The sequence below is a fragment of the Hordeum vulgare genome, chromosome 7H (assembly GCF_904849725.1).
Source record: "Hordeum vulgare subsp. vulgare chromosome 7H, MorexV3_pseudomolecules_assembly, whole genome shotgun sequence".
Taxonomy (NCBI): domain Eukaryota; kingdom Viridiplantae; phylum Streptophyta; class Magnoliopsida; order Poales; family Poaceae; genus Hordeum; species Hordeum vulgare.
This window is the reverse complement of record NC_058524.1, coordinates 399,055,402-399,199,580: the sequence shown is the minus strand read 5'-3', so window position 1 is coordinate 399,199,580 and position 144,179 is coordinate 399,055,402.

Below are 144,179 nucleotides of genomic sequence, written 5' to 3'. Positions count from 1 at the left end.
CTTTTGTTTAAGCCTTAGAATGGTACGATGAAAGCCCCATGTACATGGCATTTGTTGTCATGCGTAGGAAATTTTATGGTGAGGATGAAGCCAAGACCCTTTTCTCTGCAGGATAACCACAAATGATAGACCACCATGAGAATCATCGATATGTTATTTAGAACGGTCACGCGACTTGTCAGCTAAGAAGACCCAGTGACGGAAGAAGCTTATATCAACAGAAGAATTCTCAATTTTGATGGAAACGTTATGGAAGATCAAGACCAAAGGATTGTGTATGAAGAATGTGAGGAGTGAGATGCCGAGACCCCAGAGAATTGTTGAAATTTTGAGGGATCAGAAATCCTCATTTTAAGTGTGGTAGCATCCCACTTTGCAAGAGATTGGATTTGTTAGAAGACCCCCAAACACTAACCTTTCTTTCTAGCCTCTTCGAATCTCGAGGACGAGATTCATTTTAAGTGTGGTAGGTTTGTAACATCCCAAATTTTGGAATGTTAATGTAATTATTAGATTGATTGTTTGGTTGTTTGAATGATTGAAACTTGAGTGAAATTTGAAACTTTTTAAAACTTTTGAATGAGAGGGAATAAAATGACTCTCCCTGTTTTCTTGTGAATTCAAATTCATCCACTTCAAAAATAAATGAGAGAAGAAAACATGACTTCTTCAACTATAAAGATTTAGAAACGGTGGATTTGAAAACTAATAAAAGATTTCTTATATGGATTTCATTTTCATATTTGATCTTATTGCTATTTCAAAGTTTAATTGGAGTCTTATATTAAAAATATGAGAGGAGGAACATGACCCTCCAAAACCAGGGGCACTTAAAAAAATTATTTGAACCCTATAAACTTAGTGGGGTCATTTGAAAATTATTTGCAAAAAGAAAATAAACCAATTTAGGATTTTCTGAAAAACATTTTTTTGAGGTATTTATTTTGCCTATGGAAAAATGCCCATCTTTTTGGATTTATTTTTCTGATAATTTTGATATATTATACCCCTATATTCCGAGGATATTTTATTTCCTTTTAATTGTTTTAAGTCATGTCTTTAATAAAAAGGAAGGAGATCTTTTTTTAGGAAAGAACCTGGGCCACGTTAGGAAATGAATCATGCCCAATCCATACCTTCTTCTTCCTCCTCACGACCTTCCTTCTCTCGCCATGGCGGAAGCTTCCTAGGAAACTTCCCTCCCCCGATTCGCGAGCTCTCCTTCCTTCCCGAGCCTGCCACCACCCCTATAAGATTGCCCCGCCTCTCCTTGTTCCATTTTCCCCATCAGTTCGCCCTCTCCCTTCCCGTAGCCACGACGCCCCCACCATTGTTGTTCCTGCCAGGGCCGAAGCACAGAAGCTCCCCTAACGCCATTCCCCATCGCCAGACAAGGCCCTCCCCACTCCCCTACCCCTGTTGCGCCCCCACGTCGCCTCCCCCCTCACCTCGTCGCCCCTTCCCTGTAGGTCACCCCACCTCGCTTAGGACCTTCGTGTCAGGGACGCCGCCCGGAGCATGAGCAGGAGCCCGTGACAGCCCCTCCTCGCCTCAGGACCCCCCCTGACGCCTCCCCCCTCACCAAGCGTTGACCCCCTCCGCCGTCCCCCCTCCCCGCTGGCGAACCCCCCTCGCCGGAGCAGCCTATCATCGCCGCCATTCACCCCTGCTAGCATTATCTTCCCTGCAACCCGCAGGTAATCTTTTTTCTTTTTCAGTTTTCTGTTTTCAAAATAGACACAATTCTCATTTGTTTTCTTAATAACTTTTATTCTACATACCCAACTAAAGTGATTCTTTTTGCATTAGATCAAAAATTTCATGTAGTTTCCGAAAATATATAATTTGACTATGTTTGAATTTATCAAATTTGAGTTAGAACAGATTTGGTTTAAATCTTATTTTGTGCATACCGGGAGTTTAAAAATAGATTTTTAATTGATTCATTTTTCTGCTGATCACTAGTGATCTTATTTATCAGTGGGTAAAATTTCAGAAGTTTTGGAATATTTTAACTCATGATTTCATGTGAAACAAATTCTGTTTTGGTTCACGAAAGGCAATTTTTCCTCTCACATGTTATATCTATTTTTGTTTGTTGTTTTATTTTGATCAGTTGCTATTGCGATGCTTACTGTGTGAAATTGTTTGCTTCGTTAGATTATCCGGAATGCGAAGCTTGTTATCTAGACGCGCTCGAGTTTGACAATCGTCAACAAGGCAAGTCACGTTGATCATATTCTACCTATGTTTTATATGCATAGTAGTTCTACCTTCTTCACCCAATTGCATGCGAAGTAGGTACTTGGAAATTTGGATCTTGATGTAGTATCATGTGGTAGGCACCCATCACCCTTGTTACTTTGGCCGGGACATTATTGTGCTATGCTCCTAGTAGACGGGGTTTGGTTGAGTGTTTATCATGAGTGTTGCGAGAACTTAATAAATCAAGACCTGAATACTCAAAGACTTGCAACACCTCAGAACGAAATATACCTCTGGGTGAAGGATGGTTTAGGTGGGCTCCCTGGAGAAACTAGTGGACGACCCATGATGCATTGAGAAGCGCCATGACATCTTGTGGAAAGCTTCACCCAGGCACAAAGAGATGGATGGATACTTCAAGACCCAAGGCTTACCTGCACAGCCACAAGTCATTATGGGCTCTGGCTTGGTTGGACAACGTGGTGATTCTGGAAAAGCGGTGCTATGAGATGTAGAAGAACGGTAGGATTGGATGGGCACCGTCAGAGTCTCAGAGGAACCCGTTGAAAGACCATGTTTTGATCATCCGGTTCTCAAACACCCTGAAGTGCGAGGACTTCAACGGAGGCGATCAAATCTTGTGGGGAACGTGTGCAAAACTCTACAGAGTACTCAAACCTAATCGATTAGCCGTGTCCATGGTCATAGACAACTTGAGCCGAAGGAACTGAAACTATGAGGAATTCTCAACACCAATAAATCTTATTGATGTGGGTAATATTTATAACTTGGGTATGAGAAATGGTTGGTGGAACCATCTCAGTAACAACCAACAATGTAGTAATATTTTGCTTTTAGCCCTCTCTTGTTGAAGGAAACTTTGCTTTACGCAAATATTAAACTACAGCCCCACCTGCCATATATGCATATAGTATAGATGATATTTTTACCCCTCTCTTTTTTGACTTGCCGGCATATTCAATATGCTGACCTACACGGCTGCAACGTCTTATGTTGCAGATATTTTCTTCGACGAGTAAGAGTACGATTCAGGGTTACGTTCTGCACTCAACTTGCCGTTGGTGTGAGTCCACTCCCTTGACTGTTTCCGCTGAGACTTTGAGGTATATATATATATATCAGTTTTACGTTATTTACATGTGATTGCACTTTGATATATACATTGATGTACTGTGTGTGCTAGCATACTGATCCAGGGATGGCACAGATACACAGAGGCTTGACTCGTTTTTGAGTTGGGTCGCTACACTCTTGGTGTACTTGTCCTTCTCTGAGTCCCTACTTCTCCTTGAGGCTCTTTGTTCATAACGATTATCTCTACTCCTTCTCTCTCTTCGAAGTGATTCATCCCTTGAGCTTCGTCTTCTAGGTGACTCTTCTTCTCATTTGTAGGGAGACATGCATTCAATGGAGTAGTGTCCGGGCTTCCCACAATTGTAGCAGTTTCGGTCACGACTAGATGAACGCTTTTCTTCATATTTTGAGTTGGAGCTTCTTTCTTTGCTTCTATTCTTATAGAACTTGTTGAATTTCTTGACCATGAGGCTTATCTCTTCATTGGTAACAAGGTTTCCACTTGAGGCAGTGGGAGCATCACTTGTAGCTTTGTAAGCACTGCTAGACTTGTTGTGAAGATCTTCTTTGTCTTTGAGCGTCATCTCATGAGCAACAATCCTTCCAATGACTCCCATGGGCTTGATATCTTTGTAGTTGGGCATTATTTGGATCAATGTGCACACGGTGTCATACCTCTCATACAAGACTCTAAGTATCTTCTTGATGATGATTTTTTCGGTCATCTCATCGTTTCCTAAGTCGGCAATCTCATTTGTGATGAGAGCTAGCATAGAGTACATCTTCGCGACTCCTTCACCGTCCTTCATCTTGAACTTGTCAATCTTACTTTGAAGCATATCCAACTTAGATTCCCTCACGGATTCGGTACCTTCGTGCATATCAACCAAAGTGTCCCAAATTTCCTTGGCATTCTCAAGACAACTGATTTTGTTGAATTCTTTGGGGCATAGACAATTGAAAAGAATGTTGCACGCTTGAGCGTTGTATTGCAACATATTCAATTCTTATGCGGTCGCTTCACGATCCGGTTCCTTTCCATCACCGAAGAAATCACCTCGCAAGCCAACACGAACAATAGCCCAAACGACGGGGTTATGACCAAGAATATGCATTTTCATTTTATGCTTCCGATTAGCAAAATTTGTACCATCAAAGGGTGGACCTCTACGGTGATAATTTCCCTTGCTAGACTCCATACTCCCCTAGGTTGTGAAATCAATGCAATGGAGATCAATGCTCTGTGTCACATCCCTGGAACCCTTACCAAAGTATAGCATTGTGCTCATATCTTCTTTGCATTGCATCCAAGAAAATTTTAACAAGATCAAAGCAAGTGGTGAAGCAAAACTCAAAAACCCTAGCCACTTCTCAAATTCAAAGAAATTCCAAACTTGTTAAAATCAATGAACCCAAAATGGCCTCAAGAAAAGTTCAACTTTTTTGATAATTCTTGAAAACAAATAATCAGTGAAGAAAACTCTTTTCATAACACATTTGGCATTTTATTTAAATTCGAAAAGCTACTGAATTCAGGTTTAAATTTGAATTCAAAAACTTTAAGTTTTCAAAAATGTTGAAAACTTCAGGAATGGTTGGAAATATTCCAACTATTATTCTGGTGGGTTCAAAATATTTTTTATAAACTATTTTGGATCTGAAATAAATAGCAAATCGAAATAGTTAGCAACACAGAAACAAAACTGGAAAAAATGAAGGAGAGACTACCTGTCGCTCACCTGGCCCGGCCGAGCTTCCTCCCTGTCGTCTTCCTCCCCGCCAGTGGGCAGCAGGAGGTGGCCGCCACGTACTCCGGCACGTCCACGCATGTGTGCGCCTGCCTGGCCGCCGCTTCGCGCTGGCACGCGAGGGGATAACCCTCCCGAGGCATGCTCGAGCTCATCCTCTCCCCAATCTCCCCCCTGCTACCTCTCCTCTCTGCCGCCATTGGAGCCCGAGCAGTGCTCGAGCTCCCCGTCGTTCTAGCCTACCTCCTTCCCTCCTGAGCCGCGCAGGAGATCCGCCGTAGCTCCCTGAAGCTTCCTAGCCATGAGCCCGACGCCGAGACACAGTGAATCGACAAGACACAATCGTCTTCTACCTCGGGTCACTGAAGTTCGTCGCCGGCGTTCTCTCTCTACAGGCCACCCCCGAGCAAACTAGCGCTACCCCTGCACTCCCCGTGAGCATGCGCAGGTTTCCCCTCACTTTTCTCCATCGATCCCTTCCTCTAGCTCTGTTTTCACCGGAGCCCGACGAGATCCGCCACGGGAGCTCGTCGCCGGTAGCCCTCCGGTGAACGGCTCGTCCATCTGAGGCCACCAGTAGCTTCAGGCCATCGTGTAGATGCCGTAGGAGCTCAGTCCCGTGCATAGCTCCCTCTGTTTCGATGACCCCGATAACGCCCGAGCTTCGGCCGCCGCCAAGCTCATCGCCGGCATCATCTCCGGCCAGATCAGCCCCGGCTAGTTGGAAAAATGAACCCGCGGGAGACGTGCCGTTCCTCTGGTGCACTCCGCGCAAAGTTTGGCCGCCTGTGCGCCGTTTCCGAACCCCTCCGCCTTACTGGTGGTCGCCGGAGGCTCACCGCCAGCGAGGACGGCCTTGCTGCCGGTGGATCTCAGCTGGCCTGAGCCACTGGCACAGGGGGCCAACCTCTGGATGTTTTGGGTTAATAAAAATAAAGTTAATTAAACTAATAAGTCACTGACATGTGGGCCCAGTTCCGTTAATTAGCTAATTAAGTTTAAAACTAATCTAAAACTGACCACAGTCACTGACCAGTGGGTCCCACTGGTCAGGTTCGACTTTCAACGGCCAGTTGGACCCGCTGATGTCATGCTAATGCAGTAAAGATTTTCTGATTTAAAAGAATTCCAGAAAATTCCCAAATTTCTAAAAATCATAGAAATTAATCTGTAACTCCAATGAAAATAATTTATATATGAAAAAGTATCAGAAAAATCCAAGGAATCTGAATATGTCATTTTCAAACATATTAGAAAATGTTACTGGACCAAACATGTAGAATGAATAGGTTAAATTAAATAAATGCTTTGGAGTTGGAATTTGAAAATCATTTGAATTCCACTTCAAATGCTATGATCAAACATTATTCAATCACAACCAACAACTTAACATATCATTCCCATGCATGTTAAAAACAAGTTGATCTGAGCATCAGGTCAAATCAATTAAAATGGTATTCGAGAATACCTCGTTTGAAGTGATATTTGAATGTGATTCAAATCAACTTCAAACCTAATAAATGATAGCTACATTAGCATACCACCTTGCATCCTCATGCCATGCTCATGCATCATTTTGTTGCATATGATTGTTATTGATTGTTGTCATTTCTTTCGGTAGGCTCCGCTCCTCCGGATTCCACCGAATATCCGACTGACGGGTATTGTCCCTCCTCTGAGCAACAAGGCAAGCAACCATTTTGATCATCCCGATAAATCCCATGTTCTCGCTCCTGCACTTACTTATTGCATTAGGATCAAATGCTCCAAATGCTTTTGCCATGTTAGTTGAACCCACTTCCTTTGCATGACCTGTCTTTGTCATAGTAAATAGCTGAACCTTGCAACCTAGCATACCTGTTAGATGCTTGAGCCATGATGTGCCTTATCCTGCTATGCATGCTATGCTTAGAGTTGTGTATGGTCTATCATCTGGGAGATGAACAGAATTGTGAGAATGTGTTCAGTAAGTAAAGGTTGTGTGTTGAACCTGATTTGGTAAAGGTACCGGTGAAAGGCTATGTAGGAGTACATGGCGGGTTGTTTCATTGGAACCGTCCTTAGGAACTGAGTTCCGTGTATGTAATCCAAGACTAGATACTACCACACGTTGGGATACTTAATTGACCCTCTCGACTTATTAATCGCTTAGTACTCAGTCTAGGAGTTGAAAGTAGTTTCTGGTGTTTATAGTCATGCTGGAGGCCGTGCATAGGACTGACCTGAGAGGTGGGCTGTGATGCGGTAGCCATTGGCACGGTGTACCAAGTGGCACCCGGATGGTGGGCTTGGGAACCCTGCGCACATCGTTTGGGGCTGTGGCAGAAACCTCGGCCGGACTTCCGTGCGGGTTACCCTCAGATAGGCGATAGACCTGGACTAAGTATTAGCATGGTTAACGGTCGTGGCCGACTCCCTCGCTGGGCTTCCGCTTGAAGGTTGCCGAGGTGCATGACGTGCACATGGCGATAAGTGGCGAGAGCGTGTGTGAAGAAGTACACCCCTGCAGGGTTATGATCTATTCGAATAGCCGCGTCCGCGGATATGGACTACTTGGAGACATATGTTGTTCATAGATAACTTCAATGGCTAATCATAAAATTGTCAAGATAAGTGTGAGTGTCATGGACGGCATTCCCGTATGGAGACGGAATGATTCCACGATGGAGTATTGTTGTGGTGTTAGTGGACTCGTGTGCGAGAAATCAAGTTGTCAAAAATTATTTTAAAATGCAAGTTGTCTAGCCACGAGTCAAATGCCGGCTTTTTAGATGAACCCCACAATTCCTTATTGATACATTGCATGAGTAGATAGTTATCCTAAAGTCTTGCTGAGTACCTCCGTACTCATGTTTGCTTAATATTTGTTGCCGAGGTTGTTAATTACCCTAATGGAGGGTTCTTCCTAGACATCGACGACGACGAGTAGCTGGTATCCCAGCTACGATCTGGCCCTAGGGTGGGTCTATAGTATAGTCAGGCCATGTGCCTTCTAGTTTCATCTGTCTGTACTCAGACAGTTTATCTACTTCCGTTGGCTTGTAACTTGAATGACTGTTATGATGGGTCGTGAGACCCCTACTGTGTAATATTATGTGTGAGGCTCCTCCGAGCCTTTTAAATAAAGCTTGTCTGTTTATGGTTATGTTGTGATGCCATCGATGTATTTATACATTCAGTATGCCATGCGTACGTGTGTTGTATTGATATGTATGGGGTTCGATTACCTAGTCGTAGGCTTTAGTAGCATTCCTTACAGGGAAATGCCCCTTTGTGATCCAACGAGCCATGGTAGTTCGCTACTGCTCCGGACACATTGGTTCACCGACATGTGTCCTTCTTAGCTGCTGTGTCTGTCCCCGTTGGGGAAATGTCACGCGATGTAATGGAGTCCTTGTAGATTGCTACGACTCGTCTACATTCGCTGGTGACCGACACCTGCTTTGTTGGGTCATGTATGCCTGTCCCTGTGCAGAACTGCCACTTCGGTTTATGATTAGACATGTCGATCCGGGTTCTTTGTCATTGGATTGCTAGCAACACAATTGCATACGCGAGTCAAAAGGCGCAAACGGTCCCGGCTAAGGTAAGGCTGCAGCCGTGGGGATAACCGTGCGTGAGACCGCAAAGAGATGCGATGTGTTACAGGCTGGATTCCTATGGCTTAGGATCGGGGTTCTGACATCGTTGGTATCAGAGCCTGACTGACTGTAGGACTACTAAGCCAAATTGGTCGAAGTTGAGTCTAGAATTGCTTTAGTTATATATAAGGGAATTGTTTGTGGAAGGGAACGTAAGACTCTTATTCTCTTCTCAAGTTATTCTATTCTGGTCATCCTCGTCTTTTCTGCAGGAATTAAGGACTAGGTTACTCATCTTCTTCTAGGCTTGTGTTTCTGATCGGTAGATTATAAGACTACGGGTCGAGAGTTATTTTGGGTTTCTTTTATTCCTAGGAAAAGGAAGTAAGATTGATGATCAGAGAATTGAACTTGATAGTTGAGTGGTTACGCTATTCTATTTTTGGGTTATCTCAAAATTGTTTTTGAGCATTTACAGCCGTTATGCTGCCCAATTTTGCATTCAGAGCTCTAATGCTTTTGCATTACTCTCTATTTTCAGATGCCTGGCCGTCCTTCTCGTCAGGTGGTTCGTCTGACCAGGTGCATTGATGTGCCGGGTCATACGGCCATGCTGGTCAGGGTGATGTCGGTGTGCGGTTACCGCTGGTACCCAGAGTACACAGTGGAGGAACAGTACCGAGACTTCAACCAGAGCCAGTATATCTGCACTGTTAGGGTATTTCCAGACTACCGTGGAGCTGAGGAGCCAATCCATTGGTCTTATGGATTGGGAGTCACTGTTGACATGGCAGTACAAGATGCTGCCTATTCAATGCTGACCATTATGAGGGCGAGACATGCACTGCTGCAGAATTCAGAGTTCTGCTTTGTTCCTGCCTCTCAGCCAGGTGAAGAGGGATACCTCAGTGGGGTCTATTTTGATTCCTCTATGGAGGATCCGCTGCTGCAGTCCACTACTGAGATGCTAGAGAATAGAGACAAGGATGCTCGTGCTCTCCGCATGGAGCTTTATGCTACACGTGCCCGTCTGTGGACGGCTTTGACGCAGCTGGCACCGGTAGTCCAGACAGGGTACAGAGATATGGAGATGCTGAACCCTGTTAGAACCCATCTTCCGGCCCATGTTGACTGGCCCGCTATAGGAGGAGTCACCACTCTTCGGGGACCCCTACTACCACCAGTTAGGGGACCAAGGCCACATCCGTGTCCTTATGGATCCCAGGGATCTCAGGCCAGAGTATTTCCTAATCCGCAGGTTGAGCTTCCAGGCCATGGAGTCAATCTTTATGAGATGTTCTATGCGGATGCCTGAACCGTGAGTGGAAGGATGGGATGGTAGTAGCTGTACTTTCACAGTCCTATGTGACTTGTGAAGTAGGCTTATGTCGTGAAATGAATTCCGGAGGCATAGATAAATAATGTATAGGAAGCTTGTAAGCCTTTGATGAGTAGTTTCATAATTTCAGTAGTTTGCCCTTCGGTTAAGGTTGTACTGAACCTTGTAATGGTGTGTATGAACCATGGTGTATATATAGCAGTTGCTTGTTACCATGTTGTTCGGATATTCATTTCCGCATTCCATGTGTTCAGTGCATTCTTAATCCATAGCTAGTATTGATGATGATATTGGTCTAAGCTGTGAGTTTGTTTGTCAGGATGGTGTTCACCAGGTTGAACCGTGCCCCTGCTCATGAGCTAGGCGAGGGTAGTCAAGCGTCGCAGGAAGATCTGCCACACCCGCCCTCTCCGGCGGAAGTTATGCTTGAGGCAGAGAGAAACAAAAGGGGGACCAACCGACCGTTAGAGCGTATTGAGCAAAATATGGCTCGTCAGCCTAGGAATGCTGTAGTGTCCCTCAATGACTTTGTGAAGCTAAATCCTCCAAAGTTCCATCACTCCGTCGATCCCCTCGACGCTGATGATAGGTTGTGCAGTATTTCACGTAAGATTCGCTCTGCAAATGTTTCTGAGGCCGACAAGGTGACCTTTGCGGCGTATTTTCTGGAAGGACCCGCCAATCTGTGGTGGGAGAACTTTGAAGCTATGCGTCCTGCTGAACCAGCAACCACATGGGCAGACTTTAGTGCAGCCTTCCGTCTGCACCATATTCCAGAGGGCCTGATGGATAGAAAGAGAGAGGAGTTCTGTGCATTCACCCAGGGAAAGTTGATCATGGATGCCTATAGCCGCGAGTTCGGTAATCTCGCCCGCTACGCAACTGAGGAGGTGTCTACTGATGCCAAGAAGCAAGCAAGATTCCATAAGGGTCTGAGCCCTGAGCTTCGTCGTGATTTGCGCCTCCACGAATGTACAAGCTTCCAAGCTCTGGTCAACAAGGCGATCAGTGCCGAGACTGGTCATACCGACTTTGAAGCCACAAAGAAGCACTCCCGTGATTTTGGCTCGTCATCTAGTTCCGCGTTTCCAAAATGCAGGCTGTGGGTTCCAAACAGTTCTCTGCCGCCAAGATACACTCCAAGGCCATCCTACGTGGCGCCTCAAACGAATCAGACCAACCCTCGAGCAAAAACCTATGGTGGTCCAGCTAGCAGTGCTGCACCATGTGCCAACCAAGTGATCTGTTACAAGTGTGGAGAACCAGGGCACTATTCCTGTGAGTGTCCTCAGAATGTGGGTGCCAAGCAACCCGGAAAGTCCGTCGGGCAAGGCAAGTCGGGCAAAGCTTACTATGTGAAGCCAACTCCTGCACGTGGCCGTGTGAACTATGTCTCAGTAGAAGAAGCTGTAGAGGATCCCGACGTCATATTGGGTACGCTTCTTGTTAATCATCACCCAACGTCCGTTCTCTTTGACACTGGGTCTCCTCATTCCTTCATTTCAGGAAGTTATGCACAGTTGCATAACATGTCTTTCTGTGAAATGCCAATTCCTTTGGTTGTCCAAACTCCTGGTAGTAAGTGTCAAACCTCTAGGATAACCTATGACAATGAAATTCTAGTAGACATGCTAGTTTTTGTAGCCTCATTGATAGCCCTGAAATCTTCGGATATTAATATCATCTTGGGTATGGACTCGATGTCATCTCACTATGCCAAGATTGATGCTCATTCTAGAAATGTTCAGCTTACCCATCCCTCGGGTGAGATAGTCAATGTCTCTACTCGAGTTGCCAAATGCCAACTCTATTCCCTCAATGCCAACCCTCTTCCGGAACTTGAAGACATTCCGGTAGTCCGTGACTTTCCGGATGTTTTTCCACAGGAACTGCCAGGAACTCCACGTGACAGAGATGTAGAGTTTGTGATAGATCTTGTTCCGAGAACTGTTCCAATAGACAGAAGACCATATAAGATGGCACCCCTGGAGCTAGCCGAACTTAAGAAGCAACTAGATGAGGCCTTGAATAAAGGTTTCATTCGTCCTAGCTCTTCTCCTTGGGCTTGCCCCGTCCTCTTCGTCAAGAAGAAGGATGGAACGGATCGGATGGTTGTAGATTATCGACCAGTGAATCTGGTCAGCATAAAGAACAAGTATCCGCTCCCCAGGATCAACGACCTGTATGATCAGCTCGCTGGATCCTCAGTCTTCTCCAAAATGTATTTGAGGTTGGGATACCATCAAATCAAGATCAAGAACGGGGACATTCCAAAAACGGCTTTTGTTACTCGTTATGGCCAATACGAGTACACCGTCATGTCCTTCGGTTTATCCAATGCCCCAGCCACCTTCTCTCGTTTGATGAATTCAATCTTCATGGAGTATTTGGATAAATTCGTCGTGGTATACCTCGATGATATTCTCATCTACTCGAAGAACGAACAAGAACATGCTGAGCATCTAAGGCTGGTATTGATGAAACTTCGAGAGCATCGCCTTTATGCCAAGTTTTCAAAATGTGAATTTTGGTTACCAGAAGTGACCTATCTAGGTCACGTAATCTCTGGTAAGGGTATTGCTATCAATCCCGAGAGAGTTCAAGCTGTCCTTGACTGGACTCAACCTGAATCGGTTAAGCAAGTTAGGAGTTTTCTTGGTCTAGCGAGCTATTGTCGCCGCTTTGTCGAGAATTTCTACAAGGTTGCAAAGCCTCTAACTGAACTCCTCAAGAAGGATAAAAAGTTCGAGTGGACACCACAGTGTGAGCATAGTTTTCAGGAACTGAAAAGACGCCTGACTTCCGCACCTGTGTTGCTACCACCAGATTTTTCTAAGGACTTTGTTATCTATTGCGACGCCTCGCGACAAGGATTAGGTTGCATTCTCATGCAAGATCGTCATGTGATTGCATACACATCTCGACTGTTGCGTCCACATGAGGATAATTATCTCACACATGATCTTGAGCTTGCAGCTGTAGTCCATGCACTAAAAACCTAGCGACATTACCTTCTTGGTAATCGTTGCGAAATATTCACTGATCACCAAAGTCTGAAATATATCTTCACCTAGCCGGATTTGAGTCTCAGGCAAAGACGATGGGTTGAGTTTATCTCGGATTACGACTTAGGGATAACTTACACCCCGGGGAAGGCCAATGTTATGGCTGATGCACTAAGTCGCAAATCTTATTGTAACAATTTGATGCTACAACAAGGTCAACCACATCTCTATGAGAAATTTCGGAAGTTAAATCTCCATATTGTTCCTTAGGGATTCCTTTCTACCCTGGTGGCGAAGCCTACTCTTAGGGACCAAATCATATCCAATGCAGGCTTATGATAAGGGTATATCTCGGATCAAGGAGAATATTGCTAGCGGAAACGTTAGGGATTTCTCCATCAATGAGAAAGGTGTTGTGTTCTTTCAGAACCGTTTAGTGGTTCCTAAGAGCAAACGTTTGCGGCAATTGATCCTTAAGGAGGCTCATGATTCTCCTCTCACCATTCATCCCGGTAGTACTAAGATGTATCAGGACCTACGCCAGAGGTTTTGGTGGACTAGGATGAAGAGAGAAATTGCTGAGTTTGTTGCTAACTCCGACGTTTGTCATCGAGTTAAGGCAGAACATCAAAGGCCTGCTGGCACCCTTCAACCTTTAGCTGTTCCTGAATGGAAATGGGATAAAGTCAGTATGGATTTCATTACCGGATTTCCCAAGACCAAGAAAGGAAATAATGCTATCTTTGTGGTCATTGACCGTCTCTCCAAAGGAGCTCATTTTCTTCCAGTTCGTGAGAGTATAACAGCTAGCCAGCTAGCAGAGTTATATATCTCTTGAATAGTGTCTCTTCATGGTGTTCCCCTGGAGATTAACTCAGACCGTGGAAGCATCTTTACTTCTCGCTTGTGGGAAAGTTTTCAGAATGCTATGGGGACTCACTTATCTTTTAGCAGTACTTTCCATCCTCAATCAAGTGGTCAAGTAGAAAGAGTGAATCAAATCCTAGAAGATATGCTCCGAGCTTGTGTTATATCGTTCGGTATGAATTGGGAGAAGTGCCTTCCATTCGCCGAATTTGCTTATAACAATAGTTATCAATCAAGCTTGGGCAAACCCCTTTTGAAGTTCTCTATGGACGAAGATGTCGAACACCTCTTAATTGGTCAGAAACCGGAGAGAGGCAACTCTTTGGCCCGGATATGATCCAGGATGCAGAAGAGCAAGTTCGCATTATTCATGAAAAGTTGAAAACAGCCCAGTCTCGTCAAAAGAGCCAATATGATCGTCATCATAAGGTTGTGACCTTTGAAGTTGACAAGAAGGCTTACCTTCGGGTTACACCTTTGAAGGGTACCCATCGATTCGGTATCAAGGGCAAGCTGGCTCGTCGTTACATTGGTCCTTTTCGCATTCTTGCCAAACGAGGAGAAGTTGCCTACCAGTTGGAACTTCCTTCGCATCTTTCCAAGGTTCATGATGTCTTCCACGTCTCGCAACTCAAGCGTTGCTTTTCGGATCCTATCCGTGAAGTGGACCACGAAACGCTTGATCTCCAAGATAACCTTTCATACCGAGAATACCCTGTGTGTATTCTTGATCAATCTGAGCGTACCACTCGACGTCGAAACCTCAAGTTTCTTAAAGTTCAATCGTCAAATCATTCTGAAAAGGAGGCAACATGGGAAAGAGAGGATCGTCTCCGACTTGAGTATCCCGCGTTATTCCCGACGACTTCTAAATCTCGGGACGAGATTCTTTTGAGTGGGGGTGAGTTGTCACATCCCTGGAACCCTAACCAAAGTATAGCATTGTGCTCATATCTTCTTTGCATTGCATCCAAGAAAATTTCAACAAGATCAAAGCAAGTGGTGAAGCAAAACTCAAAAACCCTAGCCACTTCTCAAATTCAAGGAAATTCCAAACTTGTTAAAATCAATGAACCCAAAATGGCCTCAAGAAAAGTTCAACTTTTCTGATAGTTCTTGATAATAAATAATCAGTGAAGAAAATCATTTTCATAACACATTTGGAATTTTATTTAAATTCAAAAAGCTACTGAATTCAGGTTTAAATTTGAATTCGAAAACTTTAAGTTTTCAAAAATGTTGAAAATTTCAAGAATGGTTGGAAATATTCCAACTATTATTCTGGTGGGTTCAAAATATTTTTTATAAACTATTTTGGAGCTGAAATAAATAGCAAATCAAAATAGTTAGCAAAACAGAAACAAAACAGGAAAAAATGAAGGAGAGACTACCTGTCGCTCACCTGGCCCGGCCCAACTTCCTCCCTGTCGTCTTCCTCCCCGCCAGTGGGAAGCAGGAGGTGGCCGCCGCGTACTCCGGCGCGGCCACGCACCTGTGCGCCTGCCTGGCCGCCGCTTCGTGCTGGCACGCGAGGGGATAACCCTCCCGAGGCATGCCCGAGCTCATCCTCTCCCCAATCTCCCCCCTGCTACCTCTCCTCCGTGCCGCCATTGGAGCCCGAGCAGAGCTCGAGCTCGCCGTCGTTCTAGCCTACCTCATTCCCTCCTGAGCTGCGCAGAAGATCCGCCGCAGCTCCCTGAAGCTTCCTAGCCACGAGCCTGACGTTGAGACGCAGTGAATCGACGAGACGCAGTCGTCTTCTTCCTCGGGTCACCGAAGTTCGTCGCCGGCGTTCTCTCTCTACATGCCATCCCCGAGCAAACTAGCGCTACCCCTGCACTCCCCGTGAGCTTGCGCAGCTTTCCCCTCACTTTTCCCCATTGATCCCTTCCTCTAGCTCTGTTTCACCGGAGCCCGACGAGATCCGCCGCGGGAGCTCGTCGCCGGTAGCCCTCCGGTGAACGGCTCGTCCATCTGAGGCCACCAGTAGCTTCAGGCCGTCGCGTAGATGCCGTAGGAGCTCAGTCCCGTGCGTAGTTCCCTCTCTTTCGATGACCCCGAAGACGCCCGAGCTTCGGCAGCCGCCAATCTCGTCGCCGGCGTCATCTCCGGCCAGATCAGCCCCGGCTAGGTGCAAAAATGAACCTGCGGGAGACGTGCCGTTCCTTTGGTGCACTCCGCGCAAAGTTTGGCCGCCTGTGCGCCGTTTCCGAGCCCCTCCACCGTACTGGTGGTCGCCGGAGGCTCACCGCCGGCGAGGACGGCCTCGCCGCCGGTGGATCTCAGCTGGCCTGAGCCACTGGCACGTGGGGCAAGCCTCTGGATGTTTTGGGTTAATAAAAATACAGTTAATTAAACTAATAAGTCACTGACATGTGGGCCCAGTTCTGTTAATTAGCTAATTAAGTTTAAAACTAATCTAAAACTGACTAGAGTCACTGACCAGTGGGTCCCACTGGCCAGGTTTGACTTTCAACGGCCAGTTGGACCTGCTGATGTCATGCTGATGCAGTAAAGATTTTCTGATTTAAAGGAATTCCAGAAAATTCCCAAAACTTCTAAAAATCATAGAAATTAATCTGTAACTCCAATGAAAATAATTTTTATATGAAAAAGTATCAGAAAAATCCATGGAATCTGAATATGTCATTTTAAAACATGTTTGAAAATGTTACTGGACCAAACATGTAGAATAATGAATAGGTTAACTTAAATAAATGCTTTGGAGTTGGAATTTGAAAATCATTTGAATTCCACTTCAAATGCTATGATCAAACATTGTTCAATCACAACCATCAACTTAACATATCATTACCATGCATGTTAAAAACAAGTTGATCTGAGCATGAGGTCGAATCAATTAAAATGGTATTCGAGAATACCTCGTTTGAAGTGATATTTGAATCTGATTCAAATCAACTTCAAACCTAATAAATGATAGCTACATTAGCATACCACCTTGCATCCTCATGCCATGCTCATGCATCATTATGTTGCATATGATTGTTATTGTTTGTTGTCATTTCTTTCGGTAGGCTCCGCTCCTCCGGATTCCACCGAATATCCGACTGACGGATATTGTCCCTCCTCTGAGCAACAAGGCAAGCAACCATTTTGATCATCCCGATAAATCCCATGTTCTTGCTCCTGCACTTACTTATTGCATTAGGATCAAATGCTTCAAATGCTTTTGCCACGTTAGTTGAACCCACTTCCTTTGCATGACCTGTCTTTGTCACAGTAAATAGCTGAACCTTGCAACCTAGCATACCTGGTAGATGCTTGAGCCATGATGTGCCTTATCCTGCTATGCATGCTATGCTTAGAGTTGTGTATGGTCTGTCATCTGGGAGATGAACAGAATTGTGAGAATGTGTTCAGTAATTAAAGGTTGTGTGTTGAACCTGATTTGGTAAAGGTACCAGTGAAAGGCTATGTAGGAGTACATGGCGGGTTGTTTCATTGGAATCGTCCTTAGGAATTGAGTTCCGTGTATGTAATCCAAGACTAGATACTACCACACGTTGGGATACTTAATTGACCCTCTCGACTTATTAATCGCTTAGTACTCGGTCCAGGAGTTCCAAGTAGTTTCTGGTGTTTATAGTCATGCTGGAGGCCGTGCATAGCGCTGACCTAATAGGTGGGCTGTGATGCGGTAGGCAGTGGCACGGTGTACCAAGTGGCACCCGGATGGTGGGCTTGGGAACCCTGCGCACATCATTTGGGGCCATGGCGGAAACCTCGGCCGAACTTCCGTGCGGGTTACCCTCAGATAGGCGATAGACCTGGACTAAGTATTAGCATGGTTAACGGTCGTGGCCGACTCCCTCGCTGGGCTTCCGCTTGAAGGTTGCCGAGGTGCATGACGTGCACATGGCGATAAGTGGCGAGAGCGTGTGTGAAGAAGTACACCCCTGCAGGGTTATGATCTATTCGAATAGCCGCGTCCGCGGATATGGACTACTTGGAGACATATGTTGTTCATAGATAACTTCAATGGCTAATCATAAAATTGTCAAGATAAGTGTGAGTGTCGTGGACGGCATTCCCATATGGAGACGGAATGATTCCACGATGGAGTATTGTTGTGGTGTTAGTGGACTCGTGTGCGAGAAATCAAGTTGTCAAAAATTATTTTAAAATGCAAGTTGTTTAGCCACGAGTCAAATGCTGGCTTTCCGCATGAACCCCACAATTCCTTATTGATACATTGCATGAGTAGATAGTTATCCTAAAGTCTTGCTGAGTACCTCCGTACTCATGTTTGCTTAATATTTGTTGCAGAGGTTGTTAATGACCCTAATGGAGGGTTCTTCCTAGACATCGACGACGACGAGTAGCTGGTATCCCAGCTACGATCTGGCCCTGCGTGGGTCTGTAGTATAGTCAGGCCATGTGCCTTCTAGTTTCATTTGTCTGTACTCAGACAGTTTATCTACTTCTGCTGGCTTGTAACTTGAATGACTGTTATGATGGGTCGCGAGACCCCTACTGTGTAATATTATGTGTGAGGCTCTTCCGAGCCTTTTAAATATAGCTTGTATGTTTATGGTTATGTTGTGATGCCATCGATGTATCTATACATATCGGTATGCCATGTGTACGTGTGTCGTATTGATATGTATGGGGTTCGATTACCTAGTCATAGGCTTTAGTAGCATTCCTTACAGGGAAATGCCCCTTTGTGATCCAATGAGCCATGGTAGTTCGCTACTGCTCCGGACACATTGGTTGACCGGCATGTGTCCTTCTTAGCTACCGTGTCTGTCCCTATTGGGGAAATGTCACGCGATGTAATGGAGTCCTTGTAGCTTGCTACGACTCGTCTACATTCGCTGGTGACCGACACCTGCTTTGTTGGGTCATGTATGCCTGTCCCTGTGCGGAACTGCCACTTCGGTTTATGACTAGACATGTCGATCCGGGTTCTTTGTCATTGGATTGCTAGCGACACAATTGCATACGCGAGTCAAAAGGCACAAACGGTCCCGGCTAAGTTAAGGCTACAGCCGTGGGGATAACCGTGCGTGAGACCGCAAAGAGATGCGATGTGTTTCATGCTGGATTCCTATGGCTTAGGATCGGGGTCCCAACACTCTGATACCACTTGTAGGATCGGAAGTATGTCTAGTGGGGGCGTGATTAGACTACTTGACCAAATAAAAATTCTACCTTCTCCCAATTTGAAGTGTTGGCAGATTTTAGCAATGATAGTAAGTCAAGCACACCCTACACATGCATGTCTAAGAGTATACCAGCGGAAAGTAAAGACAAGCATATGCAGTAGAGGGTAGGGAGGAAGATCAAACGCAATTTGGAGACACGAAGATTTTTCCCGTGGTTCCGATAGGTGGTGACGTCCACATTTATGGAGACTTCAACCCACGGAGGGTAACGACCGTGAGAGTCCATGGAGGGCTCTACCCACGGATGGTTCCACGAAGAAGAAACTATTGCGGAACGTTGCATGGGAAACAAAAAAAATTCCTACGCACACGAAGACCTATCATGGTGATGTCCATCTACGATAGGAGATTTGGATCTACGTACCCTTGTAGATCGCACAACAGGAAGCGTTAAGAAACGTGGTTGATGAAGTGGAACGTCTTCACGTCCCTCGATCCGCCCATGAACCGTCCCACGAACTGTCCCACGAAGTGTCCCGTGATCCGTCCCGCGATCCGTTCCGATCTAGTGCCGAACGGACGGCATCTCCGCGTTCAGCACATGTACAACTCGACAATGACCTCGGCCTTCTTGATCCAGCAAGCAATACGGAGAAGTAGATGAGTTCTCAGGCAGCGTAACGGTGCGCCAGTGGTGGTGATGATCTACTCCTGCAGGGCTCCGCCCGAGCTCCGCAGAAATCCGATCTAGAGGTAAAACTATGTGGTCTAGGGTTGAGTTGCACATGGCAAAAGTTGTCTAAAATCAGCCCTAAATCACCACTATATATAGGAGGGAGGGGGAGGATGCTTTCCTTGAGGGCTAAGGTGCGCCAACCAAGGAGGAGAGGAGGAATCCTACTCCAATTAGGTTTGGAAGGTGGAGTCCTTTTCCTTCCCACCTCCCTTTTTTTCTCTTTGGTTTTTCTTTTGTTGGCGCCAAGGCCTTCTTTGGCTATCCCACCAGCCCATTAAGGGCTGGTGTGCCACCCTAAAGCCATTGGGATCCCTCCGGGTGGGTTGCCCCCCTCCCGGTGACCTTCTGGAACCCATTCGTCACTCCCGGTACAATGCCGGTAATGCCCGAAAACTTTCCGGTAACCAAATGAAACCATCCTATATATCAATCTTTGTTTCCGGATCATTCCGGAAACCCTCGTGACGTCCGTGATCTCATCCGGGACTCTGAACAACATTTGGTAACCACACATATAACTCAACTATACTAAAAACATCGCCGAACCTTAAGTGTGAGGACCCTGCGGGTTCGAGAACTATGTAGACATGCCCCGAGGTACTCCTCGGTCAATATCCAGTAGCGGGACCTAGATGCCCATATTGGATCCTACATATTCTTCGAAGATCTTATCAGTTGAACCTCAGTGCCAAGGATTCATATAATCCCGTATATCATTCCCTTTGTCCTTCTGTATGTTACTTGCCCGAGATTCGACCGTCGGTATCCACATACCTATTTCAATATCGTTACCGGCAAGTCTCTTTATTCGTTCTGTAATACAAGATCATGTGACTTACACTTAGTCACATTGCTTGCAAGGCTTGTTTGTGATGTTGTATTACCGAGTGGGCCCCGAGATACCGGTCCGTCACGCAGAGTGACAAATCCCAGTCTTGATCCATACTAACTCAACGGACATCTTCGGAGATACCTGTAGAGCACTGCTGACCCACAAGTATAGGGGATCAATCATAGTCCTTTCGATAAGTAAGAGTGTCGAACCCAACGAGGAGCAGAAGGCTCTGATAAACGGATTTCAGCAAGGTAATAACCGCAAGCACTGAAAGCAGCGGTAACAAGTGATTGTGTAGCGAGCTGAAACGTAGCAAGCAAAAAGTAACAAGTAACAAGTAGTAGCAACGGTGCAGCAAGTGGCCCAATCCCTTTTGTAGCAAGGGAAAAGCCTGAACAAAGTCTTATAGGAGGGAAAACACTCCCGAGGACACACGGGAATTTCTGCCATGCTAGTTTCATCATGTTCATATGATTCACGTTCGTTACTTTGATAGTTTGATATGTGGGTGGATCGGCGCATGGGTACTGCCCTTACTTGGACAAGCATCCCACTTATGATTAACCTCTCTCGCAAGCATCCCCAACTACAAAAGAAGAATTAAGACAAAGTCTAACCATAGCATTAAACTAGTGGATCCAAATCAGCCCCTCACGAAGCAACGCATAGACTGGGGTTTAAGCTTTTGTCACTCCACCAACCCATCATCTACTTACTACTCCCCAATGCCTTCCTCTAGGCCCAAATATGGTGAAGTGTTATGTAGTCAACGTTCACATAACACCACTAGAGGAAAAGACAACACACAACATATCAAAATACTGAACGAATATCAAATTCACATGACTATTATCAGCATGACTTATCCCATGTCCTCAGGAACAAAAGTAACTACTCACAAAGCATAATCACAATCATGATCAGAGGTGTAATGAATAGCATCAAGGATCTGAACATAAACTCTTCCACCAAGTTATCCAACTAGCATCAACTACAAAGAGTAATCAACACTACTAGTAACCTTACAAGTACCAATCGGAGTCGTGAGACGAAGATTGGTTACAAGAGATGAACTAGGGATTAGAGAGTAGATGGTGCTGATGAAGATGTTGATGAAGATGCCTCCCCTCCGACAAGAGCAGTGTTGGTGATGACGATGGTGATGATTTCCCCCTTCGGGAGGGAAGTTTTCCCGGCACGATCGTCGTGCCGGAGCTCTAGATTGGATCTGCTCAAGTTCCACCTCGTGGCGGCGGCGAAACCACGAAAAAGCTACCGAATGATTTTTTCTGGACCAAAACCCTTCATATAGCAAAAGGGGGGAGCTAGTGGGCCGTCAGGCAGCCCACAAGCTTGCCATGCGCCACCAGGGGGGTGGTGGTGGTGACAGGGCTTGTGGAGCCCTGGTGGGCCCCTCCGGTACTTCTTTCGCCCAATTTGTTTTATATAATCCAAAAAAAATCCACGTAAGTTTTCAGGGCATTTGGAGATGTGCAGAATAGTGGACTAAGATTTGCTCCTTTTCCAGTCGAGAATTCCAGCTGCCTGAATTCTCCCTCTTCAAATAAACCTTGCAAAATAAGAGAGAAAAGGCATAAATATGGTACCACAAGTAATATAACAGCCCATAAAGCAATAAATATCAACATCAAAGCATGATGCAAAATGGACGTATCAACTCCCCCAAGCTTAGACCTCGCTTGTCCTCAAGCGAAAACCAAGTTCCATAAACATGTCCACATGTTGAGGGACGAATGTGTCGATAAAATATAATACGGACATGAGGGCATCATGATCACACATAGAACAACAATACATCATAAATACTCTTATGGGAAAGTAACAATTCCTTCACAAAGCAAAGCATGAAGCAAAAACCTTACCGAGAAGTAACCAACAATAGTCCATAGTCATTGAAGCAATTGCAATTTATCACAACATCAAAAAGAGTCAAATAAGAGCTTGTAAGGCAAACCCACATACTCAATCATCTCTTTTGTTTTCCACAATTGTTACAACTCACGTGGTACTCTGGTGTCAAAGTTTCAGCTGGACACAGAGGAAGATATGGGCTTATAGTTTTGCCTCCCAATGGTTTACCTCAAGGGTAAAGTCAACAATAGTAAAGCATGAGTTCTCAACTCCAAGTTGATATATGAATATAAATCTTTCCCAAACATGTGACGATAGCCAAGACAAAGGCAAAAAAGGGAATTGGTGAAGATCACCATGACTCTTACACGGGCAAAAAGTAAAGGTACAAGATAGGCCCTTCGCAGAGGGAAGCAGAGGTTGTCATGCGCTTTTGAGGTTTGAATGCGTGTCCTCTTAGTGCGGAGGAACGTCACTTTATATTGCCTCCTGTGATAAAGAACTTTATTATGTAGTCTGTCGCTTTTATGTCTTCCTCATCACAGGTTCGTACAAAGCTTATTTTCCACACACTAATAGATCATACGTATTAGAGAGCAATTTTTTATTGCTTGCACCGATGACAACTTACTTGAAGGATCTTATTCAATCCATAGGTAGGTATGGTGGACTCTCATGACAAAACTAGGTTGGAGGTTTATGGATGCACAAGTAGTATCTCTACTTGGTGCGGGAGTTTTGGCTAATATGAGGTGGAAGCAATTGTCACATGCTAAGGGATCTCTAATCATATAACATTGTTTGGAACCAAGCAAACACAATTCATTATATTGTCTTCCTTGTCCAATATCTACTCCTAAGCATGTAATAGTTTGGTGAGTGCTCACAATTGTAAAAAAGTGTCTAAGATGATATATTTATATGTGAACCTCTCTTTCCTTATTACTTCTTATTAATTGCAACAATGATTGAGGTCTATGTTGATTTATTCTCAACAAGTTTCAATAAGCATACGTGTCATAAGTGAAGTTATCACTTTCCATAAGATTGTCTCATGATCTTTCATGCTATCGTTCTTTTCATACTATTGATCATGGCACAAAGCAAAGCCCTTGACTAAGATACTCTTTATTATATAGCTCGCAAGCTCGAATACATCAGGGGAGAGACAAAAGCATAAGACTCAAACTAAACACTAAAGACTTATTCCTCTAAGAGAAGAAATAAAAACTGAAAAGGAAAGAACTAAAACAAAGGTAAAAGCAAAAGATATAAAGGTGATACGATACCAGGGCAACTCCCCCAAGCTTGGCAGAAGCCAAGGGGATTTCCCATACCAATGCTTAGTTGTCTTCCTTTGGTGGTGATGGTGGTGAAGTTGTTGGAGTAGCCTGATCCTCCGTCTTCCAAGGCATAGGTGCTCCATCATGGTAGTATGAACGAGTCGCCGGAATCCTCAAATCTGCAGCCAACCTTATTGATTTAAATCTGTACTCATACTCACAGTTTTGGTTCTGCAGGTCATAGATCTGGCCCTGAAGTTGATCAACCCTGTCATAGAGCCTGGAGAGGTGTTTCCCAATATCAATGGCATCCATCTTGTGATTGCTAGTGAACTCCGTGATCATCATGTGGTTGGCATTGAGTCCACGCTCCACCATCCCCTGGCACTTGAAGACTTGTTGCTCCATTGCTTCGAGCCTCGTCTCCATGCTTCCGGTCTTCTTAGGCCCCTCAACATCATGGATGTGCAACATCCCCTCGCTCATCTTGATAGATTGAGGGTGTTTCAGCACTTCCGTGAGGTAGGGATTGATGACCTTCTCGAAGACCTTGTCCTTAGGAGCGTTTGGGGAAGTCATGATGATCTAGATCTGTCACAGAAACATGCTCTAAACGAAAACACAGGAAAACTGTGAGATACAGAGATCAAAACCTTCGGGCGAGTATAAATTGATTTTTTTCTAGACCAGAAGGAGTGCTCCGCAAGAAAACGGAGTCCGGGAGGCACACGAGGTGCCCACAAGCTTGCCCTCCGCCACCACGGGGGTAGGGGGCGGTGGCAGGGCTTGTGGCCGCCTCGTTCGCTCTCCGGACTGCTTTTTATTTTTCTAATTTTCCAAAAATTCCAAAACGGAGGAAATTTCCTATTGGAAAAGCATCGGAGTCCAATTTCTTACCAAAACAGATACTTCTTCGTTTTCAGGGTCTGAAACAGGCTGATAAACATCCCTTATGTACTCCTCTGGAGTTATGACATTGATGATATTGGTCTCAACATTTATGGGAGTATCAGAGATGTAATGCTTGATTCTTTGCCCATTAACCACTCTAGGAAAATTTCCTTCCGTGTTATTGATTTTGAAGGCACCGGAATGATATACTTCCTCAATAACATAGGGACCTTCCCATTTAGAGAGAAGCTTGCCTGCAAAGAATCTCAAACGAGAATTGTATAACAAGACATAATCACCTACATTGAACTCTCGTTTTTGTATTCGTTTGTCGTGCCATCTCTTAACCTTTTCCTTGAACAACTTGGCATTCTCATATGCCTGGGCCCTCCATTCATCTAATGAGGTGATATCAAACAACCGCTTCTCACCTGCGAGTTTGAAATCAAAGTTGAGCTCTTTGATTGCCCAATAAGCTTTGTGTTCCAACTCAAGAGGTAAATGGTAGGCCTTACAGTAAACCATTTTATATGGTGACATGCCCATGGGATTCTTATAAGCAGTCCTATAAGCCCGTAGTGCATCATCAAGTTTGCTAGACCAGTTCTTTCGAGATCTATTGACGGTCTTTTGTAAGATCAACTTGATCTCCCTATTACTCAGCACCACTTGACCACTAGACTGAGGATGATAAGGAGATGCAACTCTATGGTTGACATCATACTTAGCTAGCATCTTGCAGAAAACACCATGAATGAAGTGTGAACCGCCATCAGTCATCAAATATCTAGGGACTCCAAATCTTGGGAATATGACTTCTTTAAGCATCTTAATAGAGGTGTGGTGATCAACATTTTTAGTGGGGATAGCTTCTAACCACTTAGTAACGTAATCCACATCAACTAAGATGTGAGTGTACCCATTGGAACTCGGGAAGGGTCCCATATAATCAAAGCCCCAGACATCAAATGGTTCAATGACAAGTGAATAGTTCATAGGCATTACCTGACGCTTATTGATGTTCCCTATTCTCTGGCATTCGTCGCAAGACAAGACAAACTTGCGGGCATCCTTGAAGAGAGTGGGCCAATAGAAACCTGATTTCAATACCTTATGGGCAGTTCTATCTCCAGCGTGGTGTCCTCCTTAGGCTTCGGAATGACATTTCTGCAGGATCTGTCCCTGTTCATGTTCAAGCACACAACGTCTAATAACACCATCTACTCCTTCCTTATAAAGGTGAGGATCATCCCAAAAGTAGTGTCTCAAATCAAAGAAGAATTTCTTCTTTTGTTGATAGGTGAAACTGGGTGGTATGTATTTGGCTACGATATAATTTGCATAATCGGCATACCACGGTGCACTATGTGAAGTGCGAATGACATTTAGTTGCTCATCAGGAAAGCTATCATCAATAGGTAGTGGGTCATCAAGGACATTCTCTAGCCTAGACAAGTTATCTTCTATAGGGTTATCAGCACCCTTTCGGTCAACAACGTGCAAATCAAATTCCTGTAGCAGGAGAACCCATCTGATCAGCCTAGGCTTAGCATCCTTCTTCTCCATAAGGTACTTAATAGCAGCATGATCAGAGTGAATAGTGACTTTGGAGTCAACTATGTAAGATCTGAACTTTTCACATGCAAACACGACCGCTAAAAACTCCTTTTCTGTGGTGGCATAGTTTCTTTGGGCACTGTCTAGATTTTTACTAGCGTAGTGAATGACATTCAACTTCTTGTCAACTCTTTGTCCTAGAACAGCACCAACAGCATAATCGCTAGCGTCACACATGATTTCAAAGGGCAAGTTCCAGTCAGGTGGTTGAACAATAGGTGCGGTTATCAAAGCCTTCTTAAGTATTTCGAAAGCTTCCTCACAATCCTCATCAAAAACAAAAGGAACATCCTTCTGCAAGAGGTTGGTAAGAGGCCTAGAAATCTTAGAGAAGTCTTTAATGAACATTCTATAGAAACCAAAATGACCTAGGAAACTTCGTATACCTCTAATATCTCTGGGGCAAGGCATTTTCTCAATTGCATCCACCTTAGCCTTATCAACTTCAATGCCTCTTTCAGAGATTTTGTGTACTAAGACGATGCCTTCATTAACCATAAAGTGGCACTTCTCCCAATTCAAGACGAGGTTGGTCTCTTCGCATCTCTGTAAGACTCGATCAAGGTTGCCGAGGCAATCATCAAAGGAAGACCCGTAAACGGAGAAGTCATCCATGAAAACCTCGACAATCTTTTCACAAAAGTCAGAGAATATAGCTATCATACATCTTTGAAAGGTGGTAGGTGCATTTCATAAACCAAAAGGCATACATCTATAAGCAAAGGTACCAAAAGGGCAGGTGAAAGTGGTTTTCTCCTGATCAAATTGTGCAACAGGTATTTGCGAGAAACCTGAATAACCGTCTAGAAAGCACACGTGTGTGTGCTTGGATAGCCTTTCTAGCATTTGATCTCTCCTGGTTGCCTTGTTCAGTTTCCGGAAGTCTATCACCATCCTATAGCTGGTAATAATCCTTTGTGGGATTAGTTCATCCTTATCATTAGGAACGACGGTGATACCTCCCTTCTTAGGTATGCAATTGAAAGTGTGTAATATCGACTAGAGGGGGGGTGAATAGGAGATTTTTAGAATTTCATCACTGAGGAAATTCCTTTTGAGGAAATTCCTCACTGATGACTAACTCACAGCGGAAACAGTAAGGGATTAGGAGTGCAAAGTTTCACTACAACAGTTTTCCAGTATGAGGAATGTGAAAACAGATTGCACAGTAAGCAGACATGCAGAAAAGAGATGAGGATTAATTTGCGTGAAGAATTTGGGGTTGAGGAATTTCAGAGAAAGTCTTCAGCAAATTCTTCAAATAGTGACAGTGAAAGTCATCAATACATAATCTGAGGAATATAAAGAGTTGAGGAAATAGAACCCGTTTCACAGCGAAGAAAGTGGTTGATGACCCAGTTCCAACTGTTGTGACAGTTGTACATCTGGTTTGGAGCGGCTTGGAATTGAAACCAAAGGACACACAGTCCCGACTGTATTCTCCTTGGGCTAAGAACACACAGTCCTCGCCCAACACTCGTGGTAAGTCTTCACGGCATACTTCCAAACCCTCACAAACTTGGTCACCCGGCGATCCACAATTGACTGCTGGATTGCTCTAGACCATGACGCCTAACCGTCTAGAGGATGCACAATCCTCAAAGGTAAAAGGCTTCAGTCCCACACATGAGCAACTTCTACAGTGATGCTCAATCACTTGGTTCTCGGTGTGTGGTGTGGTGTTTGGGGTATTTCCTCACTAATGAATTACTCTCGAAGACTCTAAGGAATTGGGTTGCTCTTATGACAAGTGTCAGTTTCTAACGGAGAAGCCAACCAGCTAATGGTTGTGTGGGGCGGCTATTTATAGCCTGGGAGCATCCCGACATGATTTGACACTAATGCCCTTAAATAATATGACCGTTGGTGTGGATAAGACCAATGATGTGGCGTGGCTATCGAAACGGTCGGAACCCTCAACTGTGAGAGTCCTCATGTCACTCATATTCCTCACTCGAGGCTTTTGGTAGGATTAGGCTTGGGTTGAGCATCATGAGGAAATTCATTCCAAAGTGTAACTTCGACCCCCTTTAACAGTACGGTGTTCCTATTACTCAAGTGTGAAGAAAACAAAATAGAAAGAGTAAATCTTCATGCTTCAGAGTCTTCAGAATGATTTTCTTCAGGACACACCGAATTCCTCAATTTCAATATCTTCATGAGGAATATCAATTTCATCGCAGATTCTTCGCGATTCAATTCTTCAGCTTCAGACCAATTTATTTAACCGAAGATATACATTTTTAGGGGTCGATATTCATCAAATATTTTAAACTCCTGAGTGACTTATAGATCCTGTGTACACTCATGAACACATTAGATACTTAACCTATAAGTCTTCAAACCACCAAAATCACTAAGGGGCACTAGATGCACTTACAATCTCCCCATTTTTGGTGGTTGATGACAATTAGGTTAAGTCTTCAACAGGGATAAAAATATGAAGTGTAAATACTCATTTGAGGAATTTGAAATCAAGATTCAGAGGGACTCCCCCTGAAGATGTGCATATCTTGAGGATTTTGCTTTTCACAGCAAATGCACATTGATGATTTATATCATGGAGATCTCCCCCCGAGTCTTGTAAATCATGCATACATATGACATATAGTATGAAGAAATTGAGGATGCATGATGACAAATGGTATCTGACGAATTTCAGCAAGCGTGCATTAAAAATTTGAGGAATAAGCATGCGAAGAAAAACGTTCAAAAGCATCAGAGTACCATCGGGCTTAAGTTACAACTCATTACATAAACACTTCAGAAGAGCCAAGAGTTCGTAACTTAAATATAGTTCATAAGCCCCAAAATATCCCGCTTGAAGACTAACTCTCAAGTTTCTCCCCCTTTGTCATCAAGTGACAAAAAGGGACAAACTGAGGACTAACGCCCGTGAAGACCTCACTCCTTGGCAGTTGTTGAAGACGCGTGAGGATTCTTGGGAGTAGTCTTCTTCCTTGGACCTGTGGCAGTGTCTTGTTGTTCTTCATCAGATTCAGTAGTGCGGAATAAAGAAAATGAACTGTCTTCAAGGCCTGGAACTGGAATTGGCCTAAACTTCTTCTTTGGTGGCCACGACCAGTTATAGTCTCGCTCAAACTCCAATTCTTCAAGTTCTGCCGGAGTCTTCAGATGAGCAAGTGTATCCCAGGTGCGATCAAAAACCTCATGAAGATAGTGATGGTTAAGCTTCACAGAATTGTGTGTTTCAGTGAGGGTTTTCACAATGGTGCCGAACTGGCGTTTAACCCACTTGTGATTCCGATCCACCTTCTGGTGAAGACTGAGGAGAAGCTCTCTGGTATTCAGCACGCGAGGAGCAACATGGCTTGGAGGATGAGTCTCGGTATCATCCCATGAGGAATATGGCTCAGGCTCTCTGAACTGACCATCAAGGGGCCTACTGCCTTCATCAATAACAGACTTGCCTTTTCCTTCAACAGGCTCGAAAGTCTTCTTGTTGACCCTCATACGAGGCATGTAACCAACATGGTTGTTGCAATCAGCGTGAAAGTTGATGCCTGTCCTTTTCCTGATGAATCTCATGATCCATGGAGCATAGATCTTGTGGTAAAAAGGACACATTGCATTGTTGGCCAAAGTCCTCAAGAAGAAATCATGGATGTTGATAGGAATACCATGAATGATGTTGAAGAGGATATACTTCATGAGGCCTACAACATCTTCTTCATCATCGTGTCCCTTGATTGGCGCAAGGACGCTGCAGAGGATTCTGTAAGCAGACCTTGGCTCATATTTGAGCTCATGGACGAGGAAGGTTTTTCTTGATGGTTTCCCCTTAGCCAAAGGCTTCATGAGGACTTCCATCATCCCGTTGGGCAGCTCACGTTCATCATAAAGCTTCACGGCTTGTTCTGAAGGAATTGATACTGGCAGTTCACGCAGAAGCTCAATGGCAGGAGCCTTGTGGTGTGTTGTTTGCGTCATCCAGTCAAACACCCAAGTGTTGATATCTGCTGGATTCCCAGATATGTGAAGAGTGGCATAAAATTGAAGAATAAGCTCACTGTTCCAATCACAGATATCAGAGCACATTGGAAGAAGTCCAGCTTCGTGAAGGACGTTGAGGATTGGAGCTAGGCATGGTATTGCTTCAAGCTCAACATGAGGAATATGCCTGTGCTGAAAAATCTTGTTTCTTCCACACAGCACGGAGGCATAGTAATTGAGCTGTGTCCTCGTCTAAAACTTCAGATGCCTGATTTGAGGCTTGTCATAGGGATTTTCTCCGATGAAGTACATGCGTTCTTCAAAGAAGTTCTCCTTTTGAAACTTTGGCCGCTGGGAGAACGGCTGACGCTGCATTGGCTGAAGATTTTGTTGTTGGACTTGAGGGGATACAACAATTGCGGACTCTGGGTTGAGCACGACGAATGCATTGTCTGGATCTGGGGCATTTTCCTCAGCATGGTCCTCAGGGTGAGGAATTTCATCAGTGTGAGCTTCAGGCTAAGGAGCATGCTCTTGTTGTGCATCAGGCTGAGGAATGTGATCTGGCTGAGCCTCAGGCCGAGGAATGTCGTCAACTGGAGCATCCTGTTGAGGGTTTTGCTCCGGAGGAGGAATGGGTTCACCCTGAGCCTCAGTTTGAGGATCTTGCTCAGGAGCAGTTGGGGCAGCCTGATCCTCAGGGTGAGGATTTTGCTCAGGGCTCTGAATTTCATCAGCTTGAGGATTTTCACTGTGTTTTTCCTCAGCTTGCTTGGTGATAGAGCCAGATTCATCAACTGGTGCAGCTGATCCTTGTGTTGTTTTTTCATGAGGAATGGAGGGCTGAGGACTGTCGTCAATGCGAATTTCTTTGTCAGTATGTTCCTCAGATGCAGCATCCTTCATCTCCTCATCTGGCCCTTTCTCCTAGTCTTCAAAGGTGAACATTTCATAGGATGGAGCGATGTTAAGAGGCACAGGGTCCAGTGGAGCATTTTCTTCAAGTGCTTTGAGGCGCTTGGCCTCAGTGTGTTCTTCAGCTGAAGAAGCCTTTCTCTTTTTGGCTTCCTTTTCAGCAGCCCTTGTCTTCTTCACGTCTGATGCAGACGGAGTCATCTTCTTCACCTTTGAAGCTTTTGGTGAAGGTGTTTTCTCAGCAGATTCATCAGCTGGCTTTGAGGAACCAGCTGGAGCAGAGTCATCAGCTGGCTTTGAAGCAGCAGCTGGAGCAGGGTCAGTCTCACCAGCTGTAGCAGATTCATCAGCTGGATTTTCCGTGGTGATTTCCTCAATTGCCGGTTCATCCACACGGCTTTCTTGAGGGATTTCCTCAGCTTGAGGAGTTTCATCAGCTGGTTCTTCAATCAGAGGTTGAGGAGTTGGTACTGGAGGGGCAGCTTTCTTGTTGTAGTTATTAACAGCTTCAGTAGCAAGTTTGATGAAATTGCTTTTGAGACTTTGATGGTCAGAAAGCTTGGAGTGCTTATCTATCAAAGTCTTCAACTCTGCCTGTGTTGATACAAGATCATCAAGCGTCAGATTGAGGAGATTCTGCTTGAGGAATTTCTCCTTCTTGAGCTTAGCCACCTTGGCCTGTTTAGCTTGCTGCTCCTTCCACTTGGCCTCGTTGATGAATGTGGCCACCATGTGGCTGATGCCAGGGGGAAGTTTCAAATCATCAAGCGGAGTGTTGGGGTCCTCATACCAGATATTTATGTAGTCTAGGAGGACTTTTGGGTCCATGGCCAGAGGGATGGAGCTACCAGAAGCTTGAGCTACCCTCTCCTACTTGTTTCTGATCATTGCTTGCAAGGTTTCATCATCATATTCATCACTACCCTCTGATGCAGAAGGGACCGTGATGATTTTGCTTGGGCTGGGTCTTGTTCCTCTCCCAGCAGTCACCTTAGTCTTCAGAGGAGTTGGTGAAGACTTTGTCTCCGAGATGGTTGCAGCTGGGAGTGAGGAGCTTGAGGTAGCTGGCAGTGGCTTCACTATCGGCTTCTGTTATGTTTTTGAAGCCTGTGGTGGTGCTGAGGATTTTGGAGCCGAGGGTTTTGGCGCTGATGGTTTTGGAGCTGATGCTGGAGCTGGTTTCTCTTGAGGCTTTGAAGCCTGTTCTTTTGATGGCACAGACTTTTGTTGAGGAATTGCCGAGCCAGAAGTCTCAGCAGCATAGGAAGTAGCGGCAGTTGAAGCAACATCAAATGATTCGTTGAATTTCCTCACAGCAGCCTCTGCCTGCTTCTTGAGCTTTGCCAAGTGCTTTTCCTTTTCATCAGGATAATCATCAAGCATCTTGAGGCTTGAGGGATGTGCTTCTTGATAATCCTCAAGTGGAGCCCGTTTGCCAGGAGGCTTCAGAGCGAATTTCTTCGCATATTTGGGACTGACGAATCGGTACTCCTTCCACTCCTTAGCCCATCGGCGTTCTATCTTCTAAAGCCGAATTTTTCTCTTGGCCATAGTTTCATGTTCATGAGGGGTGCAGTAATCCAGGTATATATCCTCACGGATGTCTAAGGCTGTATTCTGCTCAAGTTTCTTGCCCCCCTTTTGCTTCCTGTCATCCTCCAATTTCTTCAGCTAAGGATTTTGCTGATGAGATTGAACTCTTGAGGACTTTGATGAGACTTGAAGATTTTCTTCAAGAAATGTTGCAAATGAGTTAATTTGATGAGAACCGAGAGATTCCTCAGCTGACATGTGTGTACCTGTGAACAGAGTATAGTTGCGAGGAATTTGGAGAGGTCATATGCGTTCTCAGATTTGAAGAAAATAATTTTTTTTGATAGTTGAGGAATTTGCCTAAGCATACTGTTCTTGGGTTCCAGAGTTGTACAGATCCAGAAATTCACACAATTGAGGAATCTCGTGAAAATCTTAGATGCTTAGTGAAGTTCATCAATAGTGTGGTGATAGGCAGTGTTTGAGGAATCAGATGCATATGGATTCTTGAGGAAAAACATATTTCACATCTTAGAGGTAAAATAGTAGATCAAACTTGCTGTAAAAATAGGGTTTTCATTTACCCTAGATGGCACGCACGAAGAACAGAGAAGAGTTGCAGGGAGAAGCACTTTCGGTGCGTGTCCAATGCACCCTAACCCGGCCGCAGAGGACGTCTACGGTGGCGGACGAGGATGGTCCGACTCCGGCGTGGTTTCGGCGACGGAAAAGTCGAGGCAGTGAAGCTCTTCTTCGCCGGCGACGAGACTTCCAGCGGTGGCGCTAGGGTTTGGTGCTTTTGCTGTAGCAGGAGTGCGATGGAGCGAAGACGTGTTTTACCGAGGGGGATGGGGACATATTTATAGCAAGGCAGTTACTGTTGGTGCGAAGAAATCGGACCAAATAGCCCCTGCCTCTACGTCTCCGTAGGACACGTGTAGCTTACGAGCAAAGCGGTGGAGATCGTGGTTATCCGAACGAGGAAAGTGGGGTTCAGTTACTGTTCATTAAAAAAAATATTTTTGAAGATTTGAGGATTTTGTTACAAAATCATCAGCTGACAAGGACGCAGTGAGGATTTCGAACAAAGTTTCAAGTAGAACTCATATGAAGAATTGAATAGACTGGATGAGAATAGCATAAAGGGAAGGTAGGGTCCGATCACATTCACTTAGATGAAATATCAACTTGAAGAAATAGCTATAAGTGAATGCTGTTGAGGACTTGAAATCACAGTCTATCTAGGTAAATGAAAATCATCAAGTGTTTTTGAAGATTTGACTAACTTGAGGATTTTGTGATACATCGTCACAGTGATGAAATTCAGTTTTTGAAGAAAAATGTTTTTTTTGAAGAACAACTGTTTTGAAGAAAATCAAATTTTGAGGAAATGGAACTTTGAAGAAAATCAACTTGAGGAATTTCATGTTGGGCGGTGGCGTGACCCACCATATAAGAATGTTGATTACAGACGCCGCGTACAATTATCGTAGGGCCGTGAGAATCAATTTCTTTGTTTATTTCTTCACACTCATTGTGATATTCTTCATCAGTTGAAGAAAATCGATTCATCTTGTGTTGCACATCTAAGTCATCAATTTTGCATAAGTGTTAGGATGTGTGCATGTTTTTACAGAACATTTAAAGATTCTAAGATATTTAGCTCGCACCGCAACTTGCAAAACCTTTTCTCATCCAAGGGCTTAGTGAAGATATCTGCCAGTTAATCATCAGTCTTCACATGGTCGATGAGGATATTGCCCTTGAGGACATGGTCCTGAAGAAAATGATGACGAATCTAGATGTGCTTGGTTTTCGAGTGTTGTACTGGGTTGTATGCAATCTTGATTGCACTCTCATTGCCGCAGTAGAGAGGCACATTCTTCATGTTGATGCCGTAGTCCTTGAGGGTTTGCTTCATCTACAGCAATTGAGCACAACATGAACCAGCAGCAATGTACTCAGCTTCGGCAGTGGAGAGTGATACGCAGTTCTGTTTCTTCGAGGACCTGCAAACTAGTGATCTTTCGAGGAAATGGCATGTGCCAGATGTTGACTTGCGATCCACACGGTCACCAGCATAGTCAGAATCAGAATACCCTACCAGATGAAGATTTGAGCCCTTGGGATACCATAATCCTAGTGTATCGAAGAATATGCTTCACAGCCTTATGGTGTGATTCCTTCGGTTTTGCTTGAAAACGTGCACACATGCAAACACTAAGCATTATATCTGGCCTAGATGCACATAGATACAATAAAGAGCCAATCATAGAGCGATATACCTGTTGATCGAATTCTTTACCATTTTCATCAGTGCCGAGGTGGCCGTTGGTAGGCATTGGAGTCTTGGCACCTTTGCATTCATGCATGTCGAATTTCCTCAGAACATCCTTGAGGTATTTCGCCTGTGATATGAAGATTCCATTGCGTTGTTGACGAATTTGAAGACCTAAGAAGAATTTGAGCTCCCCCATCATAGACATCTGATATTCTTCACTCATCATGTATCTGGCACACAAATAGCTCATTATCATAGGATTTAGTGAAAAGAGTTGGATCGAGTGAACCAGGTTTGAAGCCTTTCTTCATGAGGAATTCCTTGAATGTATCATACCATGCTCGAGGGGCTTGCTTGAGACCATAGAGCGCCTTTTTGAGTCTGAAGACTTTTTCCGGATTCTTGGGATCCTCAAAACCTGGGGGCTGAGCAGCATATACTTCTTCCTCAAGCTTACCATTGAGGAATGCACTTTTCACATCCATTTGATATAATATGATGTTATGATGATTAGCATAAGCAAGTAGTATTCGAATAGCTTCAAGTCTAGCAACAGGTGCAAAAGTTTCATCGAAATCTATTCCTTCAACCTGGGTGTAGCCTTGGGCTACAAGTCGTGCCTTATTCTTCACCACTTGACCATCCTCATCTTGCTTGTTTCGAAAAATCCACTTGGTTCCGATGATGTTGTGCTTGCGAGGATCTGGTCGTTTGACGAGCTCCCATACGTCATTCAGCTTAAACTGAAGAAGTTCGTCTTGCATAGCTTGCATCCACTCCGGTTCCAGGAAAGCCTCAGCAACTGGCGCGTTGATGTCATTGAGGATTTTGTCAAGTTCTACTTCATTTGCAATCCTCGGATGAGCTGGTTGAGGATTTCGTCTGGGCTGAGGAAGTGGTTCTGGAGCAATTTCCTCAGGAGCACCTTCTTGATTTTCATCAGTGATGGGGATGGTTTCTTCATCAATTTCCTGAGTGGGAACAATGTCTTCAGTAGGTTTGAGCTTTATTGCTTCCTCAGGAGACAACTTATCTGGATCAGAAGGCAATTGCTCTCTTTGCGAGCCATTACTTTCATCGAACCGCACATCTACAGTCTCAACAACTTTGTTGTGATAGTTGTTGAAGATTCTGTAGGTGTGCGAGTCCTTTCCATAACCGAGCATAAAACCCTCATGTGCCTTAGGTGCAAATTTTGAGCTATGGTGAGGATCTCTAATCCAACATTTTGCACCGAAGACTTTGAAATAACTTACATTGGGTTTCTTATCAGTGAGGAGTTCATATGAGGTTTTCTTGAGGAATATGTGAAGATATACCCTGTTGATGATATGGCATGCAGTGTTGATTGCTTCAGGCCAAAAGCGACGAGGAGTCTGATATTCTTCAAGCATGGTTCTAGCCATCTCAACCAGAGTCCTGTTCTTCCTTTCGACGACACGTTCTGTTGAGGAGTATAAGGAGCAGATAATTTGTGAGTAATACCAAGTTCATCAAGATAATCATCAAGACCAGTGTTTTTGAACTCTGTTCCATTACCACTCCTGATATGTTTGATCTTGATGCCGAAGTTCGTCGAGGCCCTTGAACAAAATCGTTTGAAGATTTCCTACACTTCAGTTTTATATAAGATGATATGCACCCATGTATATCTGGAATAATCATCAACTATGACAAAGCCATATAAAGATGCTGCATTGGTTAGTGTGGCATAGTGAGTAGGTACAAATAGATCCATATGAAGCAATTCGAAGGGACGAGTAGTGGTCATGATAGTCTTCGAGGGATGCTTGGATCTGGTCATTTTCCCGGATTCACATGCACTGCAGAGATGATCCTTGAGGAATTTGACTGATTCGATGCCGATGACATGCTTCTTCTTCGTGAGCGTGTGCAAATTCCTCATGCCTGCATGACCTAGTCTTCGGTGCCACAACCATCCTTCTGAGGTTTTTGCTAGTAAGCAAGTGGCTGGTTGAGGACCTGTAGAGAAATCAACAATGTACAAATCCCCTCTTTACAACTTCAAAGACTTTGGATTTATCAGATTCCATGATCACAACACATCTATATCTACCAAAGATAACAATCATATCAAGATCACAAAGCATTGAGACTGACATGAGGTTAAATCCAAGGGATTCAACAAGCATCACTTTGTCCATATGCCTATCCTTGGAAATAGCCACTTTGCCAAGTCCCAATACCTTGCTTTTACCTTTGTCAGCATATGTGATTTGCTTCACAGGTGATGGAATTAGTGGCATATTCATCAACAAGCTTTTATCACCAGTCATGTGATGTGTGCAACCACTATCAAGAACCCACTCAGTACTCTTGGGTTTGTCATCCTGCAGATGAATTAGTACAGCTTACCATCTCATATGCTTCAAACTTGAAGAATATGATATCAATTTCATCATAAAAAAATTATAAGGATGTGTGAAATATTTCTATTTCATCAATATTAGCTTGCGTCCTATCAAGCGTTTCCTCAGGTCTCCAGCAAATTCTTCAGATGATGATTTTCATCTGGAGACCTGTCATGCAGAAGAAATCAGTTCAATTTCTTCACCACCCACATCTGAAGGGGTGGTAAAGCATTCATCATCCTGCGAGCACCATATGAGAAAGGAGGCATTGAAGCTAATGCACTTATCTTAGCAGTAGGGGGGTTAAAGTACTCATATGAATATGCAGAGAACTGGTTTGAGGATTTATGAACATAATGATTTGAAGAGTAACGCTCATATTCATATTCCTTGTAGTTTCCCTCCATGTTAGAAGCATTAGCACGGGTACGAGCATAGTTTTGACCAGTTGAGGATTTTGATCCACTTGAAGACTTTGGTCCTCCTAAGGAATTTGATCTGGGGTTCAGATTCTTCAATGGTAGTGTCATGGGGACATTCACTTGAAGATTTTCAAGACAACTTTTGGGACCCAGATTTTCCTCAGGGGAGGGCCATTCCGGGAGTTAGTTCCAACATATCGAGAAAATACTTCACCAGATTGATTTTTGAAGAGTTTATAGTTGGAGTCAAATGACTCATTTGAGGAATAGGATAATTCACATGAAAAGCAAGTTAGATTGGATGGATCAAAAGGAGGCCCAGTAGCAGCAAGCCACGAGGTGTTGGGATACTGCTCAGGTGTCCAATAAGATCCATCAACATTCAATTTCCTCTCAAAGGCAATTCCTTCTTTCCTCGGGTTCCTATTCAAGATCTGCTTTTCGAGAACATCACAAAGGGTTTGATGTACTTTGAGGCTTTTGTATATGCCTGTCACATACAATTCCTTCAGCCCTGCATTTTCATCAGTGACATTTGTGTTTTCCTCAAGTGAGGAATTTGACACTACAGGAGCAGTTGAAGAATTTGTAGTAATTGAAGCATTTTATGATTCTGGTGAAGAATTAGCAGTTTTGCATTCAATGCATTTAAGACATGGAGGAATGAATTCAGCTTGAGCCGCGCTGATCTGTTGAGCTAGTAATGAATCATTTTCCATACGAAGATCATCATGAGAAATCCTCAGCTTCTCTAGATCAAGCTTCCTTTGAAGAAATTCATAGGAAAGTTTCTCATGATCAGCGAGGAGTGTATCATAACGATCTTGAAGATTATCAAATCTCGACTGAAGACTTTTCACATCTTAAGTGAGGATTTCGGTAAGATTCATTTCATCATTCAACAGATCATCACTTCTATCTAGCAGTTTCTGAAGCTTTTCCAGGGCAGTTTGTTGTTTAGTGGCAATGATAGCAAGTTTACTGTAACTGGGTTTTTTATAATCATCAGGTTCACAGTTACTTGAATCAGAGGAGGAAGCATCATTCGGTACCTTTGAACCTTTTGCCACGAAGCAATAGGTTGGAGCGAAGTCATCAGCATAGTCATTGGTGTGGATGGTGTTATCATCTTCTTCAAGGTTGAAGATTGACTTGTTGACGAAAGTGGTTGCAAGTGCAAGACTGGCCTGTCCGGATTCTGAGTCTTCATCAGAACCCTCCTCTTCATCACATTCCTCAGATTGTGCCTCGGAATCCATTTCCTTGTCAATAAGTGCCCTAGCCTTTCTGAAACTAGTCTTCTTGTGCGATGAGGGCTTTGAAGATGAGGATTTTGAAGATTTCTTCTTCTTCTTCGAGTCATCAGAACTGTCATCCTTGTATTTCTTCTTCTTTGATTCCTTTCCCCAAGAGGGACAATCAGCAATGTAGTGACCTGATTTCTTGCATTTGTGGCAGGTTCTTTTCTTGTAGTCCTCAGATGAAGATTGTGATATCCTCATATCTCTTCTTGAAGATTTACCGAACTGGCCACGTCGTGTAAACCTCTGGAATTTCCTCACGAGCATTGCAAGCTCCTGTCCAAATTCTTCAGGGTCACCAATGGTATCATCCGAGTCTTCTTCTTCAGATGAGGAAATTGCTCTAGCCTTCAGTGCATGTGGTCTAGAATAGCTTGGTCCATATAGATCTTTCTTTTCTTCTTGCTGGAATTCATGAGTATTGAGTCTTTCGAGTATATCAGCTGGATCAAGCATCTTGTAGTCTGGTCTTTCTTGAATCATCAGGACTAAAGTATCGAATGAAGAATTCAAAGATCTTAGCAGTTTCTTCACAACTTCGTGATGAGTAATGTCTCAAGCTCCCAGTGCTTGCAGTTCATTTGATATGTCAGTGAGGCGATCAAAGGTATCTTGGCAGCTTTCATTGTCAAGCCTCTTGAAGCGATTGAAGAGATTGCGAAGAACATCAACTCGAGAATCACGCTGGGTTGATATTCCTTCATTTACTTTGTACAGTCTCTCCCAGATAAGTGTTGCTAAGCCCAAAGCACTCACTCTTCCAAACTGGCCTGGGCTCAGATGGCCACAGATGATATTCTTCGCTCGAGAATCAAGTTGCTTGAATTTCTTCAGATCAGCAGCAGAGACACTAGCAGAGATGATGGGGACGCCATGTTCCACAATATACCAGAGATCATTGTCAATAGCTTGCAGATGCATCTGCATCTTGGTCTTCCAGAAGGGAAAGTTCTTTCCTTCGAAAGTAGGACATGCTGCAGTAACCTTAATCATGCCTGCAGTCGACATAACTAAAACTCCAGGTGGTTAAACCAAAATCACACAGAACAAGGGAGTACCTTGCTCTGATACCAATTGAAAGTGCGTTATATTGACTAGAGGGGGGGGGTGAATAGGAGATTTTTAGAATTTCATCACTGAGGAAATTCCTTTTGAGGAAATTCCTCACTGATGACTAACTCACAGCTGAAACAGTAAGGGATCAGGTGTGCAAAGTTTCACTACAGCAGTTTTCCAGTATGAGGAATGTGAAAATAGATTGCACAGTAAGCAGGCACGCAGAAAACAGATGAGGATTAACTTGCGTGAAGAATTTGGGGTTGAGGAATTTCAGAGAAAGTCTTCAGCAAATTCTTCAAACAGTGACAGTCAAAGTCATCAACACATAATTTGAGGAATATAAAGAGTTGAGGAATTAGAACCCGTTTCAGAGCGAAGACAATGGTTGATGACCCAGTTCCAACTGCTGTGACAGTTGTACATCTGGTTTGGAGCGGCTTGGTATTGAAACCAAAGGACACACAGTCCCTACCGTATTCTCCTTGGGCTAAGAACACAAAGTCCTCGCCCAACACTCGTGGTAAGTCTTCAGGGCAGACTTCCAAACCCTCACAAACTTGGTCACCCGGCGATCCACAATTGACTGCTGGATTGCTCTAGACCATGACGCCTAACCGTCTTGAGGATGCACAATCCTCAAAGGTAAAAGGCTTCAGTCCCACACAGGAACAACTTCTTCAGTGATGCTCAATCACCTGGTTCTCGGTTTGTGGTTTGGTGTTTGGGGTATTTCCTCACTGATGAATTACTCTCGAAGACTCTGAGGAATTGGGTTGCTCTTATGACAAGTGTCAGTTTCTAACAGAGCAGCCAACTAGCTAATGGTTGTGGGGGGCGGCTATTTATAGCCTGGGAGCATCCCGACATGATTTGACACTAATGCCCTTAAATAATATGACCGTTGGTGTGGATAAGACCAACGATGTGGCGTGGCTATCGAAATGGTCGGAACCCTCAACTGTGAGAGTCCTCATGTCACTCATATTCCTCACTCGAGGCTTTTGGTAGGATTAGGCTTGGGTTGAGCATCATGAGGAAATTCATTCCAAAGTGTAACTTCGACCCCCTTTAAAAGTACGGTGTTCCTATTACTCAAGTGTGAAGAAAACAAAACAGAAAGAGTAAATCTTCATGCTTCAGAGTCTTCAGAATGACTTTCTTCAGGACACACCAAATTCCTCAATTTCAATATCTTCATGAGGAATATCAATTTCATCACAGATTCTTCGCGATTCAATTCTTCAGCTTCAGACCAATTTCTTCAACCGAAGATATACATTTTTAGGGATCGATATTCATCAAATATTTCAAACTCCTCAGTGACTTATAGATCATGTGTACACTCATGAACACATTAGATACTTAACCTATAAGTCTTCAAACCACCAAAATCACTAAGGGACACTAGATGCACTTACAGCAATGTACTAGACTTACCCAATCACTATGAGCAACAGGATAAATGATTCCTGCTTCCAGAAGGTTTAATATTTCTTTTCTAACGACCTCTTTCATCTTAGGATTCAATATCCTTTGATGATCAGCAACTGGTTTAAAGTCAGGAACGATTTTAATCTTGTGCTGACATAGAGTAGGACTAATACCCTTAAGATCATCAAGAGTATATCCAATAGCAGCACGGTGCTTCCTCAGAGTTCTTAGTAACTTCTTCTCTTCGTGCTCTGAGAGGAGAGCACTAATAATGACAGGATATATCTCCTTCTCATCAAGATAGGCATACTTAAGAGTATGAGGCAACTGTTTAAGCTCGAACACAGGATCACCCTTTGGTGGGGGAGGATCCCCAAGCAGTTCAACAATCAGATTATTCTTGAGAATAGGATATTGCTCTAAGACAATTTTATCTATCTCATCTCTCTCCTCCATATGCATATCATTTTCATACTCAAGCAGATATTGCTCTAAAGGATCCGTAGGGGGTACGACAATAGAGGCAAGAGCAATGATTTCGTCCCTACCAGACGACTCTCTTTCATGGGGTTGTCTTCCAAACAAGGAGAAGTTAAATGTATGAGATACACCCTCGAAACTAACTGTGACAGTCTGCTTAATGCAATCAATATGAGCATTGACAGTGTTGAGAAAGGGTCTACCAAATATGATGGGACAAAAGCTATCTTGTGCAGTACCAAGGACGAGGAAATCAGTAGGATACTTCGTCTTACCACACAGGACTTCTACGTCTCTCACAATTCCCAAAGGGCAGATAGTGTCTCTATTAGCTAGCGTGATAGTGACATCAATGGGTTCTAACTCAGCAGGTGCAATCTCATCTTTGATTTCATCATATAGAGAACGGGGTATTGCACTAACACTAGCTCCCATTTCACATAAACCATGGTAACAGTGATATCCTATCTTGACAGAAACAATGGGCAGGCCAACTACAGGTCCGTATTTATCCTTCGCGTGAGGTTTAGCAATTCTAGCGGAGTCCTCACAGAATTTGATAACATGCCCATCTATGTCTTCGGGTAAGAGATCTTTGATAATAACAACACTAGGTTCAACTCTAATCTCCCCAGGGGGTGCAAGTGGCCTAATGTAACCCCTACGTATCACAGTTGGAGCTTTATAATAATCCTTTATCCTAGCAGCGTATGGTGGTTTCTTAGTGTAAGCACAAGGAACAACGGGATCACTAAAAGCAATGACTTTCTCCTCAACTAGATTGGTTTTGGCTATGTTGCTTTCTACAGGAGGATGATATTTAAACCACTTCTCTTTGGGAAGATCAACATGAGCAGCAAAAGATTCACATAGAGAAGCTAGTATCTCAGAGTCAAGTCCATACTTAGCGCTAAAATCTCTAGAAGTATTTGTCTCAACAAAAGATTTAATGCAATCAAACTGGAAATTCATACCTGACTCCTTACCTTCCTCCAGCTCCCAATCTTCAGAGTTGCGTTTGATTCTCTCCAATGAATTCCACTTGTGATCAATATCCTTCTTCATAAAAGAACTGGACAAGAAGTGTCAAGCATGGTACGATCTTCATGAGGAAGCCGAGCATAAAAGTTTTGAGTGATGATTTCTATCAAGAGCTCATGATTGGGGCATGAATATAGCATTGATTTAAGCCTACCCCAAGCTTGAGCTACGCTTTCCCTGTCACGAGGCCAAAATTTATAAATAAAGTTCCGATCACGATATACTAGATGCATAGGATATAACTTTTGATGAAATTCCAATTTCAACCGATTGTAGCCCCATGATCTAGTATCATCACATAGCCTATACCATGTCAACACCTTATCCTTCAAAGATAAAGGAAAGACTTTCTTATTTACCTCATCCTCGGGAAAACCTGCAAGCTTAAATAAACCACAAACTTCATCTACATAGATCAGATGCAAGTCTGGATGTGAAGATCCATCTCCTGTGAAAGGATTAGCCAGTAGTTTCTCAAGCATAACCGAAGGAATTTCATAAAAGATATTTTCAGTAGGTACCTCAGGTTGAGGAACAACTCCTCATGCTTCCGTTCGTGGTGAAGATACCCCGAACAAACTCCTCAAAGGAACAGTTTCCATAGTGACAAGTGACAATAAATTTCAGCACAGTATATAAATGTTTCCTTACCAATTTCCACTTACCAAAGGCGCTTCACTCCCCGGCAAAGGCGCGAGAAAAGAGTCTTGATGACCCACAAGTATAGGGGATCAATCGTAGTCCTTTCGATAAGTAAGAGTGTCTAACCCAACGAGGAGCAGAAGGTTCTGATAAACGGATTTCACCAAGGTAATAACTGCAAGCACTGAAAGCAGCGGTAACAAGTGATTGTGTAGCGAGGTGAAACGTAGCAAGCAAAAAGTAACAAGTAACAAGTAGTAGCAACGGTGCAGCAAGTGGCCCAATCCCTTTTGTAGCAAGGGACAAGCCTGAAAAGTCTTATAGGAGGGAAAACGCTCCCGAGGACACACGGGAATTTCTGCCATGCTAGTTTCATCATGTTCATATGATTCACGTTCGTTAGTTTGATAGTTTGATATGTGGGTGGACCGGCGCTTGGGTACTGCCCTTACTTGGACAAGCATCCCACTTATGATTAACCTCTCTCGCAAGCATCCCCAACTACAAAAGAAGAATTAAGATAAAGTCTAACCATAGCATTAAACTAGTGGATCCAAATCAGCCCCTCACGAAGCAACGCATAGACTGGGGTTTAAGCTTCTGTCACTCCAGCAACCCATCATCTACTTACTACTCCCCAATGCCTTCCTCTGGGCCCAAATATGGTGAAGTGTTATGTAGTCGATGTTCACATAACACCACTAGAGGAAAAGACAACACACAACATATCAAAATACCGAAAGAATATCAAATTCACATGACTATTATCAGTATGACTTATCCCATGTCCTCAGGAACAAAAGTAACTACTCACAAAGCATAACCACAATCATGATCAGAGGTGTAATGAATAGCATCAAGGATCTGAACATAAACTCTTCCACCAAGTAATCCAACTAGCATCAACTACAAAGAGTATTCAACACTACTAGTAACCTTACAAGTACCAATCGGAGTCGTGAGATGGAGATTGGTTACAAGAGATGAACTAGGGATTGAAGAGGAGATGGTGCTGATGAAGATGTTGATGAAGATGCCTCCCCTCCGACGAGAGGAGTGTTGGTGATGACGATTTCCCCCTCCGGGAGGGAAGTTTCCCTGGTAGGATCGTCCTGCCGGAGCTCTAGATTGGACCTGCTCAAGTTCCGCCTCGTGGCGGCGGCGAAACCACGAAAAAGCTCCCGAATGATTTTTTCTGGACCAAAACCCTTCATATAGCAAAAGGGGGGAGCTAGTGGGCCGTCAGGCAGCCCACAAGCTTGCCCTACGCCACCAGGGGGTGGTGGCGGTGGCAGGGCTTGTGGAGCCCTGGTGGCCCCCCTCCGGTACTTCTTTCGCCCAATATTTTTTATATAATCCAAAAAAAATCCACGTAACTTTTCCGGGCATTTGGAGATGTGCAGAATAGTGGACTAAGATTTGCTCCTTTTCCAGTCCAGAATTCCAGCTGCCTGAATTCTCCCTCTTCAAATAAACCTTGCAAAATAAGAGAGAAAAGGCATAAATATGGTACCACAAGTAATATAACAGCCCATAAAGCAATAAATATCAACATGAAAGCATGATGCAAAATAGACGTATCAAGCACCTTTATAGTCACCCAGTTACGTTGTGACGTTTGATACACACATGGTATTCCTCCGGTGCCAGTGAGTTATATGATCTCATGGTCATAGGAACAAATACTTGACACGCAGAAAACAATAGCAATACAACGACACGATCAATATGCTACGTATATAATTTGGGTCTTGTCCATCACATGATTGTCCTAATGATGTGATCCCATTATCAAGTAACAACACTTGTCTATGGCTAGGAAACCTTTACCATCTTTGATCAACGAGCTAGTCAACTAGAGGCTTACTAGGGACAGTGTTTTGTCTATGTATCCACACATGTATTTTTGTTTCCAATCAATACAATTATAGCATGGATAATAAATGATTATTATGAACAAGGACATATAATAATAACTAATTTATTATTGCCTCTAGGGCATATTTCCAACAGTAACCTTGTCTATTCCATGAAGGCCTATGTCCACGGAGGACTAGCCTTACTCCGGGTAGATATTCACGAAGTAGGCGGTCTCCTTGCCCTTACAAACTTCTTGGTTCAACTCCACAACACGAAGTAGGAGGCTACCAAGAGACACCTAACCAATATAGGAGGCACGACCCTCCAAAAGGTAATAGATGCGATAGTGGTGATGAACTCCTTGCTCTTGTGCTTCAAGATGATAGTCTTCTCAACATGCAATCACTCTCTCACATATTTGGATTTGGTTGAAGAGATTGATTGGGTGGAAAGCAACTTGGGGAGGCTAGGAATCAAGTTCATATGGTTGGAGTGGAATATCTTGATCTCAACACATGAGTAGGTGGCTTCTATCAGAAAATGTGATATGGAAAGTGGGGATCTGTTCTGGGTGCTTCTATTGCCAGTGAGTGGTGGTGGAGGGGTATATATAGGCATCTCCAAAAATCCAACTGTCACATCATTATTGACCAACTCGGTGACACCGAAGTGAAAAACTCGGTGGTACCGATTTGCTCAAAATGTGGCAACTTTTGAATCTCGATGAGACTAATAGATGTTTCTTGGTGGTACCAAAAAGGGTGGCCAAGGCTAGTTCCCAAAACTCTATGGCACCGATCCATAATATCATAAATTCCGGTGTTATGTAAGTGGACAACGGAAGGTTGGTCACTAAAACTCGGTTGCACCGATATGGAGTTGGTTGTACCGAGAACCTAGCATTTTGCTGGGATGTGTGTGAGGTGAAAATTGATAGCGCCGAGTGGGAAATATTGGTGGCACCCATTTTTGCATGTTTGGCTTTGACAGACTTTTGTGTAACAGCTTGTGGGTGTTTTTGGTTGCTATCACTTGTGCCCATGGAGCATTTCGTTCACCAACAGTACCTCACCCCTTTTAATAGTTTTGGCTTTCCTATGGACTCGAAGTGATTTCTCACAAAGAAAATGTAGAGTCTTCTTGCTTAAAGCTTTGCCAATCTTATTCCTTGCAGCTTGGGGTCTCTCCACAATCCTTTTGCCATCCCATCATTGAACTTTTCCTGAAATATACTTAGTGGAAACATTAGTCCAATGAGATATATGTTGTTATTAATTACCAAAACCACCAAGGGAGCAAATGTGATTTCACCGCCCTCATGGTGGCGCCTCCCATGGCGCTCCCAAGAGCAATTGTACGAACAGGTGCAGCCGCACTGAAACCATCAACACCACTCATCCGTATTTCCCCAATGTCAGTGCCACGCTAGGTAATTTGGGCACTAGGGATTTGGAAGTTATTTAGGGATTTGGGGAAGACGGGGAAACTACGGGGATCTGATGATAAAGGTCAGGGAACTATTTATCGCATTCTGTTGTATACGACACACAATTTCCAAATCAAATCATGCGAGATGGAAACGTGCGTGATACACGGTTTACGTAACATGACCGTTTGTGATGTTCTTACCGATACATATGGGTGCGGTAAACAGCCGCTCTACGACCCCCCCCCCCCCCGCAAAAAAACATTTTGCTGATAGAGATGTCAGCGACGACCAAGGCAGCCGTTGCCAGACAGGAGGTCAATCCCCGGTCGGTCGGTGGTGTCAGTGTCATATGAAGTCCATCCTCGATCGGTCAGTGTGGCGACATGATAGGAGGTCAATCCTTAGACCGAGGTGGGAGATATAGGGGAGAAGCTCAATCCTCGTGGTCGGCGCCGACGTGACTGGAGCATGTCCCTCGCGGTCGTAGGCGGGATAGTGGAGCCCGAACTTCAGGAACGTGCCCTGCAAAGCTCTGCACCTCGACCGTGTTGTCTCGCCATGCCGCTGCTAATTAATAAAGGTATTATTTTCCTTGAGTGGTCTAATTAAGGTATTAAATTCATATAAGGGCACTACTACTGATGATGCGTGTAAATTGAGTGGTTGTTTAGTGTCATTTCACGACTGGATAATATTATGCATCACACTTCATAAATTTTGAAAATAAAATGTTTCGACTTATTCACGCATATCTTTGTCCATCCATTAAGGATGGAATAGATGGAACCATCTGAATGGATGAGGGATCGGACAAGCTCAAGGTATAGGGATGCCGTGAAGGAGTTCATGGCTTTGGCTGAACGGACAAAGAAGAGAAATGACGAACAAGATTACGTCGTCTGTCCATACAAGGATTGTAGCAATACAGTGTCATTTCCAATTGATATGGCCAAGTCACACTTATACAAGTGGGGATTCATGGGTGGTTACACAATATGGACTAAACACGGTGAAGAGAGGGTTATGGATGAAGGTAATAATGTGCATGTCGGCGAGGTGCCAAGCTACAATCAAAGTCACATGGGTGTTGAATTTAACCTCGAGACTGAGACGTCAAGCTATAGACAGAAGACTGGCATGCCAAAAAAACAAAGAAAAACAAAGACTGTGAAGCAGACAACACCAACCTTGATGATATGCCAGATTTTGCTACTATGGTTGCAGATTTCCAGGGTCCAGATAAACAAATAGCAGGGTACAAGGAGCTGTCAAGCATTGATGCGGCCTCCAAGAAAGATTTGTATCCAGGTTGCAAAAAGAAATATTCCAAGTTGAGTGTTGCACTGACGCTTCTCAGATTTAAAGCATAAAGCAGTCTATCAAACAAGGCCTTGACACAGTTGTTGAATCTTTTCAAAGACATTCTTCCCGAAGATAATGTGCTCCCGAAAAGCACAAACGAAGTGAAGAAAATTGTTTCTCCATCGGAACTTGAAGTCCAGAAGATACATGCTTGTGTGAATGATTGTATGTTGTACCACGGTGACTACAAAGATTTACGTTCATCTCGCATATGCAAGAATGCATGATAGAAGCGCAGAGAGCAAATGACAAGTACAAAATGGACGAAGAGATCGAAACAGGAATCCTGTTCAAGGTTTTTTGGTACTTCCCTATAATCCAAGGTTAAAGCATTTGTTTGCAAATCCTAGAGAGGCAAAGCGGTTCCGGTGGCATCATGATGAGCGGATTGCAGATAAATATATGAGGCACCCGAAAGATGGGGCTCAGTGGGAACAAATCATGGACAGGTTTAAAGATTTTGCGAAGGATCCTAGAAATATATGGCTAGGGGAGTGTACTGATGGATTTAATCCATTTGGCGATATGAACAACAAAGACAACACTTGGCCGGTGCTTCTATGCATATATAACCTTCCTCCTTGGTTGTGTATGAAGAAAAAAATACATCATGATGTCGATGATTATGCAAGGCCCGAAGCAACCTAGAAGTGATATTGACATGACTTTCAGCTACTGGTAGAAGAACTGAAGACATTGTGGCAGCCTGGTGTGAACCGTTATGATGCCTCCGCAAAGGAGTTTTTCCGGCTACGTGTGTTGCTGCTGCACATCATTCAAGATATGGTGGCATTAGGAAACATTTCAGGGCAGAAAACAAAGGGACCAGTAGGATGTGTCACATGGATGGATAGGACAGCGAGTAGTTTTTTTTCCAACACACGCAAAACCGTGTATTTGCGTCATCGTAGGTTCTGAAGGAAAAATCACCCTTACCAAAAATGACAGCTGAATTTGATGATACGGTAGAGAAAGGAACGGGCCCAAGACCCTATGATGGGAAATAAGTCCACAACATGGTTAAAAAATAGAAGTCGTGCTTGGGAAGGGATCCGGTTCAACCTAAAAAATAACACCCAAGGACCAAGTGTTTAAGAAGAAATCGGTGTTCTTGGAATTACCTGACTGGGAGTTCCTACGTGTACGTCACTCCATTGATGTCATGCACGTAGAGAAATGTTTGTGAAAGCATCCTTGGTACTCTGCTCAAGGGTAAAGGCAAAATAAAAGATGGTGATGGTGCACGACTCGATATGGTTGGTGATCAACCAAAACACATGAATGAAGTAGAAGATGATGACAAATTGCTCCACCAACACCAGAGTTGCAATTTCACTTCAGCATAAGTAAAAGTGTACTTCGAATTTTTGTTGTCAACTAAGACACCCTCTTCCTACTCCGCAAACATCAGAAGTCTCGTGGATGAGAGCTTGGCTAAAAAGAAGTTGTGTCACATGAAGTCACATGATTGCCACATAATGTTGACAAAAATCCTCCCGGTGGCCATAAGGAATATGATGGACACAGACATAAGAAACACATTGATCGATCTATGTGATTTCTTCAACAAACTATGGCAGAAGGTGGTAGATGTTGAAGAGCTGGATAATATGCAAGCTGATATTGCAAGGATATTGTCAAACTTAGAGATGTTCTTCCCATCATCATTCTTTGATGTCATGGTCCATCTCACCATGCACCTTGTGGATGAGATAAAGTATTGTGGTCCTGTGTTTCTTCGCAACATGTATACCTTCGAGCGGTACATGGGAATATTGCCGCACTATTGTCGAAACTGATGCCATCCATAGGAAAGCATCCTACAAGGTTATATCGCAGAGGAGGTGGCTAAGTTTTGCACCGAATACATGAAACTTAGAACTATAGGTGTGCCCCTCTCTTGCCAGGAGGGAAGGTTTGATGGTAAGGTGGTCCTTGCTAGCTCACAGATTTGTGCACCTAGAGATATGGCCGATCAGGCCCATTTGATGGTACTGCTTAATAACCCGATACTCGATGTTTATGCTGCCGAACACATGGAGGAGATGCAATGAAGCAACTTACCCAATGTGCTGTCACCAGCTGCCGAGACAAATGCACACAATAAGGACTATGTAAGATGGCCGAAGTATCGTTTGGCAAGCGAATACGGTCAAGACCTTGCAACCTGGTTGGCACAAAAGCCTTCAACGATGATTATGAAGTACCAAGCGTACAACATAAATGGGAACACGTTCTACACCTAGGAACGTGATGCTAAGACCTCGTATCAGAATAGCTCTATTCGAATAGAATGCCTAGCTGTAGTGGAAGATGATAAATAGGTGTACTATGGAACCATTGAACAGATTTGAGAGCTTAACTATGTGCAAACGATGGTGGCATTATTCAAGTCTAGATGAGTCCTTTTTAGTAGCGTAAAGGTTGATGCTTACAGCAGGAATACATATGTTGACTGCAGAGTTATGGCATATTACAAGGACCCACTTATTCTTGCCAGCGATGCTACCCCAATTTTCTTTGTGCCAAACCTCTTGCATACACTTCCATGTAGTGATGTATGGAAAGATGAGGGTACTAGGTGTGGAGAATGTTTGTGATGAGGAGTACAAAGAATATGACGAGTTGCCACGTGAGGGGCCACGTGATATAAGAGAGGAGAAGCGTAAAATCATCAGAAATCCTAGGTTCATTAGGGGTCAACCTAATGATCGCGATCACCCCATGTACATGGGAATTGATTCAAAAAACTAATCATTATGTCTAATGTACTGAATTGTTGCATGTACTGAATCGTGAGCGATGTGTACTAAGTTCGTTCTCTTATAAGTTTCACATGTACTGTGTTGTCACCTGTATCAATGAATTTGAAATATTTATGTATTTAGATTCATATGTTGTCACATGTAGCAATGTTGATCTAGATTCATATGTTGTCACCTGCAATGAATTTGAAATATTTATGATAATTTACCCTATAGGTAGAACCTCGGTTGATTTCACTCCGATATGTATGAAGTGAACATGTGCAGTTTGGTTTACCAATCGCACACGGTTCACTAACTAAAACAGTGTGCTTTCTAGGTCGCAACCGATGGTACCTGGTGTGCCTAGAGTGAGTCCTGCGTTCTGACTGGCCAAAACCCAAACCACACGGATTGTATGTCTGCACCGTATGATTCACCCAGATCAAACGACGGTCCTTACACTTCTCGTCAACACACACTGTTGAAGTTGGGATTTGATTAATATGCACTAAATGCACCGTAAATTATAAAAAAATACTAAAAAATATGAAACGAGCCCATAAATGCGCCAAAAAAATCAAACCTGGCGTATAATTATGATTGAGTACCGTGGAATAAAAATTGGAGGAGAGGCGATGAAGACACCGTCGATTGGAGTTCGATTTGCCACTTCTCCCTTTTGGAACTATGATACTTGTAGTGAGATGCAACAGTTTCCAAGGAGCGATCATCATAACTTGTGCCAAATTTTGTCAATTTTTTCCATGGTGTCTCGAGATCACGCCACGATGAGACACCGGTTTTCGTGATTTTCTAAGTCCATTTGCATTTATTGTAATTAAATTACCGACATTTACGCATCTCCCATCCTAAATGATTAAAAATTCCTCTCATTCCTTGCACAATGACGAAAATCACGCAAAGGGGACACACAAATGATTTGTAAGAGATTCTGTGCCAGCATCCACACGTAATTCATGTTGGGATTTTATTTATGCACTAACACATGGTAAATGCAAAAAATGCCTTAGATGTAGCAAACAAGCCATGTAATCCACCAGAAGATCAATAACAGGAGTATAGTGATGTTTGTGTACCATGGGAAAATCGAGGTGAAAGGATGAGGTTGACACCGATTGGAGAGTCCTAAATGCCAACTCTACATTTTGAAAATATGATCATTCGTGTGAGATGCCTTGGTTTTCAAAGGGCCCTACATCATAAATTCTGCCAGACATTACCAAATTTGTTTCACACGGTATTCACATCATGCCATGGAGACACACCCATTTTCATGATTTTTGGAATACATCTGCATTTCCTCCAATTCAATTACTAACAAGCCCAATGTTGGTGTAAAAAATGTCTCAAAATTAGCAAAGAAGTCATGAAATGCAACCGAAAATCAATACATGGGTTAATAGATAATTGTTTGCCGATGAAAATAACTCAAGCAGAAATGATGAAGTCACAAATGCATTTGAAATGAAAATATGATTGTCGTGCATGAACAAATAGCACACGGTCCACTAACTAAAACCATGTGCTTTCTAGACCGCTGTTGATAACACCTGGTGTTCACAAAGTGAGTCCTGCGTTCTAATTGGCCAAAACCCAAACCACACGGATCATACGTCTGCACCGTATGATTCACCCAGATCGAACGGTGGTCCTTACACCTCTCGTCAACACTCATTGTTGAAGTTGGGATTTGATTTATATGCACTAAATGCCCCATAAATGTTTAAAAATGCTGAAAAATATGAAAAGAGCCCATAAATGTACAAGAAAATCAAACCTGGAGTATAATGATGATTGACTACCATGGAATAAAAATTGGAGGAGAGGCGATGAAGACACCGTCGATTGGAGTTCGATTTGCCACTTCTCCCTTTGGAACTTTGATCCTTCTAGTGAGATGCAACGGTTTCCAAGGAGTGATCATTGTAACTTGTGCCAAATTTTATCAAAGTTTTTCCATGATGTCTCAAGATCACGCCACAGTGACACGCCGATTTTCGTGATTTTCTGAGTCCATTTGCATTTCTTGTAATTAAATTACCGACATTTACGCATCTCCCATCCAAAATGTTTGAAAATTCCTCTCAATCCTTGCACAATGATGAAAATCATGCAAAGGTGACAAACAAATGATTTGTAAGAGATTCTTTGCCAGCATCCACTCATAATTCATGTTGGGATTTTATTTATGCACTAATACATGTTAAATGCAAAAAATGCCTTAGATGTAGCAAACGAGCCATGTAATCCACTAGAAGATCAATAATAGGAGTACAGTGTTGTTTGGGTACCATGGGAAAATCGAAGCAAAAGGATAAGGTTGACACTGATTGGAGAGTCCGAAATGCCAACTCTACATTTGGAAACTATGATCCTTCGTGTGAGATGCCTTGGTTTTCAAAGGGCCCTACATCACAACTTCCACCAGACATTACCAATTTCTTTCACGGGGTATTCACATCATGCCACGGTGACACACCCGTTTTCGTGATTTTCGGAATACATCTGCATTTCCGCCAATTTAATTACTAACAAGCCCAATGTTGGTGTAAAAAATGTCTTAATGTTAGCAAATAAGTCATGAAATGCAGTCAGAAATCAATAGAGGGGTTAATAGGTGATTGTGTGCCGATGATAATAAGTCAAGGTGACATGATGAAGTGACAAATGCCTTTGAAATGAAAATATGATTGTAGTGCATGAACGAATAGCACTCGGTCCACTAACTAAAACCATGTGCTTTCTAGACCGCAGCCGAGGACACCTGGTGTTCGCAAAGTGAGTCCTGCACTCTGGTTGGCCAAAACCCAAACCACACGGATAGTAGGTCTGCACTGTATAATTCACCCAGATCGAACGATGGTCCTTACACCTCTCGTCAACACACGTTGTTGAAGTTGTGTCACGCCCAAGATGCGACCCTATCCTCAATTTGGCACGAGGGACTCGTCCGGGATAGAAGCGCATCTCGTCGTGTCGCAAGAATGGATATTGTTACAAGTACATGTACTGAAAAGAAGAGATATATAGAATTGGCTTACACTCGCCACAAGCTACATCAGAGTCACATCAGTGCAATATATAATCATCATGAAGAAGAGCAGGGTCCGACTACGGACGAAAACAAACGAGAAAAGAAGAACGACGTCCATCCTTGCTATCCCAGGCTGCCGGCCTGGAACCCATCCTAGATTGATGAAGAAGAAAAAGAAGAAGCAACTCCAAATGAACAATCAACGCGCTCGCGTCAAGTAACCTTTACTTGTACCTGCAATTGGTGTTGTAGTAATCTGTGAGCCATAGGGGACTCAGCAATCTCATTTCCAAAGGTATCAAGACTAGCAAAGCTTAATGGGTTAGGCATGGTTAAGTGGTGAGGTTGCAGCAGCGGCTAAGCATATATTTGGTGGCTAAACTTACGAGTACAAGAAATAAGAGGGGGAAGATCTACGCATAACGGACGTGAACTACTGATGATCAATAGAATAATCCTGAACACCTACCTACGCCAGACATAACCCCACCGTGTCCTCGATCGGAGAAGGAACTCACGAAAGAGACAGTCACGGTTACGCACACATTTGGCATATTTTAATTAAGTTACTTCAAGTTATCTAGAACCAGTGTTAAACAAAGTTTCCACGTTGCCACATAACCGCGGGTACGGCTTCCCGAAAAGATTTAACCCTGCAGGGGTGCTCCAACTAGTCCATCACAAATTACCACAAGCCGCATAGAAATCCTCCATCACGAAGCTCGCGATCTCGTCGGATTCCCTAGTGGAAAACCTCAACTCTAAGATTACCCAAAGCATCACCGGAATCCCAATGCACAAGATATTTCATCAAAGGTAAAACTAATGCAGCAAGGCCGCCCGACGTGTCTACGATCCTGATAGGAGCCGCGTATCTCGTTCTCAGGACACGATGGATGAGCTAGACGTCGGGATCCCTAAACCTCCGGGTGACCACAGGGGCGTCGGACATCGCTCAGGTGGGACCAACACTCATGAGGAGCACTGGTCCGGGGGTTGATTAAATTACTCCACGGGTGCCAGCGGGTCCCTATGCATTATTATTAGGTTATTAGGCAAATGTGGTACCAAAGTTGGGCCTTGCCAGACCAGCTTTAATCTAAAACGAATTATCAAGGGGGTCCCCATAACAACCCCGATCGTGTTAGGAGCGCTCAATTATGGAACATAACACCGGTAGCCGAAACTTAGGGGGCAAAGGTGGAACAAAACACCAGGCTGGAAAGGCCGAGCCTTCCACCTTTTAACAAGTATATAAGTGCATTAAATTAAATAGAAATTAATATGGTGATATAACAAGGAACCCATGCTTTCACATGGAAGCAACTACACCTGCAACTAGCAACACTAACACAAGGTTAAGCAAGCAGTAACATAGCCAATCAGTGGTTTGCTAGGTTGAACACGTTGAAGGTTTTCATGGCATTGTTGAGAGGCTGATATTTAACATGTGGTAGGCAACGAGACATAATCGATAGAAGCGATAAAACTAGCATGGCAATGATAGTAATGGTATCTGGGGAAATGGTCATCTTGCCTGAGATCCCGCTTGGAAGAAGTATGACTCCGTGAAGCAGACGAACCGACATAGTCGAACGGGTCCTCACAATTCGGCACGCTGCGGAACTCTATCGATACGAAGCAAACCGGAAGCACAAATGAACACATGGAATTCACCAAACGATGCACAAAAAAATGATGCATGAGCAGCTGATTACATACAAGTCACGACATGACAATTCACACAAACAGACACTACACATTAAGTGAAGTTCAATATGCAACGAGTTGCATATTGACGAAACTCCACGTTAGTTATTTAGTTCTATCCCGATTAGGTACACGGCAATGTTAAATGTGGTTACACATGGAAAGAGGTGAAGCGTAATTAAACTACATATCTAGGCATTTTAAATGAGGTCGGAAATGACATATAGCATCTCCGAAACGACCTCACATGTTAATTAACAATTCTGTCCAGATCTGAACAAACACATTTAATTAGTTGTTAAACAGAAAAACAAATAGGTTCACGTGATTCTACACGTCATTTCAAGCAAACTACACATAGAGATAATCTCCAACGGAGCTACGGATCAAAAGTTACAAGCACAACAAGATATGATGGCATGAATGCAATATGTGTGCAACGACGGCTACGAGCACTTCAAAACATACAACCAGCAAGGGGAAATAAAACTACACGAGATTATAAGCAAGTTTCATGTAGGACACGTTCAAATCGGAGCTACGGTTCAACAACTACGAGCAAAACAAGAAATCACTACAATCTGCCAAAATCAGCCACATAGCATTTCCTACACCCCACAACTACGAACTACTCAACTCAAATATAATCAACCAAGGCATGAAACGAAAGAGGGCAAGAAGCACTACAACAAACAACTAACAACAACTAGCATGGCCGCAAGGAACACTAGGGAAAGAAGTCACAAAATGGCATCTCACACACTATCTCAGACTTAGTGAAAATTCCACTTCATGAAAGTGCAGTTTTCAATCTGAAGGCATATTGACGGCAGCAAAACCATAAGCTACGGGACTCCACACGGCATGAAAGTTCACAGCATGCTAGAGAAACACAAGGGCTACAACTAACTCCATTGCACCAACCTCAAAAGAGCTACAGATCACAAGATACAAGCAAAACAAAACAACAAAAAAATATAAAAGATTCCAGACTTAGAAATATTTCAGCATCTCCAAATCAGCACTATTTCTAGCAACTTGAGAGCAAGCAAACCACACCTAAACATGCATTTCTATTGCAACCAAAAATACCAGGGGGCTAGAGTAAACATCAAAGAACAACTCCCTAGTTGACAACTTAATCAAACGAAACACGGAATAAATCCTACGAAATAGACAAGAGGGCAACATGGCAAAGTATCGCGCGAACTAACTTACTCAAAAGCTAAAACTAATTGCACAGAAAATCCTATGGATTTTTCTACCCCGAAAACATATAAAATATGTGGGGTTGTACAACATTAATTTCACCACACGTAAATGCAAGATAATAACCTAGACACGGAAAAATAAACTAGCAGCAATCCCCTACACGCAAAAATACAAATGACCGCTCTAAAATACATGGGAAAGGTGTTCCAAAAACATGGACATTTTATCTAAGGCATTCGAGCAATCCGGACTTGCGCAAAAAATAAATACGGGCGCTATCATATCTAGACAACACGTAAGCCTAGGCATATGGTGGCTCAAACTATGTCAAACAATTATGCAAGTTGCAAATTCGAATTCTACGCAAGATTCTACACAAAAACCATATACTACACGTCGCGATCCGACTTACGGTTAAAAATATACGGGCATATTAATATACGTCTATTTCCTGAAAATAACTAAATTCGGAAAACCCTAAATTACCTATTGGGCCTACCAGGCGCATCCTAACAAAATTATGCACAAGCGAAAAAATAGGCTGGGGAGAGGGGTCTCACCAGAGGCCTTCGGGCCGGTTGGGAAGGGAGGCGAGGCTTGGGCCTGGAGGAGGCCAAAGGAGCCTGCTCGGCTTGGAGGGAGGCCGGCCTGCCCGAGATGGCGCTGCAGGGCGCTCTTGGCCGGGGCGAGGATCTGGGCCTTGCGAGACCAGGTGGCTCGGGGCCCAGGCGGGAGGCGCACGCGGGGCGAAGCGAAGCCCCCTCGTTCCCGTCCCCGATCCAGATCGGGATCGCGGGGAGAGGCGGCGCACTCCGGCGGCCGGCGCAGCACAGGGCCACGGCGGGATCCCGAAGAGCGGCGAGGGCAAAGGGGCACGGGATCCGCCGACGCAGAGGAGAAGGCGGCGGGCGCAGAGAACCTGGCGCGCTTGGGGTACTGCAGGCAAGCGAGCAGGGGCGAAGCAGCACAAGGCGGCTCGGGGAGGCGGCCGGCGCGGCTCTCCGGCGAGCTGGGGCGGACGGCGGCGGGCGCGAGAAGCTGCGGCGGTGCGGGGAGCTGCACGCGGCGGCTGGCGGCGGTGCTAGAGGAACAAGGGAGGCGCGAGGGAGGCAGGGAGCAGGGAGGCTCGGCGGCGGCGGGGCGATGGGCTCGGCCGGGCCCGATCTGGGCCTGGCGGGCCCAGCGGCTGCGCAGAGGAGGGAGGGAGGAGAGAGAGTGGGGAGTGGTGGGAGACGAGGTGGCGGCAGCTGGGTTGGTGGGCACGGAAATCGAGGCAGCTACTAGGGTTTGCCTAAAATGGCAGGGAGGGCTTCTTTTATAGGAAGGGGGCTAAGATGGAGGGTATGTGGGGGTTTTTCGACCCTCTGATCGCGATCGTGCGGTCCGATCGGAGAGGCGGGTTAGGGTCAGCTGTGTAGAGTGGCGTTGGCTAAGATGAGAGGGAAGACGGGCGACCCGGCAACGTATTTTAAAACACCAACAGACGTCCGACGATAGACCGAATACGGCGCCGCTACGGTCAACCGTTCGGGTACCAGATGGACTCCGATCGCGACGAAATTTGATAGGCGGCCTACCTATAACTAATCACGACCGCATGCCAAGTTTCACCCTGAACAGAGAAAGTTTTACGCACACTTTTAAAACAGGGTTTCGACGATGCCGCGGGTGCGTGCGTGTGTGGTCGGGCTCAGAACGGACAACGACGAGAACCGGCAACTAACAACGGATGCAAGTTTTGGAAACTGGCGGCAACGAAGATGCTGATGCAATGCAGATGATGCGCATGATGCGGTGATGAATGCGACAGACAAACGAACCACACGACAAAAACGGAATAAAAGGGGAATCTTCTGGGGCGTCGGTCTCGGGCTGTCACAAGTTGGGATTTGATTTATATGTACTAAATGCCCCGTAAATGATAAAAATGCTGAAAAATATGAAACGAGCCCAAAAATGCGCCAAAAGTATCAAACCTAGCGTATAATGATGATTGACTATCGTGGAATAAAAATTGTAGGAGAGGCGAAGAAGACACCGTCGATTGGAGTTCGATTTACTACTTCTCCCTTTGGAACTATGATCCTTCTAGTGATATGCAACGATTTCTAAGGAGCGATCATCGTAACTTTTGCCAAATTGCATCAATTTTTATCCACAATGTTTTGAGATCATGCCACGATGATACACCGACTTTCGTGATTTTCCAAGTCCATTGGCATTTCATGTAATTAAATTACCGATATTAAGGCATATCCCATCCGAAATGTTTTTGAAAATTCTATCATTCCTTCCACAATGAGAGATCATAAAATATATTTTTAATTGAAAACTCAATCTACTAAAATTTCACACTTGGTCTCCTATGGAATCTTATTTTGACTCATCCCCAGACCACTAGTCAGGCACAAGTCAACATGATCCTCTCCCTTTCGACTTTGAGCACTCATGCAATGGATGAGAGTAGGCAAGATATGTTGGCACTTAGGATGGCAAATAGAATAATTATGGGGAAGGAAGACAGAAAAGTCTGAAAAGCTCACATCAATGAGGACAACCATAGGCGAGAGAAAGCCAAATGATAGATATGATGTGAGGAGTAGGGATTGCCATGTAACGGATGCACATATGAGCTAAGGTAAGCTCTCCAATGGAACTAGTGGGGGTGCATCCAACTTGTTTGCTCATGAAGACCTAGAGCTCATTTGAGGAGGCTCATCATTGGAATATGCAAACCAAGTTCTATAGTGTAAGGGTCCCCACATAGTTATGTATGAATGATAGTCTCTATGTAGTACAAATATAGCAATGGAGTACGAGTGTGGATCTTTCAAAAGGAATAGTAGTGTGGCCCCCTTCTCTCTCTTTTTGTGGCCTCTTTGACTCTTTCTTTTTATCTCTCATTCGTCCTCTTTGGGATCCTTTGTTTTGTCCTCTTTGGGATCTTTTCCTCTCTTAAGGGTAACACTCTATGTTTTACAAGAATAAAAGAAAAATCATCACACTTTATAAGAAGTACTCAACATAAATACAAGTGAAAACTATCATGATGTGTGCAAATGTATGCCTCTGTCAGTGTAGCAGGATATGCAATGATACTAGCGCGTGATGTAGCATTAATAAGGGCAAGGCCCAACTACCATGCGGCTTCATGATAAAGCAAAAGCATGCATGACATGAAGATCAATTCATGAGATGGTGGATGTTAAATGACAATGTATCTCGGAAAGGCTATGGAAATGCCTTAATAGGTAGGTATGGTGGCTGTCTTGAGGAAAGATATAATGAGGCTTATGTATGACAGAGCGTATCATGTAATAAGTTTGGATGCACTGGCGGAGTATGTACCAACACTCAATGTGAGAAAGGGCAATGCACGGTACCGAAGAGGCTAGCAAAATATGGATGGTGGAAGTGCCAACAATCGAATACTCACATTAGTCCGAAGAACTCATATACTTATTATCTGTAACTCTTTATCTAGTTAGGAAATTCACAAAGAGACAAGTACCCCGAGGAGGAGTGTTTGGGGGTTTGGTTATCCTTGCGCATCATTGACTCATGGTAACGTGAGGGTACTCTATATATTCCAACCCCTCGAGAGGTTAGCGATCAATTTAGTAGCTAAAGTTCTCAACTAATTTTTAGTTTTCGAAAAACACATGGATTTCCCAAAATACGACACCTATCAGTAATAGGCTCAAGCTCTTGGCACCAATAGTCCAAAAAATACTCAAATCAATACCTAAAAACTATTGCAAGTTACTACTATACTTAAATAGCAACCTCAATTACCTACTCATGCAAGACACACAACTCAGTGCAACGAGCCAACTCTCTACACAAGATAAGCATAATAACTCAAAAGAGTTCCAAAAGCAACCTAAATAAAAGCTCTTAAAAATATATAGCATGAAAACTAAGAGCTAAGCATGACAACATCTATGAAAAGGTAGCGAACACACAAAAAAGATAAGCATGAAAACCTATGGTGTGTTCTATAGTGGAATGTAGCGTGTTTCTCTCCCAAACAAGGAAGGCTAGGTTCCGACTTGTGATGATGAGCAAGAAAAACTAAAACAAACTAAAAAGTAAAGAGCGGGACTCTCCAAGTATAGCACATAACATATGAAGTGATAAAAATATAGCATGGAGATGGATGAACTGATGATTGTTGATAGAGAAGGGGATGCGCGGGGGCATCCCCAAGCTCAGACGCTTGAGTCTCCTTTAATGTTTCTTGGGGATGCATGGGGCATCCCAAAGCTTGAGCGCTTGACACTTCTGGATCTTCTTTCATCATCTTCCATCGCATACTTTAAAACTCCCTTCATACGGAACTCATCATAAGCTGATTAGAGTAGTTAGTACCAATGATAAAATAATTCATTAGCTACTTGAAATAAAGATTTCCATGAAAATCTACTGTTTCTCATGATTGCCAAAAGGTTTTTGCAAAGGAAAACTAAGCTTAAGATTTGCAAAATGATGAAAACGCAAAATGTGACAGAATCTGTGAAAAATACAACAACAGGTAGTCAATAATTTTTTCGAGGCACTTCTACAACTCAAATCAAAAAACTCAGAACATATTCCAGAAAGAAAATTATATAGATCATGCTGTAAGAAAATCAGATCAAAAAGATGATCTAGTGAGTTTTGGTGAATTATTCCGTCAAGCACACATAATTTGTTTCTGGACAACATGTCACAACTTTTTAACTTTCTTGCAATCGGAGGATAAAACTTGGCACAAAGCTTGAACATAAATATACAATGATGTTGCTACAGTAGTAACAAGAATCAAGACCACTAAAAACTGGAAGTAAAAACTCAAAGTACAGATAACAAGGGTTGTCTCCCTAGAGCTCTTTCTTTATAGCCATAAAGATATGCTTAAGATTTTAATGATGCTCTTGTAGGAATAAGAGTTGTAGAACAAAAGAGAGCATCAAGAAGCAAATACCAAACACATTTAAGTCTAACATGCTCCCTATGCATATGAATATTGCAATAGAATAATTCATTGAAGCACAAAGCAATAAGCATAGGAACACAAAACAAGTGCAGCTTCAAAACCTTCGACATAAAGAGAGGGAACTTGATATTATTGAAATATCTATAAGCATATGTTCCCTTCTCATAATAATTTTCAGTGGGATCATGAATAAACTCAACAATATAAGCATCACATAAAGCATTGTTACCATGATCCACGTGCAAAATAGTACTCGTACTCTCCACATACGCATAATCTTTCTCATTGGTAATAGTGGGAGTAGGACTATCATAAACAACCTGAACACTATAGATTAATTGTGTATTGGGGAGATGGTGTTTAGCAAGGGAGTAATTCCCTCCATGATTATGACAAGTTTCATATGGATAATTTCTCCTTATGTCATAGGTATCTTTACAATCACTATAGATAGGAGTTATAACATCATCATGGTAGAGAAGAGCATTATTATTGCTAGCAACTATATTGGTAAACATGTTGTCTTTATTCTTACTAGAAAAAGAATTATCAATTATCACATCACTAATGGGTAAAGGACTTGCAATCCTATCATCCCCAAGCTGAGAGCTTTCCATATCATCATTTGCAAAGTTGGTACCAAAAAGATTTTCAAGATCATAAGTAGCATTATCATCATCTTCCCAATCACAATAAGTAACATGCATATCATAATCAAAATCATATTCAATAGTACCTATAGACTTATCATCAAGATAATAACAATCAAGCTCACCATCCTCCATAAATTTATGTCTGTTAGGATAAAAGTTGATGCGAGAAATATGCTCAGGCCAGGTTGATACCCATTCTTCTTCCTTCTTGTTCCTCTTCCTCCTCTTATTTTTCTTCTTCTTCACCTTAGGAGGGAGTGGTTGGAGAGGAAGCTTCTCCAAATATTCTGGTTTATCATTAGAAACAATAGGGGAAACTTGGGAGAAACTCTCATTTTTATTAGTGGAAACATAAGAGACATTTTTATGCTTTGGTAAAGTTCCCTCCTTTCTAATATTACTTATGTAATCATTTTCATGGCAATTAACAACACAATAGAGTTGTCATTTTCGTAAAGTGTTCTTTATTTCTAAGGCATTATTATCTAGCCGAGAAGTTTTTTCTTATAAATCTTCACACATCAAAAATAACATAAGTTCATCATAAAGATTAGAAGTGATCATGTTATCACACAACTGGTTAACAATTATGTTTTGAAAGTTCATGCATTGAAAATTAAAGTGACCCTCTATACCACAAAGTTCACAAGTAAAAGGATAAAGGTCACACAATTCTCTAGCAATTACATTTAAATATCTAAGCCAAGTGATTGTTCTGTCATGCTTATGTTGCTTACAATACTTCTCTTCTTCAATCATAGGCCTTTCACAAGGTCTATCCACTCCACAAAAATTAACATGCTCATATAAAACTTCATTTTCAGGAATTGGATCATGCATGTTGCAATTATCATTAACAATTTCATTTTATTTGCAAATCTCTTTAAAAGGTTCATGATGCTTGATCCATTCTCCTTAAGCATATTAATATGTGAAGAAATAGATTTGAGGAAATGAACAAGGAGGTGAGAATCAAGCCCAAACTTAGCACTAAATTTATTAAAACTTACACTTTCAACAAAGGTCTTAATGCAATCATACTCATAATTTATACCTGACTCTTTACCTTTGTCGATCTCCCAATCTTCAGTATTGCGTTGAATTCTTTCAAGGAGTTCCCATTTGTCATCAATCCTTTCGTTTGTGAAAGAACCCATAGAGGAAGCATCGAGACAATCTTTATCGTGTCGAGAGAGCCTCGCATAGAAATTAGTAATAATCATACCTTTGGGGAACCCATGGTTAGGACATTTTAGCATTAAAGTTTTCAGTCTCCCCCAAGCTTGAGCTATGCTCTCTCCGTCATGAGGGTAGAAATTATAAACATAATTCCTATTCTCATGGACTTTATGAAGAGGACAAAATTTGGAGTAAAAGAGAGACTGAATTTCTTCCCAACCCTATAGGTGAGAATCATCTAGTAGCCTATACCATTCCAATGCTTTTCCTTTCACTGACAAGGTAAATAATTTCATCATGACTCCATCTCTTGTCAAACCTGAAATCTTAAACAACTCACAAAGTTCCGTAAGTTTCAACAAATGATCACTAGGACTGACTGTTCCATCTCCTGCATATCAATCCTTCCTAATTATTTCAATTATCCCAAGTGGTATTTTGAAAGGGATACATTCAGTAGGTGGAGGAGACTTCTCTACCACGGGTGTGGTAAAGCGGCCTTCCCCAAGCAGCGAACTAAGATTGCAGTTTTCCATAAGCCTAACTAGTGAAAAATAAAAACAAGAAACGAAAAGATTTAATTGCAAGATATAAATATATACCTTGAAGCACTCACCTCCCCGGCAACGATGCCATAAATAGCTTGATGTCTACGCACGCTTCTATTGTTGTAGACTATGTTGGGCCTCCACGTGCAGAGGTTTGTAGGAGAGCAACAGTTTCCCTCAAGTGGATGACCTAAGGTTTATCGAACTCAGGGAAGTAGAGGTTGAAGATGGTCTCTCTCAAGCAACCCTGCAATTAAGAAACGAGAAGTCTCTTGTGTCCCCGACACACCTAATACAATGGTAAATTGTATAGGTGCACTTGTTTGGCTAAGAGATGGTAAAATATGGGTGATAGGTGTGGCAAAGCAAGGTAATATAAATCTGAAATAAAAATGGCAGAAAGGTAGCAAGTGACAAAAGTGAGCATAAATGGTGTAACAATGGCGAGAAATAGGGCCTAGGCTTCATACTTTCACTAGTGGAAACTCCCAACGACATTAACATAGTTTAATCACATGATATTTCCACTAAAACATGCAATGGAGACATACTTGGAGCTCATTCCTTTGCGATCAAGAGAGGACGAGAATTATGTAGGGCTACAAAAGCACACCTCTGAGTTCGTAGTTCTCTCTATGGATTTCCCAATGTCACCGCGGCCATCCAAAGAGAGTACCACAATCACCACAACGTATCTCAAGGATAGTCGAATACAAGCACCAAGAGACTCTCAATCTTCAATCAATTCACAAAAGAGGAAATCACTCATGAAAATATTCTTCTAATCCATGTCCAATAGACCGCTATCACCATGGTCTCGGGGATTATACTAGATAAGATCAAGTAAGTACATTAATCCAATACATAGAAGAAGGGGAAACATCATGGGATCTCCCTAGATTAACATAGCCTATGATCACAATCAAGATCACATCATGGGAGAGAGAATTAACCACATAGCTACTGTAGAAGACCTCAGCCCTGAGGAGGAACAACTCCCGCTTCATGGAGGGAGGAAGCAACGTCGATGGAGATGAATCCGGGGGCACTTGCCTGTCCCGGCAGGGTGCCGGCACACGAATTCTGTCCGCCGAAACTTGTTGGCGATGGCGGTGGAGATCGGAATTGCTTCTCAAGAAAAGGGTTCTAGAAACAAGATTTCTCATCCGAGGGGTAAATATAGGCCAAAGGAGAGCACCGAAGGAGGTGGGGCCCACCCAGGCGGCCTCCTGGAGCAGCCTAGGGTCTGGTCGCGCCAACAGGTTGCCTGGACAGCCCCTGGCCCCCCTCTCGCCCATCTTCGATGATCCGAAAGCTTTTGTTTCGCTGATTTTTTATATATTTTCCCTGGAATTTTTCGGGCTTCAGAAAATTGGGTAAAAGCCCCTGCAAAATAGATATCAGCAGACAGAAACTGGCACTGGGTGCACTGAGTTAATAGGTTAGTCCAAATATGTGTAAAATGATATAAAAGTGTAGCAAAACATATAACATTGTCACCAAAAAGATTATGGAACAAGCAGAAATTATAGATACGTTTGGGATGTATCAGATGGTATTTCTCATAATGCATTCGATTGATACCCTGGAAGAGCTCAGAATGCTGATCATGATCATGACACAATTGTCGAGAAGTTTCATGAAGATGTAATCGTTCGGCGATGACATCAAGCAAATGAATAGTGAAGCGAAAGGTTGTTGGAATCATATATAAGACCACTAGTTCAGAATCAAAATTGCATTTCAAGAAAATCAACATGATGTTGAAAGCTTGATGTGGGCTTAACGCACAGTTGGAAATGTGTTCCAGGGATGGAGGACATAGTTAGCATGGTCAAGCTTTAGCATGACGATGATGATGTAGTTTAACAGCTTGGAGTGACAAGATCAAGTTTAAACTCATAAACAAGGAAGATTACTAAGAGTTGTTGAATCACAATGCATACTCGATTCAGTTATCGGTGTCTTTGAGTGTCCAACAACTCAAAACATGAGGAAACTGAAATCAATGAAAATATCATAGTTGATGAGGATCTCACAAGTAGTTATATAGCTCCGTGATATTCTCGATATACAAAGGATAATAATCGGAGGTAGATCAAAATAGAGGTTAGACTAATGTAGTGATTTGTCGAAGACAAGCACTTTAATTTGCCTACATATGGGATCAAAGAAGAAGAATCATGGTCGGAACCACAGTTGCAAAGTACCAAATCACAGATGGAAGATCAAATCATACAACGAATGATTATTGATACTAGAAGTTTCTCTGATAGGATCAACGTCGTTTCCATGGGCATGAACACAAGTTCAAGGTCGACTCCCACTTCCTCAATGCATCACCTGCCATTTACTCCTCGCCTTTGATGAATTTGTAGCTTGGAAAGATTATCAAGAAAAATACGAGAAGAGTAAGACTCATGAAAACTCTTGGGGTCACACGAATTTAGGAAGGCATAGGTTCAACCCATCGAGGCATCTTAGGAACATATACCACAAAACTTCAAGAGTAATTAACACATGCTTGAAGAGCATGGCTGGACAAAAGCATAGGATACAGCTTATCAGAGGGAGAAGACACAATTTACCAATGGCATCATGTATCAGGGGAAGAATATCACAAGAACTTTTTGAATGTGAAGGATGACGTCGGATAATAACCCAACAATGGGTCCGACGGTCAACAAATGACCTCATGTGAGTATCGGTACTCAAGTAGAGGGAGATAAAATGCAAGGCATCGGATTATAGAACATCTGAACGATACCGATACTTATATGCCGAAGGAATTTATGATTTCCAGGTTGGTGTATCCGATTCAGATGCTCCGATCAAATACAAGTAAGCTGAATGGACTTAGATGGACAATCAATCGAGGTTGATTTGTCGAGAACTAGCTCCTGTCTGGAAAGGCGTTTGAGCCGGAAACCTAATTTATGAGTATCAACAGATGATTGTGTGCATTCACACAAAAGTTGAATCAACAAGATCAAAGGAAAATCACAAAGGATTCTAACGAATATTGCTAGACATACGGATTTAACCATAATGTAAGCACGTGAGAAAGGTCATGAACAATAGGCTGTTGAGGATTTCAGAAGATCGAATAGCAATTTGAATGTCTTGCAAAACCCATGACAAATGAGGACGAACGAACCCTCGATAAGATAATTGGTTGCATCTCGTAAAAACAAGATAAATTGGAAAAGAAAGTATGAATGACATTTGTATGTAGTCATCCATTGATGTTGATGGAGGAAGGGAAATCACAAAAGAGAAGAGCACAAGTTCTTGAGAAAACATCGGATAGTATCTTTGGAGTCTTCTAATCAATAAATACATCGTATGGAATGTGGGGCTCTCCGGGAGGAAGTATTTACGAGAACCTAAAGTTATAGTTAGCAAGAACCTGTTGGAAATATGCCCTAGAGGCAATAATAAAGTGGTTATTTTTATATTTCCTGGTTCATAATAATTGTCTATTATTCATGGTATAATTGTATTAATCGGAAACCTTAATACATGTGTGAATACATAGATCACAATGTGTCCCTAGTGAGCCTCTAGTTGGCTAGCTCATTGATCAATAGATGATCATGGTTTCCTCATCATGGACATTGGATGTCATTGATAACGGGATCACATCATTGGGGAATGATGTGATGGAAAAGACCCAATCCTAAGCATAGCACTAGATCGTGTTGTTTGTCTGCTAAAGCTTTTCTAATGTCAAGTATCATTTCTTTAGACCATGAGATTGTGCAACTCCCGGATACCGTAGGAGTGCTTTGGGTGTATTAAAAGTCACAACGTAACTGGGTGATTATAAAGGTGCACTACAGGTATCTCCGAAAGTATATGTTGGGTTGTACGAATCAAGACTCGGATTTGTCACTCCGTGTGATGGAGAGGTATCTCTGGGCCCACTCGATAAAGCATCATCATACTGAGATCAATGTGACTAAGGAGTTAGCCACGGGATGATGTGTTATGGACGAGTAAAGAGACTTGCAGGTAACGAGATTGGAGAAGGTATAGGGATACCGACGATCGAATCTCGAGCAAGTATCATACCAGTAGACAAAGGGAATTGCATACGGGATTGATCAAATCCCCGACATCGTGGTTCATCCGATGAGATCATCGTGGAACATGTGGGAACCAACATGGATATCCAGACCCCGCTGTTGGTTATTGACCGGAGAGGTGTCTCGGTCATGTCTGCATGGTTCCCGAACCCGTAGGGTCTACACACTTAAGGTGCGATGATGCTAGGGTTATATGGGAATAGTGTACGTGGTTACTGAAGGTTGTTCGGAGTCCCGAATGAGATCCTGGACGTCACGAGGAGTTCTGGAATGGTCCAGAGGTAAAGATTCATATATAGGAAGTGTGGATTTGATCGCTGGAAGTGTTTCCGACATCACCTGTAATGTACCGGAACCACCGAAAGGGTTCCGGGGGTCCACCGGGAAGGGCCACCAGCCCAAAGTGCTACGTGGGCCAAAAGTGGATGGGAACCAGCCCCTAGGAGGGCTGGTGCGCCAGCACTAAGGGCCCAAGGTGCAACAAGGGGGTAATGGGCCAAACCCTAGGAGTGGAGGGGTTGCCTTGGGCCCAAAGCCCACCTTGGTGCGCCACCCCTCCACCCATCTAGGGTTGCCGCACCCCTTAAGGTGGAAACCCTCCTCTCTCTCCTCCTATATATAATGGAGGGTTTGGGGCTGTTTTGAGACACAATTTCTCTCTCTCTCGGTGCAACCCTCCTCCTCCTTCTCCTCATCCCCCGTAATGCTTGGCGAAGCCCTATCGGAGTACCACATAGCTCCACCGTCACCACACCGTCATGTTGCCAGAGCTCTCCCTCAACATCTCCTCCCTCCTTGCTGGATCAAGGCGTTGGAGACGTCACCGGGCTGCACGTGTGTTGAACGCGGAGGCACCGTTGTTCGGTGCATAGATCGGAATCCACCGCGATCTGAATCGCTGGGAGTACGACTCCATCAACCGTGTTCTAGCAATGATTCCGCTTAGCGATCTTCAAAGGTATGAATATGCTATAGCCCTTTGCTCGTTGCTGGTTTCTCCTAGATAGATCTTTTGTATGGCGTTGGAATTTTTTTGAAATTACTACGTTCCCCAACATTGGTATCAAAGCCAGGTTCTATGGATAGATTCTATGCACGAGTAGAACATAAAGTTGTGGGCGCTGATTGGTCAATTGCTTGCCGTTACTAGTATTATCTTAATTCGGCGGCATCGTGGGATGAAGCAGCCCGGACTGACTTTACATGTACTCTTACGTGAGACTGGTTGCACCGACCGACATGCACTTGTTGCATAACGTGGCTCGCGGGTGTCTGTCTCTCCCACTTTAGTCGATCAGATTCGATGAAGGGTCCTTATGAAGGGTAAATAGCATTGGCATATCAACGTTGTGGCTGTCACGTAGGTAAGAAGTGTTCTTGCTAGAAACCCTAATCAGCCACGTAAAACTTGCAACAACAATTAGAGGACGTCTAACTTGTTTTTGCAGGGTATGCTATGTGATGTGATATGGCCAAAAGGATGTGATGTATGAGTTGTAATAGGATTCACGACTTGCATGTCAATGAGTGTGACAACCGGCAGGAGCCATAGGAGTTGTCTTGATTTACTTTATGATATGAAACGCCATGTGATCACTTTACTTTATTGCTAAACGTTAGCTATAGTAGTAGAAGTAATAGTTGGCGTGACGACTTCACAGAGAAACAATGATGGAGATCATGGTGTCATGCCGGTGACAATGATGATCATGGTGCCCCGAAGATGGAGATCAAAGGAGCAAGATCATATTGGCTATACCATGTCACTATATGATTGCATGTGATGTTTATAATGTTTTTCATCTTCTTGCTTAGAACGATTGTAGAAAAGATAAGATGATCCCTCATTAAAATTTCGAGATATGTATTCCCCTAAGTGTGCACCGTTGCGAAGGATCGTTGTCTCGAAGCACCACGTGATGATCGGGTGTGATAGATTCTAACGTTCACAAACAACGGGTGTAAGCCAGTTTACACACACAAAACACTTAGGTTGACTCGACGAGCCTAGCATGTACACACATGGCCTCGAATACGGGAGACCGAAAGGTCTAACATGAGTCGTATGGTTTATATGATCAGCATGGAGATGCTCACCATTGGTGACTAGTTCGTCTAACATGATGATCGGACACGGGCTATTCAACGTGGATCATGTAACACTTGGATGACTAGAGGGATGTCGATCTAAGTGGGAGTTCATTAGTAATTTGATTATATGAACTTAATTATCATGAATTTAGTCTAAAATTGTCTTTACAAGTATTGTAGATCCAATGGCCAATGCAAATGTCTTATTCAACTTCAACGCGTTCCTAGAGAAAACCAAGGTGAAAGATGATGGGAGCAACTATGCGGATTGGGCTCGTAACTTAAAGCTCATCCTCACTGCTTCCAAGAAGGCATATGTCCTTAATGCACCGCTAGGTGATCCTCCCGTTCCCGAGGCCGACCAGGACGTTAGGAACGTCTGGCAGTCTCGGAGTGATGACTACTCTGTGGTTCAGTGCGGCATGCTTTATAGTTTAGAACCGGGGCTCCAAAGGCGTTTTGAGCAACACAAAGCATATGAGATGTGCGAGGAGCTGAAACTTGTTTTTCAAGCTCATGCTCACGTCGAGAGATATGAAGTCTCCGAAAAGTTCTTTAACTATAAGATGGAGGAGAATAGTTATGTCAGGGAACACATACTCAGAATGTCTGGGTTGCACAACCGCTTGACTCAGCAGGGAGTAGAACTTTCGAATGATGCGGTCATTGACAGAATCCTCTAGCCGCTTCCACTTAGCTATAAAGGCTTTGTGATGAATTACAACATGCAATGGATGGAAAAGACTATTCCCGAGTTGTATTCAATGTTGAAATCTGCGGAGGTAAAAATCAAGAAAGAACATCAAGTTTTGATGGTGAATAAGGCCACCAGTTTCTGGAAAGGCAAGGGTAAAAAGAACTTCAAGAAAGACGGCAAAGCAGTTGCTGCGCCCAGTAAACCAGTTGCCGGGAAGAAGCCAAAGAAAGGACCCAAGCTTGAGACTGAGTGCTATTATTGCAAGGGAACCGGTCAATGGAAGCGGAATTGCCCTAAGTACTTAGCGGATAAGAAGGCCGACAACGTCAAAGGTATATGTGTACCTTACCAGCGCTCGTAGTAGCTCCTGGGTATTTGATACCGGTGTTGTTGCTCACATTTGCGACTCTAAGCAGGAACTGCGGAACAAGCGTAGGCTGGCTAAGGACGAGGTGACGATGCACGTCAGGAATGGTTCCAAGGTCGATGTGATCGCTATCGGCATGCTACCTCTACATATACCTTTGGGATTAGTTTTAAACCTTAGTAATTGTTATTTAGTACCAGATTTGAGCATGAACATTGTATCAGGATCTCGCTTGATGCAAGATGGCTACTCATGTAAATATGAGAATAATGGTTGTTCTATTTATATGAGTGGTATGTTTTATGGTCATGCCCCACTGGTCAACGGTTTATTCTTGATGAGTCTTGATCGTGATGTTACACATATTCATAGTGTGACTACCAAAAGATGTAAAGTTGATAATGATAGTCCCACATACTTATGGCACTAACGCCTTGGTCATATCGGTGTCAAGCGCATGAAGAAACTTCATACAAATGGACTTTTGGAGTCTCTTTATTTTGAATCTATTGACACATACGAACCGTGCCTCATAGGCAAGATGACCAAGACTCCATTCTCCGGAACAGTGAAGTGAGCAACCAACTTATTGGAAATAATACATACTCATGTATGCGGTCCAATGAGCGTTGAGGCTCGCGGTGGCTATCTTTATGTTCTCACCCTCACTAATAATTTAAGTAGATATGGTTATGTCTACTTAGGGAAGCACAAGTCTGAAACCTTTGAAAGGTTCAAGGAATTTCAGAGTGAGGTGGAGAATCAACATGACAAGAAAATAAAGTTCTTACGATCTGATCGTGGATGAGAATATTTGAGTCACAAGTTTGGCACGCACCTAACGAAATGTGGAATTGTTTCACAACTCACGCCGCCTGGCACACCGTAGCGAACGGTGTGTCTGAACCTCGTAATCGCACTTTATTGTATATGGTGCGATCTACAATGTCTCTTACCGATTTACCACTATCATTTTGGGGATATGCATTGGAAACTGCCGCATTCACTTTAAATATGGCATCGTCTAAATCCATGAAGATGACACCGTATGAATTATGGTTTGGTAAGAAACCTAAGCTGTCGTTTCTGAAAGTTTGGGGATGCAATGCTTATGTGAAGAAACTTCAACCAGAGAAGCTCGAACCCAAAGCGGAAAAATGCGTATTCATAGGATACCCTAAGGAAACTATTGGGTATACCTTCTATCTTAGGTCCGAAGGCAAAATCTTTGTTGCCAAGAACGAATCCTTTCTAGACAAAGAGTTTCTCTTGAAAGAAGCAAGTGGGAGGAAAGTAGAACTTGATGAGGTAATCGTACCTCCTCTCGAACCGAGAGTAGCGCAGCACAAGAAAATGTTTTTGAGGCGCATGCACCAGCTAGAGAAGAAGTTAATGATGATCATCATGAAACTTTAGATCAAGTTGCTATTGAACCTTGAAGGCCCACAAGGGTAAGTTCCGCACCAGAGTGGTACGGCAACCCTATCATGGAAGTCATGTTATTGGACAACAGTGAACCTTCGAACTATGAAGAAGCGATGGCGGGCCCGGATTCCAACAAATGGCTCGAGGCCATGAAATCCGAGATAGGATCCATGTATGAGAACAAAGTATGGACTTTGTTGGACTTGCCTGATGATTGGCGAGCCATAGAAAATAAATGGATCGTTAAGAAGAACACTGACGCGGATGGTAATGTGACCATCTATAAGGCTCAACTTGTCGCTAAGGGTTATCCACAAGTTCAAGGGATTGACTATGATGAGACCTTCTCACTCGTAGCGAGATGCTGAAGTCGGTCTGAATCATGTAGCAATTGCCGCATTTTATGATTATGAAATCTGGCAAATGGACGTCAAAACGACATTCCAGGATGGCTTTCTTAAGGAAGAATTGTATATGATATAGCCGGAAGGTTTCGTCGATCCTAGCAATGCTAACAATGCATGCAAGCTCCAACGCTCCATCTATGGGCTGGTGCAAGCATCTCGGAGTTGGAACATTCACTTTGATGAGGTGATCAAAGCGTTTGGGTTTGTACAGACTTATGGAGAAGCCTGTATTTACAAGAAAGTGAGTGGGAGTTGTGTAGCATTTCTCATATTATATGTGGATGACATATTGTTGATGAGAAATGATATAGAACTATTGGAAATCATAAAGGCCTATTTGAATAAGAGTTTTATAATGAAGGAACTTGGAGAAGCTGCTTACATATTAGGCATCAAGATCTGTAGAGATAGGTCTTTCACAAAGCACATACCTTGACAAGATATTGAAGAAGTTCAATATGGGTAAGGCTAAGAAGGGGTTCTTGCATGTATTACAAGGTGTGAGGTTGAGTACGACTCTACGTCTGACCACGACGGAAGATAGAGAAAAGATGAATACCGTCCCCTATGCTTCAGCCATAGGCTCTATCATGCATGCCATGCTGTGTACCAGGCCTGATGTGAACCTTGCCATAAGTTTGGTAGGGAGGTACCAAAGTGATCCAACAGTGGATCACATGATCTAGGAGTGGATCACTCGACAACGGTCAAGAATATCCTAAAGTACCTGAAAAGGACTAAAGATATGTTTCTCGTTTATGGAGGTGCCAAAGAGCTCGTCGTCAAGGGCTACATCGATGCTAGCTTCGTCACAGATCCGGATGACGCCAAGTCACAAACCGGATACGTGTATATTTTGAATAATGGGGCAGTTAGCTGGTGCAGTTGCAAGCAAAGCACCGTGGCGGCATCTACATGTGAAGCGGAGTACATAGCTGCTTCGGAAGTAGCACATGAAGGAGTTCATCACCGACCTAGGAGTGATTCCCAATGCGTCGGGCCCGATGACTCTGTTCTGTCACAACACTGGAGCTATTGCCATTACAAAGGAGCCCAGGTTTCGCAAGAAGACCAAGCACATAAAGTGCCGCTTCAACTCCATTCGTGGATACATCCAGGATGGAGATATAGATATTTGTAAAGGACATACGGATGTGAATGTCACATACCCATTGACTAAACCGCTTCCACGAGCGAATATTGATCAGCACCAGAACTCTATGGGTGTTCGATTCATCACAATGTAACTAGATTATTGACTCTAGTGCAAGTGAGACACTGTTGGAAACATGCCCTAGAGGCAATAATAAAGTGGTTATTATTATATGTCCTAGTTCATAATAATTGTCTATTATTCATGCTATAATTGCATTAACCGGAAACCGTAATACAAGTGTGAATACATAGATCACAATGTGTCCCTAGTGAGCCTCTAGTTGGCTAGCTCGTTGATCAATAGATGATGATGGTTTCCTGATCATGGACATTGGATGTCATAGATAACGGGATCACATCATTGGGTAATGATGTGATGGAAAAGGCCCAATCCTAAGAATAGCACTAGATCGTTTTGTTCGTTTGATAAAGCTTTTCTAGTGCCAAGTATCATTTCCTTAGACCATGAGATTGTGCAACTCCCGGATATCGTAGGAGTGCTTTGGGTGTATCAAATTTCACAACATAACTGGGTGATTATAAAGGTGCACTATAGGTATCTCCGAAAGTATCTGTTGGGTTGTACGAATCGAGACTGGGATTTGTCACTCCGTGTGACGGAGAGGTATCTCTGGGCCCACTCGGTAAAGCATCATCATACTAAGCTCTATGTGACTGAGGTGTTAGCCACGATATGATGTGTTACTCAACGAGTAAAGAGATTTGCGATTAATGAGATTGAACAAGGTATAGGGATACCGACGATCAAATCTCGGGCAAGTATCATACCGGTAGACAATGGGAATTGCATACAGGATTGATCGAATCCCCGACATCATGGTTCATCCGATGAGATCATCGTGGAACATGTGGGAACCAACATGCATATCCAGACCCCGCTGTTGGTTATTGATCAGAGAGGTGTCTCGGTCATGTCTGCATGGTTCCCGAACCCGTAGGGTCTACAAACTTAAGGTTCGATGACGCTAGGGTTATATGGGAATAGTCTACATGGTTACCGAAGGTTGTTCGGAGACCTAGATGAGATCCCGGACATCAGAGGAGTTCCGGAATGGTCCGGAGGTAAAGATTCATATATAATAAGTGAGGATTTGATCGCGGAAGTGTTTCGGGTGTCACCGCTAATGTACCGAGACCTCCGGAAGGGTTCCGGGGGTCCACCGGGAAGGGCCACCAGCCCCAAAGTGCTACATGAACCAAAAGTGGATGGGAACCAGCCCCTAGGTGGGCTGGTGCACCACAATTAAGGGCCCAAGTTGCGACAAGGGGGTAAGGGGACAAACCCTAGGAGTGGAGGTGCTGCCTTGGGCCCAAAGCCCACCTTGGTGCGCCACCCCTCCACCCAACTAGGGCTGCCGCACCCCTTAGGGTGGAAACCCTAAGGATGGAAATCCTCCTCCCTCTTCTCCTATATATAGTGGAGGGTTTGGGGCTGTTTTGAGACACAATTTCTCTCTCTCTCTCTCTCTCTCTCTCTCTCTCGGTGCAACCCTACTCCTCCTCCTCCTCCTCCTCCAAAGTGCTTGGCGAAGTCTTGTCGGAGTACCACGCAGATCCACCGTCACCCTGCCGTCGTTCTTCCGAAGCTCTCCGTCACCCTATCCTACCTCCTTGCTGGATCAAGGCGTTGGAGACGTCACCGGGATGCACGTGTGTTGAACGCAGAGGCACCATTGTTCAATGCATAGATCGGAATTCACAGTGATTTGAATCGCTACGAGTACGACTCCATCAATCGCGTTCTAGCAACACTTCCGCTTAGCGATCATCAAAGGTATGAAGATTCTCTACCCCTTTGCTCGTTGTTGGTTTCTCCTAGATAGATCCTTGGTATGGCGTAGGATTTGTTTTGAAAATACTATGTTCCTCAACAAAAACTTTAACCCGAAAGAGAAGAGAGATCATAACCTAGAGTATAGAAAAGGAGTAAAATATACTAATACCACCGATTGAGATGTGGGCCCGTAAGCCACATAAGAATGTTAGTAAAAGGTTTTCAAGTACTAGACTCAACTTCGGCCAAGGAGTTGGAAAGGGGGCTACCTACTGGCAATCGACTCTGATACCAACTTGCTACGCCCTCGATTTGATTGTACGCTAATCATACACGCAAATGCGTACGACCAAGCTCAAGGACTCACGGGAAGATATCATAACACAACACTAGACACAAATAAAAACATACAAGGTTCATATTACAAGCCAGGGGCCTCGAGGGCTAGAATACAGAAGGACCATAAACACACGAGTCAGCGAAAGCAACAAATATCTGAGTACAAACATGAAACATGAAATGCCTTAGGGAAGGCTAGCACAAAAGTTACAACGATCGAACGAGGCGAGGCCTCCTGCTTGGGAACCTCCTAAACTACTCCTGGTCATGAGCGGCCTCCATGTAAAAAATGGCACCATCGGGGTAGTAGACGTCGTCGGCGGGATGCACCATCTTCTGGGATCCATCATCTAGTCGCAACAACGTATCAAGGGGAAAAGGGGGATCAAAGCAACAGTGAGTACTCAACCAAAGTACTCAGAAGACTGACATCAGAACTATGCTAAGTACGCATCAGTATCAAAGGGAAGGTGGTTTTTTGTGGACTCACTGCAGCAATGCGAGAATAGAGAGAGGGGACTAGTCCTATCGAAGACTAGCATCTTCAGTGTCTTGCAGCAATAGACGAGAGTAGAGAAAGTAACACAGATATATAGTCATAATGTTGCAGCAAAATTAATTAAAGTCACACCCAGAGATTCTTCCTCAACTCCCTGCAAGGAAGCAATCCTCGAGCAAACATTCAACTTAAGTAACCGTTGTAGTTGTACAAGATAAGGGCACAACTCCAAATCGTCGTGTAACCGTGGACAAGGCTATTCAAATAGTTAATTTTCATGCCTGCAGGGGTGCACCAAGTTTCAATTCACGCTTCATAAACTCTGGCCGGACACACTTTCCTGGGTCATGCCCGGCCTCTGAACATCAACACGTCGCAACCCCACCTAGGCTCAACATAGAGGCCAGCCTGCCGATCTAAATCCTAAATGCGCAGGGTTCATGGGACCATCACCCTTTGCGCTCCTACATGTTGCATGGGCGGCCGATGTCAGTCATGGCACCTCTTATGCAAGAACGATGCTTATCCAGACCACTCGGGCGCGCGCTGCTCCATTACCGACGTTTGAAGAGCCTAAGCTGATACCTCGGCGTAGAGTACCCATAACTTCTCCCACGTAGACGGTTAGTGTGAAAAGGTCTCCGACCAACCCAGATCAAATACTCAAATCCTTAGCATTTTAATTAACTCATCATCTCATCCACGCGGGAATCCACCCGCAACACACCATTCATGTTCCAAGTAGCACGGTAAAGTAACTGTGTGGTTGTAACATCAGAGGGATCTGAGGTTGTAACATCAGAGGGATCCGAGGTTGTAACATCAGGGGGATCCGAGGTATCACCCTCGATGGATTCCGAATGATGTAACCATTAAGGTGGTCAGGGAGGAATCACCCTCGATGGACCACGCTTGATGGGTTGTAAGACAGAGTCATTATCGGAGGTGGTGAAGGAGGAATCACCCTCCGAGAACCATCGTCGGTCAACCTACACTACAATGCTAACATCAGAGTATGTAACGAGGTGTCACCCTCGGTACTCGATAGTAGCTCTGCAGCGTCGTACAACTAAGGGTGTGTGAGTGTTGTGTCGGGTCTTGGCTCGTTGATCAGCTGATCGAGACTTGAAGATAAAGCGGGTGCAACTAGACTAAGGGGGCAAGGGGATCACTGCTCCACCTATACTAAATAGTTTTAAGTGTAGTAGAATAAAGTAGCAGTTTATCAAAAACAGGCTATGCATGAGATATATGAGCTAACTACAACAACAACAAAATTCTAATGCAAGCATGAGGGAGAAAGAATAGGAGATATAGGAATGATAAGGGGGGTTTGCTAGCCTTGTTGCTATGCAGCAAAGGGCTGGTTGTCAGAGGCGTAGTCGTACCCAGTAGCAGCGTCAGTCTCGTCGTCTACCGGTAAGAAGAGGGGGAAGAAACAATAAATATAATGCACAGATGCAACATGAGGCATGACATGGCAATATGCAGGGCTAGGCATGAGCTAACATAGTATCACCAGTCATAGACGGGTCAGGAAAATATCTAATGATATTTCCCTGGTCTCTGGCTACTACTAGACACGCGCAAACGATGGAAAAAGTTCCATGTTCGCTATGCTAGGGACGCGTGCAAGACGAACGGACATTGTATCCGGCTTCGTTTCGTTTTTGTGATGAACTTTCATGTAGAAATTATTTTTATCCGGATTATGAATTAATTTATATTAATTTTTAAAGTTTTATTAATTAATTAAGAATTAAAAGATTTAATTAAATCCAATAAATAAAAATGACATCACGAGTCAATAGTCTTAGTTGGCTGGCCAAATTGACGAGTGGGTCCCACGTGTCGTAGACACATTTTTTATTATAGCTTATTTAATTTTAACCAGATTTAATTAAGGGGAATCCACATGTCATACACGACTTAATTAAATTTATAGAATTTATTTAATTATATTAGCTTTAATTAACCTAATTAATTAGACAGGTTAATCACCACTTAATTAAGTTGACTAATTACCTATTAGTTAATTGATTATATAATTACTTCATTAATTAGTTCACTAAATATTTATTTTATTCATTATTATTATTATTTTAAATGTTTTTAGCGGGGTGTGCCCCACCTATCATAGGCTAGGGAAAATGGGGTGAGTGGGGGTGTTAACCCCCAATGTTTCAACAGGGAGGGGCCGGGAGGGGACGAGGCTGGACCGAGGCCAAGGCTGGGCGGCCAGTGGAGCCAAAAGTGATGGTCACCGGGCAGTCGCCGGCGGGACACGGGAGAGAGGGGGGTGCGGCCATGGGAGGGTCGCGGTGGCATGGGTTAGTTGGTGATGAGGCGAGCGAGGGTGCATGGGGCGCGGCAGTGACGTGACTCAGGCGAGCATGGGGCCGACGCACCAGCGCATGCGAGCACACGGGGCGGCATGACTATGCGGCGAGGGCGAGCATGCGTTGCACGCGAGGGCGGCCGGGGCGAGTACGAGCAACAGCTGCTGCGGGGAGGGGGCGTAGCGGCGCCAGCGAAGGGGGGCACGGTGCCGGGGCACAGCTAGGCTTGCCGGAGCAAGGGGAGGGGACACCGGAGGGGAAGAAGGGAAGAGGAGGGGGGAGAGCTCACGGTCGTTGAAGGGGAGGAGGGCGGTGAAGCTCGTGGTGGTAGGCGGGGAAGGTGATGAGGAGGACGACGCGGTGGAGTTGACGGCCGGCCTCGGTGGCCTACGAGGCGGCGCCAGCGATGGCTGGTGTCTGACGGGGAGGCCGGAGTGGCGCCGGCCGGCGGCTCCGTGGGGATGGGTGGCAAGGCCGGTTGAGTAGAGGGAGGAAGCAGCCGCCGTCGGGTGGTGAGAGGAAGAGGGAGTGGAGAGGACATTTTTTTAGGTATGAGCATCTCTACTAGAACCCTCAAACCCTTAAATCTAAAATCAAATTTAAGTGTTGAGAATTGCCCATTTTTGACACTTTTAAGGGTTGAAAAATAGGAGCGAAGACTAGAACCCTCAAACCCAACCCGCAAAAATCGGAATACAGCCAGGACCGCGCGCGCTGCTGCTGCGGCGACGCCGCGGCGAGCTCCTTCTGCGGCAGGGAGAGGGAAGGGGAGGGGACCTTGTGGGCGAAGGCAGCGGAGCGGGCGGGGCGGGCGGGGCGGGCGCGGGGACGCGACGGCCGGGGCGCGGGGCGGCGGCCGGAGCGCGGGGGTAGGCGGGGCGGCGATGGCCGAGGCAACTTCCTCACGCGCGCGGGGAACCAACTTCCTCCCGCGCTGGAGAGGAAGAGGAGTGCGGGTTGAGGGGTTTTTCCTCCCAACCCTCACTTCTACAGGCTGCGAAGGGGTTTGCGTGTTGGACCTTTAATTTTTTTTACGGGTTTAAGGGTTCTAGTCTACGCCGTTTTTTCGACGAAAACTGTAAAAAAGCGGTTATTTTTAAGGGTTTGAGGGTTTGAGGGTTCTACTAGACTTGCTCTAAAAGGGGCGACGACCCTTATATAAGCCACAAAGAGGGGGAAGGAGATGGGCCAGCTGGGGGGTGGGAGTGGGTCGGCCTAGGGAGGGTAAATGGACCGTGGCCCAAGGGGAAAGGGGGTTTTCCTTTAAAAAAATGGTTTCAGTTTTATAAATTGTGTTTGAATAAAAAACATAACCAATATGTCCTTTATAAAGTATGCCACCTGGCCAATTATTAGTAGTAAAATATTAGCCACAACTACTAAAAGTTTGAGGGCATTTTGAAATGTTTTGAAAATTGTCAAAATCAAAAGGGTATTTAATAATTGTTTTGGCCTCGCATAATTTGTTTTCGAGGCACTAGACACCTTACATAAATATGATTGCAGTTTAAAAAATGCCTCGGGGATATTTTCAATCCAAACATGATTTTTAATCTTGAAGTTTGCAAAACTTTTAATTCCACTTTTCAAATGATTTTGGATTGCATAGGAATTTGAATTAGAGTTTGATTCCAACAGTGGTCATAATTGGATTAGCAAAATGGTTTAGCATAATCCTCGAGTTATTGTAGCTTTATTACCAGGATTACTGTAGCATGATTCGGGGATGTCACACTCCAACTAAACCAGATAAAGCACGCACGAGGTTCACGGGTGTGTGTGGATTTGTTGGCAGGGCAAGGCTCAACATTAATCTGGAAGGTTTTCGGAAGGCTAGTACACAAACACGACAAAGGATAGTATGGGAGATCATGGAACACTTCAACATTCATGAGGAGTGGAGAGAGGAGGTGCAACACGCTGCAATGAAGAAGGGCCAGGGATGCTTGAAGAAACTGGAAGCATGTGTTGTACAAGAAGTTCTCGAGTCAAGGCAAAGACCCAATCCCCTCATACCCTGAAATTATAAAGGAAGACTGGAAAAAATTGAAAAGGGTGAGGGCCAGTGAAGAGTTTATTAAGAAGAGTGCCATGCAATTGGAACTTCAAAATAAGAACACAGACCCCCACCGTATGGGTCTCGCACGATACTACGACATGAAACCGATATGGGAGCAGGAGCAGAAAGAAGCAGTAGTTGCGGGTGGCAAGCCAGCCTTTAGTGAAATTAGGGGCACTATTGCTAGCGACTACTTGCGGGCACGTACAAAGAGGCATGGAAATTGTTCTGATTACTTTGAAAACTCAACATACCAAGAACTGTATTATGTGATGGCAAAGGCTTCCAAAACAGTGGAAGGTTCTATAGGAACTCACGGCCATGTGCCATTCTGTCCGAGGCTGTGACAACCAAAGAGCCCCTGGTTGTGCAAGTGGTATTGGGGTCAATGTCCCACACAAGAGGGATTTCTCACTAAGAAAAGAAGAGAGGCTCAGCATGAAAAATCTAGGAGTGATGGTAAGTGATACGTCTCCAACGTATCTATAATTTTTGATGGTTTCATGCTATTATCTTGTCAAACTTTAGATGTTTTGTATGCCTTTTATACCTTTTTGGGACTAACTTTTTAACTCAGTGCCAAGTGCCAGTTCGTGTTTTTCCGTGTTTTTGACCCCTTTAAGAGGAGGATTTTAAACGGAGTCCAAACGGAACGAAACTTCCAAAAAGATTTTTTCCGAAACAGAAGATGATCGGGAAACTTGAGAACCAAGGCAGGGGACCACCAGGGACCCCCACAAGCCCCCTAGCCGCGGCCAGGGGGGCCGCGCCTCCCAGGCTTGTGGGCTCCCTGGGCCACCTCTGCCCTAGGTCTTTCGCCTATATATTTCCAAAAATTCCAGAAATAATCAAGGGATCATCGAAAGTACTTTTCCATCGCCGCAAGCTTTTGTCTCCGCAAGATCCCATCTGGGGCACGTTCTGGTGCCCTGTCGGAGGGGGGGGTTCGGATACAGAGGGCTTCTTCATCAACACCATGACCTCTCCAATGATGCGTGAGTAGTTCACTATAGACCTACGGGTCCATAGCTAGTAGCTAGATGGCTTCTTCTCTCTCTTGGATCTTCAATACAAAGTTCTCCATGATCTTCATGGAGATCTACCCGATGTAATCTTATTTTGCAGTGTGTTTGTCGAGATCCGATGAATTGTGGATTTATGATCAGATTATCTATGAATCTTATTTGAGTTTCTTCTGATCTGTCTTATGCATGATTTCATATCCTCGTAATTCTCTTCGAGTTGTGGGTTTTGTTTGGCCAGCTTGATCGATGATTCTTGTAATGGGAGAAGTGCTTGGTTTTGGGTTCATACCGTGCGGTGACCTCACCCAGTGATAGAAGGGGTAGCGAGGCACGCATCGTGTTGTTGCCATCAAGGGTAAAAAGATGGGGTTTTCATCATTGGTTTGAGTTTATCCCTCTACATCATGTCATCTTGCTTAAGGCGTTACTCTGTTCGTCATGAACTCAATACACTAGATGCATGCTGGATAGCGGTCGCTGTGTGGAGTAATAGTAGTAGATGCAGAAAGTATCGGTCTACTTGTCTCGGACGTGATGCCTATATGTATGATCATTGCCTTACATATCGTCATGACTTTGCGCGGTTCTATCAATTGCTCGACAGTAATTTGTTCACCCACGATAATATTTGTATTTTGAGAGAAGCCTCTAGTGAACACTATGGCCCCCGGGTCTACTTCACACCATATTTTCAGCCTTACACTTTTACTTCGTTGCACTTTCCGCCTTGAGATCTCACTTTGCAATCAATCTTGAAGGGATTGACAACCCCTTTATAGCGTTGGGTGCAAGCTTTTTCGTGTTTGTGTAGGTACTCTGGACTTGACGATATTCTCCTACTGGATTGATACCTTGGTTCTCAAACTGAGGGAAATACTTACTGCTCGTGTGTTGCATCACCCCTTCCTCTTCAAGGGAAAAACCAACGCAAGCTCAAGAGACGACAGAAGATTTTTGTCGCCGTAGCAGAAGGATTTCTGGCGCCGTTGCCGGGGAGGATCAATTCAAGAACTCATCCAAGAAAGTGTCGCAAACTCATCTCTTGCATTTACTTTTTTGCCTCTCGTTTTCCTCTCCCTCACTTCTGAAAAACAAAAATTTACAAAAATATTTACCTTTTTTTGTTTGCCTTTTTCGTTCGCCCTTTTCTTTCACTTGCCTTTCCTTGCTTGTCTGCTATGTGCCTTCAATATGCTTGCATCTTCGCTTGCTGAAAATCTAGTGATATGGATCCTCATCCACTTGCTAATCTCTTTAAGAGATCCAATTATGTTGTTCCAATTGCTAGTGAGTTGAGTGCACTTGACTATCTTTATGGAGTTTTGCTTGAGATGCGTGAATCTGAAAATCATGATGAAGAAATTTATGAAGTGATTCATGAGGGCTCCTTGAATGAAAATCATGATTGCAATGGTTTCACTATAAATCCTATTAGTGACAATCATGCTAATAATATGCAAAACCCTAAGCTTGGGGATGCTAGTTTTGCTTTGTCCACTACTTGTTGCAATGATCGTGATTGGGTGACAATTTTTCTTATGATCTTGAAAATTTGTTTAAGCCTCATGATGAATATGATATTTGCAATAATATTGAAAGTGGGTTTCGAGAAGTCATGACTTTAGTTGATGATTATCCCAGTATTTTTGAAGAGCGTCAACTTTGCATGCATGTGGATCATGAAAAGAATATCCTTTGTGATAGCTATATTGTTGACTTTAATTATGATCCCACATGTAATTGCTATGAGAGAGGAAAATATTGTGGTAGAAACTTTCATGTTACCAAATTACCTCTCGTTATGTTGAGATTGCTATTGTCTCTTTCTTCTTCCTTGCATTTGGTAACTATTGGTTGTCTTGCCAATTTGTTTTCCTATAAAATGCCTATGCATAGGAAGTATGTTAGATTTAGATGTGATTTTCACATGCTTTATGATGCTCTCATTGTGCTTCAATTCTTGTCTTTTGCGTGAGCATCATTGAATTATCAATGCCTCGCTAAGGGCGTTAAACAATAGCGCTTGTTGGGAGGCAACCCAATGAATTTATCTTTTTCTTTCTGTTTGTTGCATCCACACCATCATAATTCCGTTATAATTGTGTATTTTGTGTTTCTTTTTGTGTTTGATCCAAGCAAAACCGTTATGACTAGTCTTGGTGATGGTTGTTTGATCCTGCTGGAAAAAGACAAAAACTTTTCGATCACGAGATTATTTTTCATTTTTATTCAGAAAGATATTTTGAGTTGATTCTTTTTTGCTTCTTGTTGATATGCCATTTTCCCACGCATTCGTAATTTTTAAGAATTTTTGAGGTACCAGAAGTATACGAAGTATACAGATTGCTACATACTAGTTTGTTTTTGACAGATTCTGTTTTTGTTGAGTTGGTTGCTTGTTTTGATGAAACTATGGATAGTATCGGGGGGGGGGGGTTACTAGCCATGTAAAAGTGAGAATACAGTAATCTAACACCAATATAAATAGAAATCAAGATAGCTACAGTACCTAAAGAGGTGGTAGTTTGTTTTCTTGTGCTAATGTTATCACGAGTTTCTGTTTAAGTTTTGTGTTCTGAAGTTTTCAAGTTTTGGGTGATGTTCTCGTGGACAAAGAGATAAGGAGTGGAAATAGCTCAAGCTTGGGGATGCCCAAGGCATCCCAAGCCAAATTCAAGGACACCAAAAATCCTAAGCTTGGGGATGCCCCGGGAAGGCATCCCCTCTTTCGTCTTCAATCCATCGGTAACATTACTTGGAGCTATATTTTTATTCACAACATGATATGTGTTTTTCTTCGAGCGTCTTGTATCCTAGGAGTCTTTTCTTTTTGTTGTGTCACAATCATCCTTGCTGCACACCTTTTGAGAGAGACATGCACTCATCGTGATTTTGCTAGAATGCTCATCGTGCTTCACTTATATCTTTTGACCTAGATAATTTTGCTCTATGTGCTTCACTTAGATGTTTTAGAGGACGGCGGTGCGTGACCTGGTAGTTGGCTTGTTCTATGAAAGTAGTCCCGAAGGTGATAGGTACCCAAAGCGGATACAAAAACCTCCATCTTCATGTGAATTGAGTAGAAAGAGAAGTTTTGATTCCTCTCAATTAGTTTTGAGACGTGGATTTGGTAATATTAAGAGTTATGTTAGTAGGGTGTTGTGAATCTAGAAATACTTGTGTTGAAGTTAGTGATTCCCGTAGCATGCACGTATGGTGAACCGCTATGTTAGGAAGTCGGAGCATAATTGATCTATTGATTGTCATCCTTTGTGTTGCGGTCGAGATCGCGCGATGGTTAACACCTACGAACCCTTCCCCTACGAGTATGCGTTTAGCACTTTGTTTCGATTACTAATAAAAACTTCCGCAACAAGTATGTGAGTTCTTCATGACTAATGTGAGTCCATGGTATAGATGCACTTTCACCTTCCGCCATTGCTAGCCTCTCTCGTGCCCCGCAACTTTCGCTGGTGCACAAACCCACCATATGCCTTCCTCAAAACAGCCACCATACCTACCTACTATGGCATTTTCATAGCCATTCCGAGATATATTGCCATGCAACTCCCACCGTTCCGTCTCATGACTTGTGCCGTCACTCTCATATTACCATTGCATGATCGTAAGATAGCTAGCGAGATGTTTCAACGTCATACGCCAAGCTAGATCGTTGCACATCCCGGTACACTGCCGGAGGCATTCCCTATAGAGTCATCATCGTTCTGAGCTTTGAGCTGTGAGTAAATAAAAGTGTGATGATCATCATTATTAGAGCATTGTCCCATGTGAGGAAAAAAAGAAGAGGCCAAAGAACCCAAATAAAAAAAAGAGAGAGAAAAAAAGAGGCCCAAGAGCCCAAATAAAAAAAAGAGAAAAAGAGAGAAGGGACAATGCTACTAGATTTTTCCACACTTGTGGTTCATAATAGCACCATGTTCTTCATGATTGAGAGCCTCTCGTTTTGTCACCACCATATTCTAGTGGGAATCTTCATTATATAACTTGGCTTGTATATTCCAATGATGGGCTTCCTTAAAATTGCCCTAGGTCTTCGTGAGCAAGCAAGTTGGATGCACACCCACTAGTTCTCCTTTTGAGCTCTTACATACTTATAGCTCTAGTGCATCCTTTGTATGGCAATCCCTACCGATTCACATTGATATATATTAATGGGAATCTCCATAGCCCTTTGATACGCCCAGTCAATGTGACCATCTCCTCCCTTTTTGTCTCACAACCACCACCACACTCTATTCAACTTATAGTGCTATATCCATGGCTCACGCTCATGTATTGTGTGATAGTTATAAAAGGTTTGAGAAAGTAAGAGTGCCAAAACAATTACTTGGCCAATACCGGGGTTGTGCATGATTTAAATTAGTTGTGTGGGGATGATAGAGCATAGCCAGACAATATGATTTTGTAGGGGTAACTTTCTTTGGCCTTGTTATTTCGAAAGTTCATGATTACCTTGCTAGTTTGCTTGAATTATTATTCTCTTCATGTCAATTGCAAACTATTGTTTTGAATCTTACGAATCTGAACATTCATGTCACATGAAAGAAGTTACAAAGTACAACTATGTTAGGTAGCATTCCACATCAAAAATTTACTCTTTATCACTTCCCTACTCGAGGACGAGGACGAGTTAAGCTTGGGATGCTTGATACGTCTCCAACGTATCTATAATTTTTGATGGTTTCATGCTAGTATCTTGTCAAACTTTGGATGTTTTGTATGCCTTTTATATCTTTTTGGGACTAACTTATTAACTCAGTGCCAAGTGCCAGTTCCGGTTTTTCCGTGTTTTTGACACCTTTCAGAGGAGGATTTTAAACGGAGTCCGAACGGAACGAAACTTCCAAAAAGATTATTTCCGAAACAGAAGAAGATCGGGAAACTTGAGAACCAAGGCAGGGGGCCACCAGGGACCCCACAAGCCCCCTAGCCGCGGCCAGCGGGGCGCCTCCGAGGCTTGTGGGCTCCCTAGGCCACCTCTGCCCTAGGTCTTTTGCCTATATATTCCCAAAAATTCCAGAAAAAATCAGGAGATCATCGAAAGTACTTTTCCGCCACCGCAAGCTTCTGTCTCCGCAAGATCCCATCTGGGGAACGTTCTGGTTCCCTGCCGGAGGGGGGATTTGGATACAGAGGGCTTTTTCATCAACACCATGACCTCTCCGATGATGCGTGAGTAGTTCACCATAGACCTACGGGTCCATAGCTAGTAGCTAGATGGATTCTTCTCTCTCTTGGATCTTCAATACAAAGATCTCCATGATCTTCATGAAGATCTATCCAATGTAATCTTCTTTTGCGGTGTGTTTGTCGAGATCCGATGAATTGTTGATTTATGATCAGATTATCTATGAATCTTATTTGAGTTTCTTCTGATCTCTCTTATGCATGATTTCATATCCTCGTAATTCTCTTCGAGTTGTGGGTTTTGTTTGCCAGCTTGATCTATGATTCTTGCAATGGGAGAAGTGCTTGGTTTTGGGTTCATACCTCACCCAGTGACAGATGAGGTAGCAAGGCACGCATCGTGTTGTTGCCATCAAGGGTAAAAAGATGGGGTTTTCATCATTGGTTTGAGTTTATCCCTCTACATCATGTCATCTTGCTTAATGTGTTACTCTGTTCGTCATGAACTCAATACACTAGATGCATGCTGGATAGCGGTCGATGTGTGGAGTAATAGTAGTAGATGCAGAAAGTATCGGTCTACTTGTCTCGGACGTGATGCCTATATGTATGATCATTGCCTTAGATATCGTCATGACTTTGTGCGGTTCTATCAATTGCTCGACAGTAATTTGTTCACCTACCGTAATATTTGCTATTTTGAGAGAAGCCTCTAGTGAACACTATGGCCCCCGGGTCTACTCCACACCATATTTTCAGCCTTACACTTTTACTTCGTTGCATTTTCCGCCTTCAGATCTCACTTCGCAATCAATCTTGAAGGGATTGACAACCCCTTTATAGCGTTGGGTGCAAGCTCTTTTGTGTTTGTGCATGTACTCTCGACTTGACGAGATTCTCCTACTGGATTGATACCTTGGTTCTCAAACTGAGGGAAATACTTACTGCTTCTGTGTTGTATCACCCTTTCCTCTTCAAGGGAAAAACCAACGCAAGCTCAAGAGACGACAGAAGATTTCTGTCGCCGTAGTAGTAAGCAGAGAGACTTGTGTGAAAGTATTAAGAGGGACATGTATCATGTAGTTTGAAAGGAAGTTGAGGAGCCATATATGCAGGAGAAGACACTAAGGTTGAGAGATAGCCAGGATAGGCAAGGGGATGTCAGCATGGATGATGTCCCTTATTGTATGGCAACACCGCACAAGAGTAGTTGTGCATCAGCTGACCCCAGCGACAATGATGCTGCAGCTGAACATGATGGTGCTATATATTATCTATATAAACAGGGGAGAGAGTGAAGGCCGTGCTCACACATTATAAAGGTACTTTAGAATGTGCAACAGCGTGGGTTTACAATCATGACTTTGACGGGGGTCATTTGTTGGACAATGTGCTATTGAAGCCAGGTTTTGTGAAGTGCTACGTGACTGTAATAAAGCATGTATTCAATAATTTTGCCCTGAAGAATGTGCTTGGGGACCCTCATGAGCACAGGACCTTGGAAGAAACATTGTTAAATCATATCCAGTGGCCACGGAAAGAAAGACTTCCTGGATGAGATCCCTCCAGGCCCCTCAACAGCAACCAATGTTGACCTCAAACCGGTGACTCTCTTCTCGACAAAACAGACTTGCGTGACTCCCCCGATGAACATACTCCTGGGAATCCGAAGCTCGAGGCATCAACCTGTGATCAGCCCACCCGACTTCCTGCCATATAGGCCAGGTCATCGTTCTCTCCTGAGCAGCATGTGGCAAGGCCTACAACTACTGAAGACGTATCATCGGTTCACATGTCGGCCACTGAAGTAGATAGTGCACACACATCGGCACTGCATGCTCAGCAGACAAACCCAGTCGAACTATGTGCTAAGGAGTTTGAAAGTACGAAACCGCATGCTAAGCAGTCCGAAAGTCCGAAACCACCCGCTAAGCAGTCTGAAAGTCAGGACCCACCTGCTCAACAACCCAACGGTTCACAGTCGGCGAATAAGCATAACGATGTGTCAAGACTGCCTGCTCAGCAAACCAGCACGTTATCACAGCCGCATCAACACACGACACGTTGGGACGAGCTGCTGAGAACCCCGACATAGCTTCAACAGCTAGTTAACTGTTCGTCACCTCTTGTACTATAGCTCAACAGTCCATGACAACGCATTATCTGTTCAGCAATCCATCGTACCTTCACATGCTTCTCAGCAACAGGTCGTTCATGAAACCAAACGTCAAACAAGAAGTGCTTCAGCTAAGAAGACGAAAGCGGGCACGACTGCACACATGAAGCTGGCCCCCCAAAAGCGAGAAGGGATGGGACCAAGAGCCTCCTACTACAAGGAATCATCGGCCATAACCAAATTAACAACAAAATTTTTGGAGATCAATATAATCACGGTTCTGACAAAATGTTTGATGCGGAAGTTGACAAGCTACTTTCTAGTCAGAAAGTAGTCCCATTTGAAGCACCCAAGTACAAGCATGGCCAACCATTTCTTGTTGGCGAATACTTTGAGGAATGCAGTACTAGTGCTCGCGGGTTACGTAAATATTGCATGGACAGAATGTCCGAAGGAGAAGATACTAACATTCTCTAAGCGTACTATGACAACTGGCATTTCTCTCATGTTGGAGGTTCCATTAGTGTGGAACTCGAGGACTTTCATCTCTTCTTCAAGTTTGGTGAGCTTGCTTCCGCTCTTGTCAAATGCTCGACAATGTAATTAATTCACAAACTCTGATCAACCTCTCCACACAAGGATCTAAATTAAAGAAAGCTAACAATATTGTATTCCTCTCAGGGGATTGACGACACAAAGATCATCAAGGGTGCATGCGTATTTCATAGATCGTGATTTAGCAAACAACGTTTTGTTAAAAGGTAATGATACACGCAAGGAGTCCATTGATCATATCACCAAGATCTTGTACGACTTACAGGTAGGAGAATTCTTCATGTGGCCATACACTACTCGAAAATAGTTTTTTGCCATCTGCTGCTTCTTTGCCGTCTGCTGGCTAATGGCAAAGACCCTCTTTGCCATCAGCTACCAGAAACCAGACAGCAAAGAGAAGGCTCATGGCAAAGAGGGTCTTTGCCATCTGCTGCTTCTTTGTCGTCTGCTGGCTCACGGCAAACACCACTCAGGCTGACGACAAAGATCTGGGCTCACGGAAAACTTAACTTAGGCAGACGGCAAAGCGTTCAGCTGGCCCACCCCGCACCCCCTCTCTCCCCCCTAACGACCTCTCTCTTTGCCGTCCACTTTCCTCCTCTGTGCCGTCGGGAGGCGGACGACAAAGAGGGTGCGCCCCACCCCCACCCGCCTCTCTCTCACCCCTAACAGCCACCCCACACCCCTCTCTCTCACCCCCGACACCACGACCGCCGCCGCGCCCTCCTCCGGCCTCCCTGCGCTGCCGCCCTTCTCCTCCGGCCTCCGTGCGCCCCCTCCTCCTCCCTCCTCCGGCCTCCGGCCTCCCTGCGCCGCAGCCCCCTCCTCCTCCGGTCTCCCCACGCCCTCCTCCGGCCTCCCTGCGCCCCCTCCTCCACCACGCCCCCTCCTCCTCCCCGGGACCTCCTCCTCCACCACCGCCGTCGGAGCTCGCCCCTTCTCCACCACCCCCCTCCGCCACCACCGCAGTCTCCTCCACCGCTGCACCCTCCTCCTCCCCGGCCGCCCCCTCCGGTGAGTCCTTTTTTCTTTTCTTTTTTTGCTAATTTACATATTTAGTTTTGTTTTGTTATTTAGTGGTAGCTAGATTATTGTTAGTAGTTTTAGTGGTAGATTTAGTTAGGTTAGTAGTTTTAGTTAGGTTAGTTAGTTAGCTTGGTTAGTTAGGTGGAGGAGGAGAAGAGGAGAAGAGGAGGAGGAGGAGGAGGAGGAGAGGAGAAGAAGAAGAGGAGTAGGAGGAGGAGGAGGAGGAGAAGAAGAAAAAGAAGAAGAAGAAGAAGAAGAAGAAGAAGAAGAAGAAGAAGAAGAGGAGAAGAAAAAAAAAAGAAGGAGAAGAAGAAGAAGAAGAAGAAGAGAAAAAATAAGAAGGAGAAGAAGTAAAGAAGAAGAGAAGAAGAAGAGAATAAGAGAATAAGAAAAAGAAGAAGGAGAAGAAGAGAAAGAAGAAGAAGAAGTTGATTTTTTATTGTTTGGTATTTAGTGGTAGCTAGATTCTTTTTTAGTTACTTAGTGGTAGATTCTGTTTTTTTGCTGTTTAGTGCTATCTAGGTTTAGCGATAGGTTTAGTTAGGTTAGTTAGTTAGTTAGCTTAATAGAAAGAATAGGAATAAGAAGAAGAGGAGGAGGAGGAGAAGAGGAGAAGAGGAGGAGGAGGAGGAGAAGAAGAAGAGGAGGAGGAGGAGGAGGAGAAGAAGACAAAATAAGAAGGAGAAGAAGAAAAGAAGAGGAGAAGAAGAAGAGAAGAAGAGAAGAAGAATACCTTCTCATCCTCCTTCTTCTACTCCTTCTTCTCCTCCTCCTCCTTCTCCTTCTTCTTGATTTCTTCTTCTTCTCCTCCTCCTCCTCTTTCTTCTCCTCTATCTTATTCTCCTGACCTTATTTTCCCCAACAATGAGATAATTAGCCCATTTAGCTACAAAGTGGCATAAAAACCTTGGTTAGCTCATGAATATTATATTCTTAACTTGTTTTTCTCTAAAATGACATAATTAGAATATTTGTGTTGATCGGGTGGATTTACATGTGATAGTTGTCTCGTCGCTGTGAGGTCTGCTGTGCGAAGACCTGCCCGTGCGTTGTACGAGCTCCGCCCCTGAAGTCGTGGGTCAGTACAAATTTCATCTCCTCCCCACCCCTTCATTTACTGTGGCTCGGTTTTCGGATGAAACTTTCTAGATTTAGGTAATTAAATTAATTTATTAGTATGCGTGACCAGTATGCGTCTCCCGTTCGAAAGGGCGAGATCTATAAATATGCATGTCTTTGCATATTTATAACCGCCATCCTTTCAAATTGTCCAACATTATCCATGGACAACCCGAGTGTGTGTAGATTGGGTTCGTTTTCCCGTGTGTTGTGCTCTGGATCCGATGCGGAATTTCATTAGTGCCTCCCTGTTGTTCTCCGGATGCACGTCCTCTCTGTTTATTGCGGAGACGTGTATCAGGAGAATAGCGGGGAGGTGCTGCCGAAATTTTGCGTTGGATCCGGAGTAGAGCATGGGAAAACGAACCCAATCTACACATACTCGGGTGGGATTAGGACCTATCTTTACCTATTAGTGTGTAGGTTGCCTGGACGTAATAAAAATGGCGAACATGATTAACCGATGAATATAAATGCTAAATTATATATAAATATATTTCTTCTATCTTTAGTAGCTATGAAAGTTGAGTGATCGTGCGTGGATGTATACCGGTCACCCTAGTCAGAAAGAGAAGACGAAAGAATGGTTTGTAAAAACAAAGGAATTTGTGAAAGCCGCATTTGCAAATGGCGAGGAAAGAAACTATTGCCCCTGTCCTGGATGCGACAACTATAAAAAGACGACAGAGGCTGTAATGATTAAACACCTGCAGAGGAGGGGTTTTAAGCCTAATTATACGGTGTGGACATTTCATGGTGAGTCTATACAGCGCACAAGAGCTGAGGTGGTCCGTCGTTGCACGGACGAGCATGGTACCGGGATCGAAGACATGGTGCAAGACTTTGATGATGCTCGGGATTCAGAAGATGAGATGGAGGAATCTGCAAAGGCCTTTTATGAAATGTTGGAGTCTTCAAAACGTCCTCTCCATGAGCAAACCGAGCTCTGTCAGCTGGATGCAATTGCACAAGTAATGGCTCTGAAGGCTCAGTTCAACTTGGGAAGAGAATGCTACGACGCGATGATGACACTATTTGGACGCTTTCTACCCAAAGGCCATGTCATGCCTGCAAACCTGTACCCGTCGGACAAAATACTTCGTGTACTTAAGATGCCCTACGAGAAGATAGATGCATGTGAGAAAGGATGTGTCTTATTTAGGAAGGAGTATGCACACTTGGACTATTGTCCCAATTGCGAGCCTTGCAGGTATCTTGTGGTAGACAACGGTATGGGTGAGAAGAGGCAGACCAAAATCGCAGTTAGTGTTCTTCGGTATATGCCAATCGTACCAAGACTTCAACATCTTTTCATGGTCGAAAAGACATCTAGAAAGATGACATGGCACAAATTGGCAAAAGAACCGAACTAGATGTGGATGGGAATAAGATGATGGTACACACATCGGATGGGGAAGCATGGAAACATTTCAATGTATTGCATCAGGATAAAGCGGTAGATCCAAGGAATCCTCGAGTCTGCGCCGCCACGGATGGTTTTAATCCCTTCGGCATGACGGCAACCCAATACAGTTGTTGGCCTGTATTTGTCATTCCACTCAATCTCCCCCCCCGGGTAGATTATGCAAATAAAGAACATATTTCTGACGTTGATAATTCCAGGGCCCAATTATCCGGGGAAGAATATGAATGTGTACCTGCAACCGCTTAAGGATGAATTGGAAGAAGCTTGGGATAATGGGGTCAAGACATACGATGCCGCTAGAAAAGAAAACTTCAAAATGCATGTGTGGTACATGTACTCTATGCATGTCTTGCCAGCGTATGCGCTGTTCTCTAGATGGTGTGTGCATGGAAGGTTCCCGTGCCCCCAATGCAAGGCATCTCTTCAGTTTCATTGGTTGCAGGAGGGTCGGAAGTATTCTTGCTTTGACTTGCATAGATAGTTCCTGGATCCTGACCATCAGTTCAGAAAAGACAAGAAGAACTTTACCAAAGGTATAGTTGTCAAAAACTTGGCACCACCTGCGTTCACAGGCCAACAGATCCTGGATCAGTTAAACGTCCTCGAGCCTGATCCAGAGCGTCCAGGGTATTTCAAGGGGTATAATTCGAAACACGCATGGACTCACAAGCCATGCTTCTGGGATCTGCCTTACTTCAAAGACCTCCTTCTTCCACACAATATCGACATGATGCACACTTAAAAGAATATCAGAGAGGCTATTTTTGGTACATTGTTCGACATAGATGGGAAGACAAAGGATAATACTAAGGCTAGAGTTGATCAAGAGACACCATGTCATAGACCGGTACAAAACATGCGAGAAGGCAAAGGAAAGCAGAAGTGGTCGAAGCCAAAGGCCTGGTTCAATCTTGGAAGACCAACTATGAGGGAAATTATCTTGTGGGTCAAAATGCACTTGATATTCCCTGATGGGTATGCAGCGAATCTAAAGAGGGGAGCGAGTCTTGAAAAATTAAAAATCTTCGGTCTCAAGAGTCATGATTGGCACATATGGCTAGAGCGGGTAATGCCGATGATGTTACGTGGCTTTATTCCTGAGGATGAATGGCTAGTACTGGTGGAGCTCACTCTTTACTCTTTTTTTAGCTTTTGCCTTCAAGTTTGTTCTTTTTTTAGCTTGAAGGCCTTTAAACCTGAAGGAGATAGGTAAATACATTTACTCTTTTTTTAGCTTTTGCCTTCAAGTTTGTTCAAATATCTAATGCGTTGACCTTATCATAATGCAGGGGATAGGTACACCCTCTTGGAGTCCGCACGCCGAACTCCGTCCTTGGTGTGCTTTGCCGGACAAATTTCCCGGGGTTTGTCACGTTGCCTGGTGAGGGTCAAGTTCCTACACTAGGATTTTCCTAGGAGCACTACCAGGCTGTGCAGGCCCCGCCGGAGGAGATTATAGATGGTGTCTTGTGGCACACGAGGGCCGAGATGGTGATCAAGAGCTTTTGGGTAAATTATCCTTTTACAGAATCTAAAATTAACAATATAGCTAATTATTGTACTAATCGGTGTTTTCACGTTTGATTGCAGACCTTCTATAGGTGTGAGGATGGATATGAGGAGGAGGCGGCCAGGGTTCTCGAGGCCGAGTGTAGGCGGTTACAACAGAACTTGCGCCACGAGGCTCGGGCGCAGGCTATTCGAGATTACCACGCCACGCGTGGTATTAAGAAGCAGAAGAAGGATTGCCGCGGAAAGTTTCTGAAGAAGGAGCAATACATGAAGGTAATTACCTATTCTTAAGTCCTTCTACGTAGTTTTCTTGATTTCATTCATAGGCGTAGCGCTGAAAATTCTTTCTAATAACTTACAGGTGCCCCCGAGATGGTGTGCGGATAAGATGGATTGTTGGGAGGCATTGGTTGATGAGTGGTGCACGGGCAGCTGGCGAGATGTCCACGATAATGCGAAGGGTCCGCGGAGCCAAATGGTTGGTGTGCCACACCATCAAGGCAACGCCAACTTACTTCAGTTCGGACGAAACTGGGTATGTGATTTGCTTCATGATTCATGCAATTCATTCTTCATGCTAATATTTTGTTCCTCTCCTTTAGGCGCATCACAATAGGACGGAGATGCCACAGTTGTAAGACCTTTATGGCGTGTCGCATACTGCCTCGTACAAGAAGGCGAAGGCATTCTCTAAGTCTGACATGGATGATCCCAATAACTTCACCAACATATCATCCCACCAGAAGCTCGTGGCATACAGGGACGCAGGGAAGGCTACAAAAGGGGATGACTTTAACCCTAGCCAGGAACCTCTGGATCCAGAGCTGGTGATGATATCTGGTGGCGGGAGGCCCCATGGCTCGATAGCCATTGGAGATGGGATAATACGTTGTCCACTCACTCTCCCGGAGATCAAGGTGCGCCAGTCGAGCAGCTGTCCTAAGATAATGCGTCGTCCACGGCCAGTCGATCTTGCCATCGAGGTTAGTTGTACGGACTAAGAACACTTTCATCCATTTCAATATGTGTGTCACCATAGATCATTACTGTGGTAACGAGGAATGGTGTTTCGGGCTTCTCTTCAGAAAGAGAGATTGGCAAACCAGGCTCCTCTTGAGAAAGAGAGATTGGCAAGCCAGGCTTCTCTTGAGGCTGCTTTTGAGAAAGAGAGATTGGCAAGTCAGGCTGCTCTTGATGTGAGGGACCAGACCACGACATGATTGATTGAGGAGGAGAGGTCCCGGAAGGAGGCGGGTCAACGGGCCCTATACGAGCTTTTTGTGGTAAGTTTTTTTTCACATTAGCCAAATCATGTGTATAATGTATGTCTCATTACTAACTAATACGACCCACTCTTCAGGGTCTGTGCGAGAAGAGCGGTCAAGTCCCTCCGCCGATGCTTGTCTTCTCTTCGATTGGCACGGTGAGTTTCATTATAAACTAGTATTAATAATTGAGTGTCATCATGCTAACTGAGACATTGCAAAATATCTATTGTGCATAATAACTCCCGAGCGGCATCGCACGACCCTTCTCCAGGTGTTTCTCCTCCTTGATGACCACTATGGTAAGTTTCTCTTCTCCTCTTTCATATTCTCCTTGCCTTAATTTCCCCAACAATGACATAATTAGCCCATTTAGCTCCAAAAAGACATAGTTAGCTAATTTAGCTCGAAGAAGAGGAGAAGAAATAGGAAAAATGAAAAGAAAGAAGAAGAAGAAGAGAAGAAGTAGGATGAGGAGGAGGAGGAAGAGAAGGCCAAGGACCTTCTAGTCCTTCTCCTCCTCCTCCGCCTTCTCCTCCTTCTTCTTTATTTCTTCTTCTTCTCCTCCTCCTCCTCTTTCTTCTCCTCTTTCATATTCTCCTAGCCTTAATTTCCCCAACAATAAAATAATTAGCCCATTTAGCTCCAAAATGCCATAATAAGCTCAAAATGGCATAAGAACCTTGGTTAGCTCATTAATATTGTATACTTAGCTTGTTTTCCTCTAAAATGAGATAATTAGCCCATTTAGCTCCAAAAAGACATAGTTAGCTAATTTAGCTCCAAGAAGAGGAGAAGAGGAGAAGAAATAGGAAAAATGAAAAGAAAGAAAGAAGAAGAAGAAGAGAAGGAGAAGGAGGAGGAGGAGGAGGAGGAGAAGGAGGAGAAGGCCAAGGACCTTCTAGTCCTTCTCCTCCTCCTCCTCCTTCTCCTCCTTCTTCTTTATTTCTTCTTCTTCTCCTCCTCCTCCTCTTTCTTCTCCTATTTCATATTCTCCTTGCCTTAATTTCCCCAACAATGACATAATTAGCCCATTTAGCTCCAAAATGCCATAATAACCTCAAAATGGCATAAGAACCTTGGTTAGCTCATTAATATTATATACTTAGCTTGTTTTCCTCTAAAATGGGATAATTAGCCCATTTAGCTCCAAAAAGACATAGTTAGCTAATTTAGCTCCAAGAAGAGGAGAAGAGGATAAATGAAAAGGAAGAACAAAAAGAAGAAGAGAAAGAGAAGAGAAGGAGAAGGAGAAGAAGGAGGAGGAGAAGAAGGAGAAGGAGGAGGAGGAGGAGGAGGAGAATAAGGAGGAGAAGGCCAAGGACCTTCTAGTCCTTCTCCTCCTCCTCCTCCTTCTTCTTTATTTCTTCTTCTTCTCCTCCTCCTCCTCCTCTTTCTTCTCCTCTTTCATATTCTCCTTGCCTTTAATTTCCCGAATAATGACATAATTAGCCCATTTAGCTCCAAAATGCCATAATAAGCTCAAAATGGCATAAGAACCTTGGTTAGCTCATTAATATTATATACCGAGCCTGTTTTCCTCTAAAATGAGATAATTAGCCCATTTAGCTCCAAAAAGACATAGTTAGCTAATTTAGCTCCAAGAAGAGGAGAAGAGGAGAATAAATAGGAAAAATTAAAAGAAAGAAGAAGAAGAAGAAGAAGAGAAGAAGGAGAAGGAGGAGGAGGAGGAGAAGGAGGCGGAGGCCAAGGACCTTCTAGTCCTTCTCCTCCTCCTCCTCCTTCTCCTCCTTCTTCTTTATTTCTTCTTCTTCTCCTCCTCCTCCTCTTTCTTCTCCTATTTCATATTCTCCTTGCCTTAATTTCCCCAACAATGACATAATTAGCCGATTTAGGTCCAAAATGCCATAATAACCTCAAAATGGCATAAGAACTTTGGTTAGCTCATTAATATTAGATACTTAGCTTGCTTTCCTCTAAAATGGGATAATTAGCCCATTTAGCTCCAAAAAAGACATAGTTAGCTAATTTAGCTCCAAGAAGAGGAGAAGAGGAGAAGAAATAGGAAAAATGAAAACAAAGAAGAAGAAGAAGAAGAGAAGAAGGAGGAGGAGGCGGAGGAGGAGGAGAAGGAGAAGGCCAAGGACCTTCTAGTCCTTCTCCTCCTCCTCCTCCTCCTTCTTCTTTATTTATTCTTCTTCTCCTCCTCCTCCTCTTTCTTATCCTCTTTCATATTCTCCTTGCCTTAATTTCCCCAACAATGATATAATTAGCCAATTTAGCTCCAAAAAGACATTATAAGCTCAAAATTGCATAAGAACCTTGGTTAGCTCATTAATATTATATACTTAGCTTGTTTTCCTCTATAATGACATAATTAGCCCATTTAGCTCCAAAAAGACATAGTTAGCTAATTTAGCTCCAAGAAGAGGAGAAGAGGAGAAATGAAAAGAAGGAAGAAGAAGAAGAAGAAGAAGAGAAGAAGAGAAGGAGAAGGATAAGGAGAAGAAGAAGAAGGAGGAGGAGAAGAAGAGAAGAAGGAGGAGAAGGAGCCCTCCTTCTTCTCCTTCTTCTTCTCTCCTCCTTCTTCACCTTCTCCTTCTCTTCTTTTCTTCTTCTCCTCCTCCTTCTCCTTCTCCTTCCCCTTCCCATCCTCCTCCTCCTCCTCCTCCTCCTTCTTGTTTTTCTTCTCCTTGTTCTCTTCTTCCTTCTTCTCTGTCTTCTTCAATTTAGCTTATTTGTCATATATATGTTGTTGTTCTTCTTCTTCTGACTTTCTTATTCCCATTTTGCAGATTGGATGTACTACATGCATGGAAGCTCGCATTAGAGTGCTTTAGTTTCTGTTTTTATTTGAGTTGATGAACAATGTGGAACTATATGTATATGTATATATGGATGAACAATATATGTGCAACTATATGTATGTATATATGGATGAAACCTTGTATGTGTTGGTTCTTTTGATATATGGGATGTACGTTGATGAACAAATGGCATTGATGAGCTTTATATGTATATCATATTTGTGTTGTGACCTATTTATCATATATGTGCCATGAATTATATGTACATGTGCTGTGAAATAGAAAAAATAAACAAAAATGTGACAATATAGGCTCTTTGCCGTCTGCCAGCTGATGGCAAAGGCCTTTGCCGTCAGCTGGCCGACGGCAAAGGTGCCACGTGGCGCCCAGCTGTGCAACCTGGGAAGTAGTAGCTGGCCATAGAGTATCTTTGCCGTCTGCTTCCAGGGGGGCACACGACAAAGAAGAGGGCACAGAGGAGGGGGGAGGGGTAGGCAGACGGCAAAGAGTGGAGGGGGGAGGAGGAGGAGGCAGACGGCAAAGAAGAGGGGGGAGGCAGACGTCAAAGAAGAGGGGGGAGGCAGACGGCAAAGAAGAGGGGGAGGCAGACGGCAAAGCCTCCATTAGCCCCTAACGGAGGCAATGCCTGTCGGCTGCCGTCTCGATCACTTTGCCGACAACTCCTATGAAAAGATGACGGCAAAGCTCTTTGTCGTCCGCTTTGGGGAGATAGACGGCAAAGAAGGTACGATGCCATCGTAGGCTGACGCAGAAATTTTGCCAGCCGTGAGATTCTTTGCCGTGTGTGATATTCTCTTTGCCGTCCGGGATTACTCTTTTCCTCCTGTGATGGCAGACGGCAAAGAAGCTGATTCCTGTAGTGATATCATAAACAATAAGTTAAATAGGCAACCACGCATACATTGATCGTCTTTCAGTTTTCGACATAGTCCGTACGTTCATGGTTTTCTTAAACTGTAGATGTCGGTGGATCTTGTTGGTAATTCTCTCACACAGTCAAATGAGCGTGAGGATCTGAATGATCATCGGGATTTTATGGATAGGTATTAAATTCTTTGATGTTAATATGTTGTGTTCATATCTGGTTCAAGAATTGAGTGTGTGAAAATTCATCTTCAATTGCAGTGTATTGTCAAAGAACATAACTTTAGGAAGGTTACGGTTCGACCGACAACTACCACTACAACACGTGATCATTTCTCCGGTAAGACAACGAAATTCGTTATTTTCAGAAAATGCTAGTCAGATGTTCAAGTTTCTAAGTAAACCTCTTTCTATTTATCTCCAAAGAAAAAAATAAGAAACAACTTACATCAGTTAGGTTGTTCCTAACATGGCAATGACTAATACTATACAAAAAAATTCAGTGTCCTCAACAACAACAAGGGGCCAACATGTGTGGATACTACGGTTGCGCACTGATGTCAGCTGACCTTCCCTTGCAATGGCGCCAGGAATAGTCATGTTGACGGCACAGGGAATCGTTCTGCTGCGGCTACGCCTTAAGGGACTTCCTAGGAAACTATGCAGAGGATTTCCCCCGTGGCCTTGGAGCCTTGCGTTGGTGTTCCGTCGAAGCGGAAAGGGTGATGTAGCACAGCGGTGGTAAGTATTTCCCTTAGTTTGAGAACCAAGGTATCAATCCGGCGGAGGAGTATCTCAAGATCGTGCACAAACACAAAAGCTTGCACCCAACGCTATGAAGGGGTTGTCAGTCCCTTATAGATTGTTTGCCAAGTGAGAACTGAAAGCAACAAAGTAACAAAGCAAAGTAAAAGCGGAGATGTAAACGATGGATGTGAATAGACCCGGGGGCCGTAGTTTTTACTAGTGGCTTCTCTCATGAAAGCAAGTAGACGCTGGGTGAACAAATTACTGACGAGCAATTGATAGAACTATGCAGAGTCGTGACGATATCTATGCAATGATTATTTTTATAGGCATCACGTCCAAAACAAGTAGACCGATACTGTCTGCATCTACTACTATTACTCCACACGTCGACCGCTATCCAGCATGCATCTAGTGTATTAAGTCCATAAGAATAGAGTAACGCCTTAAGCAAGATGACATGATGTAGAGGGATAATCTCAAGCCAATGATAAAACCCGCATCTTTTTACCCTTGATGGCAACTGCTTGATGTGTGCCTTGCTGCCCCTACTGTCACTGGGAAAGGCCACCACATGGCAGAACCCAAAACCAAGCACTTCTCCCATTGCAAGAATCATAGATCTAGTTGGCCAAACAAAACCCAAGACTCGGAGAGACTTACAAGGATATCAAATCATGCATATAAGAAATCAGCAAAGACTCAAATATATATCATAGATAATCTGATCACAAGTCCACAATTCATCGGATCTCGACAAACACACCTCGAAAGAAGATTACATCGGATAGATCTCCATGAAGATCATGGAGAACTTTATATTGAAGATCCAAGAGAGAGAAGAAACCATCTAGCTAATAACTACGGACCCGTAGGTCTGAAGTGAACTACTCACGAGTCAATGGAGGGGCGATGATGATGATGAAGAAGCCCTCCAACTCCAAAGTCCCCTCCGGCAGGATGCCGGGAAGGGTCTCCAGATGAGATCTTGCGGAAACGGAACCTTGCGGCGGCGAAAAAGTATTTTCGAGGCTCCCCTCATTTTTTGCGGAATATTTGGGAATTTATAGGCCAAAGACCTAGGTCAGGGGGCGGCCAGGGAGGCCGCAAGCCTGCCCACCGCCGCTTGCCCCCTGGTGGCGGAGTGGGGTCTTGTGGGCTCCCTGGAGCCCAGCTCGCTTGGTCCAAAAGCCCAGTGGACTTCTTCCATTCGGGAAAAAATCATTTCGGGGTTTTTCTTCCGTTTAGACTCCATTCCAAAATCAGATCGGAAAAGAGTCAAAAACACGGAAAAAACAGGAACTGGCACTTGGCACTGAATTAATAAGTTAGTCCGAAAAGATATAAAAAGGTACATAAAACATACAAAGAAAGCAAGATAACAGCGTGAAACCATCAAAAATTATTGGTACGTTTGAGACGTATCAAGCATCCCCAAGCTTAACTCCTGCTCGTCCTCGAGTAGGGAAGTGATAAGAATGAATTTTTGATGCGTTCATGCTACCTAGCATAGGTGTCCTTTGTAATTCGTCTTATGTGACCTGAATGTTCAGATCCATTAGATTCAAAACAAGAGTTTGCTATTGACGTGGAGACAATAATAATTCAAGCAAACTAGCAAACTAATCATGAACTTTCAAAATAACAAGGCCAAAAGAAAGTTATCCCTACAAAAGCATATAGTCTGGCTATGCTCTATCATCATTGCACAACGAATTTAAATCATGCACAACCCCGGTATTTGCCAAGTAATTGTTTTCACACCTTTACTTTCTCAAACTTTTTCGACTCTCACGCAATACATGAGCGTGAGCCATGGTTTTAGCACTATAAGTGGCGTGGAGTGTGGTGGAGGTTGCAAGAAAAAAAGGAGAAGATAGTCACATTAACTAGGCATATCAATGAGGTGTGGAGATGCTCATCAATAGATATCAATGTGAATGAGTCGGGATTGCCATACAAATGATGCACTAGAGCTACGAGTATGTGAAAGCTCTTAAAGAAAACTAGTGGGTGTGCATCCAACTTGCTTGCTCACGAAGACCTAAGGCAATTTTGAGGAAGCCTATCATTGGAATATACAAGCCAAGTTATATAATGAAAATTTCCCACTAGCTATATGGTGGTGACAAAACGATAGACTCTCAATCATGAAGATCATGGTGCTTAATATGCACAAGTGTGGAAAAAGTGGTAGCATTGTCCCTTCTCTCTTTTTCTCTCTTTTATTTTATTTTATTTTATTTTGGTGGGCTCTTTGGCCTCTTTTTTTATGGGCTTCTTTGGCCTCTTTTATGTCCTCACATGGGACAATGCTCCAATAATGATGATCATCACACTTTCAACTCAAAACTTAGAGCAACTATGAATCTATATGGAATGCCTTCGGTAGTGTACCATGGCAATGATCTAGTATGGCATAGACATCAATGGAAACATCATGCTAGCTATCTTACGATCATGCAATGGAAATGTAGACGTGGTGGCACATGTCATGGTGGTAGTTGCATGGCAGTATATCTCGGAATGACTTTGAAAAAGCCATAATAGGTAGGTATGGTGGCTGTTTTGAGGGAGGCTAATGGTGGGTTTTGTGCACCGGCGAAAGTTGCACGGCACTAAGAAGATAGTGATGGTGGAAGGTGAAAGTGCATCTAAACCATGGACTCAACATTATTCATGAAGAACTCATATACTTGTTGCAAAAGTTTTATTAGTAATCGAAACAAAGCATTCAACGCATACTCCTAGGGGAAGGGTTGGTAGGTATAAACCATCACGCGATCCCGACTGCCACACAAAGGATGACAATCAATATACTATTCATGCTCAGATTTCATCACATAGCAGTTCACCATACGTGCATGCTACGGGAATCACTAACTTCAACACAAGTATTTCTAGATCCACAACACCTTATTAGCATGACTTCAATATTACCATAACCACAACTCAAAACTAATTGAGATGAATCAAAGTGCTCTAACTATTCAATGCACATGAAGGTGGAAGTTTTCGTACCCCTTTGGATAACTACCCCTTTTGAGACTACTTTCAAAGCATAGATCAACTACGAAGCCACGCACCGCTGTGCTCTAAAAGATATAAGTGAAGCACATAGAGCAAAAGTATCTAGCTCAAAAGATATAAGTGAAGCACATGTGAGCTGAATTGTCTACCAAAAGATATAAGTGAAGCTCGACAAAATCACGGTGTGTGCATGTCTCTATATCTAGGTGTGCAGCAAGGATGATTGTGACACAAAAAAGGACTCCTACGATACAAGAGGCTCCAAGCAAAAACACATAACATGTGGTGAATAAAAATATAGCCCCAAGTAACGTTACCGATGGATTGAAGACGAGAGAGGGGATGCCTTCCCGGGGCATCCCCAAGCTTAGGCTTTTACGGCATCCTTGAATCTCTTGGGGTGCCTTGCGCATCCCCAAGCTTGAGCTCTTGCCACTCTTTATCTCTTTGTCCATAAGAACTTCACCCAAAACTTGAAAACTTCACAACACGAAACTTAAACAGAAACTCGTGATAACATTAGTACAAGAAAGCAAACCACCACTTCCTTAGGTACTGTAGCAAACTTAAATTCTACTTGTGCTGATGTTGGGTTACTGTACTTTCAGTCTTCCATGGCTAATACCCCCCGATACTATCCATAGTTTCATCAAAATAAGCAACCAACACAACAAAAACATAATCTGTTAACAGCAGACCAGTCTATAGCAATCTGTATGTTTCGTATACCTCTGGTACTTCAAAAATTATGAACACTTACGAAAGTCTGAAGCATTTGCTTAGCAATCAGCAGCAAAAAGAATCAACTCAAAACCTCTTACAGAAAAAAAATGAGAATTCTTTTCGTGAGCAGAAAGTTTCTGTCTTTTCCAGCATGACCAAACGATCATCCCCAAGACTAATCATAACGGTTTTGCTTGGCACAAACGCAAAAAAAAACACAAAAAACACAATCATAACAGAATTATGAAAGTGTGGAAAACACAAAACAGAAAGAAAAAGGATAGATTCGTTGGGTTGCCTCCCAACAAGCGCTTTTGTTTAACGCCCTTAGCTAGGCATTCGATGATACTCTCACAAAAGACAAGAATTGAAGCACAATGAGAGCATCATAAAGCATGTGAAAATCACATCTAAGTCTAACATACTTCCTATGCATAGGCATTTTATAGGAAAACAGATTGTCAAGACAGCCAACAGCTGCCATATGCAAGGAAGAAGAAAGAGACAAGAGCAATCTCAACATCACAAGAGGTGATTTGGTAACATGAAAGTTTCTACCAAAATATTTTCCTCTCTCATAGTAATTACATGTGGGATCATATTCAAATTCAAAAATATAGCTATCCCATAGGATATTCTTTTCATGATCCACATGCATGCAAAGTTGACGCTCTTCAAAAATAGTGGGATTATCATCAAATAAAGTCATGACTTCTCCAATCCCACTTTCAGTATTGTTGCAAATATCATATTCATCACGAGGTTTGAACAAATTTTCAAGATCATAAGAAAGATCATCACCCCAATCATGATTATGGCAACAAGTAGTGGACAAAGCAAAACTAGCATCCCCAAGCTTAGGGTTTTGCATATTTTTAGCATGATTGTCACTAATAGGATTTATAGTGAAATCATTGCAATTATGCTTTTCATCCAAGGAGCCCTCGTGAATCACTTCATGAATTTCTTACTCACAATTTTCAGATTCACGCATCTTACGCAAAACTCCAAAGAAATAGTCAATTGCCCTCAACTCAATAGCAATTTGTTCCACACGAGTGGGTCTCTTAAAGAGACTAGCAAGTGGATGAGGATCCATATCATTAGATTTTCAGCAAGCGAAGATGCAAGCATATTGAGGGCACATGGCGCACAAGCGAGCAAGAAAACTGGCAAAGGCAAAAGAAAATGGCGAAGGCGAAAGGCGAATGAAAACGGCAAATGTGAAGTGGGGGACAGGAAAACGAGAGGCAACTGGCAGCAAAAGTAAATGCAAGAGAAGAGTTTGTGAGACCTACTTGGATAGATCTTGTTTTCTCCTCCCACGCAACGGCGCCGGAAATAGGCACGTTGTCAAGAAATTATCTTGACGTGCTCCTCCCCGGCAACGGCGCCAGAAATAGGCACGTTGTCGGGAAATTATCTTGACGTGCTCCTCCCCGGCAACGGCGCCAGAAATACTTCTGATATCAGCTGAGATTCCCTTGCAACGGCGCCAGGAATAGTCGTGTCGACGGCACCAGGAATCCTTCTGCTGCGGCTACGCCTTAAGGGACTTCCTAGGCAAGTATGCAAAGGATTTCCCCCGTGGCCTTGGAGCCTTGCGTTGGTGTTCCCTCGAAGCGGAAAGGGTGATGTAGCACAGTGGTGGTAAGTATTTCCCTCAGTTTGAGAACCAAGGTATCAATCCGGCGGAGGAGTATCTCAAGATCCTGCACAAACACAAAAGCTTGTACCCAACGCTATGAAGGGGTTGTCAATCCCATATAGATTGTTTGCCAAGTGAGAACTGAAAGCAACAAAGTAACAAAGCAAAGTAAAAGCGGAGATGTAAACGATGCATGTGAATAGACCCGGGGGGCGTAGTGTTTACTAGTGGCTTCTCTCATGAAAGCAAGTAGACGGTGGGTGAACAAATTACTGACGAGCGATTGATAGAACTGTGCAGAGTCGTGACAATATCTATGCAATGATTATTTTTATAGGCATCACGTCCAAAACAAGTAGATCGATACTGTCTGCATCTACTACTATTACTCCACACGTCGACTGCTATCCAGCATGCATCTAGTGTATTAAGTCCATAAGAACAGAGTAACGCCTAAGCAGGATGACATGATGTAGAGGGATAATCTCAAACCAATGATAAAAACCCCATCTTTTTACCCTTGATGGCAACTGCTTGATGTGTGCCTTGCTGCCCCTACTGTCACTAGGAAAGGTCACCACACGGCAGAACCCAAAACCAAGCACTTCTCCCATTGCAAGAATCATAGATCTAGTTGGCCAAACAAAACCCAAGACTCGGAGAGACTTACAAGGATATCAAATCATGCATATAAGAAATCAGCAAAGACTCAAATATATATCATAGATTATTTGATCACAAGTCCACAATTCATCGGATCTCGACAAACACACCGCCAAAGAAGATTACATCGGATAGATCTCCATGAAGATCATGGAGAACTTTGTATTGAAGATCCAAGAGAGAGAAGAAACCATCTAGCTACTAACTATGGACCCGTAGGTCTGAAGTGAACTACTCACGATTTATTGGAGGGGGGATGATGATGATGAAGAAGCCCTCCAACTCCAAAGTCCCCTCCGGCAGGGTGCCGGGAAGGGTCTCCAGATGAGATCTCGCGGAAACGGAAGCTTGCGGCGGCGAAAAAGTATTTTCGAGGGTCCCCTCACTTTTTGCGGAATATTTGGGAATTTATAGGCCAAAGACCTAGGTCAGGGGGCGGCCAGGGAGGGCACAAGCCTGCCAACCGCCGCTTGCCCCCTGGTGGCGGAGTGGGGGCTTGTGGGCTCCCTGGAGCCTAGCTGGCTTGGCCCAAAAGCCCCCTGGACTTCTTCCGTTCGGGAAAAAATCATTTCGGGTTTTTTCTTCCGTTTGGACTCCGTTCCAAAATCAGATCTGAAAAGAGTCAAAAACACGGAAAAAACAGGAACTGGCACTTGGCACTGAATTAATAAGTTAGTCCCAAACAATATAAAAAGGTACATAAAACATACAAAGAAAGCAAGATAACAGCGTGAAACCATCAAAAATTATAGATACGTTTGAGACGTATCACGCACACATGATGAATCTATGCACACATGTTAAATGTGGTGTCAAAGCTGATAGGATAATCCTAGTAAGTTTGTTTCTTAATTACTATATTCTACTCCACACATATGTCACATTCTGATCTAAAAGACGTGCAATTGACCCCTAATAATAAGTACGCAGATGAATTGATGTTTGTTAGGAAATTTATCAACACCTTCTTTGTGAAACATTATATCAAGCCCACTGAAGGCGTCGAAGATTTCCGGATTCCTAACCCCTAATAATAAGTACGCATTCATATAGTGTTATCAACTAAACATATACACATGGATGCATTGTTTTCCATGTGATCATTTCTTTGTATTTCGTACACTATGATTATGTACTACATATGTCGGTCTTAGAACTGTGGCATTTGGCTAGCATTTGCTCAGTTGCATATTGTCGTGAATTATGATGAATGTTCTTCCTGTGGAAACTATTCGTGCAATTGCATATCGTGGCGAGTTATGATGAATGTTCTTCATGTGGACACTATTAGTCGATTGCATATTGTGGCAAATTTTCTATTCGCAGGGTGAATTAAATGTGATATTTTACAATAACCCGGTCATTTCAGCGCATACGGTTCAAGAAACTAAGTGTGTGCGATTCAGAACGAAGAGCACACTCAACTCATGATGCAACCGCGTGTGATATACAGGAAAAACACATGAGATATAATATAAAACATTGGTGATACATAAGTAATCGCAAACGGTTTGCAACACTTGTACGTGTGCGTAGGATCTCCTCTATTGTTTGTGATAGCACCTTATCTCACACGTGAGCCAACAGGAAACCGTGCCCGATGCAAAGACGATCCCATGTGTAATTTTTTTTGGGAAACGTGTCTGATGATATCATGCATGGCAGACGGTTTCTAGCGAAAATGTCGTGTGCGATGGTGAAAATATCGCACATAGTTTATACCACGACTCGTGTGGATTATGTAACGTCTCACAAATGGTAAAAGCTCAAGCACCATTTGCTTTCCATGAGTAATTAGATGTGTTTGACTCGTCTTAGACGTGTGTGATTGATCCCAAATCCCATAGGTACACCCAAAATATTGTGTGTGAGATATGTTCGTGCACCACACTCGTTCATGTTTGTAGATCGTTTGCATTCGTTGGTCACCATCGCCGATGGGTTTTCCATGTCGTGTGGGATGGACCCCCCTATCGCTCACACATGCAAGGCGATGGTTTAGAACTACGTCGCGGAAAGGGGTTAAAAACCATTTGTATATCATGTCGTTGCACCAATGGATGAAGAACGAGAGAGACGAAAGGGAAAGGGTTGCCTCAAGGGAGAGGACTGGTTGTATTCAGCCATCCCCCACCACTCTTTATAGGAGTCAAGAGGGAGGAGGCACACATCCTTGAACCCTCCTCCAAGGGAGGGGGTGGCGGCCAAGAGGAAGGAGTCCTCCCTCCCCAAGGCACCTCCTAGGTGCCTTTCCCCTTAGGGTTTCTAGCCCCTAGCCGCATGGTCCCTTGGGGGGCTGGCCCAGTATGTCTAGGGCGCCCCCTAAAGCCCCTGCCAGCCCAAGGGGCGTGGTGGAACTCTCCATGGACTCCCGTACCCCTTCGAAATCCTCCGGAACCTTCCGTAAGCTTCGTAGAACCATACCGACGAAACCCAAAACTTTCTCGGTCGCCAAAATATGACTTCTCATATATAAATATTTACCTCCGGACCATGAGGGAGCTCCTCGTGACATCCAAAATCTCATCCGGGACTCCGAACAACATTCCATCACCAACGTACATATACCAATACTACTCTAGCGTCATCGATCGTTAAGCGTGCAGACCCTACGAGTTCGATAATCATGTAGACATGACCGAGACACCTCTCCGATCAGTAATCAATAGCGGGATCTTGATGCTCATATTGTTTCCCCAATATTCCATGAAGATCTTTACCTATCGAACCACGATGTCAAGGATTCAGTCGATCCCGTATGCAGTTCCCTTTGTCTATCTGTATGTTACTTGCCCGAGATTCGATCATCGGTATCTCCATACCTAGTTCAATCTCGTTACCCGCAAGTCTCTTTACTCCTCCTTAACACAAGGTCCCGTGACTAACCCCTTAGTCACATTGCTTGCAAGATCCTTGTGATGTTGTATTACTGAGAGGGCCCAGAGATACCTCTCCGTCATACGGAGTGACAAATGCCAGTCTTGATTCATGCCAACCCAACATACACCCTTGGAGATACGTGTAGAGCACCTTTGTGATCACCTAATTACAAAATGACGTTTGATAGCACACAAGATATTTTTTCGGTGTCAGGGAGTTGCATGATCTCATGGTCTTATGAACAGATACTTCACATGAAGAAAGCAGTAGTAACAAACTAAGTGATACAATCAAATGCTATGCTTATGGTTCATTCTCCTAATGATGTGATCCCGCTATCAAACGACAAATCATGTGTATGGTTAGGAAACTTTAACCATCTTTGATCAACGAGATAGTCTAGTAGAGACTTGATACGTCTCCATCGTATCTACTTTTCCAAACTCTTTTGCCCTTGTTTTGGACTCTAATTTGCATGATTTGAATGGAACTAACATGAACTAACACTGTTTTAAACAGAATTGCCTTGGTGTTTGTTTTTGTGCAGAACTAAAAGTTCTCAGAACGTCCTGAAAATTTACAGGGAATATTTTTGGAAAATATGAAAAATACCTGCGCAAAGATCCACCTGAGGGGGTGGGCCTTGGGCCACAAGCCTTGTAGCCGCCACCCCCTCTGGTGGCGGATGGCAAGCTTGTGGGCCCACGTGGCTCTGCCGCCCCCAATCTCAGCTCTATAAGTTCACTTTCATCCCAGAAAAAATCAAGAGAGAAGATTTCATCGCGTTTGCGATACGGAGGCGCCGCCACAACCTGTTCTTCATCTGGAGGGCAGATCTGGAGTCCGTTTTGGGCTCCGGAGAGGGGAAATCGTCGCCATCGTCATCATCAACCTTCTTCCCTCTCCAATTCCATGAAGCTCTTCATCGTTCGTGAGTAATCTATTTGTAGGCTCGCTGGGTGGTGATGAGTAGGATGAGATCTATCATGTAATCGAGTTAGTTTTGACGGGGATTGATCCCTAGTATCCACTATGTTCTGAGATTGATGTTGCTACTACTTTGCCATGCTTAATGCTTGTCACTAGGCCCCGAGTGCCATGATTTCAGATCTGAAATTATTATGTTCTCACGAATATACGTGTGTTTTAGATCCGATCTTTCAAGTTGTAGTTACCTCCTATGTGTTATGATCCGGCAACCCCGGAGTGACAATAACCGGAACCACTCCTCGTGATGACCATAGTTTGAGGAGTTCATGTGTTCACCAAGTGCTAATGCGTTGGTCCGATTCTTTATTAAAAAGAGAACCTTAATATCTCGTAGTTTCCATTTGGACCCCGCTGCCACGGGAGGGATGGACAATAGATTTCATGCAAGTTCTTTTCCCTAAGCACGTATGACGACACACGGAATGCATGCCTACATCACATTGACGAACGGGAGCTAGCCACATATATCTCCATGTTATAACTGTTGCATGATGAATATCATCCAAACAAATCACCGACCCATTGCCTATGAGTTTGTCCTACTGCTACTCTTACTTGTCTTGCTCTGTTGTTATTACTTGTCTTGCTCTGCTGCTATTACTAGTCTTGCTCTGCTGCTACTGTTGCTACTACTGTCGCTTGCTACTGTTGCTACTTGCTACTGCTGTCACTACTGTTGTTCCTTTCCGCTGCTATTACTCGTTACACTGTTGCTACCTGCTACAATCTTGATTCGCTCGACGTTGACGGGAAAAGACAATTTCCGTCAACGGGCAACTTGGCGCCATTGATACAATCGTTAGGAATAGTCTGCCATCAACACATCGTTTCTGACACCGTTGCTATCATACTACTTTGCTGCTGACTCTTTGCTTGGAGATACTAATCTTTCAGGTGTGGTTGAATCTGACATATTCAGCTGCTAATACTCGAGAGTATTCTCTCACCTCCTGCGTGGCGATCAACAAATTTGGGTCAAATACTCTACCCTCGAAAACTGCTGCGATCCCATGCGCTGGTGGGCCGTCAACAACATTCTTCTAGTTTTGATTGTCGGAGAGTGCTAGCAGCATTCTTCTGGTGCTGTTGCAAGGGAAGGTCTGCTGTCACGGAATCAACATTTTTCTGGCGCCGTTGCCGGGGAGGTATTGCTATATTCTCTGAGTTACTTGGGATTTATATCTGCTGATCACTATGAACAATCTGAAGGATCCGAAAACCAAAGTCCTGCCCTCAACTACGAGGGGAGGTAAGGAACTGCCATCTAGCTCTGCACTTGATTCACCTTCAGTTATGAGTAAGTTTGCAACACCACCTCCTGCTAGAAGTCTTGATATGTCGCCTGTGCTTGATGATGCTTATGATACTGCTTTGCCTGATACTGCTAGAGATGCTATGCCTAATACTGCTAGAGATACTATGCTTGATATTGCTTTGCGTGATGATGCTAGAGGTGCTATTTTACCTGATGATGCTATGCTTGATACTGCTTTGCCTGATGATGCTAGAGATGCCATTTTGCCTGATGAAGCTCTGCTTGACACTCCTAGAGATGCTACTTTGCCTGATATGCCACTAGGGGTATTCCTTGATGCTCATATTGCTAGAGTTACTACCAATGCTCGTGATGCTTCTGAAACTACCGATACTATTGAGATAGAACCTGCTTTTGCTCCTGCTAGATCTAGCTCTCCTATATATGAATTGCCTGATATACATGAGGGTTATGTTATGGAGGGAGAGATAGCTGAGGATTTTCTTGCGTGTAAGGATGCCTATGACGCTGAGAAATTATTTCTCAAGTGGAAGGAAAAATCTCTGAAAGCTAGGATGAAATACGACCCGAAGTTTGCCACTTCACCAATCTTTATCATCGATAAGGATTATGAATTCTCTGTCGATCCTGAGATAATCTCTCTAGTCGAATCTGATCCTTTTCACGGTTATGAGTCTGAGATGGTCGTAGCCCATCTTGCCAAACTACATGATATAGCCACCCTTTTCACCAATGAGGAGAAGATCCGCCACTTCTATATCCTTAAGCTGTTTCCTTTCACTCTAAAGGATGACGCTAAAGCCTGGTTCACCTCTCTTGCTCCTGGATGTGTGAGTAGTCCCGAGGATATTGTCTATTACTTCTATGAGAAATATTTCCCTGCCTATAAGAAGCAAGCTGCCTTGCAGGAAATATACAACTTTGCTCAACTCCAAGAAGAGAGTCTCCCACAAGCTTGGGGGAGGCTCGTCCAACTACAAAATTCTTTGCCTGATCACCCTCTTAAGAAGAACGAGATACTTGATATCTTCTATAACGGACTTACCGATGCTTCTGGAGACCACCTAGATAGTTGTGACGGTTGTGTTTTTAGGGAACAAACTGTAGAACAAGCTGAGACCCTACTGAATAACATCTTGATCAACGATAATGCTTGGACTATTCCCGAACCACCTCCTAAGCCAACTCCGAAGAAAAGAGGTATTCTATTCCTCAGTCCCGAAGATATGCAAGAAGCCGAGAAATCTATGCAAGAGAAAGGCATTAGATCTGAAGATGTCAAAAATCTACCACCTATCGAAGAGATCCATGGTCTCGATAACCCGATACAAGTAGTAGAAGTGAATTCTCTACGTAGGTTTGATGAGAGTGATATTCCCTTCGACAAACCTGCTAGCCTATGCTTTGATGAATTTGAGAACTTTGTTGCCAAACAACAGAGTTTCAATGATTATGTTAGCAGACACTTGGAGCAAACTACTCATATGCTTAGCCATTTAAGTGCTTGTGTAGACAGAAATGTCAATGATCTGAAGCTTCTGAGTAAACATGCCTCTATGATTACTACTCAGATAGAACAAGTACTTAAAGCTCAGAATGACCTGCTCAATGAATTAAATGACAACTCTGTCATAGTCATTACTAGAGGAGGCAAAATGACTCAGGAACCTTTGTATCCTGAAGGTCATCCTAAGAGAATTGATCAAGATTCTCAAGGAACCAATGCTGATACACCCAGTCATCCTAAGGAGAAGAAGAAGGATGATAGAAACCTACATGCCAGTTCACCAAATACTGTCACACCTGAAGAACCTAATGATATTTCTGCGTCTGATGCAGAAACACAATCTAGTGATGAACATGAACCTGGTGACAATATGGACAGTGATGTTCATAATAATGCTCAACCTAGCAATGATGAGGATGTGGAGATTGAACCTACAATTAATCCTGATAACCCACAACCTAAGAGATACGATAAGAATGACTTGACTGCTAGGAAGCATGGTAAAGAAAGGGAGCCATGGGTTCAGAGATCTGCGCCCTTTCCTCCTAAGCCATCCAAGAAAAAGGATGATGAGGATTTTGAGCGCTTCGTTGAGATGATAAGACCCATCTTTCTACAGATGCGGTTAACTGATATGCTCAAGATGTCTCCGTATGCCAAGTACATGAAAGATATCGTGACTAATAAACGGAAGATACCGGATCTTGAGATCTCCACCATGCTTGCCAATTACACTTTCAAAGGTGGAACTCCTAAGAAACTTGGTGATCCCGGAGTGCCCACTATACCTTGCTCCATTAAAGGAAATTACGTAAGAACTGCCTTATGTGACCTTGGAGCCGGTGTTAGTGTTATGCCACTCTCTCTTTATCGTAGACTTGAATTGGATAAGTTCACACCCACTGAAATTTCTCTGCAAATGGCCGACAAATCAGCTGCTTTCCCTATCGGAATTTGCGAGGATGTGCCTGTTGTGGTTGCTAACACCACTATCTTAACAGACTTTGTTATCTTGGATATTCCCGAGGACGATGCCATGGCTGTCATCCTCGGAAGACCCTTTTTAAACACTGCAGGGGCTGTTACAGATTGCAACAAAGGCAATGTCACTTTCCATGTCAACGGCAATGAGCACACAGTGCACTTTCCGAAGAAACGATATCAAGTACATTGCATCAATGCTATCGAAAAGACTTCATCGATTCTTATTGGGAGCTTTGAATGCCCTATTCCTTGTGTCAAGATGAAGTATGATTTGCTTGTTGGGGAGATACATATCCCCATTGAGGTGACTTAGTGGCTATTCGAAAATTCTCTGTTCTCTCTTGCGATTCTAGAAGGTTTTGTCATGAGGACTTGATGAACCCCATTGACGGATTTCTTTCGATGACCATGAAATGGATGAATCAAAGAGTCACATACCTCTGTTTTGAGCTTTCATTTTCTGTTGCTTAGAAAAAAAATGATGGATTTAGTTTAGTTTTTCCTGTTTTCTGTTTTAGCGTCCCGGAGAAAAATACCTCGAAAATAAAAGTTCTCCGATGGTCCTAAAAATTTAGTATGATTTTTTTCTGGAATATTTGAAAATTACTGGGCCTGAGAGCTGGCCTAGGGGCCAGACGAGTGGGCCACAAGCCCTGCCACCGCCACCCCCCTGGTGGCGGCTAGCAAGCTTGTGGGGCCCACAGGGACCCCCTCCACTCATTCCAGCTCTCATCCTCTTCTTCCACCTCCGGAAAAAATTGTTTCCAGCTCAAACCCGTGTTCTTGCTCATTTGGCTGTGATTTTCGATCTTCTTGCTCAAAGCACCATTCTCCGAACCGTTTTGGGGAAATTACTCCTTGGTAAGTGACTCGTCCATTGGTCCAATTAGTTTTTGCTCTAGTGCTTTATCCTTCGCGTATTCTTGCTACCTTGGTGACCCTGTTCTTGAGCTAGAAAGGTTGATTTTAGCTGGTCCCAAGTAGTTTTAGTGCGTGATACGACCTCTAGGCACTAGTAGGAGTAGTTGCTACAAGTTGGCTTAATCTTTATTCACTTTTCTTTCGAAGTCTCTAAAAATTTCAGAATTTTCCAGAGCTAGAAAAAAGAAAAGATGAGGAGGTTCTTGAGAGGCTCTTCAAGCCGTAACCCCAAGGAGGATGAGAAGAACCACCCCAAGTACGTAGTCCCTCGAGTCACAGAAGTTCGAGCGTGCGAGTGGCCAAGTGATGAATTTTTGCGCGCCGCTGGGATTTATGAAGACTTTTATTACTTGGTGGAGAACGTAGATCTTACTGCGTTCGTTGAAGATAAGTGCTCACAATATCTCCTCCTCACCAATATTTTCGTTCAAAACTTCAACTTTTATCCGAGGAAGAATCCTCCCATGGTTGAGTTCATGATATACGATGTTCCCCAGTGCATGACACTACAGGATTTTTGCAATGTATGCAAATTACCTTATGTTGGGGATATCCGTGACCCTCGTCCACGGGACTTGGAGGATTTCATTGGTACTATTGTTGTTGGAGAGGAGAGAGGAGTGTCTCGCGCTAGAATTGCTAGCATACATTTTCTTGTGCTTCGGTACTTCTCACTATTTGTGGGAAAATGTTTGATTGGCCGTGGGGAGCTGGATCACATAGTTCTCCAGACCTTGCGGTTTTGTGCGAAGGCCTTTATAACGATAAGACTTATAGCCTAGGTGATATAGTGGCCCAGCGGTTGAACACCAACCGTTCCAAGGGTGTCGTCTATGGAGGTATCTATGCTACTCGTCTTGCCAGACACTTTGAGATACCCATTAGATTGGGAGAGGAAGGAGAGATGCTTCTCCGTGAGAAATATCTGTATTATGATAGCATGGTTTGCCATGATTTTCTGGATAGAGATGCTAGTAGACGGATGATTTATAACCTGGTATTTAGTCAGGGTACTCGAGAGACTATTACTTTTCCTGCTCCTTCTTTGTTCGATCTTCATGGAGGCAGGTACACTATTATGCCCTCGGACATCTACGCATATTGGGGCTTGGCCCAACCACAGGTGCCCGTGCCCGAGCCGCCAGTCGAGTACCAGACGCCAGTTTATGAGTGGGAGCCAGAGGAGCTCACACAGCAGTGGCATCCACAGTCTGCTCCGGAGTATCCTGGAGCTGGTGATTTCCCACCATGGGAGTAGACCAAGCTAGGCGAAAAGCCTAAGCTTGGGGGAGTACGTGTTCTCACCGACTTTACATTCATGCTTATGCTTTCACTTTGTTAGCCGGTGTTTACACTTTGCCACTGTATTATCCATGCTAGTTTATTTTTGTTTTCTTGTTTTGTGTCCTTTTGAGAAATCCCAAAAAGATTTTACTTTCTTCTTTTGCTTGTTGGGAGCTTTCCCGTGTAAATAGTTTTCTTTTTCTTTGGGTCAAGGTAGAAGATATTGCTTACAATGTTTAGTGGTTCTTGCATGCATACCTGTTTAGCTTTCAAAGAGCCATATTACTTTGTCTTCTCCTTTGTGTTTGCCTGCAGATTCAGCTTAGTCCAATGCACGAGCACTCTTATTATTGTTCAATCGTTCGATCGTGCAAATGAAAGGCAATAATGATGATATGTGATGAAGTGACTGAGACTTAAAAGCTGGTATGAACTATATCTATTTTGTTTTTATAAATATGACTAGCTTGTCATCCCAAATTCAGCTTTGTTGTGAGAGAACCATGTTTGCAATGACAACTTAGAGATCATAGTTTCTGATGCCATGCTTATTTAGCTGAGAGTTTATAATGGTTTGTCTTGAATGCCAACATAGATTTTGAGATGACTATGATGTAGTATGATAGGACGGTATTCTCCTTTGACTGATTCAAGTGGCTTGACTTGGCGCATGTTCATGCATGTAGTTGAAACAAAATCAACATAGCCTCTATTATGTTCGTGTTCATGGTGATTTATATCTTGTTCATGCTTGCATTCAATGTTAGTCAAACTCATTGCATCTTGATGACCGTTGTCGCTCTCTAGTTGGTCGCTTCCTAGTCTTTTGCTAGCCTTCACTTGTACTAAGAGGAATACTGCTTGTGCATCCACTTCCATAAACCCAAAAGTTTTTCCATGAGAGTCCACCATACCTACCTATTTGCGGTGTCTACCTACCGTTCCAAGTAAATTTGCATGTGCCATTCTCTAAACCTTCAAGAAATAATCTGTTTTCCTCGACATGTGTTTATTCCATGTGGTGACAGAGGGCTATTGGTATCTTCCATGCTAGGAGTGTTATCCTTGACATGTGTTTATTCACTGCCATTCACGAGAAAGGGGCCGGTAATTGGAATGCCCAGTTCCATGCTTAAATAGAAAACATAACTGTAAAACAAGACTCCCCCCGGATTGATGTTAGTATGGACGGTACCCGAGGATTCGGCTAGCCGTGGAGTGTGATTGATTGGTCGTGGGGGAGTTAAAGCTTTACTTTTCTGTTTGGGAACCGCCTATAGCATGAGTAGCATGGAAGATATTGAGAACTCTTGGTCATTGCGTTGACAATGAAAGCATGCCACCCAAAATATTATCTCTGTTTTCAAAGCTTGAGCTCTGGCACCTCTGCAAATCAATGCTTCGCTCTGCGAAGGGCCTGTCTATTTATTTTCTTGTCGAGTCATCCTCTTCTTATATAAGCACCAATTAGAGAGCACCTTTGTCATTTTTATGCTTTGCTTTTGATTGATATTGCGTATGACTATGACTCGATCTTCGTTGCTATGAATTACAATGTTTAGTCAGCCCTTGATCTTTGAAAGTGCTCTGCATTTATGTTTTGCGGTCTCATTAAGAGCTAGCGAGATACCACCTATTCATATTGCTTAATGCTTGTTTTGATTGAAGTGTTGGTACTTGAAACTCATTATTATTTGCTCGTTAGCTGATTATGCCATTGATATTAGTTTACCGTGAGACCTTTGTGTCACTTGCTTATGTGGTTAACTTGTGATCTTGCTGAAATTCTGGTTATGAGTTAGACATAGTTGCAACAACAAGATCAAACAGAGTTTGTCAAAGTTTTTCTTTATCTCTCAGTTTGTCAACTGAGTTGCTTGAGGACAAGCAAGGTTTTAAGCTTGGGGGAGTTGATACGTCTCCATCGTATCTACTTTTCCAAACTCTTTTGCCCTTGTTTTGTACTCTAATTTGCATGATTTGAATGGAACTAACATGGACTGACGCTGTTTTCAGCAGAATTGCCTTGGTGTTGTTTTTTGTGCAGAAATCAAAGTTCTCAAAACGTCCTGAAAATTTACGGGGAATATTTTTGGAAAATACGAAAAATACCTGCGCAAAGATCCACCTGAGGGGGTGGGCCAGTGGGCCACAAGACCTGTAGCCGCCACCCCCTGGTGGCGGATGGCAAGCTTGTGGGGCCCACGTGGCTCTGTCGCCCACAATCTCAGCTCTATAAGTTCACTTTCGTCCCAGAAAAAATCAAGAGAGAAGATTTCGTCGCGTTTGCGATACGGAGGCGCCGCCACAACCTGTTCTTCATCTGGAGGGCAGATCTGGAGTCCGTTTTAGGCTCCGGAGAGGGCAAATCGTCGCCATCGTCATCATCAACCTTCTTCCCTCTCCAATTCCATGAAGCTCTTCGTCGTTCGTGAGTAATCTATTCGTAGGCTCGCTGGGCGGTGATGAGTAGGATGAGATCTATCATGTAATCGAGTTAGTTTTGACGGGGATTGATCCCTAGTATCCACTATGTTCTGAGATTGATGTTGCTACTACTTTGCCATGCTTAATGCTTGTCACTAGGGCCCGAGTGCCATGATTTCAGATCTGAAATTATTATGTTGTCACCAATATATGTGTGTTTTAGATCTGATCTTGCAAGTTGTAGTTACCTACTATGTGTTATGATCCGGCAACCCCGGAGTGAAAATAACCGGAACCACTCCCCGTGATGACCATAGTTTGAGGAGTTCATGTGTTCACCAAGTGCTAATGCGTTGGTTCGGTTCTTTATTAAGAGGAGAACCTTAATATCCCGTAGTTTCCTTTTGGACCCTGCTTCCACGGGAGGGATGGACAATAGATGTCATGCAAGTTCTTTTCCCTAAGCACGTATGACGACACACGGAATGCATGCCTACATCACATTGACGAACGGGAGCTAGCCACATATCTCTCCGTGTTATAACTGTTGCATGATAAATATCATCAAAACAAATCACCGACCCATTGCCTACGAGTTTGTCCTACTGCTGCTGTTACTTGTCTTGCTCTGCTGCTTTTACTTGTCTTGTTCTGCTGCTTTTACTTGTCTTGCTCTGCTGCTGTTACTTGTCTTGCTCTGGTGCTACTATTGCTACTACTGTCGCTTGCTCCTGTTTCTACTTGCTACTGCTGTCACTACTGTTGTTCCTTGCCACTGCTATTACTCGTTACACTGTTGCTACCTGCTACAATCTTGATTCGCTCGACGTTGACGGGAAAAGACAATGTCCGTCAACGGGCAACTTGGCGCCATTGATACAATCGTTAGGAATAGTGTGCCATCAACACATCATTTCTGACACCGTTGTTATCATACTACTTTGCTACTGACCCTTTGCTTGCAGATACTAATCTTTCAGGTGTGGTTGAATCTAACATATGCAGCTGCTAATACTCGAGAGTATTCTCTCACCTCCTTCCTGGCGATCAACAAATTTGGGTCGAATACTCTACCCTCGAAAATTGATGCGATCCCACGCGCTGGTGGGCCGTCAACAACATTCTTCTAGTTTCGATTGCCGGAGAGTGCTAGCAGCATTCTTCTGGTGCCGTTGCAGGGGGAGGTCTGTTGTCACGGAATCAAGACTCACTAGAGACATGGTGTTTGTTATGTATCCACACATGTATCTGAGTTTCCAGCCAATACAATTCTTGGGTGGATAATAAACGATTATCATGAACAAGGAAATATGATAATAACCAATTTATTATTGCCTCTAGGACATATTTCCAACAACAACTATGAAGGATGTGGAGAGGGCATTCAGAGTGCTTCAAGCTTGTTGGGGAATTGTCCATGGAGCTCCAATAAAGTTGGAATCAGAAACTTTGTGGCAGCTAACGACATGTTGTGTTATTTTGCACAATATGATTGTCGAGGACGAGGGTGGTGGTGTTGTCCAGACCAATGATTTTAAAGCACCCGAAGAACAAGTTCAAATCCCGAAAGATCGGGATGCAGCTGAGCTTATGAACTTTCTACACATGCGTCATAATATTCGAGACCATCATGTGCGCGCGCATGTACTTAGTGATCTTGTGGCCCATGTGTGAACCTGCAACAAAAACCAAAAGTTGATGATTGAGTTGTGCACTTTAAATAATTTTGTGTAAACACTATTTATTTTCTCTATCAAACATTTGTTATCTACATGAGATATCGATGTGTATGATCGACCTGCATGAATTTTAGAGTCCGGATTTAAGATATGTGGATGCTGGAAGCAAGATATGATGGACCATCCGGATGCTCCCGTGGGACCGACCGCGTCCGCGGATGTATAGGATGCCGGATGCTCTTAAATATAGCTCATCATTCGGATTCAATAAAGATCGAAAAATAAAATGCCTCCATTGGCTACCCAAAGGTAATAAAAGGGATGTAGAGAAAATGAGGCTTATGCATCACAAAACCTATTTTTTTAGAAAAGGAGGCATCGCCCCGGCCTCTGCATCGAGCGATGCATGCAACCTTTAAATTAATAAATGAGTCCTTGACAAAGTACATCAATCTGAGAAGACAAATAAAAGATACAAAGCGCCATCCGCGCCCAACCGGTAGCGATAATAGACCTAGATGACTATCCACCTATTCTATTAATGTGCCGCCATCCAAACCGGTTGAAGATACCCTGAGCTACCATCTCCCAACGGGCACACCCAGTAACCAAAGGCTCCCTGGCTTCCGCAGGAGTGAGTAATAACCACGTGCGGATCAAGGTAGTAGCCCTGAAGATAACCTGCAAAAATAATAATCGAGTTGCATCTGTTAAAAACTAAATCATTCCTGCAGTTCAATAAAGCCCATAGCAATGCACAAGTTCCCACACGAATAAGCTTTATCATATTGAAATCAGCACCCTCTACCCACGTCCCAAATAACGTGTTAATACTGTTAGGAGGGTTGATTCTGAATTCAATGTGAATCGAACACCATAGAAGCTGAGCCATAGGACAATCGGGAAAGAGGTGTTTAATAGTTTCTTTGTCCTGACAAAAATTGCATGTTTGGTTGCCTTTCCAGTTGCGTTTAGGTAAGTTGTCCTTAGTGAGAATAACTTCTTTGTGGACAAACCACATGAAAATCTTTATTCTCAGCGGCACTTTGATCTTCCAAATGTGCTTGGATATTGGGATCGACACCAAGTCTATGAGATGAAGATACATAGATTTTACCGTGAAAGCTCAGTTTTTGGCCAATTTTCAATGGATAGAATCCGGTGAATCGGAAAGAGTGACATTCATTAACCTTCTAACAAGGTGAAGCCATCTTACCCATCTTTGGCCAATCAAGGATCTACGAAACTGAATATTTAGAGGCATCTGGCACAATATTGTCGCAACTGACGCTTGTCTACGTTGGACAATATTATATAACTGCGGATACTGCATAGCTAAGGGCGTTTCCCCTAGCCATGTATCTTCCCAGAATCTAGTTGATTCACCATTACCAATGATGAACCTAGTCCTCTGGAAAAAGGCGTTTTTAGACCGCATCAAACCTTTCCAGAAAGGCGAGTCAAAAGACTTAGCTTTCACCTACGCTAAGGTCTTATTTTGCAAGTACTTATTCCTAATAATTTGTACCCACATGCCTTCGGTTTCTACCGAGATGTTGAATAGCCATTTACTTAACAAACATATGTTTTTAACCTCTAAATTCTCAATTCCTAAACCCCCTTGTTCCTTTGGTCGCAAATGATGTCCCGTTTAGTAAGTCTATATTTTGTCTTGACCTCATCACTCTGCCAGAAAAAGCGCGATCAAAAGAAATCCAACCTTTTTCGTGCCCCCACCGGTATCTCAAAAAAGGAAAGAAGGAACATGGGCATACTCTTTAATACCGAATTAACAAGTACTAATCGTCCTCCATAGGATAAAAGCTTGCCTTTCCAGCAACTTAGCTTTTTTTCAAATAGATCCTCTATACACTTCCACTCCTTATTTGTTAGCCTCCGGTGGTGAATGGGAATACCTAGATAAGTGAACGGTAGGTTCCCACTCTTGCAGCCAAATAGTTGGTTGTAAGAGTGTTGTTCAGCTTTGGCCTTCCCAAAGAAGAATAATTCACTTTTGTTGAAGTTAATCTTCAAACCGGACAACTGTTCAAATAAAGATAATATGACTTTCATGTTCCTGGCTTTGTCTAAATCATGCTCCATGAACAGGATCGTATCGTCCGCATACTGTAGGATTGAGACATCCCCATCCACTAGATGAGGTACTAGTCCCCCTACTAGATTTTTGTCACTGGCCCTTCTGATCATTAAAGCCAACATATCCACGACAATGTTGAATAGAATTGGTGACATTGCATCTCCTTGTCTGAGACCCTTCAAAGTCTGAAAGAAGTGACCCACATCATCATTGACTTTGATACCAACACTACCTTTTTTAGTGAAACAGTCGACATGCTTACGCCAAAGCTGGTCAAACCCCTTCATGCGCAAGGTTTGCTATAAGAAGGACCATTTGACTTTATCATATGCTTTTTCAAAGTCTACCTTAAAGATTACACCATCCAGTTTCTTTGAGTGAATCTCATGCAAGGTTTCATGCAGAACGACCACCCCTTCTAGAATGTTTCGTCCTGGCATAAAAGCTGTCTGCGTAGATTGCACCACCGAATGTGCGACCTTAGTCAACCTATTAATACCCACCTTTGTAAAAATCTTGAACCTAACATTAAGGAGGCAAATAGGACGGAACTGTTCAATACACACCGCCCCTCCTTCTTTGGTAACAACGTAATAGTACCAAAATTCAAATGAAAGAGTTTGAGGCGGCCGCAAAACAAATGATGAAACATTGGCATAAGATCACCCTTAATGATATGCCAACACTTCCTATAGAACTCCGCTGGAAATCCATCTAGTCCTGGAGCTTTGTTGTTTTTCATTTGTCCAATGGCTTCAAGCACCTCTTTCTCCGTGAAAGGAGCAGATAAGATCTCATTATCGGCCTCTCGGATTTGAGGAATATCCGCAACTTTCTGCGCATCCATAGAGATAAAACTGTGGTCTGAGGCACCAAAAAGTTGTTTATAATAAGATAAGATGTACAATTTTAGGTTTTTATGACCTACAATCGTACCCTCATCCTGCTCGAGCTGCAAAATTCTTTTTTTCCTGTGCTTTCCATTTGCAATCAAATGGAATTTTTTTGTATTATCACCCCCCTGGACAATGGCCCGCACTTTGGCTCTAAGTGCCCATTTCATTTTCTCCTCTCTTAGGAGTACACGCACTCGCTATTCCGCTTCGTGTTTGGTCGATCTTTCATCAACATCTAACAAACAAGTCTGAGCTTTGCGATCAAGATCATCTATAAACTTAAGAAGCATGTCCTGCTCCTCCTTATAGATACCGAATTCATGTTTAGCCCAACCCCGGAGGAATTGTCTAAGATGTCTTATCTTTTTTTTCCATCTTTCGACATTAGACTTGCCACCACACTCAGTAATCCATGCCCTAGCAATCATATCCATGAATCTGTCTCTCAGAAACCAACTGGATTCAAAAGAGAAACTATTTTTTCCCCATATGATGTGCATCCACGGAATCAAGCAGTAGTGGAGTATGGTCAGATATTGCTCTCTTTAGAGCACATACAGTCACTAGCGGGAACTTCTGTTCCCATTCGATGCTAGTGAGGACCTGGTCTAGCTTGTGATAAGTCTGATTTTGTAGAGAGTTAGCCCAAGTGAACTTCCTTCCTGAAACTTCAATTTTTCTAAGGTCCAGGCTTTAAATAATTGTGTTGAACATGAATGGCCATCTGCCATCAAAATTATCATTATTCTTTTCATCAGACCGCCGAATAATATTAAAATCACCTCCCAATAATAGAGGTAGCTTTTCGTCACAGATCCGGACCAGATCAGCCAGAAAGTTGGGTTTAAACTCTGGCTGGGCTGCACCATATACAACAACAAGTGCCCATTGAAAACCGTCATGTTTTGATCTGATCCTAAACTTAACCGCAAATTCTCCCAATACCACTTCACGCACCTGGAGTGATTCACATCGTACTCCAAGCAAGATCTCACCGGATCTTCCTCTCGGAGGGAGACAGTGCCAATCATACTCAACGCCCGCACACAAGGTGTTTAGGAACTGAGAAGTGAAATTATCCCGCCCAGTCTCCATGAGCGCGATAAAATCTAGTTTGTACTCTAAAGTAGCATCTGCTAGGAACTTAATTTTAGCGAAGTCTTTCAGACCTGTGCTATTCCAGAAGATTCCTCTCATCTTTCATCGTAGAATTTTTTAGCGATCTTAAATCTAGCACTTCTGCGAGTCGCAGAAACCGGATATACTTTGCGTTTCCAAGCACGCTTTGGTTTTCAAGACATGAATACTGGTCCATATAACCAGGATGTCGTGAATCAACCTCAATATGTTGTATCTCACCACTGCAGTCATTAGAAGGATGATCTTCATCCTCTGCATTACTCTCTGTAGGAGCAAGATTCTCACATAGGGAATTCAACTCTCCTAGTGCATCAATTTCGGAATCTTTCATTGGTTTGATCGCGGCTAAATTTCTTACTATGTCCAAGGCCCTATCTACCTCTAAGTCAAGCAAATCATTAATAGATTTCGCAATCTCTTTAGTCGAGTTCCCTAGATAAAACCTCATAGAATTAGCATTATCTATAATATCGCTCGGCGAAAAATAAAGAATAGAGTGAGCCTTGTTGATGGACATACTTGTCGACAACTCGGCATCTCTCAATTTTAGCAGCTCACATCGCCCGCCCCATCTGCAAGTCATCCACGTCCGGCTGCTCGTGGATCCTTAGACTAGACCTTGTGTCTTCCGTCATGGGATCCTCGATGCCACCAAAGGCTATGACCTGTTCATCGGACACTTCATCAATATCTTTTCCTGAGCGTACCACCGAAGAAACAAATTGATCGACGATAGTCCGAGCACATGGAAACCGCGATCCTGGCGATCCAAGAGAGCCTGGCGTGGCTGGTCCTCCTGACACTCGATGCACGCCAGGCACCTACGCAGCCGCCGGGTACAGGACCTGCGGTCCTGGAGCACCTGCCTCCAGGCTCACTGCAGCAGCGTGCAAGCCGACCGACAGCTCAGGAGCAACATCCAGCACGGGCTGTAGTTCCACAGCAGGATGCCCAAGTGGCACGGCCGCCGGTTCGGACCTAGCTGCCTGGAGAAAAACAGCAAGAGAGAAAACCAACACTGGCTCCTCTTCCTATCCTTCTTCCTATCATTAATCCGAAGGTCCTCCTGCGCCTTTGCATGGCCTAAAACCAACACTGGCTCTTTCCCTCGTGTGTGCACTGTCATGGATTGCACCGACTTCTCCGTGGCTGGTGTGAACCTCGTTCTCCCAATCTTGGTCGGCGCCGGCTCAAAAGAGCCAAATTTTAGCTCGGACATCGGCGGTAACGTGGGAGGAGTAGCCCCTCTTCCCTTAGTGTTAGACCGGCTATGAGGCTCCTTCTCCTTAGAAGTTTTGGAAGTGTCATTCCCTTCCGAACCTTTGGAGCCAGTAGCGTAATCCCCATCCGTCATGTTAACATCTCCGTCCGTCACCGCATCCTCGAAAAAAGGAGGACTCTCGATCTCCAGCTGAAGTGTGTACCTCAATCCCGCATAGGCCCATATAACCTCATCCGGAACTAGCTCAATATCCAGCACACTCACAAGCATCCTGGCAACTCCTTTAGCACGAGTGAACGTCATATCCACTTTTTGTGTCTTCCCAATAAGAAAACCCAAGCTCCACGTAATCAAGAAATCATTCACAGCCTTCGACGAAACTCCGGAAAAACGAACCCAAATCTGAGGTAACGGAACCCCTTGAGGCTCCTCGGTCTTCCACGCATCAAACTGAAGGACACAGCTAGTGCTGGGAACTCTGCACATCCCAAACTTGAGGAGGCGCGCGAGATCCTCCTTGGTTGGGAACACTACCTTGAAGACATTATCCGCAATCAAGATAGGTTCCCACCGAAATGCCGAAGAGACGAGTTCTTGAAGCTGTTGTGCAATCTGCTCAGACGTCATCGTACCTCTCGTAACTGTAACCGTATCCGTAAAAGCTGTGTCTGCCATATGAACCGCCGAGGACACAGATGGCGACTCAAAGAACATGAGTTCTTGGCAGCAAACACCGTAAATGTTAACCACCGGCATAGGCCCAAGACCTATAGTAGGTTGTCAACCAAATCAATAAAAGAAATTCCTAGAGGTAATCTCCCATCGGTTTCACTTTCACTGAAGGGCACGGGCACACACTCCTTGTGAAGTAACATCCGAGAAAATGAGGCATATGCATCACAAAACCTACAGTAGGTTGTCAACCAAATCAATTAAAGAAATTTCTAGAGATAATCTCCCATCGGTTTCACTTTTACTGAAGGGCACGGGCACACGCTCCTTCTTGTAAAGTAACATCTACATATGGATTCAGGTCATGATTTTGAGGAGAATGTGTAATCTTTCTTAAGCTTTTGCTCTGCCAAAAATGCAACCATTATGAGTGCTCTAAATGGCCTAAAGTAAAGTATAATTTTTATGACTTCAATTTGGGATGCGCCCCAACTAACAAAATGTAATAATTGTATTAGTAGTGGGTGAAGATATGAACATGTCGTTTGGAGCTCGGGCTTTATGGAGGTCGGTTTTTAAAAATTAAAAATTCACTAAAATTCGTATTTTTAGATTTAAAAAAAATCTAAAAAATACAGATATACATGTAGGCATAACACACATGTGTGTAAATTTTCAGTGCGAAATACATTGAAACTAAGGTCGTGAAAAAAAGACAAATATGTGATTTTGAACACACGATACTATTCATCCTAAAAGTCCATGAATTTGTTCTTTTTTACATAGATCACATCTCAAAGTATTTCATCCTAAATTTTTACACACATATGCATTTTATCCTTGCATACTTGCATATTGTTTTTCAGATTTTTATGAAACCGGGATGTTTGAATTTTGAGTTTTTCAAAAATAAAAGGTCCCATGAAGGCTGATCTTCAAAAGTCCTATTCGCGGGACGCAACTGTTCTGTAGCGAGCTCACTTGAACACGTGTTGAACAGTAAAATCAAAGAAAATGCAAAATAATTAAAAAATATATAATTTTTTAGCAAGAAACATTGATTTTTTTAATTTATTTTTCAACATGTGTGTAAAATTTCGTTATGATATCGCTTTCGTGTAGGTGTGGCCAAAAAAAAAGTCAATGCTTCAAATAGCACTCCTTTTGAAGCATTAATTTTTTTTTCAGTAGCCCATACCTCGACAAATGTGATTTTGTAGCGAAATTTTGCATGCATGATGAGAAATCATGACTACAAGAAAAACGGCTATAGCTAATATGAACATTAATGACGCATCATATATGTGGTGCGTCGCTGCTATATAGCAGTGGCGCACCAATACAGGTGCGTCATTATTGGCCATATTACTAATGGCGCACCTGGTGTGCGGTGCGTAATTACTAGTTTTTGTCCTGGTCCCACACCCTTCCCAGACTTAGCAGTGACGCACCAGGGGAAAGTATGCCATTACTAGTTTTAACTACTAATGGCGCACCGCACCCACGGTGCGCCACTACTAATATTTGTTTTTCAAAACTAGTAATGGCGCATCACACACCAGGTGCGCCATTAGTAACCCAGGTTACCAATGGTGCATTCTTAGGAGGTGCGCCATTGGTAACCATCCCCCTACTATAACCCCTACGGACTCTTCCCTCCCCTGTCTCCTCCCCCGAAGGCCGGCCCTAACCACCTCCCGCCGCCGCCCGGTCCTCCCAGCCGATTGACCGAGCGCGCTAGGGTTCCTCCCCCACCGCCCGGTCCTCGCCTCCTCCCTTCGACGAGCGAGGGCCTCCTCCTCCCTCCGACCCGCGCCGACCATCACGCGCGGACCGACCCCCGATGATGGGCGACGACAAGGCCGCCGGCTCCCCCTCCACCTCCGCTGCTCTATCCTCCTCCGGCCGCGAAGTTCACCCCTCTCGCGCCCCCTCCCTCCCTTCACGCCTCCTTCGTTCCCCTTCACAAAAACATTCATAGAACCATTGTCACTAGGGGATTGATGAACATTGATTGACGTGATTTAGATGCCTATGCAAATGTAAGGTGATCCCAGGACGTGAATGATGATTCCATTATCGATATTGTGTAGGTAGTAGTTTGATTATCCATTCTGCACAAGAATGTGGAAGCACTGCTGATAATTTCTTACTGCTTGAGGATGAATCATTGATCATTTGAACGACACATCTCTCTATTTGTCTTTATTTCCTTTTTTTCATTTTTGTGTGGGAGAGGCATCAATGTTGACGAAGTTAAGTTATACGAAGTGCTGCTGCTAATTAGAAGGTATTTTCCTCCGTTAGTGATTACTGATTAGTCGGACTGTCCTTATAATCTGCCTCCACCGTAGGAGTTGCACTATCGAGTCAATGGTTATCATTTTTATCATGTAATATAATCCTTCCCGTAGGGCTCGTGTGTGCGGCATTAGGGACTTTTCCTTGGTTATAAGGACGTTGTTTACAAGTAATAATGATATCCATTTCAGCCTATGGTGTTTAAGCTTTTTTGCTAGAATCTATGGTGTTTTAGGCTCTTCTGCATATCTATGTTATAGATGGTTCCCTAGCTAACAAAAATGAGTATAATATGACATAGTTTGTGATCCAGTCTCCTAAGTGTGTGCGCTCATGCTTCTCATATCCTTGTGATGGTTGGTTGCAGAACCTATTACTACAATGATGAAGCAAAATTAACTTGTAAGAAGAAACATCATCTTGTCCAATTTATCAATGATCTTGAGAATTACAATACCTATCAGCAAACTCCCCAACATTATGTGGCACTAGTGCACGTGGTGAACTACGGTAACATGCATGGAGATTGCATGGTAAGATTTTCTACTATTACGACATACATGCATCTTTTGCATAAGTTCTTGTAAAACTAAACTACATTGCTAGCTACAAAGCTAATACTATGTTTTTCAACAGAAAATCCCGGAAGATTGTGTGCCTCATCTGATGTTACCAAGAGGTCGCATTGATGTTATGATGATACGACCAACACGGCCAGGTCATCCTAGGTATCTGATTCACTCCTGTCCATACCGGATTTCTAAAACCGATGAAGTCATGATAATCAAAGATTAGAAAAAATGTATGGTCTATCGTAGAGAGCTACTTGGAAGCAACATTGTGCGTAGGCCAAGAATTGGAGACAAGATGATCTCCATTCTCCATAATGGATAGTCAGGGCCTATCTTGTTTTATGATATTCTACCTAAACAGAGGAGTAGATCCTAGGTACAATGTGTTATTATGTGCTACAATGTGATGTGCTACAATGTGTTAATGTGATGATGTGCTACAATGTATTAAATAGTATTGGTGGTAATGACTATGATGATTATTAGCTATTTCCGAGATGATGTGATGATGTGCTACAATGTGTTAGAGTTGACGATGATGATGATGAGGAGTTGTGATTATGACTAGTGACCAACTTTTGTTATATGATGTCTCATTGACTATGATGATTACTTCTACATCACTATGTACCGCTATTTTCGAGATGATGTGATGATATTTTATGAAACTATTATATAGAATATGTATCACTTACTTCTACTTCACTTATATATGTATCACTATGATGAGTTGTATTCAGAGACTAATCTTCTATTGTATTCGATAAATCTGCTGTTTATATGCTATGCTATTTATATTATGTGATGTAATGTATTTTGTAACCTGTGAAAATATCAGAAAAACAAAAAAATAATTCCTAATATTCATAGTAGTGGCACACCATCTAAAAGTGCGCCATTAGTAACCCACAACAGTGGCACACTTCTGGGCCTAGTAATGGCACACCAGGTGGTGCGCCACTGTTCATAACAGTGGCGCACCAGGCGTACGCCATTACTATTTATTGATAGTGACGTGATAATAGTGACGCACCAATAGTGCGCCATTAATAGGCAAAATAGGTGCGTCACTAACAACCTTTTTTCTAGTAGTGCATAATTGTTTTGTACCAGAAAAAATCAGAATTCTTTCGCTACTGTTTATCAGAATTCATAGTAGTGGCCCACCATCTAAAAGTGCGTCACTAACAACATTTTTTTTAAGTTTACTGTTTATCCAAACTCATTTGACTATGTGAGCTGGAGTGTAGAACATCACTTTCGCTACTCGTGAAGATAGACTGAAAACTGTATAGACAAATTGTCATAAGAGCAACTCTAGCAAACCCTGTATAATTATGACCTGCAAACGCGTTTTACAGTTTGATGAAGTGGGATTTTGCGGGACGAAATGTTGCGTTGCAGAACAGAAACCCGTATAATCAAACTGCATAATTTGAAATAAAACATTCGCGGGCAAAATTGGAACCACAGTCTACATTGAATATGATCATACAAACTACATTCACAGCCTGCATCACTTACTAGAGGGGGGAGCACACCTATTGAAGCTCATCGGAGCTCACCAGAGCTACTATCTATCCTACCGCACTACGCAAAATTGAGCTCACCGGAGTCGAGCTCGTGCGGTAGTAGATGCGCAGTGCGCTCAGTCATCGTCGTCGTCATAGGAGAGCTCGATTTAGATGCGCTCTTGCGCAGTCGCTTCGCGGCACCACTCCTTCACATTGTGGCCCAAGGCGAGGGCCGACGCGACACCCTGCTCGTAGAGCATGGCATCGATCTCCTCCTCCCTCCGGTGGCGTTCCTGGTCCACTTCCGCCTCTCGTGCACTCTGCGCCAGCAGCACGGGCAAAAGGCTATCCGCCTCCGCTGGAGGGAGGAAATCCTCCGGTCCGAAGACGGCCCCGGCACGTCGCTTCGGCACCGCCTCGGCCTCCGGCTCCCTCTTCACCGGGGGGGGGGGGGAGGGGAGCACGAGCGCGAGCTCGACGCCTCGAAGGAGTTGCCGGAGAAGAGGCGGCCGTGCGCGCGGTCGTACTCCTCTGTCTCGCGATGGAGGAGCGACGGCGGCGGTGTCTGGCCCCGCTGCGTGTACCGGCGGGCGGCGCGATTACGGGCGGCGTCAGATCTGACGCAAGGAGCCCTCTCGGGGTCGTCGTTCCTACGGCTACCGGAGTTGGCCATCACAGGCGGTGGAATGGAGCGACTACGCGGCGGAATGGAGGCGCGTGGCCGCAGATTGGAGGCTCCAGCGGTGAGGTGGGGGAACTTTTCGTGGCGGCGGAGGGATAGGGTTTCGACCCGCATCCAGCGGTCGAATCCGCAGATATACCAGTCGAGCGCTCGCATTTACGGGTCACCGTAAAAGTTTTACGGATCGGGCCGCGTTTGCAATATCTAGTCTGACAGAAAAAACAACCCAAACCCGTATACTCGCCGGATTTTTACGGGCCGGGCGTTTTACGGGGTCTGCTAGAGTTGCTCTAACAGGTTGGCAAGTGGGCAGGGAAGGAATAAATGTTGCCGCTGCCACAAAAGTAACACCACTAAAAAAAGGTAAGACCACTACTAATTTTACAGCAGTTTTGAGTTAGTTATAAGCTGATTAATGAGTTCTATGGGTTTATCTCATCTTTCAATCGGATATGCTTTAGGTAAACATGCCTGTAGACACGAGTGACAATATGATAACTGGAAGAGTAATTTGAGTACGGTGTTGGATTTCGATCCGACGGGTGACTTTGACTGCTTACTCTCCATCGCTTTCCATTCAACGAATCTACCGCACGAGCAAAGTTGATCAACGTTTCTTTTTTGGCTTTTGCGAGCCACTTTGTGTACTTGTAAGTTGTAGCGAACAAATCAACACCTACCTCTACCTGGGCCCCATTACGCTTTCCGAGAGAGAAAAGGTTTCGAGAAATGGAATCAGATTAGCGGTGCAACTTTTTAGTTGCTCGTATGTTCATTTTGTCCCCTAATGTTAATGTTGACTGAAAATAAAAAAAATACTCTTTCGGTTTGACGGCGATTAAGTGGAATGGCCTGGTGAGAACATGATCTCCTTGCAAGGAGACGGCAGGCTGACCGCTAACAACCCATGGAGCAACAAGATTAATTATTATTATTTACTCGCAGCAAGATTAAATGTTGAAAATCGTAGCATGTACCGGGAATAAAAGACCGACGGATCGACAACGTATGTTGGTTCATCGCAAAAAGAAAAAAAGACAACGTGTGTTGGTACGGGATCGTACGCCCTTGAATAGAATACAATTCTGGTTCAAAGATTTCTTCCTTTCCTCGCCGAAAGGCAGATACTTGGTGCAACTCTTAAGACGTTGTAAGAAGTTCAGGATCCATGAGAATGAGTCCACGAATAGGATGCAACACTGTCCCTGTGTTATTATGTTGTACTCCCTTCGTTCTCTTTTTTACTTCATGTATAAGTTTTGTCTTGTATCAAATTTTGTAAAAAATTGATAAAGATTATAAAAAATATATATCAATATTTAAATATCAAATCAATATTATTAGATGCATCACATAATTGTTTTTGATATTATGAATCTTTTGTACTGTAGATGTTGATATATATTAATAAAACTTGGTCAGTTTTTATGAATTTTAAGTTAAGACAAATCTTATATGGGAAGTAAGAAGAAACGGTGGAGTATGTCGAATTTCTGTCCATGAAGGTGCGTCACAACCTGTACGGTGTTTGGCACTCAGAAGGATTATGCTAATACAACTTTCCCAACCTTCCTTTTGTCCAATCAAATTGCTTTCATTCCTATTTTTCATAGCATAATACAAATTGAGATCTTTAAAAATAAATGCATTTTTTACAACAATTTTTGTTTCGACAGCCATATTTCCAACAAAGAATAACCAGAATAGTCTAGATTGGAGGGGGGGGGCAAGAGATCCTTACATTTTTGCAGATCTGATAAGCCCCGCATCATGCCCGATCACTAGTAGAGGGGGGGGGGGGTCATATCTCAAAAAAAGTTAAATTAAGGGTGCACCCATAGAAACATTGCATTTGTGCGTTCATTGCATATTTGGAGTTCAAGGAATTTAAAATGGTTATTTTATAAACCCTAAAGTCCACTTAGAGTTTATTAAATTGACATATAAAATCCGTGGCATAAAACGTTTTTTAGGGGACATAAAACCCTTTTTAAAATTTGCATATGGGCAGGGAAACAATTTTCCTAAGATATGCATTTCCCCTACCTTATTGTGTGTTAGCCTTGAGTTCAAATAATTTGAAATGGATTGAATTTGGACATTTTCAAACCATATTCAAATTCCGGGTTAATAGAAAAATGAAATGAAAAAAGAAGAAGTCCAGAATAGCCCAGCCCAGCCAGCCAACCTTACATGCCAGTCTAGCTAAGCCAGCCCAGCGAGCCACGCACACGAGCGTTTAAAAAAATGATATGTGGCCGTCTAATCCTAGTGGTCCACGCTCGATCCAACGCCAGCCGCCAACCCAACACACCCTCTCTCTCCTTGACGCGCTGACCCCGTGTGTTAGCATGTTGTCCTCGACCTCTCGTCGAAGAGCCTGCACCCACGATCCCGAGCTCCACTCTGTGCACGCCCACACGTTCGCTGACTTCCCATTCATGTTCGAGCCCGAGACCCTATCCTATGAAAACCCCAAGACCCTCTCTCTATTTTATCTTACTCCACACCGTAGAGCGTCGGCGGGCTGCCACAGAATCGATCCTCATCGAGGAGCCACCACTACCACTGTCTTCGGTGAAGTTTCGATGAACTACATCCCCATCCTACGAACCACAGCCACCATCTTCTCCCACGTGCCCAGGCGAACTTCCTCGACATCACCTGCACGAGTGAGCACCCCGAAGGCTCGACTTCATCGACACTTGGGATGCACCGCCTCCGTGGACGCATCTCCGATGAACTCCGTAAGACTCTCACCCATACACATTGTCCATTCTCTTTCCCGTGACCACACACATCTTCCTAGCCATTTGGTTAATCCAAAGACACACAAAATCGAACATGCCATCGCAACTAGAAGATAATCGCCCGCCTGTACCAACTTAGTCAAGCCGTTGCCATCTTTGTCCCCAGGAGCATTTGCCGCCACCATTGTCTTTTGAAAGTGCATTATATCGACTAGAGGAGGGTGAATAGGCGATTTTACAAATTTTTCAGTGAGGAATTACTAATTGAGGAACTTGCTAAGTGAAGAACTACTTGCAGCAGAATAAGTACTCTAGTGTAAGCATAACATAGCAGGAGCATAGTTTTCATGATGAAATGAAACAAACACAAAGCACATGTAGCATATAAAGAGGATAAGTAGGCAAAGAACAAGGTGACTAACGAATTTGAGATGAGGAAATTGAGAAAGTCTTCAGTCAAAGTCTTCAAACAGTAACGATCAATTTCATCAACTAGTATTCGAGGGAATGAAGGGGTTGAGGAAATAGAACCAGGAGCTCGGTGAAGAAAATGGTTTGATGACCAAGTTTCAACTGTTGTGACAATTGTACATCTGGTTTGGAGCGGCTTGGTATTTAAACCAAAGGACACACAGTCCTTACCGTATTCTCCTTGAGCTAAGGTCACACAAACCTCGCCCAACACTCGTGGTAAGTCTACAGGGCTGACTTCTAAACCCTCACAAACTCAATCACCCGGCAATCCACAATTTCCTCTTGGATGTTGTAGACCTTGACGCCTAACCATGTGGAAGAGACATAGTCTTCAACGGTAACATGCGTCGGTTCCACACATGAACAATCTCTTCAGTGATGCTCAATCACTTTGGGTTTTTGTTTTTTGGTTTTGGGTTTTGGGTTTTGGGGTTTTTACTTGTTGATGATTTTCTCTCAAAGTCCTCGGAGGATGGGTTGTTCTCAAATGACACTTGTCAAGTTCTCTCTCGGAGCAGCCAACCAACTATCAGCTATGTGGGGCGACTATTTATAGCGAGGGTGCAACCCGATATTATACGACATAAATGCCCCAATGATATGACTGTTATGTGGATCAGATTGTAGGGACAGCTAGCCTAAAGCACAACAACAGTCGTAATTTTGAACTCTGAAAGTCCTTAGATCTATCATGTTCCTCACTTGTAGGCAATTTGCAATGGTGAAATCCCAACTTATCGGTCAAAGAAATTTCCTTAGATACCCAAAGAGCTACATCTGTCACTGAAGAATTTGACTGAACTGCAAGAGATTTCGAAAGGTTTTACTCGAAGGATTGTTTATGTGTAGGCTTTGAGATGAGCATCACTTGGAAATTTTTCCTTAGTATTACCTCGACCCCCTTTAACAGTATGATGTTCCTATGAATCAAAAGAAAGGAAATGATACTACGAAAACAAAAGTCTTCACGCTTTATAGTCCTCACATCAATATCTTCAAGGATACACCAATTTCCTCACTTTCAAAGTATTCAGGAAAATATCAAAGTCTTTAGTTGAAGACATTAATTTACAGGGTTGAGATTCTTCAAATATATCAAACTCCTCAACGACTTATAGAGCATGTGTATACTCACAAATATATTATTCCATTAACTTATAAGTCTTCAATATACCGAAATCACTAAGGGGTACTACATGCACTTACAATCTCCCCCTTTTTTGTGATTGATGACAAATAGGTTAAGTTTTTAAAGGGAATAAACATATGAAGTATAAGTACTAAGTTTGAGGAATTTGATTGCAAGATATAGAGAAACTCCTTGTGAAGATGTGAATATTTGAGGAATTTTCTTTGGACTGAAAATGGACATGGTAGGTTAGAATCATGGAGATATCCCCCTATATCTTGTGATCCATACACACATTTAACATATATCATGAGGAAATTAAAATGCATGATGGAAAATGGTGTCTGACCAAATTCAGCATGCGTGGATAAATAGACTTGAGGAACAAGCATGTAGAAAGCAGTTCAAAAGCGTTAGACCACCATCGGACTTAAGTTTACAACTCATACAAGCAAACACCTCAAAAGAACAAGAGTTGTAATTAACAAAAAAATAGCCCATATATAGACGCGCTTAGACCCGCTTGAAGACTAACTCAATTTTTTCCTCCTTTTTCATGAAGTGACGAAAAGAGATGAAAATTGAGGACTAACGCCCCTCAAGAATGTCATCTTGAAGGTGGTGGAGGAGCGCCAACATTGTTAGGGTCGTTTGTTGATGCAAGGCCCACAACAATGTTGTTAAGGTCCTCAGCTTCGTCCTCGAGCACGGTGAAGAAAATGAGCTTGTAACCAGCCGAGGAACTTTAATTTTCTTGAATTTGTTCGAAGGTGGCCCCGACCAATCGAAGTTCAGCTTAAATTCCATCTCTGCAAGTTCTTCATGAGTCTTGAAATGAGATAGAATAGCCCAAGTGTGATCGAAGAGTTCATGCACATAGTAATGGTTCTTCCTCAGTGAGTTCTGTGTAACTATCATAATTGGAAGAATTGCACCAAATTGATGTTTTACCCACTTGTGGTTGCGATCGACCTTCTTATCAATACTTAGAAGAAGCTCACGATCTATCATCACTCGCGGGGCAGAAGCTTGAGGATTTTGTGCTGAGGCCTTTGCTGCAGAATCTTAGGAAGCAGTATCATCATTTGTGAAATATGAAGCAACTTGACGAAATTGGCCATCCAGAGCATGAGTGCCTTCATCAATAATAGCTTTGCCCTTCCCGTCCACTGAGTAAAATGTCTTCTTGATGACTTCAATCGATGGCAGAAAGCTGAAACGATTCTGAAAGTACGCTTGATCAGGAATTGAAGATCTTGATGTGATGAATTTACAATCTAGGGGGCATATGACTTCAATTCAAATGGCACTAAGGCAATATGGGCCAAAGTCCTCATGAATAAATCGTGATAATTTACGGAAATCCCATAAATGATGTTGAAGAGCAGTTTCTTCATGATTCCAACCACATCCTCTTCTTGAGAGTTGTGACCCTTGATTGGACTGAGGGTTTTGGTCAATATGCGGTATACAATCCTAGGCACGTACAACAAATCCTTCACTAGGAAGGTGTTTCTTGGAGCTTGTCCTGGCGCCAAAGGCTTCATCATCACTTGCATCAGATGATTTGGAAGTTCAGGTTCCTCATATATGCATCTTGCTCCTTCAGGTGGAATACCGACTCGGACTACACGAAGCAATTCTGTTGCTGGGGCACTATAATGTGTGTATTCAGTCATCTAGTCAAGTATCCATGTGTTAATGTCATTGGCATCACCTGAGATGTGAAAAATTACATAAAACTAAAGAATAAGCTCTTCATTCTAGTCACATATGTCTACATAGAATGGTCGGAGCCCAACTTCATTAAGAACATTGAGAACTGGAGAGAAGCACGAAATGGACACTGTCGTGGTTTTGTCACGGCAGATGTCCTCGTGAATGGACTTAGTGGTGAGGCCATCATCGTGGTGTGGCGACCCGAAGAGGTTAATCGAAAATGGGAGACGATTTTACCCAGGTTTGGCCCTTCTGATGGAGGTAAAATCCCACGTCCTGCTTTTGTGTCTATATTGATGGAGATCTCGATTACAAAGGAACGGAACAGCTAACCTAGTTCTCGAGAGTTCCTTCCTGATCTTTCTGGCACGAGTGCTCCCCTTTATATATAGGTAGAAGCCTCGAGTCTACAATAGAGTCTAGGTCGAACAAGTACACATTCCCTATTACAATTCTACTTTATCTTGCCTCCCAGGCTAGGAAAACTTGTGGCGTCTCGCACCTTGTTGTCCTTAAGTCGCCGTCTTCTGGTGTTGGGCCATCCAACGGCTTACTAGATAAGTCTTTTGGTCCACCCTCTTGTCTTCTTTATGCTCTACCCGGACCAGTATGGCGGGTTATACCATGGGGTTATATCATCGACATTAGGCCTAGGTTGACTTGAACTTGTCCACGTAAATCTTCCTTTCTTCCATCAGACGGTTTATCCTTTATCTTGTATTTGTGTTTCCTTAGCTTCTTCGATTGCCGGCTTATAGTTCTGTCTACCTATAGTATTTTTTACTTATGTCGTGTGCCTATGACATCACCCGCCACAAGTTAAATCAAACACGATGGCATTAGAACCGATCTATGCGTGCGTCTTTATCCCGAAAACCGAGGTGTCATTTTCTTCAAAATTTTACTGCGGGTCCTCTATTTTCGTGCCTCGCAGTGGTCACCTCAACCATTATAAATATAGGTGGAGGGGGCCTTCTTTCACCCTTTACCCTCTCTTCTCATCTTGTTCTTCCTCTCGCCAAAAAACTCGGTCGTGCCATTGCCGCCGCTTCGTCTGCTTGCTTTTGACAACTGCTACGGGTTGTAGCGATTCCTTGCCATCTCCTCCAATCAGCAAGGTACGTCATTTCTATTCCCCTATAAATCTTTGCCTGAGACGCTTTTGAAGTTCATCGGAGAAAACGAGGATCCACATCTGTTCATCACCATTGTTGCTGTCTGCATGCTTCGAATCTCCACCTTTATAAAATGGGGTGGTGAATGCAGTGGCTTCCTTTCAGACATAGCACGCTCAGTTCTTTTCTTAAGAACTTGCGACATAGACCACTACCATTTCCGTGTTCTAGGCTCATCAATTGTCTCTCTTTTGTGAACCTTTTTCAGATTCGCAGTTGTAGAAATTTTGATAGAAACATGTTTCTCCTGTACTCAAGAGAATTAGGAAAACCTCTATCTGGTGTAAGGCGCTCTATCATCGTTGTCTTGTCCAAGTGATCACAACCCGCCACATGAAGATATTGTCGGTTTTTGGGTACTGGCTCGTTTTTGTGGTGACTCTTCTATTGTAGATGTTGGTACTATCTTATCCTTGATTATAACACGGGTGTTTTTGGAATCTTGTCACTAGGTTTCAGGCTTGTCACCATGTCCAAAACTTCCATCTACAATTGGGTGCCTTCACAAGTTTCGGAAGAGCTACTCCAAGACTATGCAAACCAAGGTATGTTGCTCTCCAAAGAAGTAATCTGATGGCGGGCTCCTCAAGGAGAGGCACGTCCAAACCCTAATAAAGGAGAAGTCGTAGTTTTCATAGATCACCTTTTCGGAGGCTTTTCTCCTCGTGAATCAAAGTTTTTCCGGGATGAACTCAACTTTCTTCACCTCCATCCGCAAGATTTTCCCCCCAATTCCATATCAAACTTATGACCATTTCAAGTCTTTTGTGAGGTGTATTTCCAAATGGAACCCACTGTTCCTCTTTTCCTAGAATCCTTTTATCAGAATTGCCAGACTGAATACACAAATGGACCTAGCCAGGAACTAGGTGATATTTACTCAAAGACGCAGAAATGGTGGCTTTACTTGTGTTGCTCTGCCAAGTCATCCCAAAGGGTGGGCTAAAACTTGGTTTTATTGTCAAGACACCGCCCCAACAAATGAGCACCCCGTGTCGGGTTATAGGCGAAATCTACTCCGAGTGGATTTCGAGCTTCCTGATCATGTTTCTAAGGAGGAGTGTGATAAGTTTGCTTCTGTATTCCAAAAATTGGCGGCTCTTCAATCTCGGGGTCTGACCGGAGTGGACTTGACCCGTTGCTGGGTATCTTGGATGATCCTCCCGTTGAGCCGCCGAAGTTCTCTTATCTGCAAATATTCCAGTCATGTGGATGAACCTCAAAGATATAGTGTAGTATTTTTGACAGAAGATGACATAAATAAGGATGTGAAGAATTTTCTAGTGACACTCAAGCAGCATGTTACCAAACCGGCTTAAAGCCCTTCAATGCTCTCAACCTGGCTCCTCCAGTATGAAACTTACCGAAATATTCCCTGATTATGTTTGTGAAAACTTTTCCAAGCTTATGTACTTTGCTTTTATTCAATTCACCTGAATCTTGCAGGTTTTGCTCCGTTTTGGAAAAGGAAAAGGAAAGTCCCGGCTAGCAAGTCTAAAGCCGCCCCACCAAGAAAAAGAGTAAGGCGGCTGCCACCACTTTGTCATTTCGGGGCGAGTCTTCATCAGCCGGTGCATCTATGGAGGTAAAATTTGACTTCCTCAGTCGCTCCCTTATTGAGCTTGCTAATGTTTTTTTCATCGGGGTGACACTGCTATAAGTCGTGCCGAAAATGCTGAGGTAATTTATATCTCATCCGTCTGAGAATCCTTGCCTTCAAAAATAAAGCGAGTCATTCAGAAAGTAAGTTTTTCTCACTCAAATGCTTATTTGGAGCCCAATTTTGTTTTGAAGAAGACCCAACATGCTTCAAGGCGCCAGACTTGGAGTGTCTCTGATATTCCTACGATTGGCTTACCCGACCAGTCAGTTGTTCGAAATATTCAAGACGAGGTGCCTCATAGTCAAACTCCATTTCATCCACAAGATGGTCTTTTTAAACAACCTCTCAATCCTTCTAATACAAATTAGAAGGAATTGCCCCCTCATGTGGCAACTCATCTACCACGAAGTTGCCACCTTTTGTTATGAACCAAGGGTTATTTTTTCCTTCTTTTTGTATCATCTCTTTGTGTGTTGAGACTCTGAATTTTATCCTACCTTGTTGTATTGTAGGGCCAGGGCAAAGAAGAGGAACCTTGGTGGTTCTTTTGTTATGGGTTAAGTTCTTGAGCCAGAAAATCTAGACACGGCGACTTCCGAAGCCTTTAGGCGAGTCGAAGATCATTAAGAAATCCAAGTCGATCTACCTCTGCCTGAGGTAGAAAAATTCATTGCTTCGTCTATGGGTGTTCAAATTGACTCGACAATTAGTACTGACCTTCCAATTCCTCAAGAGCCTTCTGAAGATGTTTCTTGTGACAAGAACGCAGAAGTGGTCATCCTTGGGTCAAGTTATACTGCTCTTGGACCTTCTGATGCATTGGCAAAACTTGCCATGAAAGGGGAATTTGCCCAGTCTAACAAAGGAAAGGCTAAACTAGAGTTTGTGAATTATGATATTTTAACGTCGAGGAATTGCACGCTGGTTATCTTGAGCCTCTTTCTTGAAGCCGGCAAATGGAAGTCCGCCTTGTAAACACAATGAAAATGAAATATGAGGTAATGTATTCCATATATACATATATTCTCCTATAGTCCCCAAGGGCCAGCTCATCTTCTTGAGATGAGTTGGATATTGATTTTTGTAGATGAATTCGACCTGTAGCCCCCAAGGGTTGGCTCATCTTCTTGAGATGAGTTGGTTCTTGATGATTTTGTATTGAGGAAAGAACTCACATGCATTAGCTCCCGAGTGCCAAGTATATTGCTTGTAACCTTCTTGGGACTTGTTTATATTTTTTGTTCTCATAGCCATCATCCGGCCCTACGTCCGTCTTATCGTCACCCCAATTTCCGTGTAAGAAACTCGGAAGGCCATTGAATCGAAAGTTGTTGACTTGACAAAGGCTCTTGAAATAGGACAACACGCACGAGCAAAGCTTGAAGAAAAAATTAGTTTATCCTTGGAGGAAATGGGGAAAATTAAGGCAGGCTTTGTAAGAGAAAGAAAAAACTTTGAAAGCGAGAAAGCCATCTTTTCCAAGCGCTCCAACGATGCCAAAGATAAACTGAAAATTGTCTTTGAAGAGATTTCCGAGTTAAAAAGTCATATTGACCACATGACTCAAGCTATCTTTGGTGAGTGTCTACGGAGACCTTTCATTAATCCACTTAACCCCCATTTGCCAAAGCCAATTGTGTGGCAAATTATGTGCTTGATTCTTTGCAGGCCGCCGTACGCGCAATCTTCAAAATAATTGCTTGCTAAATCTTAAAGATGTATATGTATTGACAAAAGAGCTCTATAATGGAAGCTTATGCACAATCAAAGCCATCGCGATGAACAAAGAACCGATCAAGCTCATAAAAGATGTGTTGGCGTTCCTTCCTACAATCCCCAAACAAATTGGAGAGCTCCAAAGATCAGCCGCCCGTGCTGGAGCCACATATTCTTTGAGTCATGATTTGGCTTACTCGGCTGAACTTGACCCGACAGAAATGATCAGGGGGTTTCCAGAGCTGAAGTCGGACGAATCGACTTTCAACGATGATGATTATCGTCAGTGTGTCTTGATGGCTCGTAAGGTGTCCAGTTAGCTTGTAAATAACATGTCCATGAAGAGCTATCATCCGCCATATGACTCAAACAACACGTGAATTCAGCCACCCGAATTTAAATCAGTTAGTGTGACTCCGCAGCACCGCAAGCAACTCTTTGCTCTTGATGTCGACCCACTCCCTGTCTTGAATGAGGAAGCTATGTTTGAAGCCTTGACCAACTTCAACTAGAATTTGGATGATATCTAGATTGTAGAACCGTCAGCTCGAGCAGAAGATCAGCCGAAGGCATCTCAGACCAAAGATCAGGACAAAGCTTAACCCTGAAAATGTAAAAGCCGGGTTATATAAAAAAAACTTTGATTTCCATTGTTTGGGCCTAAAGCACCTTGTAATATATTTGAATCAGCAGTTGTTTGTGTGTATCGTGCCTTTGTGCACGCTTTTAAACTCTTCAACCTGGTCATAATGGCAAAGAATCCATGTGTGGGCGAGTCTTTGTTAACTCGCCTTTAATCCTTTATGCATATGAGTCTGATAGACCTTACTATTTAATCTGTTCCTTATTGACTAATCCTTGCTCAAAAGTATGATTGCTTGAATCAACACGAGGCAAGTTATTGTATCTTGGCTCGGTAACTCTCTTCATGACTTTTGTCTACCGAGTCATAAAATTCTGAACTATTGATGACAGTATTATGACTTCATAACCCGTGTATTCTTTATGAGCCGGAAATAAATAGCATTTGTACCTAAAATAATCAAGTGATGGTAATATAGAATAATAATACGGCTCAGTGAGACGCGGTAAAAAGAGACCGACTTTTCAGGCTCAAGTCTTGCTTCAATGAAGCGGGCATGATAACCCATGGTTTATCCCGGCTTTTAGTATGCCGCCTCTCACGTGACAAACCAATGCTTTAACCTTGCTGATTCACATCCACAATGGATTGAATAGTCAAGAGCGCATGGAGGCACCTAATCGAAGTCGCATCAATCATAC